The following is a 144,179-nucleotide window of genomic DNA, read 5'->3' on the forward strand; positions in this document are numbered from 1 at the left end:
TGATAGGTACTCGGGTACTCTGATGGGTTGGAGACAGGGACTCAGGTACTCTGATGGGCTGGAGATAGGTACTCGGATACTGTGATGGGCTGCAGACAGGTACTCAGGTACTCTTATGGGGTACTCTGATAGGTACTCGGGTACTCTGATGGGTTGGAGACAGGTACTCAGGAACTCTGATGGGCTGCAGATAGGTACTCGGATACTGTGATGGGCTGCAGATAGGTACTCGGGTACTCTTATGGGGTACTCTGATAGGTACTCAGGTACTGTGATGGGCTGGAGGCAGGTACTCGAGTACTCTGATGAGCTGTATGCCCGCCATGACAGCTCTGGTCCTGGAAGTGATGTCATACATGTCACTTCCCGGTCTGTGAACAGGAGGGAGGCTGAGCTCCCGTCACTCTTCCCAGTGACGCCAGCCATGACGGTGGAGCCCAGTAAACATGGCTGGGGGGGGGGGGGTACAGTATTGTGAACCACCCGACTTTCTGGATGAGATGGGAAGAGGGACACCTATCAGCAGAGAGTATGCAGATGAAGGACACGCCCCCTGTGATATGGTGACTCTGGAATGTGTGTTGATTTCTATTGGCTGCCACATGCAGAGGAACACGGAGAATGCCATCTAGGCTGCAGCCCCGGGAGGTATGATGGGGGTCAATGTGCTGCGTTTGGGGCCCCATTAACAATCACGCTGTGCTCACGTGACAATGGCAGCGCATGCATGTGCGGGAGACGCCCCTTTCCTCATCCCCGAGGATGAAATGTCACCATCAGGGGGGAAGCTCAGAACTCTTTGTGATGAATAAAGTGTAACTAGAAGCAAAACTTTCTGGAGAGAATGACACCCAATTTCAGTAGAATAATCAAGAGATGTTCTACTATTTTCTTCCAACGTGAAAGTAAAAGAAAATCCCAAATGTTGGGTTGTCACTAGAGCAGGATATGAGGAGAAATCTTCCAATGGGGACACTGGTTTTGGGATCCCCCCACTTTGGAGGAATTTCCTCTCACTTCCTGTTGAGTCTCTGGGACAGGAAGTGAAGGTAAATCTCCCCGATGGGGACACCTGCCAGGGGTTCTATCCCTCCGTTACTCCTAGCAAAATGAAAAGTGTTGTCTGTAGTTCTCCTTACAGCGAATGTTTTGTCCGGGGAATAAATCCAATCTCTATTACATTACACAGGATTTATTATTATACAGGATTTATCTATTAGTATTATTACTATTATATAGGATTTATATTATTATTAATATTATTATTATACAGGATTTAAATGGAGCCCCCAGTGTGCTGAGCACTGTACACCATGAGGGCAGACACTACAATTACCATACAGGAGGAATAGGAGCTGACAATCTGTTCTAGGACTATAAGGAGGAAGGGGGGCGGTACATCAGGGAAGGGGAGGAGTCCGGTTGGCAGTACACAGGGGAAGGGGGAGGAGTCAGTGGACTGGCAAGCGGTGACTGTGAAGCTGTCTTTATAACACAGTCATGCCGAGTCCCGAGGCTCCGCCCTCCCTGCCCGGCCAGCCAATGAGTCCCCGAGAAGGGAGCCCCGGCTCCACCCCCTGTCAGTCGTTATGGTAACCGGGCTGGCGCACCTGTACAGCGCTCTAGGGGCGGAGCCACATTAGGGCTCCGAGGAAGGGGGCGTGGTGATCACGTGAGCCCAAGACCGGCGCCGCTATTGGCTGCCGCCTCGAACTCCCGGCATCCTCCGCGTGTAAACAGGAATGGCGGAGGAAGAGGGAGAGGAGGATCTGATCAACAACCACAACATGGGGAACCAGCTACAGCTTATCCCGGGTACGGCCTGACCCCGCCCCTTACCCCTCTACTCCCCACCTACACCCCGCCCACTTACCCCCTCTATTCCCCGCCCACCTACCCCAACTCTCCACCCACCTACCCCCAACATGGGGAACCAGCTACAGCTTATTCCAGGTACGGCCTGACCCCGCCCATTTACCCCTACACACCCCACCTACCTACTTACCCCACCCACTTACCCCCTCTACACCCCGCCCACCTACCTACCACAGCATGAGAAACCAGCTACAGCTTATACTGAGTATGGCCTGACCCCGCCCACTTACCCCTACACACCCCACCCACCTACTGACTACCTACACCCCGCCCACCTACCTACCGACTTACCTTCTGCCCACCCACTTACCTCCATACACCCCGCTACAGCTCATCCTGGGTACGGACAAACCCCGCCCACCTTCCTACCGTGTAATTGCCCCGCCCACTTACCCCTCTACCTACCACAGCATGAGAAACCAGCTACAGCTTATACTGGGTGCTGCCTGACGCCGCCCACTTACCCCTACACACCCCACCTACACCCCCTGCCCACTTACCTCCATACACTCTTCCCTTACTTTTATAGTATTGTCAGCGCACATACAGAGAAATATACATATATATATATATATATATACACACATACAATATCTGACAAAAATAAGTACACCCCTCCCATTCTATCTTTTCATGTGACAACACTGAAGAAATGAGACTTTGCTACAATGTAAAGTAGTGAGTGTACAGCTTGTATAACAGTGTAAATTTGCTGTCCCCTCAAAATAACTCAACACACAGCTATTAATGTCTAAACCGCTGGCAACAAAAGTAAGTACACCCCTAAGTGACAATCTCCAAATTGGGCCCAATTAGCCATTTTCCCTCCCCAGTGTCATGTGACTCGTTAGTGTTACAAGGTCTCAGGTGTGAATGGGGAGCAGGTGTGTTAAATTTGGTGTTATCGCTCTCACTCTCTCATACTGGTCACTGGAAGTTCAACATGGCCCCTCATGACAAAGAACTCTCTGATGATCTGAAAAAAAAGAATTGTTGCTCTACATAAAGATGGCCTAGGCTATAAGAAGATTGCCAAGACCCTGAAACTGAGCTGCAGCACGGTGGCCAAGACCATACAGCGGTATAACAAGACAGGTTCCACTCAGAACAGGCCTCACCATGGGCGACCAAAGAAGTTGAGTGCCGTGCTCAGCGTCATATCCAGAGGTTGTCTTTGGGAAATAGATGTATGAGTGCTGCCAGCATTGCTGCAGAGGTTGAAGGGGTGGGGGAGGGGTCAGCCTGTCAGTGCTCAGACCATACGCCGCACACTGCATGAAATTGGTCTGCATGGCTGTCATCCCAGAAGGAAGCCTCTTCTAAAGATGGACAAGAAAGCCAGCAAACAGTTTGCTGAAGACAAGCAGACTAAGGACATGGATTACTGGAACCATCTCCTGTGCTCTGATGAGACCAAGATAAACTTATTTGGTGTCAGATGGTGTCAGGCGTGTGTGGGGGCAACCAGGTGAGGAGTACAAAGACAAGTGTGTCTTCCTACAGTCAGGCATGGTGGTGGGGGTGTCATGGTCTGGGGCTGCATGAGTGCTGCCGGCACTGGGGAGCTACAGTTCATTGAGGGAACCATGAATGCCAACATGTACTGTGACATACTGAAGCAGAGCATGATCCCCTCCCTTCAGAGACTGGGGGGCAGGGCAATATTCCAACATAACGACCCCAAACACCTCCAAGATGACCACTGCCTTGCTAAGGAAGCTGAGGGTAAAGGTGATGGACTGGCCAAGCGTCTCCAGACCTAAACCGTATTGAACATCTGTGGGGCATCCTCAAACAGAAGGTGGAGGAGGGGAACGTCTCTAACATCCACCAGCTCTGTGATGTCATCATGGGGGAGGGGAAGAGGACTCCAGTGACAACCTGTGAAGCTCTGGTGAACTCCATGCCCAAGAGGGTTAAGGCAGTGCTGGGAAATAATGGCGGCCACACAAAAAAATTGACACTTTGGTCCCAATTTGGACATTGTCACTTAGGGGTGTCCTCACTTTTGTTGCCAGTGGTTTAGACATTAATGGCTGTGTGTTGAGTTATTTTGAGGGGACAGTAAATTTACACTGTTATACAAGATGTACACTCACTACTTTACATTGTAGCAAAGTCTCATTTCTTCAGTGTTGTCACATGGGGGGGGTGTACTTACTTTTGTCAGATACTGTATCTCTCCTCTATGTATACAATGTATCACTCTCCTCTATGTATACAATGTATCTCTCTCCTCTATGTATACAATGTATCTCTCCTCTATGTATACAATGTATCTCTCCTCTATGTATACAATGTATCTCTCCTCTATGTAAACAATGTATCTCTCCTCTATGTATACAATGTATCTCTCTCTCCTCTATGTATACAATGTATCTCTCTCCTCTATGTATACAATGTATCTCTCTCTCCTCTATGTATACAATGTATCTCTCCTCTATGTAAACAATGTATCTCTCCTCTATGTATACAATGTATCTCTCCTCTATGTATACAATGTATCTCTCCTCTATGTATACAATGTATCTCTCCTCTATGTATACAATGTATCTCTCCTCTATGTATACAATGTATCTCTCCTCTATGTATACAATGTATCTCTCTCTCCTCTATGTATACAATGTATCTCTCTCCTCTATGTATACAATGTATCTCTCTCCTCTATGTATACAATGTATCTCTCCCCTCTATGTATACAATGTATCTCTCCTCTCTGTATACAATGTATCTCTCTCTCCTCTATGTATACAATGTATCTCTCTCCTCTATGTATACAATGTATCTCTCCTCTATGTATACAATGTATCTCTCCTCTATGTATACAATGTATCTCTCCTCTATGTATACAATGTATCTCTCCTCTATGTATACAATGTATCTCTCCTCTATGTATACAATGTATCTCTCCTCTATGTATACAATGTATCTCTCCCCTCTATGTATACAATGTATCTCTCTCTCCTCTATGTATACAATGTATCTCTCTCCTCTATGTATACAATGTATCTCTCCCCTCTATGTATACAATGTATCTCTCCTCTCTGTATACAATGTATCTCTCCTCTCTGTATACAATGTATCTCTCCTCTATGTATACAATGTATCTCTCCTCTATGTATACAATGTATCTCTCCTCTATGTATACAATGTATCTCTCCTCTATGTATACAATGTATCTCTTCTCTATGTATACAATGTATCTCTCTCCTCTGTGTATACAATGTATCTCTCTCCTCTGTGTATACAATGTATCTCTCTCCTCTGTGTATACAATGTATCTCTCTCCTCTGTGTATACAATGTATCTCTCTCTCCTCTATGTATACAATGTATCTCTCTCTCCTCTATGTATACAATGTATCTCTCTCCTCTATGTATACAATGTATCTCTCCTCTATGTATACAATGTATCTCTCTCCTCTATGTATACAATGTATCTCTCTCCTCTATGTATACAATGTATCTCTCCCCTCTATGTATACAATGTATCTCTCCTCTATGTATACAATGTATCTCTCTCCTCTATGTATACAATGTATCTCTCTCCTCTATGTATACAATGTATCTCTCCTCTATGTATACAATGTATCTCTCTCCTCTATGTATACAATGTATCTCTCTCCTCTATGTATACAATGTATCTCTCCTCTATGTATACAATGTATCTCTCTCCTCTATGTATACAATGTATCTCTCCCCTCTATGTATACAATGTATCTCTCCTCTCTGTATACAATGTATCTCTCCTCTCTGTATACAATGTATCTCTCCTCTATGTATACAATGTATCTCTCCTCTATGTATACAATGTATCTCTCCTCTATGTATACAATGTATCTCTCCTCTATGTATACAATGTATCTCTCCTCTATGTATACAATGTATCACTCCTGTATGTATACAATGTATCTCTCCTCTATGTATACAATGTATCACTCCTCTATGTATACAATGTATCTCTCCTCTATGTATACAATGTATCACTCCTCTATGTATACAATGTATCTCTCCTCTATGTATACAATGTATCTCTCCTCTATGTATACAATGTATCCAGCATTACTCTGTGTCTGTTCTCTGCAGAGAGTGAGGAGGACGATGACATGGAGATGGAGGATCCGGACGGAGGAGACTCGGAGGCTCCCACCATTATTAATTTTGACACCAGCCTGCCGACGTCTCATGCTGTGAGTATGAAGTTTTCTCCTAATCTGTATCTCCAGAACACAAATCTCCTGGATTGCAGCTTTCCAGTCTATAGATGTGGTGGCTGCACCCCCCCCCCCCTTTATTTTCACCTGATGATCTGCCATTAAAGCGGAGGTCCGGCCAAATGTATTTATTGTTTTTAACAAAAAATACCCCTAGAATAGTCAGGACTGGTGCATTTACATTAGGATATCCTCTAAACCAGGGGTCCTCAAACTACGGCCCGCCGGCCGGGATGTATCATTCATGTTTTTTTTTTTTTTTTTTTCACAAATCACCTGATTAGATCCAGAGGCTCTAATTGGCTTCAGAAAAAGGTGGACCTGGGGCGCAGAGCAGTGCGCCCCGAGCCCACCCATTTGTCTGACAATCGCAAATGAAAATTCGCTATTGTCACACAGATCCTCCTCCTGGCCAATCAGGAAGCAGGTCCGAGACCCGCTCCCTGATTGGCCAAAAGGCGAGCTCATGCCATTGGCTAAAGAGGAGGCGGGAGGACTCAAGGAGACGCCGGGGGACTGAGGAGAAGCCGCCGATGCTGAGGTAAGTGCAATGACTGATCTCTCTGCATTGAAGGGGGGCACGCTGGTCACTGCATTGAAAGGGGCACGCTGGTCTCTCTGCATTGAAGGGGGCACGCTGGTCTCTCTGCATTGAAAGGGGGCACGCTGGTCTCTCTGCATTGAAAGGGGGCACGCTGGTCTCTGCATTGAAAGGGGCACGCTGGTCTCTCTGCATTGAAGGGGGCACGCTGGTCTCTCTGCATTGAAAGGGGGCACGCTGGTCTCTCTGCATTGAAAGGGGGCACGCTGGTCTCTCTGCATTGAAAGGGGGCACGCTGGTCTCTCTGCATTGAAAGGGGGCACGCTGGTCTCTCTGCATTGAAAGGGGGCACGCTGGTCTCTCTGCATTGAAAGGGGGCACGCTGGTCTCTCTGCATTGAAAGGGGGCACGCTGGTCTCTCTGCATTGAAAGGGGGCACGCTGGTCTCTGCATTGAAGGGGGTACGCTGGTCTCTCTGCATTGAAAAGGGCACACTGGTCTCTGCATTGAAAGGGGGCACGCTGGTCTCTCTGCATTGAAGGGGGGTCGCTGGTCTCTCTGCATTGAAGGGGGCACGCTGGTCTCTCTTCATTGAAGGGGGCACGCTGGTCTCTCTTCATTGAAGGGGGCACGCTGGTCTCTCTGCATTGAAGGGGGCACGCTGGTCTCTGCATTGAAAGGGGGCACACTGGTCTCTCTTCATTGAAGGGGGCACGCTGGTCTCTCTTCATTGAAGGGGGCACGCTGGTCTCTCTTCATTGAAGGGGGCACGCTGGTCTCTCTTCATTGAAGGGGGCACACTGGTCTCTTCATTGAAGGGGGCACGCTGGTCTCTCTGCATTGAAGGGGGCACGCTGGTCACTCTGCATTGAAGGGGGCACGCTGGTCTCTCTTCATTGAAGGGGGGACGCTGGTCTCTTCATTGAAGGGGGCACGCTGGTCTCTTCATTGAAGGGGGCACGCTATACCTTGTTTACTGAAGGCCCCTTTCACACTTTTGTGACCTCAAAGTCACGCAATTTTTTACAGAGTTTTTTGCCGCAAAGCAATGCCTATTACATTTTTCTGTTTGCGCCCCCCCAAAAATTTTGAGCACCAGCCGCCACTGTATAAATAAAACAATAAAAAATATAGCATTGGAATTCGTTCATATTTTTTTTTCAAACTATAGTCCGGCCCCCAACAGTGTCTGAGGGACCGTGAACTGGCCCCCTGTTAAATACCTTTGAGGACCCCTGCTGTAAACTGTCCCTTGTTTAGTGTAAATGCCGGATGAATTACTTACCTTGTGAAGTTCTTGCCCAGCGCTGCCATCTGCAGTGTGGGCAGCTGAAGCCGCAGCGTCCCTCTTCCTGGATTTCGGAGTCCCAGAATGCCCTGCTGGTCACTTCCGGTGCCGGCGCGTCATCACGCAGCTGGTTCCGCGCATGCACAGAAGCTGTTCTCAATCATTCGGCAGAGAATGACAGCGGCGGGACTGGAAGTGAGGAGGGACTCCGGTGCAGGCGCATTGACTCCTGGGATTGATGACGCTTATCTCCCAGGAGTCAGTGCAAAGGAGGAAGTGAAGTCGGCGGCCGCGGCCACATAAGGAGGAAGTGACGTCGGCGGCCACAGAAGGAGGAAGTGACGTCGGCGGCCACATAAGGAGGAAGTGACATCCGCGGCCACATAAGGAGGAAGTGACATCCGCGGCCACATAAGGAGGAAGTGACATCCGCGGCCACATAAGGAGGAAGTGACGTCCACGGCCACATAAGGAGGAAGTGACATCCGCGGCCACATAAGGAGGAAGTGACGTCCACGGCCACATAAGGAGGAAGCGGAAGGAAGGGAAGATATTTTTCATTGAAAAAAAGGTAAATTAACATTAAAAAAATAAAATAAAATAGCCAATTAGTTATTAGAATGTGTTAATGTTTTGTATGGTTTGAAGTTGAAAATTAGGGTGGAACTCCGCTTTAATGTAAAGCCGAAGCCCCGATCTTCTTTTCATTTTGGATGGAGTAAAGGAGGATTATAACCCCGGGCATTTTTTTTTTAGAAACCTGTGTCACATTGGAGAGATTTCCCTTCACTTCCTGTCCCATAGCCAAACAGGAAGTGAGAGGAAATCCCTGCAGATTATGGGAATGCCTTGCTCCAGGTCACCAGAACTCGTGTCCCCATTGGAAGATTTCCCCTCTATTACTATTTTTGGGGACAACCCAACATTTAGGATTTTCTTTCACTTTCAATGATAATGGTAAACAGGACAAATAGAGAGGGGGAATCCCTCTAATGGGGGGGGGGGGGGGGGCACAGGCAGCAATAAAAACCTACTTTAACACACTTCCTGCCCTAGGGTGACAACACTCGCTGTTCGGTATCTGTAAAAGAAGCAGCGTTGTCACCCTAGGATATGACTACAGCGCCCCCCCCCCGCTCATCTCCATAACACAGAGGATCACCCCCCCCGCTCTCCTCATCTCCATAACATGGGGGGTCACCCCTCCCCCTCTCATCTCCATAACATGGGCAGGGTCACCCCTCCCCCTCTCCTCATCTCCATAACATGGGGGGTCACCCCTCCCCCTCTCCTCATCTCCATAACATGGGGGGTCACCCCTCCCCCTCTCCTCATCTCCATAACATGGAGGGTCACCCCTCCCCCTCACCTCATCTCCATAACATGGAGGGTCACCCCTCCCGCTCTCCTCATCTCTCTAACATGGGGGGTCACCCCTCCCTCTCTCCTCATCTCCATAACATGGGGGGGTCACCCCTCCCGCTCTCCTCATCTCCATAACAATGAGGGTCACCCCTCCCGCTCTCCTCATCTCCATAACATGGGGGGGTCACCCCTCCCGCTCTTCTCATCTCCCTAACATGGGGGGTCACCCCTCCCCCTCTCCTCATCTCCATAACATGGGGGGTCACCCCTCCCGCTCTCCTCATCTCCATAACATGGAGGGTCACCCCTCCCCCTCTCCTCATCTCCATAACATGGAGGGTCACCCCTCCCTCTCTCCTCATCTCCATAACATGGGGGGTCACCCCTCCCCCTCTCCTCATCTCCATAACATGGGGGGTCACCCCTCCCCCTCTCCTCATCTCCATAACATGGGGGGTCACCCCTCCCTCTCTCCTCATCTCCATAACATGGGGGGTCACCCCTCCCTCTCTCCTCATCTCCATAACATGGGGGGTCACCCCTCCCCCTCTCCTCATCTCCATAACATGGGAGGGGCTTGTTCTGTAGTCCTCAGAGGAAAGCTGGGAATATAATAATGGAATAGTTGGATGTGAGGCTCTCTTCTCTCCCGCAGTACCTGGGGATGGACATGGAGGAGTTCCACGGTCGGACGGTCCATGACGATGACAGCTGTCAGCAGATCCCCGTGTTGCCCCACTTGCAAGTGATGCTGATCCCGGGTCAGACTCTCCCGCTGCACCTCTCCCGGCCACAAGAGGTCAGTATGGTGCGCGGCCTCATCCAGAGGGACAGAACATTCGCAGTGCTGGCCTACAGGTATGTGATAGAGGGGGAGTTCAGGACACCAAGAGGGATCCTAAAGGGGTAAATGGGCACTTATAACCTTGTCAGAGAGGTGTCAGAATCTGGCCTTAGGGGAAATGGATGTATGGAGAAGCACCTGCAGGAAAACCAGTATATATAATATATACTGCATGCTGCTGAAGTGCCACTGAGAAGGGCAAATCTCTGTGCTGGTCTTCGCTCTGAGTTTGTGGGAAGTGGCCATCCGATTCCTGTAAATTTCAAGGCGCCCAGCTCTGGATCTTTTTTCAAGAGTGTGTATATGAAAGAACACATACTCAGCACCCCTTTAGACATGCATGCACTGGGCGCTGCAGGCTTTAGTTGTGCAATTTGACGATCAGTCGCTTGATTTGTATTTAAACAACCAATCAGCAGATTGCTCAGCTAAAGTCTCCAATTGCTGCATCATGAAGGATGGGTTCTTTCATGTAATGCCCTGGAACAAAATTGATTGACGGTAGAGAAAGGTAATTAGCTGTAAGAGGGGACCGATAATTGTGCAGTAGCTGTAGAGCTGCACGATTAATCGTTTACAAAATTGCGATCCCGATTTAAACCCCCCCCCCCCCCAGGATCTTAAAGCTGTTAAAAAAAAAAATTAAATAAATGAATAAAAGTCAGCAGCTACAAATCCGGTAGCTGCTGACTGTAATAAATAGACACTCCCCTGTCCAGGGAGCCCGCAATGTCGGCACCCCAGACGGCTTTCGGATCGGCTGTCAGGCACTGTCGCCGCCATTCTATGGGAAACCGGCAATGAAGCCTTTCAGCGTCGCAGCCGACTCCCTACTGCGCATGCGCATTCTAATTGGCTCGGTGGTGGGGGAAGGAGGAGGAGGACGGAGCTTCCGAGGGACAGCACCCTGGCGCTATCTACCTGAAGTGTGGAAGGGTACCTGTCAAAAACAGGTCCCCCCCCCCCCAGAAAGGAGGAAAATGTGGCACCAGAGGGGGGGGAGGAAGCAGATAGAGCGGAAGTTCCTCTTTTGGGTGGAACTCCGCTTTAATCCAGCATTTCCCCGATTCATGTTAAACGAGTGCAAAGCCATTCCTTACTCAGGGCTGTCTAAAAAAAAAAAAGAAGGGCAGCCGGCGTCCTATCAGATTACAGCTACCCGTCCGATCGTGTAACGGAAGTGACGTTCTGACCTAATAATACTGCGCATGCGCTCTGCGTTTCACGGTGCTCTGCGTTCCAAACACTTCATGATCTGACGGGTAGCGGCAATCTGATAGAAAACCGGGAAAATTTATCACAACATCGCTCAGCGCTGAGAGATAAAGAGAAACATTGTATCGTTTGGTTCTTTTAGATCAAAGGGATGAACTTCAGTCTGCAAATGAGGGCAGTTTAACCACTTGCTGATCGCCTACCGCAGATATACTGCAGTAGGCTGACTTGGGAGCGCTCTTGGGGGCACGCATGCGCCGCCCGAGGCACGCGCCCACCCCCATTAGGCAGCGGGGAAGCGAATCCATGGGACCGCCACCCGCGATCGCTCCCCGCTGAGAGAGAAGGACGGTCGGATGTTGTAAACACAGCTGACCGTTCTTCTCTATGGAATGATCACAGAGCTCCTTCTATATAGGAACACATGTCTCTATGGTCATTTCACAAGCCACGCCCCCATACAGTTAAAATCACTCCCCTAGGCTCACATTTAACCCTTTGATCACCCCTGGGGTTAACCCCTTCCCTGCCAGTGTCATTAGTACAGTGACGGTGCATATTTTTAGCACTGATTACTGTAGTAATGTCACTGGTACCCCCAAAAGTGTCAAAAATGTCAGTCAGGGGTCCGATCTGTCCGCCGCAATGTCGCAGTCCCACTAAAAATCGCAGATCGCCGCCATTACTAGTAAAAAAACCAAATAAATAAAAATGACATAAATCTTTCCCCTCGTTCCGTTCAGAGGTTGCGAAGCGTTATCAGTGATAATAATTCTGTATATAACAGGAATTCTCCCTCCTGCAGTGACAGCCTACAGAGAGAAGCGCACTTCGGAACCACCGCCGAGATCTACGCCTACCGGGAGGAGCAGGAATACGGCATTGAGACGGTGAAAGTCAAAGCCGTTGGCAGGCAGAGATTTCAGGTTCTGGAGATGAGAACACAGGCTGATGGGTAAGAGGTGGCAGAGGATTGTGGGAGAGAGGAGGGTGGGGGGGGGGGGGTACTGGCAGAGGATTGTGGGAGATGGGAGGGTAGGGGGGGGGGGTACTGGCAGAGGATTGTGGGAGATGGGAGGGTGGGGGGGGGGGTACTGACAGAGGATTGTGGGAGATGGGAGGGTAAAGGGGGGGTACTGGCAGAGGATTGTGGGAGATGGGAGGGTAAAGGGGGGGTACTGGCAGAGGATTGTGGGAGATCGGAGGGTAAGGGGGGGGGGTAATGGCAGAGGATTGTGGGAGATAGGAGGGTAATGGCAGAGGATTGTGGGAGATGGGAGGGTGGGGGGGGGGTACTGGCAGAGGATTGTGGGAGATGGGAGGGTAATGGGGGGGGGGGTACTGGCAGAGGATTGTGGGAGATAGGAGGGTAAGGGGGGGTACTGGCAGAGGATTGTGGGAGATAGGAGGGTGGGGGGGGGGTACTGGCAGAGGATTGTGGGAGATAGGAGGGTGGGGGGGGTACTGGCAGAGGATTGTGGGAGATGGGAGGGTGGGGGGGGTACTGGCAGAGGATTGTGGGAGATGGGAGGGTAATGGGGGGGGGGTACTGGCAGAGGATTGTGGGAGATGGGAGGGTGGGGGGGGGGGTACTGGCAGAGGATTGTGGGAGATGGGAGGGTGGGGGGGGGGTACTGGCAGAGGATTGTGGGAGATAGGAGGGTGGGGGGGGGGGTACTGGCAGAGGATTGTGGGAGAGAGGAGGGTGGGGGGGGGTACTGGCAGAGGATTGTGGGAGATAGGAGGGTGAGGGGGGGGGGGGTACTGGCAGAGGATTGTGGGAGATATTAAGAGATTTTATCCTCCTGATAATGATAAATTTATGTGCACCACATCCCTTTGCAACCCCAGATATTACCTTGTAAAAGTAGCTGTGACCTCATCACCGTGCTGTACATATTCTGTGCAGAGAGCAGAGCTGTGGGAGGGGTTCAGGAGGCTCCACCTACTACAGGCAGAAAACTGCAGGAGGGAGATGGGGATAAGACCAGTTTCCCTGCACAAGGAGAGAGGGTAGAGCTGTAGGAGGGGCCCAGCAGGCTCCACCTACAAAAGTAAGGGTCGGAGACTAGACCTGTCCCCCTGCACAAGGAGATAGAGTAGAACTGTGGGAGGGGCCCAGAAGGTTCCACCCACTAGAGGAAAGGGGCGGAGACAAGACCAGTCCTCCTGCACAAGCAGAGTGTGCAGCAGTGGGAGGTCTTTATTCCAGGAAGTCTCACATTGGATGCACAGAGGTGGAGGGAACACACAAAGCTCCGCCCAGGCTGGGGATCGCGGAGGATTGGCAATATATTTTATATAAAATGTTTCTGGGCGGAGTTGAGATTGAGGCGGTTTTCTGAGCGGAGCAGATGATTGGTGTTCCTGGATAATATAAAGATATTTCTTTCCTTGTCAGGATTCAGCTGGCCCGGGTCCAGATCCTGCCGGAGCGCGTCCTGCCCTGTCCAATGATATCAATCCAGCTGGATTCCCAGAACCGCCATCAGGTGGTGCCATCGAGTAAAGCAGCCGGTGGGCGGGGCCTGCAGAGCAGCTGCCATTGGCTGCACAAATACCGCAGGGTAAGGAATGGGGGATGTACTAAATAGATCGTTTATAGAGCGTGTGATATGTGTGTGTATATATATATATATACACTGTATATGTGTGTGATACCCCGCCCCCTTTATTAGGTCCTCCTTGCTAGTAGCGGATTGGACCCCCTTTTGCCTTCATTCTTGGTGGCATAGATACAACAAGGTGCGGGAAACTTTCCTCAGAGATTTTCCTCCATAGTGACATGATGGCATCACACAGTTGCTGCAGATTTGTCGGCTGCACATCCATGATGCCAATCTCCCGTTCCACCACATCCCAAAGGGTCTCTATTGGATGAGATGTGGGGAGTGTGGAGGCCATTGGAGGACGGTGACCTCATTGTCATGGTGAAGAAACCAGTGGTGAGATGATTGGAGCTTTGTGACATGGTGCATTATCCTGCTGGGAGGAGCCATCAGAAGATGGGAGGAGCCATCAGAAGATGGGGACACTGTAGTCATAAAGGGATGGACATGGTCAGCAACAATACTCAGGTAGGGGGTGGAGACCCCCCCTCCCCCCCACTCCATTACACCACCACCCTGAATCATTACACCACCACCCTGAACCGTTACCCACCCTCCTCCCCCACACCATTACACCACCACCACCCTAAACCATTACCCCCCCCCCCCCCTTCCCCCTCCCCCACACCATTACACCTCCACCACCAGCCTGAACCATTACCCCCCTCCCCCACACCATTGCACCACCACCACCCTGAACCATTAACACACACCATTACACCTCCACCACCACCCTGAACCATTACCCACCCTCCCCCCTCCCTCCTCCCCCACACCACCAGCCTGAACCGTTACCCCCCCCCCCCCCCACACCATTACACCACCAGCCTGAACCATTACCCCCCTCCCCCCACACCATTACACCACCAGCCTGAACCATTACCCCCCCTCCTACCCCACACCATTACACCACCAGCCTGAACCATTACCCCCCCTCCTACCCCACACCATTACACCTCCACCACCACCCTGAACCATTACCCACCCTCCCCCCTCCCTCCTCCCCCACACCACCAGCCTGAACCGTTACCCCCCCCCCCCACACACCATTACACCACCAGCCTGAACCATTACCCCCCTCCCCCCACACCATTACACCACCAGCCTGAACCATTACCCCCCCTCCTACCCCACACCATTACACCTCTACCACCAGGCTAAACCGTTACCCCCGCCCCATCCCCCCACACCATTACACAACCAGCCGGAACCATTACCCCTCCTCCCCCCACACCATTACACCACCAGCCTGAACCATTTTTTTCGTCCCTCAGGGTCGACTGACAAGGGATTGGAGCCCTTCGGGACCTCCTCTGAAGGATCCAAGTAAACTTGGTCTGGCAAGCCAAGATTGGGCTTCTCCAGACCCGCGGACATGGCCCCTTCAGCATGAAGGTGGGCCCTCACCCCTATCTGGGGTAGGGGGACGTCTGGTTCTCGGACCCGTGGACTCTCCTGGTACAAGTCAGGTGGGTCCGAGAGGTCATTCAGTCCGGCTTCAAGATCGAGTTTGGTTCTTCCTTCCAACGTGGGACTGTCCCCGGTCTGCTCACCGGCTCTTTTTGGAGACCTTTTACTTTTACTGTCCCGGATCCAGCTTTGGAACGTTTTCAGGGGCTTTAATCAAACCGGTTTACAGTCCCCAGGAAGGAAGGAAAGGTGCGTCCAATTCTGGCCCTCAAGGCGCTGAACTGCTTTGTGCGGGTGCCGAAGTTCAGGAAGGAGTCCAATCACACGGCGGGGGCTTTCCTGCATCAGGGGGATTTTTCTTGCATCCATCAATAACAAGGACGCTTCTCTTCACATGCTAATATGTGTCGTCTCCAGCGCTTCCTCCGCTTTGCCATGGGAGAGGGGGATTATCAGTTTGTGGCGTTACCCTTTGGTCTTGCCTCCTCCGCTTTTCAAGTCTTCACAAAAGTGTTGGCCCCAGTGCAAACCTTTCTACGCCTTAGGGGGATCGCGGTACTGGGCTACTTGGACGATCTCCTGTGAGCCGAGTCTCCTACTGCTTTGGTGGAATACCTGCAAATCACAATACGAACTCTGCGGAGTTCAGCTGGATTCTGGATTTTCAGAAGTCTGCTCTGGTTCCGTCCACAAAGCTGGGCTATCTGGGTCTGACTCTGGACTCGGCCTTAGCCAGAGTGTTCCTTCCTCTGGACAAACTCCAGAAACTACAGGCTGCAATTAGTCTCCTGCTGTCCAGCAGATGGTCATCCCTCCAGCATGCGAGTGATTGGCCTGATGGTGTCCAACTTCTGGGTGGTTCCGTTAGCACAGATCCATGCAAGGTCCCTACAGAGGGAGATTCTGGCCAAGTGGGACAAAACCCAGCAGTCTCTGGACAATCAGACCTGGCTGAGTCGGGTAACGAAGGAGTCCCTGATATGGTGGCTTCATTCTCTGGCACTTTGGCTGGGCAAATCCTTCCTCCCCTTGTATTGGACAGTGGTCTCCACGGATGCCAGCCTGTCCGGGTGGGGAGGTGTCCTAGGCAAGAATTCTGCTCATGGGATCTGAACACTGGAAGGGTCCAGACTACCGATCAGTGTCTTGGAACTTCGAGCAATCAGACTGTGCCTGGAACATTGGACGAAACATCTTCAGGGATGTCCAGTGTACATCAGACAATGCCACGGCTGTGGCTTACTGTATGTCAATCACCAAGGGGGCACAGAAGTGTCCTGGTGGCTCTGCAGGTAACTGGCATTCTAAGGTGGGCAGAACGGTTCGTTCCAGCCCCCTCCGCCGTACACATTCCTGGGGTGGAAAACTGGCAGCCAGATTTCCTCAGTCGGCAGGCGATGGACCAAGGTGAATGGTCCCTTCATATGGAGATGTTTCGTCAGTTGAATCTCCAGTGGGGTATCCCCGAGGTGGATCTGTTGGTGTCTCGGCTCAACAAAGGTGCAGAGATTTGTGGCTTGGTCACTGGGATCCTCTGGCGGACGTCACAGACGCGCTGATGGCCCTGTGGTGTCAGTATCGTCTGCTTTACGCCTTCCCTCCTCTCAAGCTTCTGCCAAGACTTCTACGTAGGATCGAGGCAGAAGGGATTCCAGTTATCTTAGTGGCTCCGGACTGACCTCGCCGGGCTTGCTACGCCGATCTGGTGCGGCTGGTCACCGATGTTCCCTAGAAACTTCCTCTCAGGGGAGGATTGGCTGTCCCAAGGACCAATCTTCCATTCCGGTTTACAGTTGCTGGCTTTGACCGCTTGCCTGTTGAACGTCAGGTGCTGATGGATGGAGGATTGTCTGAGTCGGTGATTCCAATGCTGTTAAAAGCTAGGAAATCTCCTTCTAGACAATGAAGGGGCGGGGTAAAAAATAGAAATTACATCTCAGCATATTTGTCAGGAAAATAGCGCATTACATAAATACATTTCTAATGGCAATTATATATATATATATATATATATATATATATATATATATAAAATGTGTGTATGTATGTGTATATGTATGTATGTGTGTGTGTGTGTATGTATGTATGTGTATATATATATATATATATATATATATATATATATATATATATATATATATATATATATATATATATATATATAATATAATATTAAAATAAATATATACTGTGTATTAAAATAACGATTCATATATATACATAAAGTAGCACAGCAGCATATTCCAATACCCAGTATACCAATAGGTAGAACATTAATGGTAATATTGCATATAATAAAGTAGTTGATAATGGCAGGAGATGTATGGTATATAAAAATTGTAGATAAAATAAAAACATGGCTGCATCTTGTAAATCTCTACGCGTTTCATGGTGAAAGACCACCTCCTCAGGAGAAGATGCAGCATTGTATCTACAAGGGAATATAAATACTGATGTAAAATATAATAACTCCAGCATCTAAAAGCAAATCACATGAGAAAACGATGGGAATATGCAATCCCGTCTACTTACATAAAACTACGGTACAAGCAGCATGCGGCATTGCTAAATCCGGGTCACTGAGGTGATATTTTCCGGGAACTGTGGTAATAGGATCTGCGCACGACCCGGGCGTCTATGAAAAAGTGCGTCAACAAAGGTGTAATCTCCATGGGGTATTGGATAAAGCTGAGAGATGATACCACCGGGTGTCTAAAGATAATTGGATAGTAAATGCCATTCTTACATAATGTAAGGATGAGGAGGAATAATTGTATAATATCCATTGGGGAAGGGAGAGTAAGGAGGAATAGAAGTCTATGAAGGGGAAGTGAATGGAAATTCACCACGGAGACCAAAACCACGTGTGAAAGAAATAAAACAAGTGAGTAAAATAGAACGTAACCAGATGATGGTGCATTTCCATTCACTTCCCCTTCATACACTTCTATTCCTCCTTACTCTCCCTTCCCCCCCATGGATATTATACAATTATTCCTCCTCATCCTTACATTATGTAAGAATGGCATTTACTATCCAATTATCTTTACCAGTGGTATCATCTCTCAGCTTTACCCAATACCCCATGGAGATTACACCTTTGTTGACACACTTTTTCGTAGACGCCCGGGTCGTGTGCAGATCCTATTAGCACAGTTCCTGGAAAAGATTGCCTTTGTGACCCGGATTTAGCAATGCCGCATGCTGCTTGTACTGTAGTTTTATGTAAGTAGACAGGATTGGATATTTCCGTCCTTTCTCATGCGATTTGCTTTTTGATGCTTGAGTTATTATATTAGTTTACATCGGTATTTATATTCCCTTGTAGATACAATGCTGCATCTGCTCCTGAAGAAGTGGTTTTTCACCATGAAACGCGTAGAACTTTACAAAATGCAGCCATGTTTTTATTTTATCTACAATTTTTATATACCATATGTAACAGATCCCCAATACTTGGACCAAGTATTTCTGTCTTAGGTCTCCAGAATCTCACATGATGCAGTGACCTGGCCCTTCAAATCCCCCCAAACATCAGCCTAAGCTCGATGAAGGGTAAAACAAAAGACAGTTTATTCAACAACTCACTTCCAATATATACAGTCTCATGTGTTTGATTTCATTATCATATGCAAATGTTATTGTATACAGAACATAGTTAACATACCTGGCCATCTGGAAAGAGACAATAGGTGAATGAGACTGCAACATTATCATAATTAACTCAACAAACAACAAGCCCAAAACATAGCCGAATATACATTCCTAGAAGTGTAAATACACAATCACCTCTAGACCGATGAAAGTAGAAGACGTAGGCTCGCAGATTGCCCATCTTCATTTTCAAAATACCTTCTTATAAGTGTCAATGCACATCCCCACAGTAGATAATAGCTGAGTTTGACGTCATTAGCATCTCTTTAGTCTCTTATTGTGTGGAGAAGTCCTCTGCTGTAACAGGCAGCTTTAGGCCTGTAACATGGATCCCAATCTCTGAGTCTGTATCTTGGGGTGACATGGATTTGAGTCCAAAGTAACACTACTCCCATGGTCCTCCAGCATACACCCCCACACAGAGGTGCACTCCCCTACACCCATACACCCAGGGCCCATAGTCTGTGGGCAGGAGTCTGGCCTCCACACACCTCCAGTAGCCCCTGGTGAACGTCCCAGCAATTGGGAGTGCGTCACACCATACATCTCTTGGCATTATCAACTACTTTACTATATATAATATCACCATTAATGTTCTACCTATTGGTATACTGGGTATTGGAATGTGCCGCTGTGCTACTTTATGTATATATATATAATATAATATATATATATATATATATATAAATTGTCCTCTATCCATGTACATATATGAACAGATATTTTTATATATATGTATGTATGTATGTATGTGTGTGTGTGTGTGTGTGTGTGTGTGTGTGTGTGTGTGTGTGTATATGTATGTATGTATGTATATATGTAAAAAAGAATTAGAACCTCCTAGTTACCAGTGGGTTCAAGCAAAGTGGGACTTTATTTGGGTAGGTAAGGCAAGGTAAGCATATTACTTAAAAACAAGTTTATTACAAAATAACATCAGTTACAAAAATGCACATAGTGCAATCTGGTGCAAGATAGATAGCATACATATGTACAGAATCAATGCATAGATGAAAATAGATACAAACAGATCCACTCATTCAACGCGTTTCGCAATATATGACAAACTACACGTTGCTTCGTCAGGAACGAGCAGAGGATTTTTTCATCTATTTACTTATAGAAAGAAAAGAGAAAATACAATAAGTTACATAGTTTATATCATTGCAACCAGATTAAAATACATAATACAGATCAAAAGCTTACCATGCATTTGTGGATAAAGTTTTACAGTGTTTTACAAACAAGCGGACTCCACATGATGGAAAGGCTCCAGGGGTGTAGTAAGCTCCAAACTTAGCCTTCCTGCCCAAAGGGTACCGAAGTCCCAATCAGGGGTTGGCCGTGGATGTGCAGCCTGAACCAGCCATATAATGGTTAGGTTCCTTGGCGAGAATTGGACCTCACACCGGATAAATACTGGACTGGTGTAGGCTAATAAAGAGCAAAAGACAAAGGAATCAACTATTGTAGTCAAAAAACCTTTGATGATATTCAAGGATATAGTACAAGGCTATGGGACAAAGAAGATCTCCCCACATGTTCTTTCTGGGTTCAAAATATCCCAGATATAACATCTACCTTAGAACATATAAATAGTTTTAGTAATTAGAGATAAGCCTCTATGGACAATATGTTTCAATTTGGAATGCAGCTAAACTCACAAAGAGGAGCCCATTATTGTATAACACAATATTCTAATTACCTTACATTGCCAAATATAATTAATTTTATAATGGGGGAGATCATTTTCATTGCCCACCTTGTAGCCTAAGATTCATTCTGAATAAAGACATGTTGATAGTTACCTTAAAGTCCTATCCCTTCTTTACAACCATTCAGCCATGCGGGTGCACGCTAGGAGCCGCTGCCGGCGTCCCACACGTGCGCTCCGCTATTTATGGCTGGTCCCACCGGAAGTGACGCTGCACCCGCCTACGTCACTTCCGGCACGGGTGCATTACGCAGATAGGTCGCCGCTACGTAGGAGAAAGAGTCTCCCCGCCTCGTGACCCGCTGCATCCGGTCAAAGAAACCGGAAGAGGCATAGCATCCAATAATGGGCGCCTGCCTCTTGCTTTGCGCCCGAGACTGCACAAAAGAATAAGGAACAGACATACGTCCCCCGGAGTCGGCCATCTTGGAGTCCAAAGTTACAATTAGTCAATACAGAAATTTAGAATTTAGGACATATCAGATTTAATACATTATGAAAATACAGAAAAAAGGAAAAAGAACATAAAGAAAAGGGGAAAATTCATTTGAGAAATATCTGTATATATGTATATATATATACGTACGTACGTGTGTGTGTGTATTTATATATAATATACACACACATATATAATTATACAATTGCCATTAGAAATGTATTTATGTAATGTGCTATTTCCATGACAATAAATAAGTCAAAATGTAATTTCTATTTTTTTTTTTACTTGTCATTTGCCTCATACAAAGTCCCAAATATCCCCCCCCTCCCCCCTTCATTGTCCAGAATAGGGATGGAGGTATACGTTTCACATTAATTTAAAGTCCCACTAACCTTTTTCCTTACAAATCTCCTTCTAGGAAGATCTACCATTGTATGTGGAAGACATACATTGCATGGTGTTATTCTCTTGGGGTTCATCCTCGTTCTTTTTTCGGTGGCTCGGATCTTAACCTTCCTTCAATGGGGAGTTGAGCAGAAACTGGCATTGAGTACTATGAAGGGTCAGGTGTCGGCCTTAGCCGTCTTCTTTCAACGGCCCTTGGCCACACACTCCTTGGTGCGTACTTTTCTTCAGGGAGGTAGGCACTTGGCTCCTCCAGTGCGGTCTCTGTTGCCACTTTGGGACCTCAATTTGGTGCTCTCAGTCCTCCAGAAGCCTCCTTTTGAGAATCTTCGGGAGATTCCCCTGCTTGCACTGTCCCAGAAGGTGGCCTTTTTGGTGGCTATCACCTCTGTGTGCAGGGTGTTGGAAATGGCGGCGTTTTCCTGTCGTCCACCTTACTTGGTGGTTCTCAGAGATGAGGTGGTTTTTCGTTCCTGTGCGTCGTTTCTTCTTCAGGTTTCTCTGATTTTCATTTGAATGAAGACATTTTGTTGCCTTCCCTGTGTCCCAGGCCAAAACATCTGAAGGAAATTGCTTTGCATGCCTTGGATGTGATCCGGGCGATTAGGGTGCACCTGGCAGCTATGGAGTCTTTTAGGAAATCGGACTCACTATTTGTGCTTACGAATGGACCTCAGAGGGTTGTCCGCTTCCTCTGCGACCATTTCCAGATGGATCAGACAGACAGTGGATCAGGCTATTCCATCAGGGGTCCGGTTCCTCCTTTCCCTGTCAAGGCGCACTCTACTCGTTCGCTGAGTGCCTCCTGGGCCTTCCGTCATCAGGCGTCAGTGACGAAGGTTTGCAAGGCGCTCACCTGGTCATCGATGCACACTTTCACAAAGTTCTATGAAGTAGATGTGTTGGCATCTGTGGATGATCCTTTGGCTGCAAGGATTTGCAGGCCGCTGTTTAGAGGACCTGGTCCTCTTTGAGGGTGTATTGTTTTTTTCAGATGAGCTCCTGTTTACCTGGTTGGCTATAGTTAGCCTTGGGAATTTATTTTTCTCTGTTCCCACCCCTCATGTTTAACACTGCTTTGGGAGGTCCCAATGGTTATGAAGATCAGGAGCTGTGTCCATCAATGAACGAAAGAGAATGGGATTTTTGACTCTAAAATCCATTTCTCTGATGATCATTGGTGGACACAGATCCCGCCCCTCTGTGCAGTTATAATTCTTCTGACACTGCTTGTAACAAAACTGAGTGCCCCTATAGCAGGGAGAGGGAGTATATCACCTAGGACCGCCCATGGGCGTAGCCAGACTTTTTTTTCTGCCTAGTGTCCTACTCCTGTAGGGGGCAGCATAACCCAATGGTTTTGAAGATGAGGAGCTGTCCATCAATGAACATCAGAGAAATTGGATTTTACAGTAAGTCAAAAATCCCCTTTTTTTTTTTTTTTTTTCAGCACTGATCACTGTGTTGGTGTCACCGGTCCCCGAAAAGAGTCACTTAGACCCCATTCAGACTAGCGCGACTTGTCAGGCGACTTGTCAGCCTGACAAGTCGCGCTCGGTCGCTTGCCATTGATTAGCACAGGACCCGTTCTAATAGGAGTGACACAAGTCGCTCCGACTTAGAAAAAGGGTCCGGAGCTTCTTTGGGGCGACCCGGAGGCGACTTGCATAGACTTCCATTATGTGAAGTCCCTGCAAGTCGCGCCAAAGTCGTGGTGCTCAGCGACTTCACAGGTCGCCCCTCGAAGTCGGATCGCGCCAGTCTGAATGGGCTGTCAGTGTCAGATTTGTCCACCGCAATGTCGCAGTCCCGCTAAAAATCACTGATCATCCGCCATTACTAGTAAAAACAATAAAAAATAAATGAAAAGTCAATAAATCTATCCCATAGTTTATAGACGTGCAAACCAATCAATATTCACTTATTAGGATTTTTTTTTTTACCAAACATTTGTAGCAGAATACAAATTGGCCTAAATTGATAAAGAAATTTGATTTTACAGTTTTTTTTTTTTTTTTTGTAAAATTCTGTTGTCTTTTAAAAACCTATATATAAAATGTTTGGGGGGTTTAAGTGAATTTTCTAGCAAAAAATACGGATTTAAACTTGTAAACAAAAAGTGGCAGAAAAGTTCGGGTCTTCAAGTGGTTATGAAAAAAAAAATTAAAACCTAAAAAAAAAAAAAATTAAAACCTAAAAAAAAAAAAAATTAAAACCTATCGGCCTATTACCTAAAGCCATAGTCATGTGGCACAATGGGGCCCTCCTAGGGCCCACATGTGGGGGGAGGGTCTGGCACAGCCAGGGCCCAAGATGGCGGACTCAGGTGGGGATATCTTGCTTCACAAGGTTAGAAAAAAATAAAATAAAACCACAACATGCAGGACTGGGGGTGGGTTGGGGGTCATGATTTGCCTGGAGGTGGTCTTTAATATAAAACCATATAAAATCCTATAAATAAAATATTTCCTGTTTTCCGTTTCCTCTTCTAATTTTTCATCTCTTCTCCCCGCAGAGAAAGTTCTATGGTGCCAATCTCACCTCCTGGCCTTGTTGGCTGTACGCTTTGTATGACGCGGTGAGTATCGGTGACACCGATCGTCGAGTTTGGTAGGAGGGGCTGGTAAGCGCCTATAAACATCACAGCACCTTGCCTCAAGCATTATATGAAAGAACACATCCACAGTATCCCTTTAGATCTGCATCCCTGCTTGCCAATGGGTGCTGCAGACTTTTAGCTGGGCAGTCTACTATCAGTTACTTGATTTGTAATTGTAATTCAAGTTGAGTTTTAGTCCACTGACATTTTTATTTTTTTTTTTTTGTGCTAAATAAATGAAAAAAAGACTGAAAATTTTGAAAAAACGTGTTTTGCTTAGTTTTTCTAAAAAATCTTTTTTTCATGAATTTAGGCCAAAATGTATTCTGCTACATTTCTTTTGTGAAAATAACCCAAATCAGTGTATATAATTTAGTCTGTAGGAAAGTTATAGAGACCACAATTTATGGAATATATGGCTCCTTTCAGACGGCCGCTCCGCTGCTTTAGTCCGCTGCGGGAGTTTTTTTTTTTTCCACGGAGCGAATGACATTTCTGTCATCCACTCCGTGTGCCCGCATATCATCCTATCCGTTTGCGGATGATATGCGGACATAATGTAAGTATATGGCATTGCGGATGTCAGCGGATGACACCGCTGACATCCGATTTTCCTTCCTTTTCGTTTTTTACACGGATGGAAAAATGGGGTTCTGTTCCATTCATAAAAACGGAACAGAACTGAAAGGAGGAAAATCGGATGTCAGCGGATGGTATTCCGCTGACATCCGCAGTGCCATTCACTTACATTCTGTCCGCAAATCATCCGCAAAAAAATAGGATGATTTGCGGACACACGGAGCGGCCGTGTGAAAGGAGCCTATATCTGAAAGTCGATCAATCCTGATGTAACGATGGCCTATCTGATTTCACGAGGTCCTGAAATGCAGGACAGTACAAATACCCCCCAAAATCACCCCTATCTGGAAAGTAGACAGTCCAAGGTATTTAGTAAGAGGCATGGTGGGTTTTTTTTTTTTTTTAAGTTGTAATTTTTTTTTGTTACGATTTTTTGGAAAATGAAGAAAAAAAAAATAGTTTTTCAGAATATTTATTTTTTGAACATACTGTCACTAGTACCATACAGCATCATCATATGACTGGTGTGACGGTGACCAGGGATGCTGACTGGTGACAGTATGTAAAAAAAAAAAAAGAAATTTTTCTTTTCCTACATTTTTTTTTTTTTCTTTTTTATTACATTTTTTTTTTTTTTTACAATTTTTTTTTAACACACAGTGCTACCATAGTATATATTAATATAATACATTTATTTATATATATATATATATATATATATATATATATATATATATATATATATATCATTTTCTTTATTACATTTTTTTTTTTTTTTTTATGATCTTGGCACACTGTGACCAGAGCAATAAGGTCATTGACTGGTGACAGTATGTTTAAAAAAAAAAAAAAATAATAATACATTTTTTTATTTTTTTTAACACACTGTGACCAGAGCAAAACAGTGTTAACTATGGTAACATTGTACTACTACTGGTGAAATGATCAGGATTTTTTTTTTTTTTTTTACACGATTACTTATACCAATGAATTGCATTGCTATAAGCAACTATTTTTACTGAATGAAACTGATACATTCAGTGCATATTGTTGTGTATAACTGTGATTGGCCACAGCTAATCACATGGTACAGATGGGCTGTGCATGACCTTGTCTGTACCATGTGATCACTGTGACCAATCACAGCTAGCAACACAATTGTATACATAAAATGGCACGAAGGGAATCAATTTACAATTTTCTTGCGATCTGCTGTGATTGGTTAAAGCGATCACATGGTACGGGCAGCGAGCCGGTACACTGATCAGACATTGGCTGTGTCCGGTGGACACAGCTGGTGACAGATTGCGCCGATGCGCAGCCCCGGGATGACGTCCATGTGGAACGATGAATGCTCCGCCCATCCATCAGTTGACAATAGGCGGGGCAGGAAGGGGTTAGAGGACCTCCCAATAGGCGGGGCAGGAAGGGGTTAGAGGACCTCCCAATAGGCGGGGCAGGGAGGGGGAAGGGGTTGGAGAACCTCCCACAGTGTAGCTTGTTTTACATGTAATGACGCGGTTTTGTCGTCTCTCTCCAGGACGTTCTGATGGAACGAGTAAAGCTGCAGCTCCACGAATGGGATGAGAATCTGCGAGACGACTCTTTGCCTGCTAATCCAATAGGTGAGAGCGCTGACCCTCCCCCCGACTCTGCGTATCAGAACTGCCAAATACCCCTGAATTACACTTTTTGTTGTAAATATCTTTTTTTTTTTTCTTTGCTAGAAAGTTACTTGGAACCCCCAAACATTATATATAGATTTTTTTTTTTTATCAGAGGCCTTCGAGAATAAAATGGCGATTGTTGCAATTTTTTGTGTCACGCAGTATTTACGCAGTTTTTTTTAAACACAATTTTTTGGGGGAAAATAATACTTTTTTTTAATACACAATATATAACCCAATTTTTTTGGGTAAAATATAAAAGATGATGTTACACTTAGTAAATAGATATCATGTTGGGTATCTTATTTATTAGGCGTAACATCACACTTTTAAATTGCGCACGCTCGTGGAATGGGGACAAGCTGCGATCCCTAAAAATCTCTGTAGGAGGCGCTTTAAACGTTTTTACAGGTTACCAGTTTAGAGTCACAGAGGAGGTCTGGTGACATTACTCTCACTGTAACGTTGGAGGAGATACCTCACATGTGGTGCGAACATTGTTTCGATTTATGTGTGCGACTTACGTATGCGTTTGCCTCTGTGTGCGAGCTCAAAGAGATTGAGGCACTAAAATAAAAAAAAAAACTTTTTTTTTTTTAAATTTATTAAAATGTTTTATTTTTACACCGTCCCTTTTTTAATTTATTTTTTACAAGAAATGTAACCATCCCCTGTAATAAAAATAAGGGGTGACCGGTCCTCTTTATGGAGAGATCTGGGGGTCTATAAGACCCCGCATCTCTCCTCCTACCCTTGGGAGAGGTATTGCACAGAGCAGCCGGCCGGATCTTCCTCTTCTCGGGTCGCTCTTCGGTGCTCCTGGCTCACTGGACACTGCGGGTGACAGATCGTCCCGTGAGGAGTGCGCGAGGCGTGTTTTCGGGAGGATGTCATGTGATGTCCCTCACAGCCGTCATTGGACTATAGGCCAGGTGGGAATTGTTTAGAAAGGAAATAATTCCAGAGACACAGATGGGGAGAAGCTCAGGCACGCGCTGCGATGGGGAGACGCTCGGGGCACGCGCTGCGATGGGGAGACGCTCGGGGCACGTGCTGCGATGGGGGAGACGCTCGGGGGACACGCGCTGCGATGGGGAGACGCTCGGGGCACGCGCTGCGATGGGGAGACGCTCGGGACACGCGCTGCGATGGGGAGACGCTCGGGGCACGCGCTGCGATGGGGGAGACGCTCGGGGCACGTGCTGCGATGGGGGAGACGCTCGGGGGACACGCGCTGCGATGGGGAGACGCTCGGGGGACACGCGCTGCGATGGGGGAGACGCTCGGGGGACACGCGCTGCGATGGGGAGACGCTCGGGGGACACGCGCTGCGATGGGGGAGACGCTCGGGGGACACGCGCTGCGATGGGGGAGACGCTCGGGGGACACGCGCTGCGATGGGGGAGACGCTCGGGGGACACGCGCTGCGATGGGGAGACGCTGGGGGCAAGTGCTGCGATGGGGGAGACGCTCGGGGCACGCGCTGCGATGGGGAGACGCTCGGGGCACGCGCTGCGATGGGGAGACGCTCGGGGCACGCGCTGCGATGGGGAGACGCTCGGGGCACGCGCTGCGATGGGGAGACGTTGGGGGCAAGTGCTGCGATGGGGGAGACGCTCGGGGCACGCGCTGCGATGGGGGAGACGCTCGGGGCACGCGCTGCGATGGGGGAGACGCTCGGGGCACGCGCTGCGATGGGGAGACTATCGGGGCAGGCGCTGCGATGGGGAGACTATCGGGGCAGGCGCTGCGATGGGGAGACTATCGGGGCAGGCGCTGCGATGGGGAGACGCTTGGGGCACGCGCTGCGATGGGGAGACGCTCGGGGCACGCGCTGCGATGGGGAGACGCTCGGGGCAGGCGCTGCGATGGGGAGACGCTCGGGGCACGCGCTGGGATGGGGAGACGCTCGGGGCACGCGCTGGGATGGGGAGACGCTCGGGGCACGCGCTGGGATGGGGAGACGCTCGGGGCACGCGCTGCGATGGGGAGACGCTCGGGGCAGGCGCTGCGATGGGGAGACGCTCGGGGCAGGCGCTGCGATGGGGAGACGCTCGGGGCACCCGCTGCGATGGGGAGAAGCTCGGGGCACGCGCTGGGATGGGGAGACGCTCGGGGCACGCGCTGGGATGGGGAGAAGCTCGGGGCACCCGCTGCGATGGGGAGACGCTCGGGGCAGGCGCTGCGATGGGGAGACACTCGGGGCACCCGCTGCGATGGGGAGAAGCTCGGGGCACGCGCTGGGATGGGGAGACGCTCGGGGCACGCGCTGCGATGGGGAGACGCTCGGGGCACCCGCTGCGATGGGGAGAAGCTCGGGGCACGCGCTGGGATGGGGAGACGCTCGGGGCACGCGCTGGGATGGGGAGACGCTCGGGGCACGCGCTGGGATGGGGAGACGCTCGGGGCACGCGCTGGGATGGGGAGACGCTCGGGGCAGGCGCTGCGATGGGGAGACGCTCGGGGCAGGCGCTGCGATGGGGAGACGCTCGGGGCAGGCGCTGCGATGGGGAGACGCTCGGGGCAGGCGCTGCGATGGGGAGACGCTCGGGGCAGGCGCTGCGATGGGGAGACGCTCGGGGCACGCGCTGCGATGGGGAGACGCTCGGGGCAGGCGCTGCGATGGGGAGACGCTGGGGGCACGCGCTGCGATGGGGAGACGCTCGGGGCACGCGCTGGGATGGGGAGACACTCGGGGGCACGCGCTGCACCACCTCAAAGTCAATGAGTTCTTCTCTTTTACGCTTCTCTTAGATTTCTCCTATCGGGTGGCGGCCTGTCTGCCCATTGATGACACCCTGCGTATCCAGCTGCTGCAGATCGGAAACGCCATCCAACGCCTGCGCTGTGAGCTGGACATCATGAGCAAAGTGAGTGCTTTTGTACCTCTCTACGCCCCAGCCCACCCAACCCCCCCCCTCCCCCTCCTGTAGAGGGCGCTGCCTATGACCCTCTCTCTTGTTGTAGTGCACATCCCTCTGCTGTAAGCGATGTCACGACACGGAGATCACAACCAAGAATGAGATCTTCAGGTAAGGCCGATGGTTGCTGTGTGAGCGGGCGGTGAGGGCAGAGAGCGCCTCCTATGGAAGAGGTTATGAATTTATGTATGAGATGCAAATTTTCCAGGCTGAGATGTAGAGCTGCACGATTAATGGTTAAAAATCTCGATTCAACCCCCCCCCCTCACAATCTTAATCCGGCATTTACTCGATTCGTGTACACCGCAGACGTTCTCTGCTCACAGCTTTCAAAAAAAAAAGCAGCTGGCAATGTTTACCAACAACATTGCTGAGCCTAAGAGAGATAAAAAGAAACATTGTATCCTTCCGTTCTTTTAGAGATTATTAAAGGGATGAACTGCGGTCTGTAAATAAGGTCAGTTTAAGTGCAGGTTCACACTAATCTGACTTGGTTGCCTGACAAGTCGCTTCCAATGCTGACAAAGTTGGAGCGACTTGCATTGACTTCTATGATGAGAAGTCGGGGCGACTTTGAGTCGGATCAGTGTGAACCGACTCTAAGCCTTTTTCTGACCCTTAAAGCTAAAATCAGTATTTTTTGCTAGAAAATTACTTAGAACCCCCAAAACATGGCATCTTCTGGGACACGTCACAGATATCAGAAGATTGCCCGGCCATTCACAACGCGCAGCGCGACTAACGCATTGCGCACCCGGCTGTGAAGCCGCAACCTGTCACAGCTGGGTGCCCACACTAGAGATGCCGGCGCTGCGGGGAGAAGACGGAGAGAATCGAGGCTCCCAAATCAGCTTCTAACATTCCGTTCAGTGTGCGTCCATCAGATGTGCTGATTGCGTTGGATCGGCCTGTGTGAGGTTCGAGGTGTTTTTTTTGTAATGCATTCTTTCCTCTGTTGCAGCCTCTCCCTGTGCGGCCCCATGGCGGCCTACGTCAACCCTCACGGCTACGTTCATGAAACGCTGACCGTCTACAAAGCCCTGAACCTGAGCCTGGTGGGACGAGCGTCTACAGAGAACAGCTGGTTCCCGGGGTGAGTCCTCCTCTGATCATGGGGTGTACAGCTGGTTCCCGGGGTGAGTCCTCCTCTGATCATGGGGTATACAGCTGGTTCCCGGGGTGAGTTCTCCTCTGATTATGGGGTGTACAGCTGGTTCCCGGGGTGAGTCCTCCTCTGATCACCGGGGTGTACAGCTGGTTCCCGGGGTGAGTCCTCCTCTGATCACCGGGGTGTACAGCTGGTTCCCGGGGTGAGTCCTCCTCTGATCACCGGGGTGTACAGCTGGTTCCCGGGGTGAGTCCTCCTCTGATCACCGGGGTGTACAGCTGGTTCCCGGGGTGAGTCCTCCTCTGATCACCGGGGTGTACAGCTGGTTCCCGGGGTGAGTCCTCCTCTGATCACCGGGGTGTACAGCTGGTTCCCGGGGTGAGTCCTCCTCTGATCACCGGGGTGTACAGCTGGTTCCCGGGGTGAGTCCTCCTCTGATCATGGGGTGTACAGCTGGTTCCCAGGGTGAGTTCTCCTCTGATCATGGGGTGTACAGCTGGTTCCCGGGGTGAGTCCTCCTCTGATCATGGGGTGTACAGCTGGTTCCCAGGGTGAGTTCTCCTCTGATCATGGGGTGTACAGCTGGTTCCCAGGGTGAGTCCTCCTCTGATCACCGGGGTGTACAGCTGGTTCCCGGGGTGAGTTCTCCTCTGATCACCGGGGTGTACAGCTGGTTCCCGGGGTGAGTCCTCCTCTGATCATGGGGTGTACAGCTGGTTCCCAGGGTGAGTCCTCCTCTGATCACCGGGGTGTACAGCTGGTTCCCGGGGTGAGTTCTCCTCTGATCATGGGGTGTACAGCTGGTTCCCGGGGTGAGTTCTCCTCTGATCATGGGGTGTACAGCTGGTTCCCGGGGTGAGTTCTCCTCTGATCATGGGGTGTACAGCTGGTTCCCGGGGTGAGTTCTCCTCTGATCATGGGGTGTACAGCTGGTTCCGGGGGTGAGTTCTCCTCTGATCGTGGGGTGTACAGCTGGTTCCCGGGGTGAGTTCTCCTCTGATCATGGGGTGTACAGCTGGTTCCCGGGGTGAGTTCTCCTCTGATCATGGGGTGTACAGCTGGTTCCCAGGGTGAGTTCTCCTCTGATCATGGGGTGTACAGCTGGTTCCCGGGGTGAGTCCTCCTCTGATCATGGGGTGTACAGCTGGTTCCCGGGGTGAGTCCTCCTCTGATCATGGGGTGTACAGCTGGTTCCCAGGGTGAGTTCTCCTCTGATCATGGGGTGTACAGCTGGTTCCCAGGGTGAGTTCTCCTCTGATCATGGGGTGTACAGCTGGTCCCCGGGGTGAGTTCTCCTCTGATCATGGGGTGTACAGCTGGTTCCCGGGGTGAGTCCTCCTCTGATCACCGGGGTGTACAGCTGGTTCCCGGGGTGAGTCCTCCTCTGATCACCGGGGTGTACAGCTGGTTCCCGGGGTGAGTCCTCCTCTGATCACCGGGGTGTACAGCTGGTTCCCAGGGTGAGTTCTCCTCTGATCATGGGGTGTACAGCTGGTTCCCAGGGTGAGTTCTCCTCTGATCATGGGGTGTACAGCTGGTTCCCGTGGTGAGTCCTCCTCTGATCATGGGGTGTACAGCTGGTTCCCGGGGTGAGTCCTCCTCTGATCATGGGGTGTACAGCTGGTTCCCAGGGTGAGTCCTCCTCTGATCACCGGGGTGTACAGCTGGTTCCCGGGGTGAGTTCTCCTCTGATCACCGGGGTGTACAGCTGGTTCCCGGGGTGAGTTCTCCTCTGATCATGGGGTGTACAGCTGGTTCCCGGGGTGAGTCCTCCTCTGATCATGGGGTGTACAGCTGGTTCCCAGGGTGAGTCCTCCTCTGATCACCGGGGTGTACAGCTGGTTCCCGGGGTGAGTTCTCCTCTGATCATGGGGTGTACAGCTGGTTCCCGGGGTGAGTTCTCCTCTGATCATGGGGTGTACAGCTGGTTCCCGGGGTGAGTTCTCCTCTGATCATGGGGTGTACAGCTGGTTCCCGGGGTGAGTTCTCCTCTGATCATGGGGTGTACAGCTGGTTCCGGGGGTGAGTTCTCCTCTGATCATGGGGTGTACAGCTGGTTCCCGGGGTGAGTTCTCCTCTGATCATGGGGTGTACAGCTGGTTCCCGGGGTGAGTTCTCCTCTGATCATGGGGTGTACAGCTGGTTCCCAGGGTGAGTTCTCCTCTGATCATGGGGTGTACAGCTGGTTCCCGGGGTGAGTCCTCCTCTGATCATGGGGTATACAGCTGGTTCCCGGGGTGAGTCCTCCTCTGATCATGGGGTGTACAGCTGGTTCCCGGGGTGAGTCCTCCTCTGATCATGGGGTGTACAGCTGGTTCCCAGGGTGAGTTCTCCTCTGATCATGGGGTGTACAGCTGGTTCCCAGGGTGAGTTCTCCTCTGATCATGGGGTGTACAGCTGGTTCCCGGGGTGAGTCCTCCTCTGATCATGGGGTGTACAGCTGGTTCCCGGGGTGAGTCCTCCTCTGATCATGGGGTGTACAGCTGGTTCCCAGGGTGAGTCCTCCTCTGATCACTGGGGTGTACAGCTGGTTCCCGGGGTGAGTTCTCCTCTGATCACCGGGGTGTACAGCTGGTTCCCGGGGTGAGTCCTCCTCTGATCATGGGGTGTACAGCTGGTTCCCGGGGTGAGTTCTCCTCTGATCATGGGGTGTACAGCTGGTTCCCGGGGTGAGTTCTCCTCTGATCATGGGGTGTACAGCTGGTTCCCGGGGTGAGTTCTCCTCTGATCATGGGGTGTACAGCTGGTTCCCGGGGTGAGTTCTCCTCTGATCATGGGGTGTACAGCTGGTTCCCAGGGTGAGTCCTCCTCTGATCACCGGGGTGTACAGCTGGTTCCCGGGGTGAGTTCTCCTCTGATCATGGGGTGTACAGCTGGTTCCCGGGGTGAGTTCTCCTCTGATCATGGGGTGTACAGCTGGTTCCCGGGGTGAGTTCTCCTCTGATCATGGGGTGTACAGCTGGTTCCCAGGGTGAGTCCTCCTCTGATCACCGGGGTGTACAGCTGGTTCCCGGGGTGAGTTCTCCTCTGATCATGGGGTGTACAGCTGGTTCCCGGGGTGAGTTCTCCTCTGATCATGGGGTGTACAGCTGGTTCCCGGGGTGAGTTCTCCTCTGATCATGGGGTGTACAGCTGGTTCCCGGGGTGAGTTCTCCTCTGATCATGGGGTGTACAGCTGGTTCCGGGGGTGAGTTCTCCTCTGATCATGGGGTGTACAGCTGGTTCCCGGGGTGAGTTCTCCTCTGATCATGGGGTGTACAGCTGGTTCCCGGGGTGAGTTCTCCTCTGATCATGGGGTGTACAGCTGGTTCCCAGGGTGAGTTCTCCTCTGATCATGGGGTGTACAGCTGGTTCCCAGGGTGAGTCCTCCTCTGATCACCGGGGTGTACAGCTGGTTCCGGGGGTGAGTTCTCCTCTGATCATGGGGTGTACAGCTGGTTCCCAGGGTGAGTCCTCCTCTGATCACCGGGGTGTACAGCTGGTTCCGGGGGTGAGTTCTCCTCTGATCATGGGGTGTACAGCTGGTTCCCAGGGTGAGTCCTCCTCTGATCATGGGGTGTACAGCTGGTTCCCAGGGTGAGTCCTCCTCTGATCACCGGGGTGTACAGCTGGTTCCCGGGGTGAGTTCTCCTCTGATCACCGGGGTGTACAGCTGGTTCCCGGGGTGAGTTCTCCTCTGATCTGTGGGGCAGTATACAGATAGGTAACCTCCTGCTGTGGGGAAACTACAAATCCCATCATCCCTCTGCCTGTGCCTATCAGTCTTGCAGTACCTTATGAGACTTCCCACAACAGTGGAGTGCCAAGCGTGCCCAACCCTGCACTAGACTGCCACTGGGGGCGCCATGTGACCTGCAGGGGGGAGGAGGTCCTGCCTGTAGAAGACCGAATGCTAAGGAAGCTTCCTTATAGGTCAGAACCTCTGCGGCACCACAGTTAAACAGATTACCGTGATGGTGGCCCTTACCCCTAATAATGTTATAGAAAACCAGGACAGAAAAGATGGGGCTTTCTAGGCCAATTGGGAGGAGGAGGAGGATCATGAGACACACAAAATTATATAAAACGCATCTTTATTGAATACATATTAAAAACATACATAGGGGACAAAAAAAATCCCATACAGGAGAACAACAAAAAATTAAAAAACACATGTGCAGAAATACATTCCCTTGGGGGAATGCCGATACTTATGACAGATGTTAAAAGGGTCTCTGATGAAACACAGTCTGGGGGTCCCAGCAAGCCAACGCGTTTCGCATAGGGCTTCGTCAGGGCCAGAGAGACCAGAAAAGACTGTTATTTCCCACTATGTATGGAACCAGGATTGGCAGGATGAACCGACGGACCAATGAGTCAGGCTGATTACTAGGATGTAACTTTAGTACTACGTAGTACGTTTACTACTGACCTCCGCCCTCTACAATACTACTGACCTCCGCCCCCTGCATTACTACTGACCTCCGCCCTCTACATTACTACTGACCTCCGCCCTCTACATTACTACTGACCTCCACCCTTTACATTACTACTGACCTCCGCCCTCTACAATACTACTGACCTCCGCCCCCTGCATTACTACTGACCTCCGCCCTCTACATTACTACTGACCTCCGCCCTCTACATTACTACTGACCTCCGCCCCCTGCATTACTACTGACCTCCGCCCTCTACATTACTACTGACCTCCGCCCCCTGCATTACTACTGACCTCCGCCCTCTACATTACTACTGACCTCCGCCCTCTACATTACTACTGACCTCCGCCCTCTACATTACTACTGACCTCCGCCCTCTACATTACTACTGACCTCCGCCCTCTACATTACTACTGACCTCCGCCCTCTACATTACTACTGACCTCCACCCTCTACATTACTACTGACCTCCGCCCCCCTGCATTACTACTGACCTCCGCCCTCTACATTACTACTGACCTCCACCCTCTACAATACTACTGACCTCTACATTACTACTGACCTCCGCCCTCTACATTACTACTGACCTCCGTCCTCTACATTACTACTGACCTCCGCCCTCTACAGTACTACTGACCTCCACCCCCTGCATTACTACTGACCTCCGCCCTCTACATTACTACTGACCTCCGCCCTCTGCATTACTACTGACCTCCACCCTCTACATTACTACTGACCTCCACCCTCTACAATACTACTGACCTCTACATTACTACTGACCTCCGCCCTCTACATTACTACTGACCTCCGCCCCCTGCATTACTACTGACCTCCGCCCTCTACATTACTACTGACCTCCGCCCTCTACATTACTACTGACCTCCGCCCCCTGCATTACTACTGACCTCCGCCCACTACATTACTACTGACCTCCGCCCTCTGCATTACTACTGACCTCCGCCCACTACATTACTACTGACCTCCACCCTCTACAATACTACTGACCTCCGCCCCCCTGCATTACTACTGACCTCCGCCCTCTACATTACTACTGACCTCCGCCCTCTACATTACTACTGACCTCCGCCCTCTACATTACTACTGACCTCCACCCTCTACAATACTACTGACCTCTACATTACTACTGACCTCCGCCCTCTACATTACTACTGACCTCCGCCCTCTGCATTACTACTGACCTCCACCCTCTACATTACTACTGACCTCCACCCTCTACAATACTACTGACCTCTACATTACTACTGACCTCCGCCCTCTACATTACTACTGACCTCCGCCCCCTGCATTACTACTGACCTCCGCCCTCTACATTACTACTGACCTCCGCCCTCTACATTACTACTGACCTCCGCCCCCTGCATTACTACTGACCTCCGCCCTCTACATTACTACTGACCTCCGCCCTCTACATTACTACTGACCTCCGCCCCCTGCATTACTACTGACCTCCGCCCTCTACATTACTACTGACCTCCGCCCCCTGCATTACTACTGACCTCCGCCCTCTACATTACTACTGACCTCCACCCTCTACAATACTACTGACCTCCGCCCCCCTGCATTACTACTGACCTCCGCCCTCTACATTACTACTGACCTCCGCCCTCTACATTACTACTGACCTCCGCCCTCTACATTACTACTGACCTCCACCCTCTACAATACTACTGACCTCTACATTACTACTGACCTCCGCCCTCTACATTACTACTGACCTCCGCCCCCTGCATTACTACTGACCTCCGCCCTCTACATTACTACTGACCTCCGCCCTCTACATTACTACTGACCTCCGCCCCCTGCATTACTACTGACCTCCGCCCTCTACATTACTACTGACCTCCGCCCTCTACATTACTACTGACCTCCGCCCTCTACATTACTACTGACCTCCACCCTCTACAATACTACTGACCTCTACATTACTACTGACCTCCGCCCTCTACATTACTACTGACCTCCGCCCTCTACAGTACTACTGACCTCCACCCTCTACAGTACTACTGACCTCCGCCCTCTACATTACTGCTGACCTCCGCCCTCTGCATTACTACTGACCTCCGCCCCCTGCATTACTACTGACCTCCGCCCTCTACATTACTACTGACCTCCGCCCTCTGCATTACTACTGACCTCCGCCCTCTACAATACTACTGACCTCCGCCCTCTACAATACTACTGACCTCCACCCTCTGCATTACTACTGACCTCCGCCCTCTACAATACTACTGACCTCCGCCCTCTACATTACTACTGACCTCCACCCTCTACATTACTACTGACCTCCGCCCTCTACATTACTACTGACCTCCACCCTCTACATTACTACTGACCTCCGCCCCCTGCATTACTACTGACCTCCGCCCTCTACATTACTACTGACCTCCGCCCTCTACAGTACTACTGACCTCTACATTACTACTGACCTCCGCCCTCTGCATTACTACTGACCTCCGCCCTCTACAGTACTACTGACCTCTACATTACTACTGACCTCCGCCCTCTACAATACTACTGACCTCCACCCCCTGCATTACTACTGACCTCCGCCCTCTGCATTACTACTGACCTCCGCCCCCTGCATTACTACTGACCTCCGCCCTCTACATTACTACTGACCTCCTCCTACATTACTACTGACCTCCGCCCTCTGCATTACTACTGACCTCCGCCCTCTGCATTACTACTGACCTCCGCCCTCTGCATTACTACTGACCTCCACCCTCTACAATACTACTGACCTCCGCCCCCCTGCATTACTACTGACCTCCGCCCTCTACATTACTACTGACCTCCGCCCTCTACATTACTACTGACCTCCACCCTCTACATTACTACTGACCTCCGCCCCCTGCATTACTACTGACCTCCGCCCTCTGCATTACTACTGACCTCCGCCCTCTGCATTACTACTGACCTCCGCCCTCTGCATTACTACTGACCTCCGCCCTCTGCATTACTACTGACCTCCGCCCCCCGCATTACTACTGACCTCCACATTACTACTGACCTCCGCCCTCTGCATTACTACTGACCTCCGCCCTCTGCATTACTACTGACCTCCGCCCTCTGCATTACTACTGACCTCCACCCTCTACAATACTACTGACCTCCGCCCTCTACATTACTACTGACCTCCACCCTCTACATTACTACTGACCTCCGCCCCCTGCATTACTACTGACCTCCGCCCCCTGCATTACTACTGACCTCCGCCCCCTGCATTACTACTGACCTCCGCCCCCTGCATTACTACTGACCTCCGCCCTCTACATTACTACTGACCTCCGCCCTCTGCATTACTACTGACCTCCACCCTCTACATTACTACTGACCTCCACCCTCTACATTACTACTGACCTCCGCCCCCTGCATTACTACTGACCTCCGCCCCCTGCATTACTACTGACCTCCGCCCTCTACATTACTACTGACCTCCGCCCTCTGCATTACTACTGACCTCCGCCCTCTGCATTACTACTGACCTCCACCCTCTACAATACTACTGACCTCCGCCCTCTACATTACTACTGACCTCCGCCCCCTGCATTACTACTGACCTCCACCCTCTACAATACTACTGACCTCCGCCCTCTACATTACTACTGACCTCCACCCTCTACATTACTACTGACCTCCGCCCCCTGCATTACTACTGACCTCCGCCCCCTGCATTACTACTGACCTCCGCCCTCTACATTACTACTGACCTCCGCCCTCTACATTACTACTGACCTCCTCCTACATTACTACTGACCTCCGCCCCCCTGCATTACTACTGAAATCTGAACTCTTCATACTTCTTAATGGGGCCATGGAGGGTCATCTTCTTAAAAAAAGGCACACTGCCCCCTGGTGATCCCTGATCTCCTCCTCTCCAGGATTGCTGCCCCCCGGTGATCCCTGATCTCCTCCGCTCCAGGATTGCTGCCCCCCAGTGATCTCCTCCGCTCCAGGATTGCTGCCCCCCAGCTGTAGGGGGTCCCATGCCATATACATATTATATCAGAGGAATGGGAATCCTGTTATTACTTTAGAAGATTGGAGGGATGTCACGGCTTCAGTGACCATCAATAATATCATTGCAGAGGGCGGAGTCTTCTGAGCCGATGCGGTGTCCAGATATGTGCATGTGAAGAAAACATTTGTGAGAAAACAGAAGTGGTCTCAGCAGATATTTGTACAGCATTTCAGATGTTTACAGCAGCAGGAAACCGAGATTCTTATCTTGTTTTCTTGTTTTGATGTTTTACATAAAAGGTTATAAAGGTTGTCAGCTGCTCTATGGGGATAAATTACTGAAAGTTATCAGTGATCTGAGATTCCTGAGATCCGATCGTGTGTGCGTCCACCATGTCCGAGTATCCGTCCTTTGTGTGTCTATAGAGTGCCTGCAATTCCAGTGATGTCACCGCTCTCCAGTGAATGGATAGGCTGCATTCTCAGTGATGTCACCGCTCTCTAGTGATTGGATAGGCTGCATTCTCAGTGATGTCATCGCTCTCTAGTGATTGGATAGGCTGCATTCTCAGTGATGTCACCGCTCTCTAGTGAATGGATAGGCTGCATTCTCAGTGATGTCACCGCTCTCTAGTGATTGGATAGGCTGCATTCTCAGTGATGTCATCGCTCTCTAGTGATTGGATAGGCTGCATTCTCAGTGATGTCACCGCTCTCTAGTGATTGGATAGGCTGCATTCTCAGTGATGTCATCGCTCTCTAGTGATTGGATAGGCTGCATTCTCAGTGATGTCACTGTTCTCTAGTGATTGGATAGGCTGCATTCTCAGTGATGTCACCGCTCTCCAGTGAATGGATAGGCTGCATTCTCAGTGATGTCACCGCTCTCTAGTGAATGGATAGGCTGCATTCTCAGTGATGTCACCGCTCTCTAGTGATTGGATAGGCTGCATTCTCAGTGATGTCATCGCTCTCTAGTGATTGGATAGGCTGCATTCTCAGTGATGTCACCTCTCTCTAGTGATTGGATAGGCCACATTCTTAGTGATGTCATCGCTCTCTAGTGATTGGATAGGCCACATTCTCAGTGATGTCACCGCTCTCTAGTGATTGGATAGGCTGCATTCTCAGTGATGTCACTGCTCTCTAGTGAATGGATAGGCTGCATTCTCAGTGATGTCACCGCTCTCTAGTGATTGGATAGGCTGCATTCTCAGTGATGTCACCGCTCTCTAGTGATTGGATAGGCTGCATTCTCAGTGATGTCGTCGCTCTCTAGTGATTGGATAGGCTGCATTCTCAGTGATGTCACCGCTCTCTAGTGATTGGATAGGCTGCATTCTCAGTGATGTCACTGCTCTCTAGTGAATGGATAGGCTGCATTCTCAGTGATGTCATCGCTCTCTAGTGATTGGATAGGCTGCATTCTCAGTGATGTCATCGCTCTCTAGTGAATGGGTAGGCTGCATTCTCAGTGATGTCGTCGCTCTCTAGTGATTGGATAGGCTGCATTCTCAGTGATGTCACCGCTCTCTAGTGATTGGATAGGCTGCATTCTCAGTGATGTCACTGCTCTCTAGTGAATGGATAGGCTGCATTCTCAGTGATGTCACCGCTCTCTAGTGATTGGATTGGCTGCATTGTCAGGAATGTTTTGTACTGTTCATATAATAAAGCTTCTTGTATTGAATTCTCCTCTTGTGTATTGCAGGTACGCCTGGACGATCGCGCAGTGCCGGGTGTGCGGGAGTCACATGGGCTGGAAGTTCACGGCGGTCCGGAAGGATCTCTCCCCGCAGAGGTTTTGGGGTCTGACGCGCTCGGCTTTGCAGCCACGAATCCCAGTGCCAGAAGACGAGGAGTCCAGGCAGGATCAGTCCCCCATCCTCTGCCTGTGAATCCGGAACATTTCCACATCCCCCGCTTTGTCTTCTCATGGCCCCGCCCCCCGAATACCCTGCAGGGGGATTATCTCTGACACAGCCCATCCCCCGCATGTAACACCAAATCTGCTGACAAGAGGAAGTCCTGTCCTTCCAGAAGTCTCTAAGGATGGAAGCCGAGGACACTCCCAGTCATCAATGGACATGAAGGAAAGCCCTGTGTGCTTCTACCATCCCCCCCCCACATTGCTGCTTCCATCGCACACTTCTCTCACTGTTATGGTGCCTCCATTGTACACCCCTCCTCCTGGGATCCCCACTCTCCTACCTGGAGTACCTCTGATTCTGCTCCCTTCCCCCGTCATATGCCTCAACCTTGATTATCAGTTGCAGCAAAATCCTTTGTTTCTTCTTTGGCTTTCTGTACATTTAGTATTCGGGTTCCCCCCCCCCCCCCCCCCCGTCAGGCCTGTAGCACCTCAGAAGGTATTTAAAGTAGGGGAAGCCCCGACTGCACTCCAGGAAAGTTCAAACGCTGGAAACTTTATTACTTCCGACAAACAAGCAGAGTCCCAACTAACGCGTTTCACTCACAGAGCCGGTGTTAAAATCATTTGAAAGGAGAGGCTATAAACCGTTTCCCTAGAGGAGTGAATGAAATGTGTAGTAGAAGGATGAATGAAATATACAGCGGAGTGAATGAAATGCGCAGAGGAGAAATGTGTAGAAGTGAATGAAGTTTGCGGAGTGAGGAATGAATGAAATGTGCTGAGGGAGGATTGAGTGAAATGTGCGAGGGGGAAGGAATGAGTAAAATGTGCGAGGGGGGGGAGGATTGAGTGAAATGTGCAGGGGGGGGGGAATGAATGAGTGAAATGTGCGGGGGGGGGGGGGAGGAATGAGTGAAATGTGCGGGGGGGGAATGAATGAGTGAAATGTGCGGGGGGGGGGAATGAGTAAAATGTGCGGCAGGGGGGAAGAATGAGTGAAATGGGCGGGGGGAGGGGTGGACTGGGAGGGGTCTCTATCTTTGAACCATGAAATTGACTTGGGGGTGGGGTTACTCTTTCCTTGTTCATCTGGAACAATAAAGTTGTCGGCATTTGAACCTTACTGGAGTGCAGCTTCTGCTCCTCCTTAGACCTGTAAGTTATGGGGTCCCCCCCGGAGTTTAGCGCCCGGGCCTTGGGCTCAGGAGCAGCGCACTCCAGATATTTGTCAGGAAGTATTTGGTCGGTTGCTACGGGTGACAACTGCACTTTATTTGATGGACTAAAAACTGAACCCGTAGAATTTTGTATGTCCTGTGAGCGGCGCAGGGTTCCAGGAAGGATGGCGATGTCACTTTTAGCGGTTTTCAGTTTGTAGATGTTCACATATCACGCGTTTTCACTTCTAGGATTGTGATTGGTCCACACACAGCTCGTCTCAGGCAGAGCTGCATCTGTTAATTTTACGATCGACCAAATTCTCGGACCGATTCCCTTTCCTACCAATCAGAAATGAAGCCTGCACTGGAAAGCAGCAAACTTTGTACCTCCTCCGGTGTCACTGTATGATCCTCGCACACAGAGCTAACAATCATTTAGAGCACGTGTCAAACACAAGGCCAGCGGGCTGAATCCGGCCCACCAGGCCATTTCACGTGGCCCTTCCCCCTATCCTGCAGGTGCAGCACCCCCTCATCTCCGCCTCCCCTGGTCTCAGCATTCAGCTGACTCAAGTCCTCCTCTGGTTCTCCACCAGACCCTGCACTTTCTGCTTCCCAGCTTCTTCCCGTCGGGGGGGGGGGGGGGACGCACTGTAATGTATAGGAGGGTAGGAGACTCAACTTTTGATAATAGGGGGGCTCTTGACATCTGATGTAAAGGGGGGATGGGGTGCTCTGGACATCTTGCAGTTTGACACCCCTGATTTAGAGCATTAAAGTAGATCTTCCACTGCCACTTATAAGTCCCTCCCCTCTAAAATGCCTGCTGGGGGAGGGGAACTGGATAATATACTTACCTTCCCTGGTTTCCCTTAGGTGAGGGTCACATCATCCTCCGTCCCTCCAGATCATGAAGAATGATGATTGGTCCAAACTTTGGGAGAAGATCCCGCGCGGTGCTGCGTCTTCTTCTCCTGAGACTCGGGCCGCTCAGTATTCCCGGGATCTTGTTGGCAGGAGGATGACATTGACCCCGGCACTGGGAAAGGTGAGGATCGTCTTGTTTTACCCCAAAAGTATACAGCATTGTAGGGGGATGGAAGCAAAAATAAGACTGGAAGTGCCCCCCTGAACCGGAGCTCACCCAGTGACCACAATAACCCCCCCCCCCCCCCATCCAGACCACCACCCAACCATGATGTCAGACCTCTATAGAGAATGATCAAATAACAGAACAGTCTAGGATGGGGGGACAACTAGTGGCCGGGTGACAAATATATAGATGGTCAAACTTTCAGGTAAAGGGGGGCTGTTTACGCGTTTCACCCACCTCCGCCTTGGTCTGGGCAAGGGAGGGGCCAGAACTCTTCTGTTTTTAACTCCACCTCCATCTGCAGTTCTCTACCTGGTCACTAGTTGTAACAGTGTACGATGGGAGCACAACTAGTGGCTAGGTGGAGAACTGCAGATGGAGGCAGAGCTAAAAGCAGAGGAGTTCTGGCTCCTCCCGTAACCAGACCAAGCCCATGTTTGGAGGGGGGGGGGTAAAAGTATAAAATAATCATATTGATGGCTAAACTTCTAGACAAAGAGGGAAGGTTTTAACATGTTTCACCTACCTCCAAACACAGGCTTGGTCTGGACAAGGGAGGGGCCAGAACTTTTGCTTTTAGCTCTGCCTCCATCTGCAGTTCCCCACCTGGCCACCAAGTGTAACAGTGTATGATGGGAGGACAGCTAGAGGCCAGGTGGGGAACTGCAGATGGAGGCAGAGCTAAAAGCGGAAGAGTCCTGGCTCCTCCCCATGTCCAGGCGAAGTCCAAGTTTGGAGATGGGTGAAACGCTTTAAAAAAACAAAAAAAGGATTATCCAATAACCATATTGATGGCCAAACATGCAGGTAAAGAGGGGAGGTTTTAACGCGTTTCACCCACCTCCAAACAGGAGCTAGGTCTAGACAAAGGTGGGGCCAGAACCTTTTTGCTTTGAGCTCTGCTTCCATCTGCAGTTCTCTACCTGGCCACTAGTTATAACAGTGTATGATGGGAGGATAATGTGGCTAGGCAGAGAATTGCAGATGGAGGCTGAGCTAAACGCAAGCGTTCTGGTGCTATCCCTTGTCCAGACTAAGCCTGTTTGGAGGTGGGTGAAACGTGTTAAAACTTCCTCTGAGAATACTTTTTGGAGTTTTATATAAAGCGTTTCACCCACCTCCAAACAGGCTTAGTCTGGACATGGGGAGGATCCATAACTCTTCTGCTTTTAACTCTGCTTCCATCTGCAGTTCTTCATCTAGGCCACTGGTTGTCCTCCCATCGTACACTGTTAGAACTAGTGGCTCGGTGGAGAACTGCAGATGGAGGCGGAGTTAAAAGTAGACGAGTCCTGGCCAAGTCCGTATTTTAAGGTTGGTGAAACGAAAAAAGAAAAGTAGATATTGAAAACTTTCAGGTTTGCATGCATTTCGCCCACCTCCAAACACGGGCTTGTTGTGGCTATGGGGAGGAGCTAGAACTTATTTGCTTTATCTGGACAAGGGAGGAGCCAGAACTCTTCTGCTTTTACCTTTGCCGCCTCCTGCAGTTCTCCAGTTGGCTACCAGTTGTCCTCCTATCATACACTTACACCACGTTTTGCCTTCAATCTGATTATTTGAGAATACCCACCTCCAAACACGGGCTTAGTCAGGACATGGGGAGGAGCTAGAACTCTTTTGCTTTATCTGGACAAGGGAGGGGCCAGAACTTACCTTTTGCCTACATCTGCAGTTCTCCAGTTGGCCACCAGTTGTCCTATCATACACTTGCAGCACATTTTGCCTTCATTCTGATTAATTGAAAATATATATATATATTTTTTTAAAGTGTTTTACCCACCTCCAAACATGGGCTTAGTCTGGACATGAGGAGGAGCTGTAACTTTTGCTTTTAACTCTGCCTTCATCTGCAGTTCTCCGTCTGGCCACTAGTTGTCCTCCCATTGTACACTGTTACAACTAGTGGCTGGGTGGGGAATTGCAGATGGAGGCAGAGCTAAAAGAAGAGTTCTGGCCCCTCCCTCGTCCAGCCCAAGTCTGTATTTTAAGGTGGGTGAAACATAATTATTATTTTTTTTTAACAAGTAATGATATTGAGGGACAAACATGCTGGTAAAGAGGGGAGGTTTTAATGCGTTTCACCCACCTCCAAACACTGGCTTAGTCAGGACATGGGGAGGAGCCAGTACTCTTTTGCTTTATCTGGAGAAGGGAGGGGCCAGAACTTCTCCTGCTTTTAACTCTGCCTCCATCTGTAGTTCTCCAGCTGGCCACTAGTTGTCCTCCCATCATATATTGTTATGACTAGCAGCCAGCTAGAGAACCGCAGATGGAGGCGGAGTAAAAGCAGAAGAGTTCTGGCCCCTCCCTTGCCCAGACTAAGGCGGAGGTGGATGAAACGCATTATAACCGCCCTCTTCACCTGCAAGTTTGACCATCGATATAATTCGATAATCCTCCGTAGCGGTTGGATGTCATGGTTCAGAGTGGTCTTGATGGGAGTGCGAATTTTTACGATCATGTCGTCATTTTTTTATTTGGTGGAGGGATAACTTTTCCCAATACTCGGCAATATGCTATTTTTGATGTTTCTTATATTTTGAGCGAAATCACGTTCGTCCCAATACTGACCGCCGGCGTTAAGTCCCTCCTCTGTGCTGGGAGTGTTCTTCACTGAGGGGGGAGGTTCTTGGATTATCTCATAGGAAATAATAATAATGATGATTTCTCTCTTCTACAATCAGAATCTTATCTTTGTCTCAGTGATGTTCTTCATCTGTTGATGTAAAAGTCGATCGGATTCGGGCAGCCATTATACCGATGACCTGCGGTGATCGATAGCGCGCAGCTTCGGGGATCCGGTTGCTGTCCGTTATTTGCTCGTCATCCCCTTCCCGAATAATCCTGTACAGTGCAAGGAAAAGTCCGGACCCCTGCCGTATGTACAACACGGAGATCTGATTGGTGGATCCGTTAGGAAGCACACCCCGCTCTAGACTTGCCCCGCCTCCTCCCCCATAACACTGTTTGCTGGGCGATCTTTTTTTTTTTGTATGTTTTTTTTTTTATTATTATTATTTCTATTGCACCAGAAGTGACTATTGCACTGCGAATCGATCGATGTCTATAGAATATAGAAATAAATATGAAGCCAAAAGCTCTCTATGCTGGAGATCGGAGTGCCGCTGTCTGATTTATTTATTCGTCTGAATACAGAATACAAGAAAGGAATAACATAAAAAAAATAGTTTTTATTATGGGGGTTCAGAGACACAGACATGAACCTGTAGGCGACCGTCCAGCCACTTACATTCCTTTAATGTCACATGAAAGCTGATTGGCCAGTTAGAGGGGTTCTCCAGCGCTGAGAATAAAGTGGGCTGTTACCTCCGATGTGTGATGTCTGAGACCTTTCCAGAAATCATTATTGCCAAGACAGAAAAGTTGAAGGTTAGGAGCCCCAATAAAGACAAAGGAGAAAATCAACGCGTTTCATGTCACCCTTCACCTGAACGCCTTTCAGGGGTGATGAAAGGTTGAAGAATGATAGCCAATGAGGAAGGAAAAGCAGTCCTCGGGGCCGCACATCACAGATGCAGCCTCAGCCTGGAATCCATCCAGGCCACACCCCAGACATGTTTCGTCCCAGCCACAGGGGGGTGGGGGGGTTCCTATGACTAAGCCCCATGGGTGGTGCGAAACATGTCAGGGGTGTGGCCTGGATAGAGTCTAGACCAGCCTTTCCTAATCTTAACACAGAGGAACCCTTTCCAGTCTCAGGGAACCCCTGCTAGAAAAGATAAATCTACAACTCCTGATACATTGGTGTGATGGTCAGTGGGATGAATGCTTCTTACACTTGTGGTCACTAGGAAGAATTACCCCCCCTTACAGATAGCTAAAAAGATCAGTGGTGTCAGTGGGAACTTATCTGAGAGGCAGAATTTGCTCATTGCTCGAGGAACCCCTAGCAACCTCAGGAGGAACCCCTAGCAAACTCTGGAGGAACCCTAGGGTTCCATTGAACCCTGGTCTAGACTGAGGCTGCTTCTACTCTTTACCTGAGGGTGATGTAGAGCTCCTGGGAATAAATGGCAATGTGAATCCCGCCCGTACACACGGAGCTGCTTTACTGTACGGATTATTATGGTGTGGAGAATCCCCGACTCGTCACCTGGCCTTCGATTCAGATGAGGCCTTCAGCTCATCACTGGAAGATAAACCTGAACTCCAGAATGAGTTGAATTTTTATTATAGAGTTCCCCCAATTACACCCCAAAGTGTTTTCAGTGAATGCAGAGCCAAGAAATGTCAACTTCTACTCACTGAGACATCATCATTCCTCTGCCAACTTCTATCTCCAGCAGCACGGAGGAGGGTGTGTAAGGGGCCCCCTCGTCTCACCCCTCTGGCACCTGACTGACCCTCTATGTTGCTCATATGGGCACGCCGTGGCTGTCAGCGCTGTAGGAAGCCACAGCTACATCCAGTATATAGCACTGCGTTCTGCGGCAGAGACTTCTTTATCCACTCCTGGCACACTGAGTCAGGCTGAGCACTGCTGATCCATTCACAGGGAGCTTTGTATTCTATGAATCAATACAAAGCTTCCTCTGATTGGCTGAGTCAGATGGTGACGTCATCCATCTGCCTCTCCACCTCACCCAATCAGAAGCTCTACTCAATTTCCTTCTGGGAGCGGCAGGGAAAGTTGGTGTACTGCTGCTGGAATGCAGCGCTGCATCCTGAATGAAGCGGACAGCCACGGCAGAGAATCAGTGAAGGAAATAGGAACTATTTAACTCCCTAATGCAAGCGCCTCCTGGCACTTTAAGAGGTTTCGGATGCCAGGAGGCAGGGCTTCTGGTCATGTGACCACCGTGATTGGCTGTCTTAACAGTCACATGATCGATCGCAGCACAGCTTTGTTTACATTCTGGTACGCATATAAGCAGCCGATTGGCATTAGGGCCAACCTGCTAAGTGGCTGCGTATATTGGTACTGCCGGCGTTAAAGTGATTGTAAAAGCTCTTTAACCCGGTGCCTCCCAGGCCTTTAAGAGGTTTGGGAGGCAGGGGTAAAGGTTTATGATCATGTGACCGCCGTGATTGGCTGCAACAGCAGTCACATGATCAGAAAGCTCCTGATGGCAAGTAGTGATTGGCAGCTTTCTGTTAAGCTCAGGTAACTGCCAGGAGCGCGCTCTCAGCCCCAGCTGTATTCACAATAATTCACGCAAATAAGCGGCCCCAAGGCCACCCACCCCAAAGCCACATTTTTGTGTGCGGCCGGTGTTCCGTGAAAAATCCATACCCGTGAGAAAACCATACCCTCGTCACTTCCGGTTCCGCTACGGAGGGTATGGATTTCTCACGGTAGTTAAACTTGCGGCGCTTACATTAAAACAGCTCATCTGAAACGTAAATCATCTCCGCTCTTCGCCCTGTCACTGCCCTCATCCCCGGTAATAAATATAAAAGCGGATCACGGAGCCGCGATCGCCGTCACATTCACGTCTCATACACCCGCCGCCGCTTTTATATTTATTACCGGAGATGAGGGAAGTGACAGGGCGAAGAGCGGAGATGATTTACGTTTCAGATGAGCTGTTTTAATGTAAGCGCCGCAAGTTTAACATTAGACACAGTGCCGTGAAAATTTCATGCCCACCGAACATGTGCACTTGTCTAATTCTTTAATGTTCAATCACGTATCCGGGGCTCTGAGCATGCGCACTGCTGCGCTGCTCAGCTGTTTCAGCCCGGAAGTGACGAGGGTATGGTTTCTCCACGGGGTATGGTTTTTTAACGTTACACCGGCGCCAAAGTGTTAAAAAAAAATATTAAACAACAAAGCTGTATACTTATACAGAAGAAAAGCTGTATACTTTGTGCAGTGAAATTGCTCAGGGTGACCCCGAACCTCCTCTTCTCAGGTCCCCTGCCTCCTCCCCTCCAGCCAAAGCCACTTTCTATGGGGGCACTCATGCGGGCTTGCTCTCGCACCACCCTGTCTGCATCTATTGCCACAGGTAGGACTAGGCTCTGCCCCCTCATCAGTGGCTTTGACTGCCATTGGCTTCCGCTGCCTCAGGGGGAAGAAAAGAGTTGCAGCAGAGCACACCACTGAATCTAAGGAGGGGCTCAGGCAAGGGGGGTGGGGGGTTACTAGTGCCCAAAAATTTTTGTACCTTGATGTAAGAAATGCATTAAGGTAAACAATGTCTTGGCTGTACAACCACTTTAAACTTCACTAAACATGAAGATCAGCTTGAAGCTACATGAACGGATGGATGGATGGATTTTTGGTCACAGAATGATACTGTGCACATCCATTTACTCTTTTTTCTAGAGTTCCGCTTTAAGGAAGTCTCATGAGTAATAGAAACATAAACGCCAGCTATTCATGTGTAAACACAGATCGCTGCTTCTCTAATAAATCACATATTTAGAGCTACAATTAATGCCTGTCAGCTTCTCCCCTGCATGAAGCCCAATTTATGGGTGTTCCTATTATGGAGCTTATGCAGAACTCTATTGCTACCTCTGCTGTGAGAGTGCCTGTTGGTCAGTATGTATGTATGTATGTATGTATATATGTGTGTATGTGTGCCAGACAGTCATGAAGACACGCCCCCTTTCCATCTGCATGAGAAGCAATGGCAATAGTCTCTGGCAAGCACCTGATGCCAGATATAAGCAATGTCAACCAAAACTAATTAGGTATTTGTTTACTAGTAAACGGTCCTGTAGAACAATGGTGGGGGTGCTAGTTCAGTATCCAAAGCACCCGTCACCATAGGACAAAGTGCTACATGCAGTTTGTCCCCTGGGGGGCAGCAGATGAGTATGGAGAGACTTCAATGATCTGTAGCATAGAAACCACTAAACAGTCCCCACTCTGTGCAGAATAACTTCTTCCTGGAGAACCCCTTCAAGTGTTTTAAGGACACGCCCCCACACACAGGGAAGTCCGCATTCTCAGGACCTGCCCTCCCCCCCACACAGGGTAGTCCAGGTTTTCAGGACCCTCCCCCTTGAACGCTGTTCAGAAGTTCCTCTTTGTCGATCCGGTACCCGCTCTCCTTCCACTGCGCCCGGAGCTCCAGCAGGATCCTCCCGATCTCCTGCCCGGAAGAGATTCCCAATCGGCGGAGGTCGTGCCCACTGACCGGGAAGCGAGGAAGAGTCCAGCTTTCCATCTCCTTCAGGAGGCGCTCCTCACCTTGGTACTTCAGCAGCTCACACACTTTCTTCTGGATATCCGCCTCTCGGGACTGGAAAACAAGGATTGGGAAGTTAAAGTGGATCGAACCGGGTCACTAAAATCTTTAAGATGTTACAGGTAAAAGGTGTTTTAAATAATTTTAAATCACATCTTTCATTAATCCCTGATGATCCTGCCATAAAGGCACTTCCTCTTATAGGGTGACAACGCTCTGTCTCTACCTCCCGACTCCACATATTAGTCCTAAACATGTTCGGAGTCTATGCATCAATTTATGGCAGCCAGGCTGATGGGTCACTACGGGTGGCCGCATGTTTGCCATATTTCTGTGCTGTAATGGGTACTTAGTTTGTACGTTTTATGTGCGTTTATTTTGTAATTTTTGTATAATTCTATATATTTTTATTATTCAATTAAAACAAATTTTAACAATTTTGGTCCGTCTTCAAAGTCCATGAGGAGTTTTGGTGAAGTTTCTGCACATCGTTTTGGCTTTTTCAAAAATGTATTGGACATGAAAGATCATCTCTTTTAAACATATAACTCTCTTCATACTACTGTATATAGTACATAGCAGAGCATGGGGCACGCAATAGGACACAGGGCACATTACTGGGGTTAAGACAGGGCATGGGGCACACGGCAGAACATAGGGCACACAGCAGGACACATAGCACACTATGGGGCACACAGAACACGGGGAACATCAAGGAGCATACAGGGCACATTATGGGGAATAGGGCACATTACAGGCTCATAGCAGGGCATGGGGCACACAAGACACATTACAGGGCTCACAGCAGAACATGGGGAACATCAAGGAGCTCACAGCAGGGCATGGTTAACATCAAGGAGCTCACAGCAGGGCATGGGGCACACAGCAGAGCACATCATGGGCACAAGTCAGGGCATGGGGCACATGGCAGAGAATGGGGCACACGGCAGGGCACATGGAACATTATGGGGCATGCAGGACACATTACAGGGCTCACAGCAGAACATGAAGGAGCTCACAGTAGGGCATGGGGCACACAGCAGGGCACATCACAGGCACACAGCAGGGCATGGGGCACATCACAGGCACACTGCAGCTCACGGGGCACATCACAGGCACACAGAAGGGTATGGGGCACACTGCAGGGCACATCACAGGCACACAGAAGGGCATGGGGCACATCACAGGTACAAAGAAGGGCATGGAGCCCACCGCAGGCCACATCACAGGCACACAGAAAGGCATGGGGCACACCGCAGGGCACATCACAGGTACAAAGAAGGGCATGGAGCCCACCGCAGGCCACATCACAGGCACACAGAAAGGCATGGGGCACACCGCAGGGCACATCACAGGTACAAAGAAGGGCATGGAGCCCACCGCAGGCCACATCACAGGCACACAGAAAGGCATGGAGCCCACTGCAGGCCACATCACAGGCACACAGAAGGGCATGGGGCACACTGCAGGGCACATCACAGGCACACAGAAGGGCATGGGGCACACCGCAGGGCACATCACAGGCACACCGCAGGGCACATCACAGGCACACAGCAGGGCATGGGGCACACCAGTACACTGTAGTAGCAATTTATTACAAATGCAGAGTAGCACGGGAAGCTGCTGTAATAAAAGTCTTAACCTGAACGGGTTCACATTTAGTTTGCTGAAGCCCTGCGCAGCGTAAACAATCCCCATTTATTTTCTTCTTCATCCTTTGCTCCATCTCAGTGCTGCTGATTTCCTGCAGCCACTTCCAGTCACCGGGCACTGCAGTGATCTCTGCCTGGCCTCTCTCATCCACTGACGGTGACAATAGAGAACATGGCTGTGCAATAAGGTTCAAAACACATTTATATTATATATCCGTGTTTCTCAACCAGGGGTTCCGCGGCGATCTACCAATCAATTACAGACTGCTGATGGGTAGAACGGCTCTCAGCTAACACATGCAGAGTATCGGCTGGAATAAAGTCTTCTCTCATAGGGCGCTGCTCCCCGCCGGTCCCTCCTCTCTTCTCGTCCATCCCAGGTGATGCCACAAGCTGTTGGGGTGGACCGGAGGAAAGGAAGGGCCGGCGGGAAGCACCAAAACAAAGCTCTATCGGTCTTCAATGATAAAAAATGCAGTTTGGATACAGTGTTGCATGACTGCGCAATTGTCATTCAAAGTGTGACAGCGCTTGAAGCTGAAAATTGGCCGGGGGGGGGGGGGGAGTGGTTTAGCCTATCAGAAAAGGCCAGGCCTGCAGGTGGATATGTGCTGATGCTTTGTATCTCCAGTAAAGATGGCGGCACGGGAGAAGAGCGGCAGAATATATTTGTGCTGATTTTTTATATATAGTCCTTTTGTTATGCACCGGGCCCCCCCTCCCCCTCCTTAGATCCTATGGTGCCATCCTCCCGGATCTCTAGAGGTCACACTGATAGGATGAGAGGCCCACGCTGTGCACACATCTCAGCACTCAGTATATAGCAGAGGGGAGATCGCCCTTATGGTCGGGCTGTGACCTTCTTTGTTTATTTCTTTCATTTGAGGAATTAATACAAAGTAATACAAAGTACATCATTGCTACACAAAGCGTTGTGTCATCTCCATCCTGTCTGTAAAGAACACAACAAGAATTGTGAAAAGCAAAAAAAAATAAAAATTGCGGTGCTCCACCTGAATATTTATCACTCAAATTCTAAAATATCCTAAAACCGCTACATGTACAATAACCAACAGAGAACGCAGCGGCTGCGTCTGTATAGCAAAGAAGGACAGCTTCCCGATGACATCCTAATATACGAAACGCGTAGAAGCGGGACTTCCAGCGGATGTGATGACATCATTGCCCGCGCTGGCTCACCCTCTCTACACATTTTATGTGAGTGGAATATAACTTTTTATTTAACCACTCCCTAACCAGTGACATACTGGTAAGTCGCTGGAATTTCAGTGGTTGTACCGGAATGATTTGCAGCTGCAGGCGTCACCCCGCTATTGTTTAAAAAAACCTTTTTTGTTTCTCTTTAACCACGTGACACCGGCACTATAGCCGAAATATGGCTACAGCGAGGGCTTAAAATACCGGGAGGGCCTACATAGACGTCATCCCGTTCTCACGCTGCCCGCATCCTTGGGACTCAGCTGATCAAAGATCAGGTAAAGAGCCAATCACACAGGCCCTTTACCATGTGATCAGCTGTCAGTCATTTTTTTTATTACCTCATGCTGATATCATGAAGAAAAGAAGAAAGCTGTTAATCGGTTTCTGTTAGAAGGACATCGCTCCCACACAGTACACATCAGTGCCGCTACTCAGTGCCCTCCAGTGCCGCTACTCAGTGCCCTCCAGTGCCATCTATCAGTGCCCTCCAGTCCTGCTAATCAGTGACCTCCAGTGCCGCTACTCAGTGCCCTCCAGTGCCATCTATCAGTGCCGCTAATCCGTGCCCTCCAGTGCGCATCAGTACTGCTCATCAGTGCCCACCAGTGCTGCCAATAAGTGCCCATCAGTGCCTCACAATCAGTGGTACTTATCAGTTCCACCTATCAGTACCCATCAGTACGGCCTCATCAGTGGCTCCTGATCAGTGCGACCTATCAGTACCCATCAGTGCCACCTATCAGCGTCCATTAATGCAGCCTCATCAGTGCCTCCTGAACAGTGCCCAGAAGTGCTACCTCATTAATGCCCATCAGTGCCACTTATCAGTGCAGCTTCATCACCGCACATAAGTGAAGGAAAAAAAATTACCTGTTTGAAAATGTTATGACAAAATATGAATTTTTTTTTTTTTTTTTTTCAGATTTGGGTCATTTTTTGTTTAGTAAAAAAAACAAAAAACAAAAAAAAAACCCCAGTAGTGATAAAAGCAGAGTTCTGTCCCCCCCTCCAAAAATTAAAAGTCACAGCTACACACACTGTACACACACTATACACACACACTATACACACACTATACACACACTATACACACACTATACACACACTGTACACACACTGTACACACACTATACACACACACTATACACACACTATACACACACTATACACACACTATACACACACTATACACACACTATACACACACTGTACACACACTGTACACACACTATACACACACTATACACACACTGTACACACACTGTACACACACTATACACACACTGTACACACACTATACACACACTATACACACACTATACACACACTATACACACACTGTACACACACTGTACACACACTGTACACACACTATACACACACTATACACACACTATACACACACTATACACACACTGTACACACACTGTACACACACTGTACACACACTGTACACACACTATACACACACTATACACACACTGTACACACACTGTACACACACTGTACACACACTGTACACACACTGTACACACACTGTACACACACTGTACACACACTGTACACACACTATACACACACTATACACACACTGTACACACACTGTACACACACTGTACACACACTGTACACACACTGTACACACACTGTACACACACTATACACACACTATACACACACTGTACACACACTATACACACACTATACACACACTGTACACACACTGTACACACACTGTACACACACTATACACACACTGTACACACACTGTACACACACTGTACACACACTGTACACACACTGTACACACACTGTACACACACACTATACACACACTGTACACACACTATACACACACTATACACACACTGTACACACACTGTACACACACTATACACACACTGTACACACACACTATACACACACTATACACACACTGTACACACACTATACACACACTATACACACACTGTACACACACTGTACACACACTATACACACACTATACACACACTATACACACACTGTACACACACTGTACACACACTGTACACACACTGTACACACACTGTACACACACTATACACACACTGTACACACACTGTACACACACTGTACACACACTATACACACACTGTACACACACTGTACACACACTGTACACACACTGTACACACACTGTACACACACTGTACACACACTGTACACACACTGTACACACACTGTACACACACTGTACACACACTATACACACACTGTACACACACTGTACACACACTGTACACACACTGTACACACACTGTACACACACTGTACACACACTGTACACACACTGTACACACACTGTACACACACTGTACACACACTATACACACACTATACACACACTATACACACACTGTACACACACTGTACACACACTATACACACACTGTACACACACTGTACACACACTGTACACACACTGTACACACACTGTACACACACTGTACACACACTGTACACACACTATACACACACTATACACACACTATACACACACTATACACACACTGTACACACACTATACACACACTGTACACACACTATACACACACTGTACACACACTATACACACACTATACACACACTATACACACACTATACACACACTGTACACACACTATACACACACTATACACACACTGTACACACACTATACACACACTATACACACACTGTACACACACTGTACACACACTGTACACACACTGTACACACACTGTACACACACTGTACACACACTGTACACACACTGTACACACACTATACACACACTATACACACACTGTACACACACTATACACACACTATACACACACTGTACACACACTGTACACACACTATACACACACTGTACACACACTGTACACACACTGTACACACACTGTACACACACTGTACACACACACTATACACACACTATACACACACTGTACACACACTATACACACACTATACACACACTGTACACACACTGTACACACACTATACACACACTGTACACACACACTATACACACACTATACACACACTATACACACACTGTACACACACTGTACACACACTATACACACACTATACACACACTATACACACACTGTACACACACTGTACACACACTGTACACACACTGTACACACACTGTACACACACTGTACACACACTATACACACACTGTACACACACTGTACACACACTATACACACACTGTACACACACTGTACACACACTGTACACACACTGTACACACACTGTACACACACTGTACACACACTGTACACACACTGTACACACACTGTACACACACTGTACACACACTGTACACACACTGTACACACACTATACACACACTGTACACACACTGTACACACACTGTACACACACTGTACACACACTGTACACACACTGTACACACACTGTACACACACTGTACACACACTGTACACACACTATACACACACTATACACACACTATACACACACTGTACACACACTATACACACACTATACACACACTGTACACACACTGTACACACACTGTACACACACTGTACACACACTGTACACACACTGTACACACACTGTACACACACTGTACACACACTATACACACACTATACACACACTATACACACACTATACACACACTGTACACACACTATACACACACTGTACACACACTATACACACACTGTACACACACTATACACACACTATACACACACTATACACACACTATACACACACTGTACACACACTATACACACACTGTACACACACTATACACACACTATACACACACTGTACACACACTATACACACACTGTACACACACTGTACACACACTGTACACACACTATACACACACTATACACACACTGTACACACACTGTACACACACTGTACACACACTGTACACACACTGTACACACACTGTACACACACTATACACACACTGTACACACACTGTACACACACTATACACACACTATACACACACTGTACACACACTGTACACACACTGTACACACACTGTACACACACTGTACACACACTGTACACACACTGTACACACACTGTACACACACTATACACACACTGTACACACACTGTACACACACTGTACACACACTGTACACACACTGTACACACACTATACACACACTATACACACACTGTACACACACTGTACACACACTATACACACACTATACACACACTATACACACACTATACACACACTATACACACACTGTACACACACTGTACACACACTGTACACACACTGTACACACACACTATACACACACTATACACACACTGTACACACACTGTACACACACTATACACACACTATACACACACTATACACACACTGTACACACACTATACACACACTGTACACACACTGTACACACACTGTACACACACTGTACACACACTGTACACACACTGTACACACACTGTACACACACTGTACACACACTGTACACACACTGTACACACACTGTACACACACTATACACACACTGTACACACACTGTACACACACTATACACACACTATACACACACTATACACACACTATACACACACTGTACACACACTGTACACACACTGTACACACACACTATACACACACTATACACACACTGTACACACACTATACACACACTATACACACACTGTACACACACTGTACACACACTGTACACACACTATACACACACTATACACACACTATACACACACTATACACACACTGTACACACACTGTACACACACTGTACACACACACTATACACACACTATACACACACTGTACACACACTATACACACACTATACACACACTGTACACACACTATACACACACTATACACACACTATACACACACTGTACACACACTGTACACACACTGTACACACACTGTACACACACTATACACACACTATACACACACTATACACACACTGTACACACACTATACACACACTGTACACACACTGTACACACACTGTACACACACTATACACACACTGTACACACACTGTACACACACTATACACACACTATACACACACTATACACACACTGTACACACACTGTACACACACTGTACACACACTATACACACACTATACACACACTATACACACACTGTACACACACTATACACACACTGTACACACACTGTACACACACTGTACACACACTGTACACACACTGTACACACACTATACACACACTGTACAGATACTGTAGCTGCTGACTTTTAATATTAGGACATTTACCTGTCCTGGAGTCCAGTGATGGGCGGGTCCCTACTGCGCATGCGCGAAGCGTGCTACGCTCGGTAATCGGTCACGGAGCAGAGGGAGGAGCAGGGGGCCGAACCTGTGATGAACCTCACCGCGGCGAGGTCAGACGGAAGTGGGGACAGGTACGCGCTCCCCCCTCCCCCCTGAAAGGTGCCAATCAAGGGAACCGGGGGGGGGGGGGGGGGGAGGAGACAGATAAGTGGAAGTTCCGCTTTAGAGTGGAACTCCGCTTTAAATACCACCAAAAGAAAGCTCTATTTGTGTGATAAAATGAAAAAAATGTCCTATGGGTACAGCATTGCATGACCGCGTGATTGTCATTCAAAGTGTGACAGTGCTGAAAGCCGAGAATAGGCCTGGGCAGGAAGGGGGTGAAAGTACCCGGTATTGGGGGGGGAAGGGGAGAGTAGGAAGGGGATGAAAGTGCCCGGTATTGGGGGGGGGGGGGGGGAGAGAGTAGGAAGGAGGTGAAAGTGCCCGGTATTGGGGGGGGGGGGGGGGGAGAGTAGGAAGGGGGTGAAAGTGCCCGGTATTGGGGGGGGAAGGGGAGAGTAGGAAGGGGGTGAAAGTGCCCGGTATTGGGTGGGGGGAAGGGAGAGTAGGAAGGGGGTGAAAGTGCCCGGTATTGGGGGGGGGAGGGGAGGGTAGGAAGGGGGTGAAAGTGCCCGGTATTGGGGGGGGAAGGGGAGGGTAGGAAGGGGGTGAAAGTGCCCGGTATTGGGGGGGGAAGGGGAGGGTAGGAAGGGGGTGAAAGTGCCTGGTATTGGGGGGGGGAAGGGGAGAGTAGGAAGGGGGTGAAAGTGCCCGGTATTGGGGGGGGGGAAGGGGAGGGTAGGAAGGGGGTGAAAGTGCCCGGTATTGGGGGGGGGAGGGGAGGGTAGGAAGGGGGTGAAAGTGCCCGGTATTGGGGGGGGGGGGGGGGGAGTAGGAAGGGGGTGAAAGTGGCGGTGTTGGGGGGGGAAGGGGAGGGTAGGAAGGGGCCGAAAGTGCCCGGTATTGGGGGGGGGGGGAGGGAGAGTAGGAAGGGGGTGAAAGTGCCCGGTATTGGGGGGGGGAAGGGGAGGGAGAGTAGGAAGGGGATGAAAGTGCCCGGTATTGGGGGGGGGGGGGGGAGAGTAGGAAGGAGGTGAAAGTGCCCGGTATTGGGGGGGGGGGGGGGGAGAGTAGGAAGGGGGTGAAAGTGCCCGGTATTGGGGGGGGAAGGGGAGGGTAGGAAGGGGGCGAAAGTGCCCGGTATTGGGGGGGGGGGGAAGGGAGAGTAGGAAGGGGGTGAAAGTGCCCGGTATTGGGGGGGGGAAGGGGAGGGTAGGAAGGGGGTGAAAGTGCCCGGTATTGGGGGGGGGGGGGAAGGGGAGGGTAGGAAGGGGGTGAAAGTGCCCGGTATTGGGGGGGGGGAAGGGAGAGTAGGAAGGGGGTGAAAGTGCCCGGTATTGGGGGGGGGGAAGGGGAGGGTAGGAAGGGGGTGAAAGTGCCCGGTATTGGGGGGGGGAGGGGAGGGTAGGAAGGGGGTGAAAGTGCCCGGTATTGGGGGGGGGGGGGGGAGAGTAGGAAGGGGGTGAAAGTGCCCGGTATTGGGGGGGGAAGGGGAGGGTAGGAAGGGGGTGAAAGTGCCCGGTATTGGGGGGGGAAGGGAGAGTAGGAAGGGGGTGAAAGTGCCCGGTATTGGGGGGGGAAGGGAGAGTAGGAAGGGGGTGAAAGTGCCCGGTATTGGGGGGGGGAAGGGGAGAGTAGGAAGGGGGTGAAAGTGCCCGGTATTGGGGGGGGGGGAGGGGAGGGTAGGAAGGGGGTGAAAGTGCCCGGTATTGGGGGGGGGGGGAGAGTAGGAAGGGGGTGAAAGTGCCCGGTATTGGGGGGGGGAAGGGAGAGTAGGAAGGGGGTGAAAGTGCCCGGTATTGGGGGGGAAGGGGAGGGTAGGAAGGGGGTGAAAGTGCCCGGTATTGGGGGGGAAGGGGAGGGTAGGAAGGGGGTGAAAGTGCCCGGTATTGGGGGGGGGGAGGGGAGGGTAGGAAGGGGGTGAAAGTGCCCGGTATTGGGGGGGGGGGGGGGAGAGTAGGAAGGGGGTGAAAGTGCCCGGTATTGGGGGGGGAAGAGGGTAGGAAGGGGGTGAAAGTGCCCGGTATTGGGGGGGGAAGGGAGAGTAGGAAGGGGGTGAAAGTGCCCGGTATTGGGGGGGGGGGGGGGAGAGTAGGAAGGGGGTGAAAGTGCCCGGTATTGGGGGGGGAAGGGGAGGGTAGGAAGGGGGTGAAAGTGCCCGGTATTGGGGGGGGGAAGGGAGAGTAGGAAGGGGGTGAAAGTGCCCGGTATTGGGGGGGAAGGGGAGGGTAGGAAGGGGGTGAAAGTGCCCGGTATTGGGGGGGGAAGGGAGAGTAGGAAGGGGGTGAAAGTGCCCGGTATTGGGGGGGAAGGGGAGGGTAGGAAGGGGGTGAAAGTGCCCAGTATTGGGGGGGAAGGGGAGGGTAGGAAGGGGGTGAAAGTGCCTGGTATTGGGGGGAGGAGGGGAGGGTAGGAAGGGGGTGAAAGTGCCCGGTATTGGGGGGGAAGGGGAGGGTAGGAAGGGGGTGAAAGTGCCCGGTATTGGGGGGGGGAAGGGAGAGTAGGAAGGGGGTGAAAGTGCCCAGTATTGGGGGGGAAGGGAGGGTAGGAAGGGGGTGAAAGTGCCCGGTGGGAAGTGGGTAAATGACACTATGAAGTATCAGGTGGTTACAAATAAAGTAGAATTCGGTTAGTTTCACACTTGATGCTGCAGAACTAGGAGCGCACACTTCTGCACCGCCAGCCGCAGGTTTCACACTAACGATGGAGAACAGCCAATCATTGTGATTACATGGGGGGGGGGGGTTATTTACAAACACTGTCACACTGCCTCCCTCTTGCACCATGATAGGTAAGGAGGAGGGATTGTTTAGTAAATGATTGTCAGTGAGCACATGATCGGGAATCAGAGTGGTGCATTATGGGTATCAGTGCTGTGCAGATGGGGTGAGATGGGTGTACTCACGTCGATAATGTAGTCCTGATAGGGCTTCAGTGGCGCTCTGTCCGCGTGGTCCGCCCTCAGGTCTCGCCTCTCCTTCAGTATGAATAGCGCCAGGCTTTTCTCCTCTTTGGAGATCTTCAGCCTCAGGTCCAGTTTCTGGATGGAGTCCGGGTGGGAGAAGAGGGCAGTCAGGAGGGTCATGGGTCTGGGAGATAAGTGCTCGGCGTGTGAACAGACCTGAGAAAACTCCTCCAGGTTTCCGTCTTCTGGTAATCCTGGGAACAAAGCAGGAGAAGTTTTATCATCACTAGGACTGTGACTTGGCATGTTTTCTGGATGTCCTGATAATCGGTGAAGGGCACACGGCATATACATAGTTCTCTCAGACCCCACCTACTGCCACTTAACTTTCTCTCTCCTTCATCGTCAGGCTCCCTCGCTTGCTGTGAGGTGTCACAGGTGAATGCCTCTTAAGGGGGCCACACTTATTTAAAAGATCTGCCTCCACATGTCCAGAGCCCATGCAAAATGTCTGCCTGTGTCCCCACCTCTTTCCTGTGCGTTTTTTTTTTTTGCCTTGGATTGACTTCCCCATGTACCAACCTTGGCTGCCATGTGGATTTCCTTGTCTGCCCACCTTCCCTGTATTCTGATTTTCAACTCCACCCTCCGCTATCCTGCTCTGGCGGGTTCTTCCATCCCGCTGCCTGCTCTGTTCTGCATTTTAAACCATATGCTCCTGTGCTGGGGCCCGCAGCCCTGCTGCCTGGTCTGGTACACATTTCAAGCCATATGCTCCTGTGCTGGGGCCTGTTGCCCTGCTGCCTGGTCTACTCTGTGGTTTCCTGCCATATGCTCCTGTGCTGGAGCCCGCAGCCCTGCAGCCTGGTCTGGTACGCATTTCATGCCTTATGCTCCTGTGCTGGAGCTCGGAGCCCTGCTGCCTGGTCTGTTCTGCATTTCAAGCCATATGCTCCTTTGCCCTGCTGCCTGCTCTGGTACGCATTTAATGCCATATGCTATTGTGCTGGAGCTCAGAGCCCTGCTGCCTGGTCTGTTCTGCATTTCATGTCATATGCTCCTGTGCTGGGGCCCGCAGCCCTGCTGCTTGGTCTACTCTGTGGTTTTCTGCCATATGTTCCTGTGCTGGGCCTGCAGCCCTGCTCCCTGGTCTGGTTTGCACAGCCCTGCTGCCTGGTCTGTTCTGCATTTCAAGCCATATGCTTCTGTGCTAGGGCCCATAGCCCTGCTGCCTGGTCTGTTCTGCATTTCATGTCATATGCTCCTGTGCTGGGCCTGCAGCCCTGCTGCCTGCTCTGGTTTGCACAGCCCTGCTGCCTGCTCTGGTTTGCACAGCCCTGCTGCCTGCTCTGGTTTGCACAGCCTTGCTGCCTGTTCTGGTGCACATTTCATGCCATATGCCCATGTGCTGGTGCGCACAGCCCTGCTGCCTGGTCTGCTCTGCGGTTTCCTGCTGTACGCTCCTGTTTCATCCTCCAGGTTACTCCGCACCAAAGTCCCTCACAGCCCAGTTCCCGCCTACACTACAACCACCAGAACGTCCCCTGCACTCATCTGCTTCTGTCTGTGCAGATAAGTATTCACACCTTACAGCAGGGTGAACCTGCGGTCAGCATATGGATAAATTCAAATCTCCATGGTGGGGGAGGGTACCACCTAATGTTTTTGCCATCTCTCTGATGGGTTTATTTTGTTTTTTCAGCCTAATGATGGCTTGCTTCACTGATAGTGACAGCTCTTTGGATCTCATATTGAGAGTTGACAGCAACAGATTCCAAATGCAAATAGCACACTTGAAATTAATTCTGGACCTTTTATCTGCTCATTGTAAATGGGATAATGAGGGAATAACACACACCTGGCCATGGAACAGCTGGGCAGCCAATTGTCCCATTACTTTTGGTCCCTTAAAAAGTGGGAGGCACATATACAAACTGTTGTAATTCCTACACCGTTCACCTGATTTGGATGTAAATTCCCTCAAATTAAAGCTGAAAGTCTGCAGGTAAAGCACATCTTGTTTGTTTCATTTCAAATCCATTGTGGTGATGTATAGAGCCAAAAAGATTAGAATTGTGTCCATGTCCCAATATTTATGGACCTGACTGTACATTTCCTAGTAACAAAGATGGCGTACATTTCCTAGTAACACCCACCAACATGTGAAGCCACTCCCAGCTCATATATAAGCTGCATCAGGTGAGTGATGTGTCTTCCCTCTAGGATCTTCTTCAGTTCCACCCAGATCCTCTCCCCCGAGATCCCGCTCAGTCCCCCCGCATTCTCTCTTATGGCATCCAGCGTAGCTGAGCTGTGAATTCCAGACTTATCTGCGATCTTCCCATAGAACCTGCCGGAAGAACAGGATAGAGAACTGTAACCCAAATCTCATACAATATATATGGCTGATGTATGTGGACATCCCTCCAGGTTCACAAAGCCGGCCCCATAAAGACCTGGATGACCAGCTGGGAGAATGTCCTGTACCGAGCCCTGGCCTCATCCCTACTGATCACCATTGGGATGAATTGGAACAGAAATTGTGAGCCAGGTCTTCCAACATCAATACCTGACCCCACAAATTCCCACAGACCCCCTCCAAAATCTTGTGGAGGCTTCTGAGAAGAGGGTAGGAGCCCTGACCTCATCCCTACTGATCACCTTTGTAATGAATTGGAATTCTGATTTCAAGCCAGGTCTTTTTTTTTTGGTGCCCAACGTGTAAGCCAGGTCTTCTCATCCAACATCAGTACTTGCCTTGTGTACCCCCCACCCCACCCCAATAGGCTTACAGAGGTGTAATGTCTATATATAAAACCTTGCCTTGTGTACCCCCCCACCCCACTAAACTCAGAGGGGTGCATTGTCCATATATATATATAAAACTTTGTCTTGTGCCACCCCTCATAGAGGTGTAATGTCTACATCAAAAAATTTTCCATGTTGTGTCCCCCCCCAATAAGCTCATAGAGATGTAATGTCCATATATAGAACCCTGTCTTGTTGTGCCCCCCCCCCCCAATAAGCTCATAGAGGTGTAATGTCCATATATAGAACCTTGCCTTGATGTGTCCCCCCCCCCCCAATAAGCTCATAGAGGTGTAATGTCTATATATAAAACCTTGCCTTGTGTACCCCCCACCCCACTAAACTCATAGGGGTGCATTGTCCATATATATATATATAACTTTGTCTTGTGCCACCCCTCAGAGAGGCCTGCAGGTGGATATGTGCTGATGCTTTGTATCTCCAGTAAAGATGGCGGCACGGGAGAAGAGCGGCAGAATATATTTGTGCTGATTTTTTATATATAGTCCTTTTGTTATGCACCGCACCCCCTCCCCCCCTCCTTAGATCCTATGGTGCCATCCTCTGGGATCTCTAGAGGTCACACTGATAGGATGAGAGGCCCACGCTGTGCACACATCTCAGCACTCAGTATATAGCAGAGGGGAGATCGCCCTTATGGTCGGGCTGTGACCTTCTTTGTTTATTTCTTTCATTTGAGGAATTAATACAAAGTAATACAAAGTACATCATTGCTACACAAAGCGTTGTGTCATCTCCATCCTGTCTGTAAAGAACACAACAAGAATTGTGAAAAGCAAAAAAAAATAAAAATTGCGGTGCTCCACCTGAATATTTATCACTCAAATTCTAAAATATCCTAAAACCGCTACATGTATAGAAACCAACAGAGAACGCAGCGGCTGCGTCTGTATAGCAAAGAAGGACAGCTTCCCGATGACATCCTAATATACGAAACGCGTAGAAGCGGGACTTCCAGCGGATGTGATGACATCATTGCCCGCGCTGGCTCACCCTCTCTACACATTTTATGTGAGTGGAATATAACTTTTTATTTAACCACTCCCTAACCAGTGACATACTGGTAAGTCGCTGGAATTTCAGTGGTTGTACCGGAATGATTTGCAGCTGCAGGCGTCACCCCGCTATTGTTTAAAAAAAACCTTTTTTGTTTCTCTTTAACCACGTGCCGAAATATGGCTACAGCGAGGGCTTAAAATACCGGGAGGGCCTACATAGACGTCATCCCGTTCTCACGCTGCCCGCGTCCTTGGGACTCAGCTGATCAAAGATCAGGTAAAGAGCCAATCACACAGGCCCTTTACCATGTGATCAGCTGTCAGTCATTTTTTTTTATTACCTCATGCTGATATCATGAAGAAAAGAAGAAAGCTGTTAATCGGTTTCTGTTAGAAGGACATCGCTCCCACACAGTACACATCAGTGCCGCTACTCAGTGCCCTCCAGTGCCGCTACTCAGTGCCCTCCAGTCCTGGAGGTGTAATGTCTACATAAAAAATTTTGTCTTGTCCCCCCCAATAAGCTCATAGAGGTGTAATGTCTACATATAAAACCTTGCCTTGTCCCCCCCAATGAGCTCATAAACGTGTAATGTTCAGATATAAAACATTGCCTTGTGCCTGCCCCAAACCCCCCCCCTACAGATAAGCTCATAGTGGTGTAATGTCCATATATATATAAAACCCCACCTTGTCCCCCCCGATGAGCTCACAGGGTGGGATGCTCGGGTGTTCCCATTTTTGGGGCATACCATTTATCTCTGTAGCAGGTGGAGCTCTGGATGTACATTGGAGGTCATGCTGGGAGACCCCCCCCCCCCCCCCCCGGCTCTCACACGGGGTCGCAGACAGGTTTTTATGAAAATGCCAATGAATTATTTTCTTACCGGAGGTAGCGAAGGATTCGCAGATAGTCCTCTTGGATGCGTTTTGCCGGATCGCCCACAAATCGGATGCAGTGGCTCTTCAAATCCTCGTAGCCATTGAAGTAATCGTAAAGCGTGCCATCGAATCCTAGGGGGACCCGGAAGAGAGCAATTTATTAACGAGTCATCTCCATCCACAGGAGACAGCGGGCAGCGGGGGGTTAAATCACATGACAGCTTCTTATCGCTATGAGAACCCAACAAGGGGAGTTTTGTGTCTTAGCTCCTCCCACAATCCAACAAGGGGAGTTGTGTCTCAGCTCCTCCCAGCTCCTCCCACAATCCAACAAGGGGAGTTGTGTCTCAGCTCCTCCCAGCTCCTCCCACAATCCAAAAAGGGGAGTTTTGTGTCTCAGCTCCTCCAACAATCCAAAAAGGGGAGTTTTGTGTCTCAGCTCCTCCCACAACCCAACAAGGGGAGTTGTGTCCCAGCTCCTCCCACAACCCAACAAGGGGAGTTGTGTCTCAGCTCCTCCCACAACCCAACAAGGGGAGTTGTGTCTCAGCTCCTCCCACAACCCAACAAGGGGAGTTGTGTCTCAGCTCCTCCCACAACCCAACAAGGGGAGTTGTGTCTCAGCTCCTCCCACAACCCAACAAGGGGAGTTGTGTCTCAGCTCCTCCCACAACCCAACAAGGGGAGTTGTGTCTCAGCTCCTCCCACAACCCAACAAGGGGAGTTGTGTCTCAGCTCCTCCCACAACCCAACAAGGGGAGTTGTGTCTCAGCTCCTCCCACAACCCAACAAGGGGAGTTGTGTCTCAGCTCCTCCCACAACCCAACAAGGGGAGTTGTCTCAGCTCCTCCCACAACCCAACAAGGGGAGTTTTGTGTCTCAGCTCCTCCCACAATCCAAAAAGGGGAGTTTTGTGTCTCAGCTCCTCTCACAAAATTATTTAAATCCCCCCCCCCCCCACCCACCACTAAGTTATTATTCATTCCAGTTGTAGACATAACAGATCTAGAACCCCCGAAGAGAGGCAATTTTTTCAGAATATTGCAAAGATCGGAGCGTGCACTAATAATAACCCCGCCCCCTCCTCACCCAAAAACATGGAGTTGATGGTAAGGTCCCGCCTCTCGGCGTCCTGCTCCCAGTCTGTGGTGAACTGGACCTCAGCGTGCCGACCGTCTGTTCTCAGGTCCACCCTCAGTGTGGTGATCTCAAAGTTCTGATCGTTAATCTGCGGAGAGAAGAGATTACAAGTTCTGAATCTGCAACACGAGGCCGATCAGCGCGGGGGGAGGAGCCAGCGAGCACCAGAAGTGACAAGCACAGAACGGACGGGAAGGATGATGATGTATTACACCCCTTTCATGCTTGTGCCACTTGGGACTGCAAAGTCACATGACAAGTCACACCCCATGATATCCAATGAGTGCCGTTCATATCTGTGCAACTTCAAAATACTCCCTGCACTGCTTTAGTCTGACCTTGATGCAACTCGAGGTCCATAGACTTCAAGATTAAACAGACATTGCTTCAAGTCGCAGCAAAGTCACACGACTTTCAGGCCATACAAGTGTAAAAGGGTCCTAAAAGGGAAAGTTCACTGTTACACTAAAAATGAAACAGTGAACACACAAAAAATTTGGGATATTTATTGTGTTATTTTGCATTCAAAAAAGTGTATTTTTTCCCAAAAAATTGCATTTGAAAAACCGCTGCGCAAATACTGTGCGACAAAAAAATGCAACACCCACCAATTTATTCTCTAGGGTCTCTGCTCAAAAAGAAATGATATATTTTTTTATGAGATATATATATATATATATTTTTTTTTTTTTTTATTTAATATATGTATTATATATATATATATATATATATATATATATATATATATATACATATACATATATACATATATACACACACACACACACACACACATTATATTAATTTTTTTTTATTTATTATTTATATATAATAATAATTTGATATATATATATATATATATATATATATATATATATATATATATATATATATATATATACACACACACACATACATACACATATTATAATAATATTTTTTTTATAATATATATATATATATATATATATATATATATATACACACATATACATATAAACATATACACACACACACAGGAAGGGGAAAAAGTATGTGACCCCCTGCTGATTTTGTACATTTGCCTCCTGACAGAGAAATGATCAGTCTATAATTTTATTGGTCGGTTTATTTTACCAGTGAGAGACGGAATAACAACAAAAATATCCAGAAAAACGCATTTCAAAAAAGTTATAAATTGATTTGCATTTTATTGAGTGAAATAAGTATTGGATCCCCGACCAATCAGCAGATTTCTGGCTCCCAGGTGTCTTCTATACAGGTAATGAGCTGAGATTAGGAGGATTCTCTTATAGGGAGTGCTCCTAATCTCAGCTTGTTACCTGTATAGAAGACTCCTGTCCACAGAAGCAACCAATCAGATTCCAATCTCTCCACCATGGCCAAGACCAAAGAGCTGTCCAAGGAAGTCAGGGAGAAGATTGGAGACCTACACAAGGCTGGAATGGCTACAAGACCATCGCCAGGCAGCTTGGTGAGAGGTGACAACAGTTGGATGGAAGAAACAGAAAATAACTGTCACTCTCCTCAGTCTGGGGCTCCATGGAAGATCTCACCTCGTGGAGGTTCAATGATGATGGAGAACGGTGAGGAATCAGCCCAGAACTACACAGGAGAATCTTCTCAATGATCTCAGCTGGGACCATCGTCACCAAGAAAACAATTGGTAACACACTACCCCATGGAGGACTGAAATCCTGCAGCCCCCGCAAGGTCCCCCTGCTCAGGAAATCACATGTACAGTCCATCTGATGTCTGCTAATGAACATCTGAATGATTCAGAGGAGAACTGGGGGGAAGTGTTGTGGTCAGAGGAGACCAACATCGAATTCTTTGGCATCAACTCAACTCACCGTGTTTGGAGGAGGAGGAGGAATGCTGACTATGACCCCAAGAACACCATCCCCCACTGTCACACATGGAGGTGGAAACATTATGCTTTGGGGGTGTTTTTCTGCTAAGGGGACAACTTCACCGCATCAAAGGGACGATGAGCGGGGCCATATACCATCAAATCTTGGGTGAGAACCTCCTTCCCTCAGCCAGGGCTGAGGGAAGGAGGTCAATGAATGGGTCTTGGATGGGTCTTCCAGCATGACAATGACCCAAAACACACGGCCAAGGCAACAAAGGAGTGGCTCAAGAAGAAGCACATTGAGGTCCTGGAGTGGCCTAGAGAGTCTCCAAACCTTCATCCTATAGAAAATATGTGGAGGGAGCTGAAGGTTCGGAGTTACCAAACATCAGCCTGGAAACCTCAATGACTTGGAGAAGATCTGCAAAGAGGAGAAAATCCCTCCTGAGATGTGTGCAAACCTGGAGGTCAACTACAAGAAACGTCTGACCTCTGTGACCTCTGACCTCTGTGATTGGCCAACAAGGGTTTCTCCACCAACTACTGAGGGGTCAAATATTTATTTCACTCATTAAAATGCAAATCAATTTATAACTTTTTTGAAATGCGTTTTTCTGGATATTTTTGTTATTCCGTCTCTCATTGGTAAATAAACCGACCAATAAAATTATAGACTGATCATTTCTTTGTCAGTGGGAAAAGGTATAAAACCAGCAGGGGTTCACATACTTTTTCCCCCTCGCTGTATCATGTTTGGAGGAGTTCATAGAAATTTTCTAGCAAAAACTTCAGATTTTTTTATGTAAACAAAAAGTGTCAAAGAAAGGCCCGGAGCTGAAGTGGTTAAAGTTTTCAATTCTGAATTCATCGTAAATTTACCCAGAAGCCCCTCCCCCGGTGCCGTTCATTGGTCAGTGTTGCGGTTGGGCCCAGGCCCGAGTCATTGTCCGCACTCACCCTGGCGGTGACGGTTCCGTGTTTCTCCCCCTTGTTGTTGATCATTCTGATCCCGGCCTTCAGGAAGAGATCCTTCATCTGCTCCGGGGTGGCGGTGGTGGCGAAGTCGATGTCATGCGGCTGATTACCCTGGAGGATGTCCCGGACGGCTCCGCCCGCAATCCGCAACTCGTACTTCTCCTTAGCAAACAGGCCTGAGATAAAACAAAGAGATCCATCACAGTCTGTGACCCAATCATAGTGCGCCCAACACCGCAACATCTCTGGAGGAGATCAGAGGAACACCAAATCTAAGAAGAGATCCCTCCCACTTCCTGTTAGTGTCACCATGACAGGAAGTGAAGGGAAATCTCCCCAGCGGGACCTTAGACCCTTCAGATGTGTAGACAAGGAAGGCATTGATTAGATCCCTCACTGTATGTCCTCTGTCTGCCAGCTGGAAGATGGAACTTCATTGTCTTCTATAGAGGAGCACCGGGAACTTTCATTTTGTCCCTCAGCAATCGCAGGAATCTATCAATGGGCATCATTTGAAAAAGAAACAGAGAGAGAGGGGGAGGGGCTATACTGCATCTATGTGACCCTTGAATTGGGAGTAAGCGACCCCCAACATTATCCGTCTCCTGTCTCTGATATATAAATCTGCAGAGCCCCCGAGGATCTCCACACTGATTGGGAAGTTGGAGCTCAGATTTACTTTATTTGGTCCCATCCACAAAAACCTATAAACTCACCTGTGAGAGTCTGAACCCCTCCCCCCATGTCTCACCTGTCAGGGTCTGCACCCCTCCCTCCCCCCATGTCTCACCTGTCAGGGTCTGCACCTCTCCCCTCCCCCCATGTCTCACCTGTCAGGGTCTGCACCCCTCCCTCCCCCCATGTCTCACCTGTCAGGGTCTGCACCCCTCCCTCCCCCCATGTCTCACCTGTCAGGGTCTGCACCCCTCCCTCCCCCCATGTCTCACCTGTCAGGGTCTGCACCCCTCCCCTCCCCCCTGTGTCTCACCTGTCAGGGTCTGCACCCCTCCCCTCCCCCCTGTGTCTCACCTGTCAGGGTCTGCACCCCTCCCCTCCCCCCATGTCTCACCTGTCAGGGTCTGCACCCCTCCCCCCCCCTGTGTCTCACCTGTCAGGGTCTGCACCCCTCCCCCCCCCCATGTCTCACCTGTCAGGGTCTGCACCCCTCCCCCCCCTATGTCTCACCTGTCAGGGTCTGCACCTCTCCCCTCCCCCCATGTCTCACCTGTCAGGGTCTGCACCCCTCCCCTCCCCTCCCCCCCCGTGTCTCACCTGACAGGGTCTGCACCCCTCCCCCCCCTGTGTCTCACCTGTCAGGGTCTGCACCCCTCCCCTCCCCCCATGTCTCACCTGTGAGAGTCTGCACCCCTCCCCCCATGTCTCACCTGTCAGGGTCTGCACCCCTCCCCCCCCCTGTGTCTCACCTGTCAGGGTCTGCACCCCTCCCCCCCCCCATGTCTCACCTGTCAGGGTCTGCACCCCTCCCCCCCCTATGTCTCACCTGTCAGGGTCTGCACCTCTCCCCTCCCCCCATGTCTCACCTGTCAGGGTCTGCACCCCTCCCCTCCCCTCCCCCCCCGTGTCTCACCTGACAGGGTCTGCACCCCTCCCCCCCCTGTGTCTCACCTGTCAGGGTCTGCACCCCTCCCCTCCCCCCATGTCTCACCTGTGAGAGTCTGCACCCCTCCCCCCATGTCTCACCTGTCAGGGTCTGCACCCCTCCCCCCCCCCCCTGTGTCTCACCTGTCAGGGTCTGCACCCCCCCCCCCCCCATGTCTCACCTGTCAGGGTCTGCACCCCTCCCCCCCCCCCCCTGTGTCTCACCTGTCAGGGTCTGCACCCCCCCCCCCCCCCCCGTGCCTCACCTGTCAGGGTCTGCACCCCTCCCCTCCCCCCATGTCTCACCTGTCAGGGTCTGCAGCCCCTCAGTGAACACGGCCTGGAACTCCGGGCTCTGCAGCCTCATGGTGGAAATCCTCCGGCAGCTGCTCAGCGCTCTGCCCAACAACATCCCCGGCCTCAGCCACACTCAAGGGGCCATGCTGTGTCCTCAATTCCGGAGATCCTCGGTCACACCGCTAGAGGCCTCTGGAGGATTTCTCACCGATGTCTCCGCTGCCGGAAGTAATTTTCACCCAGCGACCATCTTTCCGAAGACCAAAACAACAACAAAGCCATCGAGAAATCCTCACCAAAGATGGCGCCGGAGCGAGGACAACTGGCAGCAAAACAACCCGAGAGGGCGGATGACGTCACACGACTCACGGCGCCATATTGAAAGTGGGCGCTGCCATAGGGAATCGTGGTGTGATCGGCTTCTATAATAATGATCAGCGGACCGATAATAATTTCTAATTACGTCATTATATGACGTCATCTGAGCGGACGCCGCCATCACAGTCATTTATTTTATATTAAAGGTAACAGACGAGCCTTTTTTTTTATAATAAATTTCTATTATATTTAAAAGGGCAAACTTTTTATATTACATTTACAGTAATAGGCAAGCTTTTTTTTATTTTTTTAAATAATAATTTTAAATTTAACAGGTGTGCTTTTTTAAATATTAAATTAGTATTAATTATAACAGACAAGTTTATTTATATATATAATGTTTAATAAATGTAACAAGCAAGCTTTATTTTTTTATATTAAATTTGTTATTAAATTTGTATTCATTTTAATGCTTTTTATATTACATTTAATAGGCAAGCTTTTTTTTTTTTTTTTTTAAATGTTAATAATCTTGCATTAAATTTAACAGGTGTGCTTTTTTTATAATATTAAATTAGTATTTATTATAACAGGCAAGCTTTTATATATACTGTGTGTATATATATATATATATATATATATAAAATGTTTAATAAATGTAACAAGCAAGCTTTATTTTTTATATTAAATTTGTATTAATTTTAATAGGTGATCTTCCTTTATATATATATATATTATGTAACAGGCAAGCTTTTTATATTACATTTAATAGGCAAGCTTTTTTTTTTATTTATTTATTTTTTAAATGTTAATAATCTTGCATTAAATTTAACAGGTGTGCTTTTTTTTATAATATTAAATTAGTATTAATTATAACAGACAAGTTTATTTATATATATATAATGTTTAATAAATGTAACAAGCAAGCTTTATTTTTTTATATTAAATTTGTATTAATTTTAACAGGCGATCTTCATTTATGTATTTATGTTTATATATATATATATATATATATATATATATATACATATATATTATGTAACAGGCAAGCTTTTTTGTTTTTTTTGCTTTTTTTTTAGTGTTACATTTAACAGGTGAGCTTCTTTTTTTAAATATTAAATTTAACAGGTGAGCTTTTTTTCTCTTAAATATTTAATGTTCAATACATTTAACAGGAATACATTAAAAAAAAAAAAAAAAAAAAAGGTTGCCAGCTTTTTTAAAGGTGCAGGCTCCAGGGAAATGTTTACTAAATGATTACAATACAGTAAAGTTGATAAAAGATATATATATAGTTCTTTTTTTTTATTTATTTGTAGACATTTGAAGGTGATTGCACAATAAATAAACAAATACATTCTACATCCTATATACCAACCCTCTACTGCCAGGTACAGTCCCTTCTTCTCCTACACTGACCTCCCTGCACTTCCTCTACTCCTACACTGACCCCGCTATACCAATATTTTTTATCACACCGCATTTGCGCAGCGGTCTAACAAACGCAATTTTTGTGGGGAAAAAAATCACTTTTTTTAATAAAAAAATAAGAAAACAGTAAAGTTAGACCAATTTTTTTGTAGAATGTGAACGATAATGTTACGCCAAGTAAATAGATACCCAACATGTCATACTTCAGAATTGCGCACGCTCGTGGAATGGCGACAAACATTGGTACTTCAAAATCTCCATAGGCGACAATTTAAAAATGTCTACAGATTACCAGTTTAGAGTTACAGATGAGGTCAGGGGATGGAATTATTCCTCTCGCTCTAGCAATTGCGGCGATACCTCATGTGTGTGGTGCGAACAACGTTTACATATGTGGGCGGGACTTGCGTATGCGTTCGCTTCTGCGCACGAGCTAACGGGGACGGGGTGCTTTAATTTTTTTTTTCCTATTTATTTTATCTATTTTATTTTTATACTGTTTTTTTAAACAAATTTTTTTGATCATTTTTATTCCTATTACAAGGAATGTAAACATCCCCTGTAATAAAAATAGGCATGACAGGTCCTCTTTATTGTGAGATCTGGGGTCAGAAAGACCTCACACCTCACATCTACACCAGAAAAAAAAAAAAGAGTCTTTTTTTTTCATGATGAAAAAAATGGGCTCTTTAAATCCGTTTCTAGGAAGCGACGTATGACATCACTCCGGTCCTCCAAGGCCATAGAGCAGAGTGGGGGCCATCACTCCACATCCTGCCTGAGAGGACAGCAGACCCGATCATTTTCCCCACTACCGGCGGGTCTGGTAAGCAGGGAAAACGTCCAGGAAGCGGCCTCTCCCGTCACCCATAAGGGTGATCCCGCAGCGAATCCGCCGCTGGGGCCACCCTTATGTTAAAGCGGACCCCCTGCCATTTAAACAAATACCGGGGCTATGGCAGCTATCTGCTATCTGCAGCCATAACCCCGGTATTTACCCTCAAAGGACCAACGTAAAAAATACAATGGGCCGTCCATATGGAAGAGATCAACAATGAAGTCTCCGGGCCCGCAGAGGCCGACCCCAAACAGGCCGACCTCACACAGGCCGACCTCACACAGGCCGAGTCCACAGAGGCCTACCCCAAACAGGCCGAGCCCACAGAGGCCGACCCCAAACAGGCCGACCCCACAGAGGCCGACCTCACACAGGCCGACCTCACACAGGCCGACCCCCACAGAGGCCGACCTCACACAGGACAAGCCCACAAAGGCCTACCCCAAACAGGCCGAGCCCACAGAGGCCGACCCCAAACAGGCCGACCTCACACAGGCCGAGCACACAGAGGCCGACCTCACACAGGCCAAGCCCACACAGGCCAACCCCAAACACACTGACCTCACACAGGTCGAGTCCACAGAGGTCGTCCCCGCACAGGCCAAATCCACAGAGTCTGCAATCTCTGACCATCTCCTGTACTATGTCTGCAGTCTCTGACCGTCTCCTGTACTATGTCTGCAGTCTCTGACCGTCTCCTGTATCATGTCTGCAGTCTCTGACCATCTCCTGTACTATGTCTGCAGTCTCTGACCATCTCCTGTACCATGTCTGCAGTCTCTGTCCATCTCCTGTCCCATGTCTGCAGTCTCTGACCGTCTCCTGTACTATGTCTGCAGTCTCTGACCATGTCCTGTGCTATGTCTGCAGTCTCTGACCGTCTCCTGTACTATGTCTGCAGTCTCTGACCGTCTCCTGTATAATGTCCGCAGTCTCTGACCGTCTCCTGTATCATGTCTGCAGTCTCTGACTGTCTCCTGTACTATGTCTGCAGTCTCTGACCGTCTCCTGTATCATGTCTGCAGTCTCTGACCATCTCCTGTACCATGTCTGCAGTCTCTGTCCATCTCCTGTCCCATGTCTGCAGTCTCTGACCGTCTCCTGTACTATGTCTGCAGTCTCTGACCGTCTCCTGTATAATGTCTGCAGTCTCTGACCGTCTCCTGTACCATGTCTGCAGTCTCTGACCATCTCCTGTATCATGTCTGCAGTCTCTGACCGTCTCCTGTACTATGTCTGCAGTCTCTGACCATCTCCTGTGCTATGTCTGCAGTCTCTGACCGTCTCCTGTACTATGTCTGCAGTCTCTGACCGTCTCCTGTATAATGTCTGCAGTCTCTGACCGTCTCCTGTACCATGTCTGCAGTCTCTGACCATCTCCTGTATCATGTCTGCAGTCTCTGACCGTCTCCTGTACCATGTCTGCAGTCTCTGACCGTCTCCTGTATAATGTCTACAGTCTCTGACCGTCTCCTGTATAATGTCTACAGTCTCTGACCGTCTCCTGTACCATGTCTGCAGTCTCTGACCATCTCCTGTACTATGTCTGCAGTCTCTGACCGTCTCCTGTACTATGTCTACAGTCTCTGACCGTCTCCTGTACCATGTCTGCAGTCTCTGACCGTCTCCTGTACCATGTCGGCAGTCTCTGACCATCTCCTGTACTATGTCTGCAGTCTCTGACCGTCTCCTATACTATGTCTGCAGTCTCTGACCATCTCCTGTACTATGTCTGCAGTCTCTGACCGTCTCCTGTACCATGTCTGCAGTCTCTGACCGTCTCCTGTACTATGTCTGCAGTCTCTGACCGTCTTCTGTACTATGTCTGCAGTCTCTGACCATCTCCTGTACTATGTCTGCAGTCTCTGACTGTCTCCTGTACTATGTCTGCAGTCTCTGACCATCTCCTTTACTATGTCTGCAGTCTCTGACCATCTCCTGTACTATGTCTGCAGTCTCTGACCATCTCCTGTACTATGTCTGCAGTCTCTGACTGTCTCCTGTACCATGTCTGCAGTCTCTGACCGTCTCCTGTACTATGTCTGCAGTCTCTGACCATCTCCTGTCTTCTTTATGAAGTATTCATTGATGATAATGATGATGTATTACCTGATTATCGATTACAGAGCTGCATTCATTTGTCTTTTCTCTGATCCCGGAGTTCAGTAATAAGGATACAATGCGCTTTATAGTAACTCCTGAGGGGTACAGAAGCTCCGCCCACCTATCCTGGTCCTGTCCTAATCCCGGATGATCCCCTATTCCCCTCATTATTTTATTGTATTTTATTATTTGTTATTGATCTTCTGCCTCTGCACAGCGTCGCTCCTTCCATCCTCTGTGGTGGGTGATTTGTATCTGCTGGAAGAAGATAAAAGAGATTTCACAATTCTCCGCACATTGAAGATAACAGTTGGAGATAAAATGTCCGGTTAGGCGGATGGGTGTCAGGTGTGAGAGCTACGGCTTCCTGTTTATGTGAGGATTGGGTGGGAGAGCGCCATCCACAAATAGCGATCAAAAGATACCCCCATGTCTCTCCATCGGGGGGGATTGTAAAGTGCCTACCAGTACAACCAATAACAGGATACACTATATCAGTGGTTCTCAATTCCGGTCCTCGGGACCCACTAACAGGCCAGATTTTAAGTATTACCTTGGGGGATGCAGACTAGAATACCACAATCACTGAGCAGCAAATGAGATCACCTGTGATGTAATTTAGTTATCTTGCAAACCTGGCCTGTTGGTGGGTCCCGAGGACCGGAGTTGAGAACCACTGCACTATATTACCAAAAGTATTGGGACGCCTCTCTATATACACTATATTACCAAAAGTATTGGGACGCCTCTCTATATACACTATATTACCAAAAGTATTGGGACGCCTGCCTTTACACACACATGAAATTTAATTGCATCCAGTCTTAGTCCGTAGGGTTCAATATTGAGTTGATCCACCATTTGCAGCTATAACAGCTTCACCTCTTCTGGGAAGGCTGTTGCTCTCAGTCTCTCATACTGGTCACTTGAAGTTCAACATGGAACCTCATGGCAAAGAACTCTCTGAGGATCTGAAAAAAAGAATTGTTGCTCTACATAAAGATGGCCTAGGCTATAAGAAGATTGCCAAGACCCTGAAACTGAGCTGCAGCACGGTGGCCAAGACCATACAGCGGTATAACAGGACAGGTTCCACTCAGAACAGACCTCGCCATGGTCGACCAAAGAAGTTGAGTGCCGTGCTCAGCGTCATATCCAGAGGTTGTCTTTGGGAAATAGAGGTATGAGTGCTGCCAGCATTGCTGCAGAGGCTGAAGGGGTGGGGGAGGGGTCAGCCTGTCAGTGCTCAGACCATACGCCGCACACTGCATCAAATTGGTCTGCATGGCTGTCATCCCAGAAGGAAGCCTCTTCTAAAGATGATGCACAAGAAAGCCTGCAAACAGTTTGCTGAAGACAAGCAGACTAAGGACATGGATTACTGGAACCATCTCCTGTGCTCTGATGAGACCAAGATAAACTTATTTGGTGTCAGATGGTGTCAGGCGTGTGTGGGGGCAACCAGGTGAGGAGTACAAAGACAAGTGTGTCTTCCTACAGTCAGGCATGGTGGTGGGAGTGTCATGGTCTGGGGCTGCATGAGTGCTGCCGGCACTGGGAAGCTACAGTTCATTGAGGGAACCATGAATGCCAACATGTACTGTGACATACTGAAGCAGAGCATGATCCCCTCCCTTCAGAGACTGGGGGGCAGGGCAATATTCCAACATAACAACCCCAAACACCTCCAAGATGACCACTGCCTTACTAAAGAAGCTGAGGGTAAAGGTGATGGACTGGCCAAGCATGTCTCCAGACCTAAACCCTATTGAACATCTGTGGGGATCCTCAAACAGAAGGTGGAGGAGGGGAAGGTCTCTAACATCCACCAGCTCTGTGATGTCATCATGGGGGAGGGGAAGAGGACTCCAGTGACAACCTGTGAAGCTCTGGTGAACTCCATGCCCAAGAGGGTTAAGGCAGTGCTGGAAAATAATGGCGGCCACACAAAATATTGACACTTTGGTCCCAATTTGTACATTTTCACTTAGGGGTGTACTCACTTTTGTTGACAGCAGTTTAGACATTAATGGCTGTGTGTTGAGTTATTTTGAGGAGACGGCAAATTTACACTGTTATACAAGCTGTACACTCACTACTTTACATTGTAGCAAAGTCTCATTTCTTCAGTGTTGTCACGTGGAAAGATAGAATAAAATATTTACAGAAATGTGAGGGGTGTACATACTTTTGTGAGATACTGTATTTACGTTTTTGTGTATTATATAACATACCAAACATCCCCCTACTCCAGGCTGCTTGACTGGGGACTTGGGGTTCGCACATGATAGAAACACCAATACGTCATGCAACAACGAAGGATAGTTGGATCAACGTGTTTCGCCCAGAACGAGCTTCCTCAGGATCCACTTCTTTTTTCAGTTTTTTGTGATGTTACAACTGATAAATAATACAAACAGTACATTATTATAACAGTAACATTAAGTATTATAGCAGATATATTATATATATATTTTGATGATATACAAAAGTGAAGAAAATACAATTAATCAACAATCATTGGGTGTTATTCCTCCTGGGTAAAATAAAAACAACTGACACCAGTGGTTGAACTTCCAGGTCACACTTGCAGCCGGGGCCTGGCATTCCCCCACTGTGGGGAGGCCCCAAGATGGCAGGAAGGGGGCCCACTGCAGAATTTGTGAAAGGGTTCTGCTGCAGGACCGTAATAAAGGGCCCCACAACGAGAGTAAAGGACCCCAGGATCAGTGGGAAGAGCCCCAGGCTTGAGGGGAAGGGCCCCGTCCAGGGTTCCGGGGGGGTCCTCATTGTTTCTTACACCGGGCCCTGAAGGTTCTAGTTACGCCTCTGCATTCATTGAATATTTTTTTCATATTATTACTTCATTGGTTTTTTTATGTTATTTTATTACTATTTATTATTGTTTATTATTTATTATTATCCCTACAGCACAACACTCCATCACAAAATCTCTTCACACTATATTTGTGTTTGCCACATAGGTGTGCGCAGCCTATTGCACTAGAGTGTGCACCCCAAAGCTCAGACATGTGTGTGTTTGTGTATATACAGTATATATATATATATACAAACCAACACACACACTGTTATAAATAAATGAGAACAAACATTTAATAATTTATAAAAACATGGATGGTGTCAGTTGAGCAGTGAGCCCTGGACAATAGGGGGGATCTGCACTGCACTGGGTGATTAGGGTGTGCCCAGGCACACCTGGCACACCCCCTGCGCACGCCTATGGTGCTATGGTGTATTTGCCAGCTGTTTGGGTTGCCATTGTACTTTTTTTGGTGATAGCGTGAGAGTTCCACACTATTTATCGTTGTATTTGGAGCGTTGCTATTTCATGTGTAGGAGTCGCAGTGATTTCATATAGTGAGGGGGGCTTTGAGTGACTGCTGGAAACCTCAGAAACTTTCAATTCCCTTTTTATACATTTTTTTTTTTTTATGGGACGGAGGATTAGGAAAGAAAATATAATGCTACATATGTTTCTTTAGCTTCCGTAGAAAATGATTAAATTTGATCTAAAGAAGAAAAAAAAAAATAAAATTTTTTACTCTTTCATTGGGGGGCGCCAATACAGCTCCTCGCCAAGGGCGCTGGAGACCCCTAGGTACGCCTCTGTTCCTCACCCGCGGGGTCTCTGTGGAAGTGCAGAATACAGTAATGCTCCTACAGTCATTCTCGCTCTTCTCTGGTTCCTGCACTGTGTAGTGAACACTGGAGGGCGCTGGAGAACCCTAGGTACGCCTCTGTTCCTCACCCGCGTGGTCCCTGTGGAAGTGGAGACATACAGTAATGCTCCTACGGTCATTCTCGCTGTTCTCTGGTTCCTGCGCTGTGTAGTGAACACTGGAGGGCGCTCACCTGGCAGGGGTGCCGTTCCCTGGACGGCTTGCATTTTTCTCAATGAAAACAGGTCGTTCCACGATTGCAAAAGGTGGAGAGGCGGGCCGGTGACCACCAGGGTCTACGGCGTGTCTGCGCATGCGCAATGGGTCCAGGGCTTGTGCAGACACACCTCTTGAATTTGCCTGGTCCCGTAGACCTAGCAAAGAACCCTGCGGCGCATCTGCCCATGTGCCAGGTATGAAGATGGCGGTATCATAGAGGAGGGGTGTAGGGAGAACTTTCCCTGCAAGCAAGACAACGCTGGACTCCATGGACCGGTATTTATTTTTCTCTCATTTTTATACAGGGGAAATTTTTAGGATTTAAAAATGTTATTTTTGATAGTAAGGGTGGAGTTCCTCTTTAACCGCTTGCCGACCGCCGCACGACTATTTACTGCGGCAGTCAGCCCCGTACAGGCAAATGACGTAGGGCTACGAGCCTCTAGGGGGCGAGCGCACGCCGCCAGAGGCGTGCTCCCGCCCCCGCTCGTTCCCTGCCTTCCCAACGTGAGTGACCGACGGCTCCGATGTCCGCCAGTCACTCGCGATCTCCCACTGGAGAGGGAGAAAGGCAGGCGGCTGATGTAAACAAAGCTGTCTGTCATTCTCCTTGATGTAACTGCAGAGATCATACGATCCTGCTATGTAGGATCGTATGTCTCTGTGGTTACATCACAAGCCACGCCCCCCCACAGTTTGAATCACGCCCCTAGGGATACATTTAACCCACGGATCACTAATAAAGTTAACCCCTTCCCTGCCAGTGTCATTTTTACTGTAACAGTGCATATTTTTAGCACTGATTACTGCAGTAATGTCACTGGTCCCCCCAAAAGTGTCAAAAATGTCAGTTAGGGGTCCAAACTGTCCACCGTAATGTCGCAGTCCCGCAAAAAAAATCCCAGATCACCACCATTACTAGTAAATAAAAAATACAAATGACATAAATCTTTCCCCTAGTTTGGAGATGCGATAACTTTTGCGCAAACCAATCAAAATACGCTTATTGGGATTTTTTTTTTTTTACCAAAAATATGTAGCAGAAAACAAATTGGCCTAAAAAGATGAAAAAAATAGATTTTTAATTTTTTTTGGGAATGTTTTATAGCAGAAAGTGAAAAATGTTTTTTTTTTTTTTTTTTCAGAATTGTCGCTCTTTTTTTGTTTTTAGCACAAAAAATAAAAATCGCAGAGGTGATCAAATGCCACCAAAAGAAATCTCTATTTGTGGGGAAAAAAAGGACATCAATTTTATTTGGGTACAGCGTCACACGACCGCACAATTGTCAGTTAAAGTAACGCAGCGCCGAATCACATAAAATGGCCTGGTCATTAAGGGGGCAAATCTTCCGGTACAGAAGTGGTTAATATTATTTTATTTATTTATAAAGCAGATTTTATTGATCGCGTATCACAGAAAATAAATCTTTTCAGGTGGCAGCAAAGGCTTCTGGGTAAAGCTGAAAATAGCCATCACCCACAATGCACGATGTTTCTGGAGAGGTTGTGTGCATCCCCGGGGGGGGGGGGGGGGGCAGGAAATTCTCCCCACTTCTCTTTCCAGATAAGTACAGAAGATTCTAAGGGGGATTTTTACGTCTTTCTGACTTAGTGCGTCCCGGCGTGTCCCTGCCCCCCTGAGGGTGAAGATTGTTCCTTCGATGGAAAGTTGCTGAGAGTTCTGAGTAAGAAGTGTTTATTAATCTGTAACAGAAAGTACTTTTTGACACGACTGTTACATTATTACACAGCCGATGTTCCATGCTTTAATGACTGCACGTCAGGCAGGCACATCCTCCATCTGCTGGGGGGGGGGGTTTGCATGAGGGATGAGCTTGGTTGACCTCACGTTCGACCCAAAGACAGAACATTCGCAGTCCGGAAAATGGCCAAACAAACGGACCACAGCCTCTGGATCGGTCATTTTACAATGGTTGCACCACCGCAGCTAAATGACCGATCCCCAGCCGGCTGGTGTTTGTTTACAAACCAACCGGGGATCCTCGGTGATCTCAGATCCCAGTGCCATGGCTAAATGACCGATCCCTGGTGACTTGTTTCCAAACAGAAGCCGGCGGGGATCTGTCATTTAGTGGCGGTAGTGCTAAGGCTTCTAAATCCGATCTTCCAGGCATCCAGACAGTTACAGATCCCTTAATCTCCTACAAGGCCTCCCAGCACCCATAGTGGCCTCCTAACCACCCATATTGGCACACAGTGCCCCCAGAGGGTCCTCAGCCTGGACAGTGCCTCCCAGCACCCATAGTTACCTCCCAACCACCCATATTGGCACGCAGTCACACCCGGAGGGTCCTCAGCCTCCACAGGGCCTCCCAGCACCCATAGTGGCATCCTAACCACCAATATTGGTTCACAGTGCCCCCAGAGGGTCCTCAGCCTCCACAGTGCCTCCCAGCTTCCATAGTGGCCTCCTAACCACCAATATTGGCACATAGTTCCCCCAGAGGGTCCTCAGCCTCCACAGTGCCTCCCAGCACCCATAGTGGCCTCCTAACCACCAATATTGGTTCACAGTGCCCCCAGATGGTCCTCAGCCTCCACAATGCCTCCCAGCTTCCATAGTGGCCTCCTAACCACCCATATTGGCACACAGTGCCCCCAGAGGGTCCTCAGCCTCCACAGTGCCTCCCAGCACCCATAGTGGCCTCCTAACCACCCATATTGGCACATAGTGCCCTCAGAGGGTCCTCAGCCTGGACAGTGCCTCCCAGCACCCATAGTGGCCTCCTAACCACCCATATTGGCACATAGTGCCCCCAGAGGGTCCTCAGCCTCCACAGGGCCTCCCAGCACCCATAGTGGCCTAACCACCCATATTGGCACACAGTGCCCCCAGAGGGTCCTCAGCCTCCACAGTGCCTCCCAGCACCCATAGTGGCATCCTAACCACCCACGGGGCTTTTTTTCAGCGGGAACGTGAGGGAACGCAGTCCCGGCACCTCCATCACTGAATGTATGTAATGGCACTGGGTGCTGGGGTGTGCTGCAGAGTCTATTGATGCTAGCTGCTGGGGTATCTATTCTAGCTGGAGGGAATATATTTTTGCATGGTGGTCTATTGTGGCTAGTGGGGGACCTACTGTTGCTGCGGGTGGGTCTTATATTGATGGGGGGGTCAGTTGTTGCTGGGAGAGATCTACTGAGTGGGGGAGAATATTGTTGCTGGATGACGGAGACTCTATTGATGCTGGCTGTGGGGAGATCTGTTGTTGCTGCCGGGAGTCTATTGTTGCTGGGGGGGGGGGGATTTTGTTGCAGGTGGTCCATTGTTGCTAAGGGGATCTATTATTGCTGGCGGGGGGGGGGGGGGGCTGATGTTTCTGGCTGCAGGAGATCTATCTCCCTGCTTTTCTTGTTATTGATTGAAAACGATACAGTACTTGGTTCTGTATTCTGGGATTCTGGGAGGTGGGTAGGGGGTGTAACCAAGGAATGGTGCTCGATGGTTGGGGGGGGTGGAGAAAAGGGCTGACTCGAAAAGGGGGAGTTCTTGGACCTATTCTCTGAGAAAAAAAGCACTGACCACCCATATTGGCACATAGTGCCCCCAGAGGGTCCTCAGCCTCCACAGTGCCCTAAGCCTCCCATAGTGGCCTCCTAACCACCCATATTGGCACACAGTGCCCCCAGAGGGTCATCAGCCTCTACAGTGCCTCCCAGCTCCCATAGTGACCTCCTAACCACCCATATTGGCACACAGTGCCGCCAGAGGGTCCTCAGCCTCAACAGTGCCTCCCAGCTCCCACAGTGCTCCCAGCCTCCCATAGTGGTCTAGAATGCCCCCAAGCCCCCTAAGAGTCCTCAGCTTCCACAAAACCTTCAACCTCCCATAATACCCCTAGCCTCCCATAGTGTCTCCAGGCTAACTGAGAGCCCTCAGCCTCCACAATGCCCCCAGCTTCCCATAGTGACCTCCTAACCTCCCATATTGGCACACAGTGCCCCCAGAGGGTCCTCAGCCTCCACAGTGCCTCCCAGCTCCCATAGTGGCCTCCTAACCACCCATATTGGCACACGGTGCTCCCAGAGAGCCCTCAGCCTCCACAGTGCCCCCCAGCCTCCCATAGTGCTCCCAGCCTCCCATAGTGGTCTAGAATGCCCCCAAAGAGTCCTCAGCTTCCACAAAACCTTCAACCTCCCATAATACCCCTAGCCTCCCATAGTGGCCCGCAGTGCCTCCAGGCTAACTGAGAGCCCTCAGCCTCCACAATGCCCCCAGCTTCCCATAGTGACCTCCTAACCTCCCATATTGGCACACAGTGCCCCCAGAGGGTCCTCAGCCTCCACAGAGCCTCCCAGCTCCCATAGTGGCCTCCTAACCACCCATATTGGCACATGTTGCTCCCAGAGAGCCCACAGCCTCCACAGTGACTCCCAGCTCCCACAGTGCTCCCAGACTCCCATAGTGGTCTACAATACCCCCAAGCCCCCTAAGAGCCCTCAGTTTCCACAATACTTTCCACCTCCCATAATACCCCTAGCCTTCCATAGTGCCCCACAGTGCCTCCAAGCTCCCATAGCACCCCTAGTCTCCCATTGTGGCCCATAGTAATACCAGCCCCCCGAGAGTCCTCAACCTCCACAATGCTTCCCAGCTCCCATAGTGCCCCTAACCTCCCATAGTATCCCACAGTGCCCCCAGGCTCATTGAGAGCCCTCAGCCTCCACAGTGCCCCCAGCCTCCCATAGTGGCCTCCTAACCACCCATATTGGCACACAGTGCCCCCAGAGGGTCATCAGCCTCTAAAGTGCCTCCCAGCTCCCATAGTGGCCTCCTAACCACCCATATTGGCACGCAGTTCCCCCAGAGAGCCCTCAGCTTCCACAGTGCCTCCCATTGTGGTCTAGAATGCCCCCAAGCCTCCTAAGAGTCCTCAGCTTCTACAAAACCTTCAACCTCCCATAATACCCCTAGCCTCCCATAGTGTCCCACAGTACCTCCGGCTCACTGAGAGCCCTCAGCCTCCACAATGCCCCCAGCTTCCCATAGTGACCTCCTAACCTCCCATATTGGCACACAGTGCCCCCAGAGGGTCCTCAGCCTCCACAGTGCCTCCCAGCTCCCATAGTGGCCTCCTAACCTCCCATATTGGCACATAGTGCCCCCAGAGGGTGCTCAGCCTCCACAGTGCTCCCAGCTTCCCATAGTGGTCTACAATGCCCCCAAGCCCCCTAAGAGCCTTCATTCTCCAAAGTGCCTCCCAGCTCCCTAAGTCTCCTCAGCCTCCCATAGTGGCCGACAGTGCCCCCAGGCACTCTAAGAGCCCTCAGCCCCCTCAGTGCCTCCCAGCTCCCATAGTACCCCCAGTCTCCCTTTGTGGCCCATAGTACCATAGTACCACCAGGCCCCCTGACAGCCCTCAACCTCCACAATGCTTCCCAGCTTCTATAGTACCCCTAACCTCCCATAGTAGCCCACCGTGCCCCCAGGCTCACTGAGACCCCTCAGCCTCCACAGTGCCCCCAGTCTCCTATAGAGCCCAACAGTGCCCCCAGGCTTCCTAAGAGCAATCAGCCTTCACAGTGCCTACCAGCTTCCTTAGTGCCCCCAGCCTCCCATAGTGCCCCAGAGACCCCAAGGCCCCTTAAGAGCCCTTAGCCACCACATTGCCACCCAGCCCCCCACAGTTTCTCAACAAAAAAAAAAAAACAATTCCCCTACAGGGCCACCAAGTCTGAGGAAGAGTCTCCTCACCCCCTCCAGAACCTCAGCAGCCTCACAGTGACAGCCCCATGCAGGGCACTCCACCATTTCAGTACATGTTCTGCATTCCCACACTTTCATTGTGTGAATACAAACTTTTTTTAACTGCAGGGTATGGAAGGTTTTGGAGGAATTTACCAGAAAAGTTTGAACCTCCGCTGTAACTGACAGATCCCCGGCCTCCATGTGTCCCTTCAGCCAACCCTAAGCCTAGGCAAAATATCACATGGACTCTGGCTAACAGGAGCATTGTGGGTGCTTCACATCATTAGAGACTGCAGAGATTGTGGAAGCAATCGCTCAGATCCGGTGTTGATATAAGAGGATCAGCGGGGCGCAATCACTGTAAGCAGGAGGCGGGGTCACACTTGTGCGATTACAGACATTGCATGTGATTCGCCCCGCATTGCTGTGTAGATCACATGCGATGCCGAACTGTATGGCTGGAATCACCTCGCATTCGCACTAAAATAGTGCAGGATCCTTTTGTGGTCTGCACTGGAATCGGATCACATGGGTGTTCACACTTATGTGATCCCATACCTGCACTGTTTAACAGTTCGCACTGCGATCTGCGAACCGATCTGGGGGGTGTCATTAACTTTACACTGACACCCGCAGCGGTTCGCAGATGTCAGTGTGAACTAATGTACGATGCAGGAACTGGCACTGAATCGCAGGGTTTCCCGCATAGCACCAATGTGACCCGGGGCGGAGGCACAGACTTCATGTATAAGGAGCTCATACCACCGTCTCCATCGCATTACATATAAATAAAGGGACAAGAATTCTAAAACATTTAAAGTGGACCTGAAGTATGAAGCTAAACACAGGGGGTCAGAGGGGTCCTTACAGTGAGGGGAAAAAGTATGTGACCCCCTGCTGATTTTGTACGTTTGCCCACTGACAAAGAAATGATCAGTCTATAATTTTATTGGTCGGTTTATTTTACCAGTGAGAGACAGAATAACAACACAAATATCACAAACATTTATAAAAAGTATAAATTGATTTGCATTTTAATGAGTGAAATAAATATTTAACCCTCTATCAATCAGCAGATTTCTGGCTCCCAGGTGTCTTCTATACAGGTAACAAGCTGAGATTAGGAGGATTCTCTTATAGGGAGTGCTCCTAATCTCAGCTTGTTACCTGTATAGAAGACTCCTGTCCACAGAAGCAACCAATCAGATTCCAATCTCTCCACCATGGCCAACACCAAAGAGCTGTCCAAGGATGTCAGGGAGAAGATTGGAGACCTACACAAGGCTGGAATGGCTACAAGACCATCGCCAAGCAGCTTGGTGAGAGGTGACAACAGTTGGTGCGATTATTCATAAATGGAAGAAATACAAAATAACTTTCAGTCTCCCTCAGTCTGGGGCTCCATGGAAGATCTCACCTCGGGGAGGTTCAATGATGATGGAAAACGGTGAGGAATCAGCCCAGAACTACACAGGAGAATCTTCTCAATCATCTCAGCTGGGACCATCGTCACCAAGAAAACAATTGGTAACACACTACACCATGGAGGACTGAAATCCTGCAGCACCCACAAGGTCCCCCTGCTCAGGAAATCACATGTACAGCCCGTCTGATGTCTGCTAATGAACATCTGAATGATTCAGAGGAGAACTGGGTGAAAGTGTTGTGGTCAGAGGAGACCAACATCGAGCTCTTTGGCATCAACTCAACTCACCGTGATTGGAGGAGGAGGAATGCTGTCTATGACCCCAAGAACACCATCCCCACTGTCACACATGGAGGTGGAAACAATATGGTTCGGGGTGTTTTTCTGCTGAGGGGACAACTTCACCCCATCAAAGGGACAATGGGAGGGGCCATGTACCCTCAAATCTTGGATGAGAACCTCCTTCCCTCAGCCAGGGCACTAAAAATTAGTCATGGATGGGTCTTCCAGCATGACAATGACCCAAAACACACGGCCAAGGCAACAAAGGAGTGGCTCAAGAAGAAGCACATTAAGGTTCTGGAGTAGCCTAGCCAGTCTCCAGACCTTAATCCCATAGAAAATATGTGGAGGGAGCTGAAGGTTCGAGATACCAAACATCAACCTCCAAACCTTAATGACTTGGAGAAGATCTGCAAAGAGGAGTGGGAGAAAATCCCTCCTGAGATGTGTGCAAACCTGGGGGCCAACTACAAGAAACGTCTGACCTCTGATTGCCAACAAGGGTTTTGCCACTGAGTATTAAGTGATGTTTTTCGAAGGGGTCAAATACTTATTTCACTCATTAAAATGCAAATTGATTTATAACTTTTTTGAAATGCGTTTTTCTGGATATTTTTGTTGTTATTCCGTCTCTCACTGGTAAAATAAATCGACCAATAAAATTATAGACTGATCATTTCTTTGTCAGCGGGCAAATGTACAAAATCAGTAGGGGTTCACATACTTTTTCCCCTCACTGTATATAAATTGGACTTTATGTGCTCTGACGGGTTTTTTAGATGTTTAAAAGAGTGTAGTTCCCTTTAAGAAAATGTATTTGGAGCGTTACCCTCTGGTGGTCGGTTGGGTCATAGCGCCGGGGCTCCGGTATTATCAGCAGCGCTCATGATGGTTCGAGGAGATAATTGTTACAAAGTTCCTCCTGCGCAATGCTGAAATGTTCAACACAAAAATAAAAAAAAAAGAACTTCACGTAATCTTCACAATACAGAAGAGGAAGAGGAACTTCTGCTGCCAAATATAAATGTACAGCGAGAGGCGACGCCAAAATAATTTGGGTGTTTTTATTCTTCATGCAAAGCCCAAGGAGAGAGGAGAGAGAGAAAGAGAAATGGAACGCGGCATCCAAGAACAAAACTATCATTTAAATCTATTCCCCAACAGCTACGAAGAATATAAATCCACTCTATGAGCACCAAAGGCCCCTGAAAACCAGATATTACCTTTTAAAACCAACAATGACATCATCACTGTGCTGTACATAGCCTAAACAAAGCTGTGGGAGGTACCCAAAAGGCTCCACCCACTACAGAAAACTACAGGAAGGGGCGGAGACAAGACCAGTCGCCCTGCACAGGGAGAGAGAGCAGAGCTGTGGGAGGGGTCCAGTAGGCTCCACCCACTACAGAAAACTACAGAAGGGGGTGGAGACTAGAGATCGACCGATTATCGGCAACACCGATATATCAGGGGCAGATATGCACTTTCCCCAATATATTGGAATCGGCCTCTGAAGTTACCTATATTGCCGATATTTTCATGACGTCATTGCGTATGTTGCGCTGCACACGTTCTGCCTCCCACACCTGCGCGGCCCATACATGACATGTCATTTCATCGCGTGCTGCACACGTTCGGCCTTCAAAGACCGCCTCCCACGCCTCGGACAGCCTTGTGTGCTTTGTGCAGCCAGCTGCAGTCTGGTCATGGTGCTCACAGTGCCAGCCATCCACCCACAGGCCCTGGCCTCAGCCACCCACCACAGGGTGCCAGCCACCAGCCATCCGACCCACAACAGAACAGGGTGCCAGGCCAGCATCCAGCCATCCACCCCACAACAGGGTACCAGCCAGCCACCCAAACTGCCAGGCATCAGCCACCTACCCACAAGGGTGCCAGCAACTCAGCAAGCCACCCACACTGCCAGGCGTCAGCCACCGACCCACAACAGGGTGACAGCAGCCAGCCACCCCACAACAGGGTGCCAGCAAGCAAGTCACCCACACTGCTAGGCATCAGCCAGCCACCCCACAACAGCGTGACAGCAGCCAGCCACCCAACAACAGGGTGCCAGCAAGCCACCCACAGTGCCAGGCATCAGCCATCAACCCATATCAGGGTGCCAGCAAACCACCCACACCACCAAGCATCAGCCACCAACCCACAAGGGCGCCAGCAAGCCACCCACACTGCCAGGCGTTAGTCACCAACCGACCCACAACAGCCACCCACACTACCAGGCATCAACCACTGACCCACAACAGGGTGACAGCAGCCAGCCACCCCACAACAGGGTTCCAGCAAGAAAGCCACCCACACTGCCAGGCGTCACCCACCGACCCACAACAGGGTGACAGTAGCCAGCCACCCCACAACAGGGTGCCAGCAAGCAAGCCACCCACACTGCCAGGCATCAGCCACCGACCCACAACAGCGTGACAGCAGCCAGCCACCCAACAACAGGGTGCCAGCAAGAAAGCCACCCACACTGCCAGGCGTCAGCCGCCGACCCACAACAGGGTGCCAGCAAGCCACCCACAGTACCAGGCTTCAGCCACCAACCCACAACAGGGTGCCAGCAAGCCACCCACACCACCAGGCATCAGCCACCAACCCACAAGGGTGCCAGAAAGCCACCCACACTGCCAGGCGTCAGCCACCGACCGACCCACAACAGGGTGCCAGCAAGCCATTTTTTTAACTTTTTTGTGTCTTTCAAATTGCAATGGAGATGGATGAGGAGAGAAAAAGTAAAAGTGTGGTCTGGGACTATTTCTCTTCTCAACCTTCTCCAGGAAAAGCAGCAGTGTGCAACACATGTACAAACAATATAAGCATGGGATCAGTAACTGCAAAAAACAAAAATACGTCAAATCTTTGGGCCCATCATAGGTTCATCATAATCAATTATATCATGCAGCACAGAAAAAACAAAATGAATATCAATGTGATTTTGAAATACCTCCTCCACTATCCCAGGCAACAACAACAGATATGTTTCTGAAAAAAGACAGGTGTCACTGTCTAGATTCAGATGGAAGATTCCAACTGCTGGACAGAGTAATCACAGAGATGAGTGTCACTGATAATAACCAGCCATTTACAATGGTGTCTGACTCAGGAATGAAGCGGTTGATGTCCATACTTGAGCCAAGCCACACACTGAAGAGTGAGAAGTATTATCGAACAGGAATGCTGGGAAAGATTCACCAAAAGGTCATTGACAAAGTAAAGGCTATGCTGCAACCAGAAAATGCTGGCAACTCACTCTCATTCACGATTGACTGCTGGTCAAGGCAAACAGAGCCAGAGTCACTACTCATTCTTACATGCCACTTCATTGACAGCGGATGAACAAAAAGGCAATTGGCGTTGAATACAAAAGTGATGCAAGGATCCCACACTGAGTACAGTAGAGAAATGTTTCTAGGCATGCTTGAAGACTGGAGAATCAACAAAGACCGAGTGATGCTTGTGCTACTTCGAGACAGTGGAGCAAACATGCGTAAAGGAATGAGGATGCTGATATGTCAGACCTCAGTGTCATGGCACACAACACCCTCCAACTTTCAAATGTTGGTCTGTCAAGCCAAAAAGCTTTGATTGATATATGTTTTGAGAAGCATGAAGAGATTAAAAATGTTGTGCTTGCAAGTCTTTTGAATCCTCGATACAAGAACCATGCTTTCTCTTCTGACTATGTATTGGCAAAGGCAAAACAATGGCTGACAGAAGTTATTCAACAGGAGGTGCAGGAGGTTCCTGCCGAAAAACAAGTACAGAACACTATTTTTATAATATGAAAGAGCAGCATGCTGCAAAAAGAGAAAAATGTCCAAAAATACGTCAACGAACAGAAGAGAATCTTTTTCATCGTGGGTGAATTGATCGGGACATTTTCAGTGTTTTATTGGGGCCTCATGCGGAGGATTTAATTTCTTCTGAATCTGCAATAATGAGCCTGGATGATGAACTTCATCTCTATTTGAAGGAACCAGTAATGGACAGAAGAAGTCATCCTCTTCAGTGGTGGAGAGAAAATGAGGTACACTACAAAAGACTTTCTTCCCATTCTAGAAGATACCTCTCTCTTTCTGCTCCTCTGTCCTCCTCTCCTCCTGAGCGTGTTTATGAAGTGGCAGCATTGTATGAACAAAACAGAAGCCCTTTAATAGGTGACCATGGACATGCTGAAATGTTCTGCTTTCTGCAGTATAATATTGTTCTACTTAACTGGGAGTATTGAAAAGAGAAGTGTCCACTCAAATCCACTGTGTAGCTGTTGCCTAGCTTTTTTTTTAGCAGTTTAGCACTGGCTGCAGTAGTTGCAGTGAGTGCCCTACTGCAGAGGTAGTCCACTGACTCCAATCCACTGTCTAGCTGTTGCCTAGCTTTTTTTCTAGCAGTTTTGCACTGACTGCAGTAAATCATTGCAGTGAGTGCACTATTGCAGCAGTAGTCCACCGACTCCAGTCCAACTCCATTCCACTGTCTTACTGTTGTCTAGTTTTTTTTCTAGCAGTTTTGCACTGACTGCTGTAGTTGCTGTGAGTGCCCCACTGCAGAGGTAGTCCACTGACTCCAATCCAATCCACTGTCTAGCTGTTGTCTAGCTTTTTTTTCTAGCAGTTTTGCACTGACTGCACTGCAGTAATGATTTAAAATTAGTGCAGTGAGTGAGTGCAGTACTGCAGCAGTTTATTATGCAGAATGATGTGAAACTAAATGTCCCTACAATTGAAGTTTTCCTATCAGTTCTCATGCAGTTAAGGTGTGAAGAACGAGCCCTTAAATGTTAAAATTGTTAATAAATAAAGTTTTACATGTTCAGTAACAGATTTGTGTCTAAATTTGTGTTTATTTTGCAACATTTTAAATGTACAAAAATATGCGAGCTGCAAAATATTGGTATCGGTATCGGCAACGAAAAAAGGATATTGGACGATCACTAGTGGAGACAAGACCAGTCACCCTGCATGGGGAGGGAAGGCATAGTTGTGGGAAGTGCCCAGCAGGCTCCACCCACTACAGGAGGGGGCGGAGAAAATACCAGTCACCCTGCAGGAGAAAGGAAGGCATAGCTGTGGGAAGGACACAGCAGACCCCACCTGCAACAGGAGGGGGCAGAGATAGGACCAGTCCCCCTACACAAGGAAGAAAGGCATAGCCTTGGGAAGGGCTCAAGGCTATAAGTCCCCTTGCACAAGGGGAGAGAGCAGAGCTGTGGGAGGGGCACAACAGGCTCCACCCACTACAGAAGAAGGCAGAGACAAGACCAGTCAACCCTGCACAAGGAGGGAAGGTATAGCTATCCGAAGGACCCAGCAGGCTCCACCCTCTACAGGAGGGGGCAGAGAAAAGACCAATCACCTTACACTAGGAGAGAGAGAGGGAGCAGAGCTGTGGGAGGGGCCAGAAGGCTCCACCCACTACAGTAGGGGGGAGGAGACTAGGCCAGTCCCCCTGCACAAGGAGAGAGGGCAGCAGTGAGCAGTCTTTATCACAGGGTACCATTGCTAGAATGTAACAGATCCCCAATACTCCAGCTGAGTTGTAAGTCTCCCAAATCCCAAGTAATGTAGTGAGGATTGCTCCTGGTTCCCCAAACATCAGCCTAGACTTGATGAAGGGTAAAACAAATCTCTTTACTGAACAAGAATACAGTCTTTTTATACATTTGAGAAGTATGTCAGTGACCACCCAAATATTTACCCAAAACATCACACACAGGTCAGGTGAGCCTGATTATATTATCATAGGCAGTTAAAATTGTATACAGAAACATAATTAACCTGAGATAATTAACTAGACACCTGGACAGAAACAATATGTGAATGGGAATCCAGTAGCAGACCATCCGTCTTCCACATTGAAGCACCTGGAATCCATATCCAAGCAACGCCCCGACCATTCAGAAGTCATAGACTTCATGGCAATGGTCTACAACAGTCTATGAGGCAAAGCTCATACAATGTTCCATCATTCTGATACAGTGGAATTAATGTATCATAGATTTCTGTGGATAAATATTACTGTCCCATTTGAAGCAATCAAAACCATATTCTCAGTATCCACCAAGTAGCTGTCCATCATTTTCTCGGTCACCCGGTGCCTCTAATAGACACAGGGTGACACAGGGTGACTTACACATAAGAGAGGCCTAGGGGGCTAAGACAGGGATTTCCCAACCTCGCTAAGGTAAGCTGGGTTCCACGGGCCCCCCAACCAAAGTGACTCCCGTCACATCTTATGAGCCTGTTCTATGGCCCATAGTCAGTGGGCAGGAGGCTGGCATCAACACTCCTCCAGAAGCCCATGGCCAACATCCAGGCAAAGGGGAGTTCATCACATACAACACATAAATGTACATGGGCCATTAGGCCAGATAAACACTTTTGAGCTGCGTTAGCATTAGGGATATGGAACTGGCTAAAAGGACGTGTCCAAAGGGTGGTAATAAATAGCGCATACTCAGACTGGTCTGGGGTGGTAAGTGGGGTCCCCCAAGGCTCAGTTCTGGGACCAACCTTGTTCATTTTATTCATAAACAGCATTGAGGACGGGATCAGTAGTTCGTTATCAGTTTTTGCAGATGACACAAAATTGGGCAGGGCAATAACTGCACAGCATGAAGCAGATATCCTACAGAATGACCTGGACAAAATAACAGAGTGGGCACGACATGGCAAATGAGGTTTAATGTGGAGAAGTGTAAGGTTTTGCACTTGGGGACTAAAAGCATAAAAGCACAATACACGTTAGGAGGGGAACCCTTGGGGGAATCAAAAATGGAGAAAGATCTGGGAGTCTTGGTTGATGATAGATTAGGCAACAGCATGCAATGTCAGGCGGCAGCTGCCAAAGCCAGCAGAATATTAGCATGCATAAAGAAAGGGATGTATTCCAGAGATAAGACTATAATCCTTCCACTTTATAAAACTCTGGTCTGACCGCATCTGGAGTATTCTGTCCAGTTCTGGTCGCCAGTCCTCAGGAGGGATGTGTTGGAGCTGGAGAGAGTCCAGAGAAGGGCAACTAAACTAATCAGGAGATTGGAGGACCTTAATTATGAGGAGTGTCTGCAATCGCTTGATTCATTCTCCTTGGAGAAGAGACGCCTGAGAGGGGACATGATAGCAATTTATAAATACCTCAATGGTGATCTCAGCATAGAAAAACAGCTATTCAGTCGAAAGGATTGCATGAGGACTCGAGGGCATACAATGCGATTAAAGGAGAAGCGTTTTAACCTCAGGCAATGCAGGGGGTTCTTTACTGTTAGGGCTACAAGATTGTGGAATTCTCTACCACAAGAGGTGGTTTCTGCGGGAAGTATGGTGGCTTTCAAAACACTATTAGACGTACATCTCAAGGATCAGAACATTCAGGGGTATGAGAGATGATTACGGCCACACACATCTACACAGGGGGAACTGGATGGACTATTGTCTTTATTCAACCCCACCTACTATGTAACTATGTTAGCACTCGTGTCGCTGTGTCGTGTGTTGCGCCTTAGCGTGCGTTGTGGTGAGGATGGCCTTTCTGCCAATGCAAAGAAACAAAAATATTAACCTGATCCAGCGCTTTTTTTTTTTTCTGCCTATCTGTGCGTTGCGTTACACTACAATGCGGGGATTTGTATTTGAGTGCCGTACAAAATGAAAAGCAGCAAAACGTAGCAAACCGCGGTCTGTGCATTACTGTGCGCTGTAAGAATGTTGTGGCGTTATTACAATGCAAGGTGCGAAACCGGTCCATGGGCTCATTCACACCCCATTCATTCACCCAGGTGAATGGCTTTTTTTCAGAGGCGGTTTAGTGCCGGTGATGCCGCCAATACTAAATAAGTAATTGGTGGAAGAGCTTATCACCCATCCCAGAACACACTGCAGGGAAAGGTGGGGTTAGCGTCATTCTGATCACAGCTACTTCCTGATTGTCTTTGGACAATGTTTTGTTAAGTAACTAAGAACCATATGGCGTACAGTGCAGTAAATAGGTGAGTCACTGTGACTTGGACTTCAGTACAAAGTATCAGATCAGAAGGTGTGGGGAAGAAGCATTGGAAATCTCTCTAAATCAAGTGATCGATCGGACATTGAATCGAGTGTATGTGCCAGGAGACCTACTTCTCATACAACCCAAAGGTTTAGGAGAGACGGAAAGAATCTACCGCAAAACCTTTTAAATTTGGGATCTGGTAAGAAGCCCCTTTGTATAAAGGTGTTGGAACTTATCACTCCCAATATCACAAGAGCTTCTCTTGGATTGATTTCAGCTTTCTGTATACAGTATGCCCTTTATATTGAAATTGCTGGTAAGAAGCAAACTTGTAAGGTGGTGGGAAACTCTCACCCTCCACGTTGGATCATTTCCAGCTTTTTTCAGCACCAGTTCACTTCATTTCTATTACACCCAGTACTATTGGATATTGAGTTGAAGTTTTGGGATTCACTGTATCACTCACATTTGGACTTTAACCACTTTACCACCGGACAGTGGCGTAGCGTGGGTTGTCAGCACCCGGGGGAAGGCAAGTAATTTGCGCCCCCTAACCCGCGGGATTTTAGCACCCGAGTCTCTTCCACTAGATTAGTTAAAGAAACCCTTACCCCCTAAGCACATGTATTGTTTGTTATGAAAATACTGATGTAATTAAAGTAAAATGCATCTAAATACAAGTTTGAATGACCAGCGTGCCCCCATTCAATGCAGAGTGACCAGCGTGCCCCCTTTCAATGCAGAGAGACCAGCGTGCCCCCTTTCAATGCAGAATGACCAGCGTGCCCCCTTCAATGCAGAGAGACCAGCATGCCCCCTTTCAATGCAGAGAGACCTGCGTGCCCCCCTTTCAATGCAGAATGACCAGCGTGCCCCCTTCAATGCAGAGAGACCAGCGTGCCCCCTTTCAATGCAGAGAGACCAGCGGCCCCCTTTCAATGCAGAATGACCAGCGTGCCCCCTTTCAATGCAGAATGACAAGCGTGCCCCCTTTCAATGCAGAGAGACCAGCGGCCCCCTTTCAATGCAGAATGACCAGCGTGCCCCCTTGCAATGCAGAATGACCAGCGTGCCCCCCCTTCAATGCAGAGAGACCAGCGTGCCCCCTTTCAATGCAGAATGACCAGCGTGCCCGCTTTCAATGCAGAGAGACCAGCGTGCCCCCTTTCAATGCAGAATGACAAGCGTGCCCCCTTTCAATTCAGAGAGACCAGCGGCCCCCTTTCAATGCAGAATGACCAGCGTGCCCCCTTGCAATGCAGAATGACCAGCGTGCCCCCCCTTCAATGCAGAGAGACCAGCGTGCCCCCTTTCAATGCAGAATGACCAGCGTGCCCGCTTTCAATGCAGAGAGACCAGTGTGCCCCCTTTCAATGCAGAATGACCAGCGTGCCCCCTTTCAATGCAGACAGACTTACCTGCAGCGGCGGCTTCTCCTCAGTCCCCCGGCTTCTCCTCAGTCCCCCGGCGTCTCCTCGAGTCCTCCCGCCTCCTCCTCGGCCAATGGCATGCGTTCGCCTTTCGGCCAATCAGGAAGCGGGTCTCGGACCTACTTCCTGATTGGCTAGGAGGAGGATCCGTGTGACAATAGCGAATTTTCATTTGCTATTGTCACACAATGGGTGGGCTCGGGCTCACTGGTCTTCCCCCCCCCCCCCGGGTCCACCCTTTTTTGAAGCCTGTTAGAGCCTCTGGCTCTAATCAGGTGATTAAAAAAAAAACCCACTTTGTGACAGCGCCAGGCTGCTGACTCACTCGCTGCTAAACTGACTGAGCAGTGAGGAGAGGCGGCATAGGCGGGGCTTGGCTTGCAACGCCACCCCACCCCACACCAATGGACAGGTGAGGCAGAGTCCAGCCCCGCCCTGACTTGACCTGACCCGCCATTTTCAGTCATAGGGCGGCCGCGCTGGACATCTCCCAGCCTAAAGATGGAGGCAGCCGCAGACAGTGTGTGAACTGTGTATGTCAGAGTCAGACAGACAGAGTGACACTGCGGATGCGCCCCCCCAGATGTTGCGCCCGGTGCGGCCGGCCCCCCCTGCACCCCCCACGCTACGCCACTGCCACCGGAGGATTTTGCTGTCATACATCCAGGCCACTTTTTGCGATTCGGCACTGTGCGACTTTAACTGACAATTGCGCGGTCATGCAACGCCGTACCCAAACGAAATTTATGTCTTTTTTTTCCCACAAACAGAGCTTTCTTTTGGTGGCATTTGATCATCTCTGCGATTTTTATTTTTTGCGATATTAATAAAAAAATGCGACAATTTTGAAAAAATAACAATATTTTTCTAATTTGACAGTTAAAAAATATCCAATATATTCCATTTTTGTCATATATTTAGGCCAAAATGTATTTAGCTACATGTCTTTGACAAAAAAATCCTCAATGAGCGTATTTTTAACCACTTTAAGACCGGAAGATTTTACCCCATTCCTGACCAGGCCATATTTTGCGATTCGGCACTGCTTGAATTTCACGGACAATTGCGCTGTCGTGCGCCGCTGTACCCAAATTAAATTTACGTCCTTTTTTTCCCCACAAATAGAGCTTTCTTTTGGTGGTATTTCATCACCTGTGCGATTTTTACTTTTTGCGCTATAAACAAAAAAAGAGCGACAATTTTGAAAAAATAACAATATTTTCACATTTTTTATATGAAATTCCCCCCCCAAAAAATGTAAAAATTAAAATTTTTTAACATTTTAGGCCAATTTGTTTTCTGCTACATATTTTTGGTAAAAAAAATTGCAATAAGCATATTTCGATTGATTTGCGCAAAAGTTATTGCGTTTACTAACTACGGGAAAGATTTCTGTAATTTTTGGTGTTTTTTTTTAAGGAGTAATGGCGGCGATCTGCGTTTTTTTTTGCGGGACTGCGACATTGCGGCGGACAGATCGGACCCTTGACTGACATTTTTGACACTTTTGGGGGTACCAGTGACATTACTACAGTAATCAGTGCTAAAAATATGTACTGTCACTGTAAAAATGACACTGGCAGGGAAGGGGTTAATTTTTATTGGAGAGGGAGGGGTTAATGTATGCCTGGTGCTTACTGACGTGTGTGGGGGGAGGGGACTGAGTGACACAAGGACAGATCGCAGGTTTAGCTATGCTGAATCCTGTAATCTGTCACTGCCTGTCACTTAGGAGATCCGCCCGCTTTTTTTACACAAGCGGGCGGATCTCCACACTAGATCCCCGACGATCGGGGAAGAGCAGCGGTGATCACCACCTTTCCTCCCCTGGCCCGACTCCCGCTGTGACTGAATACAGCGGGAGCGAGTCTCCAGCGGTGCGCGTGCGCCGCCGAGAGAGGGGAATGTCTGGTGACGTAGGTCTACGCCGCCAGACGATAACGAGCCACTGTGCCGCAGTAGACCTCAGTGAGCAGTGGGCAAGTGGTTAAGTTGGATGTATTGGGACTAATTGCATCAACTTTTTTGTGTGATAACACAATATTTTCACTATGATATATATTTGTTTGTTGTAATCCATATGGATATTATTGATATGCATTAGGGATAAGATTTTTTTTATTACCACTTAGTTTTATGGTGATTCACCTTTAGCGCACCAGACTTTTTTTCATTTATATTACATTCCAGAACATTGGATCTTTGGTTGCAGCTTGCTTTATATTTATTAGCGCACTTTCTCACATTTTTTAAATAACTATCCCAAGGTGCAGTTTACATTGAAATACCGCGCTGCATGCCGAGCATTAGACGGCACCGCCCCATTGATTTCAATGGGTAGGAATGTTACATTGTTGGTAAGGCTGAATAAAGCCGCCAGTCCATCCAGTTCATTCTGTGTGTGTTTATATCTAAATCATTTCCCACATCCCGCACTGCCGACTCGAAGATTGCTGCACTGTGAAGCATGTTGGGGGGGGGGGCAGTAGAAATGAGGATCAACCAGCTGATTTTACCCCACCCCCGGTGGCCCCTTTGAACTCAACTTTAGGCCCCATTCACACCTGAGAGTTTAGTAGCTGGAGATTCCAAAATGTTGGAGGAGAAAAAATCAGTTATTCTCCATGGAGACGGCACATCTGAAGCCAAACGCCTGAAGCTCAAACAAAGTTTTGGAGCTTCCTTTGTAGCTTGATATAATGTGTTTTTGAAGTGTTCCCCCCATAAAAATGCATTGAAACACGCGCTTTGTGCGTTTTTGAGCATTTTTCTGCTCAAATGCAATAATTGCATTAAACTAAATAATAATAAAAAAATAATAGCTATATAAATAATAATCATAAATATAATAATAATAATAACAATAATAATAATAATCATAAATATAATAATAATAATAATCATAAATATAATAATAATAATAATCATAAATATAATAATAATAATAACAATAATAATAATAATCATAAATATAATAATAATAATAATGTAATACATTAAATCCTAGCCCCCTAAGCCCCCGTTCACACTGGGGCGACCGGTCAGGCGACCTGGTCGCCTGACAGGTCGCCGTAGGTCGCCTTCCATAGGGAAGCTGCGGACCCGTTCTAATAGGAGCAACACAAGTCGCTCCGACTTAGAAAAAGGGTCCGGAGCTTCTTTGGGGCGACCTGCATAGACTTCAATGTTATGAAGTCCGTGCTCCGAGGTCGCGGTGCGAGCAGCGCGCCGCGACCTGTGAGGTCGCCCCGGGAAGTAGCGTCGCCCCAGTATGAACGGGGCCTGACTTTAACAAAAATAAATAAATATATAAATAATAATAATAATAAATAAATAAATAAATATGTTAAACCCTAACCCCTTTACTAGAAATGGGCTCGGATGTGTTCACTATAAACGACAACAAAACAAGGGCGCACCGGCCTGGTGCATTATCTCTTAGACAGGTTTATTAAAATAATAGATTAAAAATACTCACAAACGAGTTTCTTGATAAAAAAGCACATCAAATAGAATAAAATCCTCAGCAACAAGATCGGGATTGAATCATCCCCTGAAGCTGTGCAGTCTTACGCGTTTCGAGGCAGGACCTCTTCCTCAGAGCCACATTCCTCGGATGTGTTCACGTTCCCACGTGCCCGGTCCCGCCAGAAGGCCGACACTGCACTCCGCTAATCACAGGCAGCGAGACATTTCCTGATCCGCAGCTGCACAGAGTGTGGTGTCGAATTCCTGGAGGGATTGGGCACATGGGAATTTGAACACACCCGAGCCCATCTCTACCCCTAACCTTAACAAAAATAAATAAATACATAAGTATATAAAAAAAATTAATAATAATAATATTAAATAAATGATAACTAAATCAATAAGAAAATAATAATAATAAAACATGGAACCCTAACTCCCTAGCCCTAACAAAAATAAAACAAATATATAAATAAAATAAATGATAATTATTAATAAATAAATAATAAAAAAACAAAAAATTCTAACCACTAACCCTAATAAAAATAAATAAAGACATAAATAAATAAGTACAAAAAATAATTATTAACTAAAAAAAATAAATCTGTGAAAGGGGAGAAGGTGGGGGGAGATTCTGTTTTGACACCTTATCAGACAAAAATCATGATTACATGCCAAGGCCCTATCTCTCAAAAAGTGAAGTAGGAAAAAGGGGAGGAAATTCCAATTCCTTTAATTAAAAAAAAAAATAAAAAAATACATTAACCCCTACTCCTAATACTAACCCCTTACTCCAAACCCTAACAAAAAAATAAAACGAAATAAATAAATAAATAAAAAAGTAGATAAAAAACAGAAAAACATAGCAAAATCATGAAACAGATGATATTTCCCTCTCTTGGCTAAAAAAAAAAAAAAACAGCAAAGCTGAAAAATGCTTTAAAAACGATGTGCGGAAATTTGCATAAAAATGCGATAAACTAAAAACACTGCATATGCGACACTCAGGTGTGAAAGCAGCGTAATAATCAGACTTGTGCAGAAATACATTTTAGCTTCTTTCTTAGTAAATGAGGTAAATATATGAATTAGTGGAAAGAAGCGGTTCATTGTAAAGCGATAGCCTTCAGTAATAATTACATCTTTTGTTCATTAAAAAAGGTTTAAAAAAAAAAAAAAAAATTCCCTTTACATGCGAGCGATGGTCATCGGGTTTATGGGAAAGGTGAATTTGTGTTTTTTTAATAAGTAACCCTGAACTTTGAGCTCCAGATCCGCGGCACACACAGAGTCACTGTCACTGAATTCCAGAAATGGGAGAGATTTAGAAATGTTGTGCAGATTCACACAACTTTCACCCAGGATTTACACATTTATCCAATTTATTCCAATTAGAGAAATGGGAAGACATTTCTAAACAGATCCATAAATAACTCTGACAGAGAGTAGCAGACGCCTCACCCCACAGTATAATAATAGGAATAATAATAATGAAGTATCAATGCCACTCAATACACGGCAATATATACAATGCAATATATGGCAATGTCCCATAGAAGGTTGAAGTGTGTGGTGGCTAAAATTTTGTGTCATGTCCATTTTTTTTGGGACTTCTCATCCTGTCCCAGAAGCCAATTGATTTTAATGGGTGGCCCTAATTCAATGCAAGCTAACACATGACATCACGCACCACACAGAAGTATGGACTGGGTAATGCGTTAGGATCTATACTGGTATGGACTGGGTAATGTGTTAGGATCTATACTGGTATGGACTGGGTAATGTGTTAGGATCTATACTGGTATGGACTGGGTAATGTGTTAGGATCTATACTGGTATGGACTGAGTAATGTGTTAGGATCTATACTGGTATGGACTGGGTAATGTGTTAGGATCTATACTGGTATGGACTGGGTAATGTGTTAGGATCTATACTGGTATGGACTGGGTAATGTGTTAGGATCTATACTGGTATGGACTGGGTAATGTGTTAGGATCTATACTGGAATGGACTGGGTAATGTGTTAGATCTATACTGGTATGGACTGGGTAATGTGTTAGGATCTATACTGGTATGGACTGGGTAATGTGTTAGGATCTATACTGGAATGGACTGGGTAATGTGTTAGATCTATACTGGTATGGACTGGGTAATGTGTTAGGGTCTATACTGGTATGGACTGGGTAATGTGTTAGGATCTATACTGGTATGGACTGGGTAATGTGTTAGGATCTATACTGGTATGGACTGGGTAATGTGTTAGGAAGGAAAGGATGACACATGGTTTGATGGAAATGAAAATTATCACCCTACAGAGGGGTGAATTCAAAGACACCCCGAATATCAAAGTGAAAAATGATGCAGCAGACAAGTCCATTTTGGTGAAATGTCATTGCAGGACCTCAGAATGGTCCTCAGTAGTGTGTGTGGCCCCCATGTGCTTGTATGCATGCCTGACAACGTTGGGGCATGCTCCTAATGAGACGATGAATGGTGTCCTGGGGTATTTCCTCCCAGATCTGGACCAGGAAATCACTGAGCTCCTGAACAGACTGAGGAGCAACCTGGCGGTGTTGGATGGACGGAAACAGAATGTCCCAGAGGTGTTCTATTGGATTTAGGTCAGGTGAGCGTGGAGGTCATCCAATGGTATCAATTCCTTCATTCTCCAGGAACTGGCTGCATACTCTCACCACATGAGGCTGGGCATTGTTGTGCACCAGGAGGAACAGAGGCGTACCTAGGGGTCTCCGGCGCCCTTGGCAAGGAGCTGTATCGGCGCCCACCCCACCCCCCCATGAAAAAGTAAACATTTCGTTTTTTTTTTTTTTCTTGTTTAGATCAATTGCAATAATTTTCTACATTCTTAAAGGTGATGTTCCTATATACGTTCTCCACCATGTAAAGGGAAGCTAGAGAAACATATGTAGCATTATATTTTGTTTCCTAATCCTCCCTTCTGTCCCATAAAAATAAATGTATAAAAGGGAACTGAAAGTTTCTGAGGTTTCCAGCAGTCACTCCTCACTATATGAAATCACTGCAACTCCTACACATGAAATAACAACGCTCCATATACAATGCTTTCCCAATAATGCCAGTTTATTACACGCATTGTTCAATAACAAAAAAAAAAGAGGATAAAAAAACCATCATAGACCTCTTCCCATTGTTACATCTTTACCAATTAATATTCGTATCCCCCTCCCCTCCTCCACCCCCTTCTCCAGTCCGCCCTTAACACTTCTCATCACTCTTCCCCTCCTTCTTCCCTTTCATTCTCCTTTTATTCTCTCACTAATTAAGCAAACTTCTTTGTACCTTTAAAAAACCTTCCAATCTTTCCAGATTTTTTCAAACTTTTCTACTTTATTTTCTCCCGAACGGTCTCATTTTTCTAAAATGCAGTGGCGGCCGGTGTGTTGGGGGCGCAGGGGCGCTGCCCCCCCTATCCATGCGTCCGGCCCCCTAATCTGCATGCGGGGCGCTGGACGCATGGAACTCAATGGGTTTTTTTTTTATCACCTGATTAGAGCCAGAAGCTCTAATAGGCTTCAGCAAAGGGTGGACCCGGGGCGCAGAGCAGTGCGCCCCGAGCCCACCCATTGTGTGAAAATAGCGAATGAAAATCACAAGGAGAGGGAAGGGAGCACAGTGGTGGGTGGGGGGGTGAGCACACAGGGGCCCAGAGACAGCAGAACACAAGTGAACTGGATAGGAGGGGCGGCGGGGGCAGCATACAAAGGAACCAATCTCCTCCATTTTCCTCCTGCTGCTACAGGAGGAAAAAGGAGGACAGTGATTTCTCTCTATGCTGCCCCCCCCCCTCCTATCCAGGTGTACAGGGGAGCTGCACAGGCCCCCTGGAGCATGGGGCCCGGTTGCAAAATTGCAACCTCTGCAACCCCTGTAGTTAGGCCCCTGGTTGGTTATATACTCTCTTTTTTCTCCATGTCTGACCTACTTGCTCTGTTCTACTTTGGAATGTCATGTACCTTCCCTGTGTATGTGCATATTGACTCCCAATGTACCATATACTGTCTGTACCATGTATTGCTTATTATTACCATTCTCAATAAAGCTTTTTCTTAATTAAAAAAAAAAAAAAAGAGTTCCAATACATATCTAGTTTGGGGACAAGTATTTCTTTAAATGTTTTATACAAAATTATTGGAAAACCATCCGGACCCGGGCTCTTTCCTACAGCTGTCTCTTTCAAAGCGATTTCTTTCTGAATGATATCTCTCTCCGATGCTTTTAGTTTTTCTTCCTTCACTTTTGGGAGCTTCTTTACCCACATAACGTCTGCGTGAATTTAACGGACAATTGCGCGGTCGTGCGACGCTGTACCTAAATGAAATTGACGTCCTTTTTTTCCCACAAACAGAGCTTTCTTTTGGTGGTATTTGATCACCTGTGCGATTTTTATTTTTTGCGCTATAAACAAAAAAAGAGCGACAATTCTGAAAAAAAAAAAAAAACAATATTTTTCACTTTCTGCTATATGAAATTCCCAAAAAAAAATAATTTTTTTTAACATTTTAGGCCAATTTGTTTTCTGCTACATATTTTTGGTAAAAAAAAAAATCGCAATAAGCGATTGGTTTGCGCAAATGTTATCGCGTCTACTAACTACGCAAAAAATGTATGTAATTTTTATTGTTTTTTTTTTTTACTAGTAATGGAGGCGATCTGCGATTTTTAGTGCACAGATCGGACCCTTGACTGACATTTTTGACACTTTTGGGGGGACCAGTGACATTACTACAGTAATCAGTGCTATAAATATGCACTGTCACTGTACTAATGACACTGGCAGGGAAGGGGTTAATACTGTGGGTGATCAAGGGGTTAAATGTAAGCCTAGGGGAGTGATTCTAACTGTGGGGGGGGGGGCGTGGCTTGTGAAATGACCATAGAGACCTGTGATCCTAAATAGAAAGATCACAGGCACTCTGCGATCATTCCAGAGAGAAGAACGGTCAGCTGTGTTTACAACATCCGCCCGTCCTTCTCTCTCAGTGGGGAGTGATCACGGGTGCCCGGCGGCAATCGGAGCCGCCTGCCCTGTGCATCTGAGTCCCTGCTGCCAAGTGGGGGAGGGAGCATGCCGCCGGCGGTGTGCGCTCCCCCCCCCTAGCTGCAGGCGTGCAATCGACTCATACGCGCAGAGGGGGCTACCTGCCGCAGTATAACTGCGGCGGGCGGTCCTTTATTGGTTAAAGAGACGTTTAATCTCCAACAATTTCCCTTATCCTCTATTTCTGCCAGTGATACGACATTATTATTGCTTCTATAGCTGATTTACCCGTTCTCTCCAGTCATCTATGTTCCACCAATATGTAATCCAATCTTGAGTAGGTGCCATGCGCGGAGGAGTAGAACGAATAGTCCCTCACCTTAGGATTTTGGATTTGCCAAATATCTCTCAACTGATGTTGATGCGGTATTTTTTTAATTGCTTTAAGGTGATTCATCTGAAACCTCCCCGCATGGGACGACACATCCAGCTGTGGATCCATAGAGAAATTCAAATCTCCTGCCACTATTCCTTTACCCTTTTTAAAATCATTCAATTTTCTCAAGGTCTGTCTTAAGTAATCTGTGGGATTCTAATTAGGGCAATAAATATTATCCTGCGTTTCTCCCCCCTTTCATCCCTATTTCTTCCCCAGGGGAGGACTGGGCCAGGGGGCAGGGGGAAAATTGCCCCCGGGCCACTCTGATACCCCATAAAAAGGTTGCACTGCTTCTGCCACAGACATGCCTAAAGGATTCCTTGTAAAGTAAAGTAAAATGTCCCCTGCGGCATTTAAGACAAGGACAGAGCGCTGCCCCCCCCCCCCCAGCATGGATGGTGTAAGCTGTGTCTTAGCAGAGGCCGCTTCCATGCCCCACTGGAGACTCTCCTCCTCCAGCCAGCCCCGGCCGAACTGTCCCAACTCCCCCCCAAATGCCCTGCTGGCCAGGTGGGGAAACCAGATTCTGCCGGTGAGTGGAGAGTACCTGGAGCTAAGCTTCAGCCTGGAATGGAGGTCAGGAGAAGGCCGGGAAGAGAGAGATTGGGAGGGGGGCTGAGTCGCTGCACCATGGGCCTCTGTTTTGTACTTGCCCCCTGGGCTGGAAGTTGCCAGTCAACCCCTGCTCTTCCCCCCTTGTCAACCTTCCCCCTTCCTCAAAATCTCCAGCCCCCTTGCCAACCTCCCCCTTCCTCAATATTCCCCCCCTTGCCAACCTCCCCCCTTGCCAACCTTCCCCTTTCTTGAAACCCCCCCCCTCGCCAACCTCCCCCTTATCTCAATATCTCCAGCCCCCTTGCCAACCTCCCCCCTTCCTCAATATTTCCCCCCTTCCCAACCTCCCCCCTTGCCAACCTTCCCCTTTCTTGAAACCCCCCCCCTTGCCAACTTCCCCCCTTCCTTAAATTCTCCAGCCCCCTTGCCAACCTCCCCCTTCCTCAATATCTCCAGCCCCCTTGCCAACCCCCCCTTCCTCAATATTTCCCCCCCCCCCTAGCTAACCTCCTCTCTTCCTAAACATCTCCAGCCCCCTTGCCAACCTCTCCCCTTCCTCAATATCTCCCCCCCTGCCAACCTCCTCCCTTCTTCAATATCCCCCCCCCTGCTAACCTCCTCCCTTCCTAAATATCCTCAACCCCTTGCCAACCTCCCCCTTCTTCAATATCTCCCCCCTTGCCAACTTTCCCCCTTCCTCAATATCTCCCCTCCCTTGCCAACCTCCCCCCTTCCTCAGTATCTCCCCCCTTGCCTACCCCCCCTCCTCAATATTTCCCCCTCTTGCCAACCTTCACCCTTCCTCTATATCCCCCCCTTTGCCATCTCCCCCCTTCCTCAAACCTCAGACCTTGCGCTCCTCCACCATCCGTTTGAGGTATCCCCACAGATGGTCAATAGGGTTTAGGTCTGGAGACATGCTTGGCCAGTCCATCACCTTTACCCTCAGCTTCTTTAACTAGGCAGTGGTCATCTTGGAGGTGTTTGGGGTCGTTATGTTGGAATACTGCCCTGCGGCCCAGTCTCTGAAGGGAGGGGATCATGCTCTGCTTCAGTATGTCACAGTACATGTTGGCATTCATGGTTCCCTCAATGATCTGTAGCTCCCCAGTGCCGGCAGCACTCATGCAGCCCCAGACCATGACACTCCCACCACTATGCTTGACTGTAGGAAGACACACTTGTCTTTGTACTCCTCACCTGGTTGCCCCCACACATGCTTGACACCATCTGACACCAAATAAGTTTATCTTGGTCTCATCAGAGCACAGGAGATGGTTCCAGTAATCCATGTCCTTAGTCTGCTTGTCTTCAGCAAACTGTTTGCCGGCTTTCTTGTGCTTCATCTTTAGAAGAGGCTTCCTTCTGGGATGACAGCCATGCAGACCAATTTAATGCAGTGTGCGGTGTATGGTCTGAGCACTGACAGGCTGACCCTCCCCCACCCCTTCAACCTCTGCAGCAATGCTGGCAGCACTCATATGTCTATTTCCCAAAGACAACCTCTGGATATGACGCTGAGCACGGCACTCAACTTATTTGGTGGACCATGGTGAGGCCTGTTCTGAGTGGTACCTGTCCTGTTAAACCGCTGTATGGTCTTGGCCACTGTGCTGCAGCTCAGTTTCAGGGTCTTGGCCATCTTCTTATAGCCTAGGCCATCTTTATGTAGAGCAGCAATTCTTTTTTTTAGATTTTCAGAGAGTTCTTTGCCATGAGGAGCCATGTTGAACTTCCAGTGACCAGTATGACAGAGTGAGAGCGATAACACCAAATGTAACACACCTGTTCCCCATTCACACCTGAGACCTTGTAACACTAAACGAGTCCCATGACACCGGGGAGGGAAAATGGCTAATTAGGCCAAATTTGGAGATTGTCACTTAGGGGTGTACTCACTTTTGTTGCCAGCGGTTTAGACATTAATGGCTGTGTGTTTAGTTATTTTGAGGGGACAGCAAATTTACACTGTTATACAAGCTGTACACTCACTACTTTACATTGTAGCAAGGTGTCATTTCTTCAGTGTTGTCACATGAAAAGATAGAATAAAATATTTACAGAAATGTGAGGGGTGTACTTACTTTTGTCAGATACCGTATATAAATAAGATGGATGGAGCTGATAATCTGGACGGGGGAGGCTGTTGATGTTCAGTTAGTTTTCACACCTTCAGACTTGCACAACACCGCAGCGAATAAACCGCCCGCACAGCTATCTGATGCCGTCCCTGGAGACACTTGCGGCCACCTCCTGACACCAACTTCCCCAAATAACCGATAGAAGTGATAAGGGATCTCTCAGTTCTGCGTCTTCTCTATTAATAATTCCTGGACAAAGAACCAGAAAACATAACACAGATCTTACAGCGGATATGAACTCTGAATAGTTTGCACCGTGTATCAGAAATAATCATCCTAATTAAAATCCTTTTTACTTTTTTACATCTCAGTGCTGCTGATCTCCTGCAGCCGCTTTCTATCTCCATGCACTCCAGTGATAGCGGCATGGCATTTCCCAGGGTGGGTTTCCTGATGGTGACAACAGAGGACCATATCTGTGTAATGTGCGCTGGCTGCTTGCAAACTTTATTAGAAGCCCATGTGACAGGGTGACAACACAGGAGCACAGCTGTGAGACAGGAACAGAGAGTTTTCACCCTTTAACAGGAAGTTCCTAAACAAGGAGCCACATAACAGGATCACCATGGATTATTTTGAAGCCAAAGTCCACGTTTCCTTTCACTTTAAATAGTTGAAACAACCTATTTCTATAACTAGGTTGTTCTGCCGCTATCAGCTCTGTATTATACTGTAGTAGCATCGGTCACATGTATGGAGCTCAATCACAGGTGACTTCCTATCTGCTGCTGGAACAAAATGCAGACAGGCTGAGTGCTTCTCATCCATTTAGGAGAAGTCTTGTATTTTTATAAGGGAATATGAGGCTTCCTCTAATTGGCCAAGGAGGAAATTGTGACGTCATCTGCCTCCCAGCCGCTCCCTTTTAACCACTTTCAGACCGGAGGATTTGGCCGCTCAAAAACCAGACCCTATTTTGCGATTTGGCACTGCGTGACTTTTAAGGACAATTGTGCGGTCACGCAAGGCTGTACCCAAACAAAATTGACGTTCTTTTTTTCCCCACAAATAGAGCTTTCTTTTGGTGGTATTTGATCCCCTGTGCGATTTTTATTTTTTGCGCTATAAACAAAAAAAGAGCAACAGTTTTGAAAAAAATAACAATATTTTTCATATTTTTTTATATGAAATTCTCAAAAAAAGAAATTTAAAAATCAAAAATTTTTAACATTTTAGGCCAATTTGTTATCGGCTACATATTTTTGGTAAAAAAAATCTGCATATTTTGATTGGTTTGCGCAAAAGTTATTGCGTTTACTAACTATGGGAAAGATTTATGTCATTTTTATTGTTTTTTTTTTACTAGTAATGGCGGCGATCTGCGATTTTTTTTGCGGGAATGCGACATTGCGGCGGACAGATCGGACCCCTAACGGACATTTTAGACACTTTTGAGGGTACCAGTGACATTACTACAGTATTCAGTGCTGTAAAAATGACGCTGGCAGGGAAGAGGTTAACATTACTGGTGATCAAGGGGTTAAATGTGACCCTAGGGGCGTGATTCTAACTGTTAGGGGGCGTGGCTTGTGAAGTAATCACAGAGACATATGATCCTACATAGCAGGATCACATAGCCTCTGTGATCACTTCAGGGAGAAGGACAGACGGCTGTGTTTACATCAGCCGTCCGTCCTTCTCTCACTGCTCGGAGCCGCCGGTCACATGCGCTGGCTCCCCAGGTAACAAGCGGGGGGCGGGAGCGCGTTGCCGGCGATGCACGCTCGCCCCCTACAGTCTCCTGGGCGAGCGACATAGGGCTACATCACTTTGCCCAGCAGCGGCAGAGTGCCGCAGGTAATGTATGGTGGGTGGGGCGCAAGTGGTTACAGTGCAAGTTACATTTCACACCCCCGGATCCCGCTGTTCTTACCTCTATGGGTGATTAGCTGTCGCAGCCCACACAGCCGGTACAGCAGCCTGGGCATTTGAAAGTCTTCCTATCCTTCTTTACTTAGGGCTTCTGGGACAGATTAAAGCATGTGATTAGTCAAAGTGGTCGCTTGCCAACACTTGACCAATTAGAGTCTCTCTGATTCATCCTGGAAGCCCTAAGGAGAGAAGGGAAAGAAGACTGCGGCTTTCAAATCCTTGGACCACTATACTGGCTGCGTGGGCAGGGACAGCTAATCCCCCATGGAGGAAAGTACAGGAGACGGCTGATTCATAGCTGCAGTTTGCCTTGGCTGTGAGCCCTTTCCTGAGACAACCGCAAGAGGAATGCAGAGCCTGACACATCCCCCTCACTCTGCATTCCTCTTGCAGTTGTCTCAGGAAAGGGCTCACAGCCAAGGCAAACTGCAGCTATGAATCAGCCGTCTATTTCATAGCTGTTGTTGAACCCACAGCTGTAGAAGAGGGAGAGGGAGGGCAGGTTGGATCACATAACTGGGTTAGTATACTGTACACCCACAACATGGGACAAAGTACTATAAATCCTATGCTGTCATAAAAAGACAGAACATTAAAATAAATGTATAATGAAAGATCTTCTTTAAACAAGCATAACTCAAACCCCTCTGCTCCCCAATGACTAGAAGAGGTAACAATGTAACAAACCCTACGCTCCCTGATGACTAGAAGAAGATGTGACATTGTTTCAAACCCCTGTGCTCCGAGATGACTAGAGGGGATGACCTTGTTTTAAACCCTCCTTTCCCCGATGACTAGAAGGGGTGACATTGTATCAAACCCCCCTCTCCCCGATGACTAGAAGAGGTGACATTGTATCAAACCCCCCTCTCCCCGATGACTAGAAGAGGTGACACTGTATCAGACCCTCCTCTCCCTGATGACTAGAAGAGGTGACATTGTATCAAACCCTCCTCTCCCCGATGACTAGAAGAGGTGACATTGTATCAGACCCTCCTCTCCCCGATGACTAGAGGGGGGTGACATTGTATCAAACCCTCCTCTCCCCGATGACTAGAAGGGGTGACATTGTATCAGACCCTCCTCTCCCCAATGATAGAAGGGGTGACATTGTATCAAACCCTCCTCTCCCCGATGACTAGAAGGGGTGACATTGTATCAGACCCTCCTCTCCCCAATGATAGAAGGGGTGACATTGTATCAAACCCTCCTCTCCCCGATGACTGGAAGGGTGACATTGTATCAGACCCTCCACTCCCCGATGACTAGAAGCAGTGACATTGTATAAAACCCTCCTCTCCCTGATGACTAGAAGAGGTGACATTGTATCAAACCCTCCACTCCCCGATGACTTGAAGAGGTGACATTGTATCAAACCCTCCTCTCCCCAATGACTGGAACAGGTGACATTGTATCAAACCCTCCACTCCCCGATGACTAGAAGAGGTGACATTGTATCAAACCCTCCTCTCCCTGATGACTAGAAGAGGTGACATTGTATCAAACCCTCCACTCCCCGATGACTGGAAGAGGTGACATTGTATCAGACCCTCCTCTCCCCGATGACTAGAAGGGGTGACATTGTATCAGACCCTCCTCTCCCCAATGATAGAAGGGGTGACATTGTATCAAACAGGGGGTGTGTGTGATCCCTGCGCTGTCTGAGGTGGCCAGAGACTCCCTGCTGCAGCGCCACTGGGACTGATACTAAAGCAGTAAATGATATAATTCAAAGGGTAGTGGTGCGCTTCAGGGATTGGCTCTAATGGATCTCTATTTGGGTTGGTGGCAGTGATGTGTACAATTCTTGCTTTAAAGGTGCTCCGTGTGATAAATATAATATTTATGTTTTTTGGTGATGAAAGTGCAGGTGTATTAATCAAATCAGTCAATATCAAGGTTTTCTTAAAATAAATAAATATATGAGTACGGTGTGTATCAATGGATAAATAAATAAATAAATAAATATCAGAGTGCTACTTCTTTACCAGTGATATCAATAAATAAATTATATAAATCCAGTGTTGGTCTTCAATCTGATTCATAAACAGTAAAACACATATATATTGTGCTCAAAATAAAGTGCTACATGCAATTTTCTATTAAAACGGTGCTAGAAAAGATGTCTGTGAATAATTCAATTGTAATTCTTCAAATATAAATATTTAAATGAAATAGTCCAAAAGAAAAAAATTATATAGAGAACATCCAAAATAGCTTGTGTGAATACGTTCCTCGCTTATATCCGTGCTTCACTCATGCAATTAAGTGACTAAGATCTCCTTCACCTTGTGTGTCACCTCTGAGTGCTCTAGCCTCTCACCTTATAGGCAAGATCAATTTGCCTTTGGTATCTATCCAAGCTCAACGATAGACTCAATTTCTCTCAATCCAGGTCCTTTCTTACTTAGTGGAGCTGCTTTCTTGGATCCCTCTAAATGTTTGTCTTGATCGTTTTTTGTACTATCCTCTTTGTCCGATCTTTAGTGTGCCTCAGAGACAAAGAAATTTAGGCATGATGCTTCAGCATGTAAACAAAAAACCAGCCGCCGCTGTGGAGATCGGGCTCCGTTGTAACGTCACTTCCGGCTCCTCCTACGCGTTACGTCACGAGGTCACGTGACTTCCTCAGGGAGTGAGGAAGTCACGTGACCTCGTGACGTAACGCGTAGGAGGAGCCGGAAGTGACGTTACAACGGAGCCCGATCTCCACAGCGGCGGCTGGTTTTTTGTTTACATGCTGAAGCATCATGCCTAAATTTCTTTGTCTCTGAGGCACACTAAAGATCGGACAAAGAGGATAGTACAAAAAACGATCAAGACAAACATTTAGAGGGATCCAAGAAAGCAGCTCCACTAAGTAAGAAAGGACCTGGATTGAGAGAAATTGAGTCTATCGTTGAGCTTGGATAGATACCAAAGGCAAATTGATCTTGCCTATAAGGTGAGAGGCTAGAGCACTCAGAGGTGACACACAAGGTGAAGGAGATCTTAGTCACTTAATTGCATGAGTGAAGCACGGATATAAGCGAGGAACGTATTCACACAAGCTATTTTGGATGTTCTCTATATAATTTTTTTCTTTTGGACTATTTCATTTAAATATTTATATTTGAAGAATTACAATTGAATTATTCACAGACATCTTTTCTAGCACCGTTTTAATAGAAAATTGCATGTAGCACTTTATTTTGAGCACAATATATATGTGTTTTACTGTTTATGAATCAGATTGAAGACCAACACTGGATTTATATAATTTATTTATTGATATCACTGGTAAAGAAGTAGCACTCTGATATTTATTTATTTATTTATTTATCCATTGATACACACCGTACTCATATATTTATTTATTTTAAGAAAACCTTGATATTGACTGATTTGATTAATACACCTGCACTTTCATCACCAAAAAACATAAATATTATATTTATCACACGGAGCACCTTTAAAGCAAGAATTGTACACATCACTGCCACCAACCCAAATAGAGATCCATTAGAGCCAATCCCTGAAGCGCACCACTACCCTTTGAATTATGACATTGTATCAAACCCTCCTCTCCCCGATGACTGGAAGGGTGACATTGTATCAAACCCTCCACTCCCCGATGACTAGAAGAGGTGACATTGTATCAAACCCTCCACTCCCCGATGACTAGAAGAGATGACATTGTATCAAACCCTCCACTCCCCGATGACTAGAAGAGGTGACATTGTATCAAGCCCTCCTCTCCCTGATGACTAGAAGAGGTGACATTGTATCAAGCCCTCCTCTCCCTGATGACTAGAAGAGGTGACATTGTATCAAACCCTCCACTCCCCGATGACTAGAAGAGGTGACATTGTATCAAACCCTCCACTCCCCGATGACTAGAAGAGGTGACACTGTATCAAACCCTCCACTCCCCGATGACTAGAAGAGGTGACATTGTATCAAGCCCTCCTCTCCCTGATGACTAGAAGAGGTGACATTGTATCAAGCCCTCCTCTCCCTGATGACTAGAAGAGGTGACATTGTATAAAACCCTCCTCTCCCCGATGACTAGAAGAGGTGACATTGTATCAAACCCTCCACTCCCCGATGATAGAAGGGGTGACATTGTATCAAACCCTCCTCTCCCCGATGACTGGAAGGGTGACATTGTATCAAACCCTCCACTCCCCGATGACTAGAAGAGGTGACATTGTATCAGACCCTCCTCTCCCCAATGATAGAAGGGGTGACATTGTATCAAACCCTCCTCTCCCCGATGACTGGAAGGGTGACATTGTATCAAACCCTCCACTCCCCGATGACTAGAAGAGGTGACATTGTATCAAACCCTCCACTCCCCGATGACTAGAAGAGGTGACATTGTATCAAGCCCTCCTCTCCCTGATGACTAGAAGAGGTGACATTGTATCAAGCCCTCCTCTCCCTGATGACTAGAAGAGGTGACATTGTATCAAGCCCTCCTCTCCCTGATGACTAGAAGAGGTGACATTGTATCAAACCCTCCACTCCCCATGACTAGAAGAGGTGACATTGTATCAAACCCTCCACTCCCCGATGACTAGAAGAGGTGACATTGTATCAAGCCCTCCTCTCCCTGATGACTAGAAGAGGTGACATTGTATCAAGCCCTCCTCTCCCTGATGACTAGAAGAGGTGACACTGTATCAAACCCTCCACTCCCCGATGACTAGAAGAGGTGACATTGTATCAAACCCTCCACTCCCCGATGACTTGAAGAGGTGACATTGTATCAAACCCTCCTCTCCCCAATGACTGGAACAGGTGACATTGTATCAAACCCTCCACTCCCCGATGACTTGAAGAGGTGACATTGTATCAAACCCTCCTCTCCCCAATGACTAGAACAGGTGACATTGTATAAAACCCTCCTCTCCCCGATGACTAGAAGAGGTGACATTGTATCAAACCCTCCTCTCCCCCATGACTAGAAGAGGTGACATTGTATCAAACCCTCCTCTCGCCGATGACTAGAAGAGGTGACATTGTATCAAACCCTCCTCTCCCCAATGACTGGAACAGGTGATATTGTATCAAACCCTCCTCTCCCCCATGACTAGAAGAGGTGACATTGTATCAAACCCTCCTCTCCCCCATGACTAGAAGAGGTGACATTGTATCAAACCCTACACTCCCCGATGACTAGAAGAGGTGACATTGTATCAAACCCTCCACTCCCCGATGACTTGAAGAGGTGACATTGTATCAAACCCTCCTCTCCCCAATGACTGGAACAGGTGACATTGTATCAAACCCTCCACTCCCCGATGACTAGAAGAGGTGACATTGTATCAAACCCTCCTCTCCCTGATGACTAGAAGAGGTGACATTGTATCAAACCCTCCACTCCCAAATGACTGGAACAGGTGACATTGTTTCAAACCCTCCTCTCCCAAATGACTGGAACAGGTGACATTGTTTCAAACCCTCCTCTCCCAAATGACTGGAACAGGTGACATTGTTTCAAACCCTCCTCTCCCCGATGACTAGTAGAGGTGACATTGTATCAAACGGTCCACTCCCCGATGACTGGAACAGGTGACATTGTATCAAACCCTCCTCTCCCTGATGACTAGAAGAGGTGACATTGTATCAAACCCTCCTCTCCCCCATGACTAGAAGAGGTGACATTGTATCAAACCCTCCACTCCCCGATGACTAGAAGAGGTGACATTGTATCATACCCTCCTCTCCCCGATGACTGGAAGGGTGACATTGTATCAAACCCTCCTCTTCCCGATGACTAGAAGAGGTGACATTGTATCAAACCCTCCTCTCCCCGATGACTAGAAGAGGTGACATTGTATCAAACCCTCCTCTCCCTGATGACTAGAAGAGGTGACATTGTATCAAACCCTCCACTCCCCGATGACTAGAAGAGGTGACATTATATCATACCCTTCTCTCCCCGATGACTGGAAGGGTGACATTGTATCAAACCCTCCTCTTCCCGATGACTAGAAGGGGGGATATTGTATCAAACCCTCCTCTCCCTGATGACTAGAAGAGGTGACATTGTATCAAACCCTCCTCTCCCCCATGACTAGAAGAGGTGACATTGTATCAAACCCTCCTCTCCCCGATGACTAGAAGAGGTGACATTGTATCATACCCTTCTCTCCCTGATGACTGGAAGGGTGACATTGTATCAAACCCTCCTCTCCCCGATGACTAGAAGAGGTGACATTGTATCAAACCCTCCACTCCCCGATGACTAGAAGAGGTGACATTGTATCATACCCTTCTCTCCCTGATGACTGGAAGGGTGACATTGTATCAAACCCTCCTCTCCCCGATGACTAGAAGAGGTGACATTGTATCAAACCCTCCTCTTCCCGATGACTAGAAGGGGGGATATTGTATCAAACCCTCCTCTCCCCGATGACTAGAAGAGGTGACATTGTATCAAACCCTCCTCTCCCCAATGACTGGAAGGGGTGACATTGTATCTAACCCTCTGTAACATAACCTCTACCCACACTGTACTTGTGGAGTTCCATCAGTATATGGCTTCCTACAGTCTTGAACATATATACCAGATTTTCCCAGCCGCCCTACATACAAAGCTAGCCGACAACTCAGCTTGTACTGGAATCTCCCTTTATTGAACAGTCACACATAATTTATATACAGCATGGACCTTCCCCTCCTGATCAGATTACCACATCACAGGTCTGAGGTTGCCTGATTACATTATCATATGGAGATGAAATTGTATACAGAAATAGAATTACCATATCTAAAGAACAACCAACACAAACAGTATACTATTTCCACTTAGCAACTAACAGATGACAATTATTCAATCAACCTGAGCCAATTAACTAGCAGACTTTCCGTCCTCGAGCTCCTTAAATACAATACACATTACCTCAATGCACAAACAATAGGAAGAGCCAGTCTCTGACATTGAAGGACATGGAACAGAAGCCAATGTGATTGGCTCTTTTAATGAACATGTTCAGAATCAAACAGGAATAGTCCTCACATATGTCTTGAGAGATATTGTTGATAAATATTCCTCTCCCATTTGAAGTTATCCAAACCATAAAGTATCTGTCTTACACTCCCAGTGACGGTGAGTACTGTCACACCCTCCTCTCCCCGATGACTGGAAGGGGTGACATTGTATCAAAACCTCCTCTCCCCGATGACTGGAAGGGGTGACATTGTATCAAACCCTCCTCTCCGCGATGACTACACCACAAGCAATGCACTTGCCTCAATGCTTTATCGGGGCTTCCCATGCATCATCTTCCTGCATTCTGAACCACACTGCCATCTGCTGCTTGGGAGTACAGGCTTTCCTCGGGATGAGAAAAGACTCTCTCTCTCTCTCTTGCCCACATCCTCCACCAGTTGTGCGGTGTTCACTCTAATGTAGTGCTTTTCATCAACTTCATTCCAGCCAGTGAAGAATATTTCAGGGCTTTTGCCCACTTTTATATCAAAATTAAGTTCACAATGTCTCTCTCACGGGGCTTTTCAGCATAACAATGACCAAATAGAAATTTTCTAGTCCTCTGGCTATTCAGACTCCATAGTCCCTGAGCATGTCTCCACACAGACTCCCCACCTTATCATATCCAGCTTTGGGACAAGCAAACTGCTTGTCAGATCACCTCTTCTTGAGGTCCGAGTAGACACTTTCCCAGTGCCTATTCACACAAACTGCCCTGCAACAGCTTGTCTCCACGGAAAGGAGCCCCGAACCATAGACAGTCCCTGACTAAATGGGCCATGCATACCCACACAATCAGGATGCTGGTTTCCTGTAAAATGTGGACCCAATCTAGATGTTACCAATCCTGGAGTAAACTGAAATACATAAGAGGGGATATGATCTGCATGTATAAATACATAAGGGGGGATATGATCTCCATGTATAACTATATAAGGGGGGGGGATATGATCTCCATGTATAAATACATAAGGGGGATATGATCTCCATGTATAAATACATGAGGGGGGGATATGATCACCATGTATAAATACATAAGGGGGGATATGATCTCCATGTATAAATACATAAGGGGGGGATATGATCTGCATGTAAAAATACATAAGGGGGGATATGTTCACCATGTATAAATACATGAGGGGGGGATATGATCTGCATGTATAAATACATGAGGGGGGATATGATCTGCATGTATAAATACATAAGGGGGGATATGATCTCCATGTATAAATACATAAGGGGGGGATATGATCTCCATGTATAAATACATAAGGGGGATATGTTCTCCATGTATAGATACATGAGGGGGGATATGATCACCATGTATAAATACATAAGGGGGGATATGATCTCCATGTATAAATACATAAGGGGGATATGATCTCCATGTATAAATACATAAGGGGGGATATGATCTCCATGTATAAATACATAAGGGGGATATGATCTCCATGTATAAATACATAAGGGGGGATATGATCTCCATGTATAAATACATAAGGGGGGATATGATCTCCATGTATAAATACATAAGGGGGGATATGATCTCCATGTATAAATACATAAGGGGGGATATGATCTCCATGTATAAATACATAAGGGGGGGATATGATCACCATGTATAAATACATAGGGGGGGGTATGATCTCCATGTATAAATACATAAGGGGGGATATGATCACCATGCATAAATACATAAGGGGGGATATGATCTCCATGTATAAATACATAAGGGGGGGATATGATCTCCATGTATAAATACATAAGGGGGGGGATATGATCTCCATGTATAAATACATAAGGGGGATATGATCACCATGTATAAATACATAAGGGGGGATATGATCTCCATGTATAAATACATAAGGGGGGATAAGATCTCCATGTATAAATAACATAAGGGGGGATATGATCTCCATGTATAAATACATAAGGGGGGATATGATCACCATGCATAAATACATAAGGGGGGGTATGATCTCCATGTATAAATACATAAGGGGGGATATGATCACCATGTATAAATACATAAGGGGGGATATGATCTCCATGTATAAATACATAAGGGGGGATATGATCTCCATGTGTAAATACATAAGGGGGGATATGATCTCCATGTATAAATACATAAGGGGGGATATGATCTCCTTGTATAAATACATAAGGGGGGATATGATCTCCATGTATAAATACATAAGGGGGGATATGATCTCCTTGTATAAATACATAAGGGGGGATATGATCTCCATGTATAAATACATAAGGGGGGGATATGTTCACCATGTATAAATACATAAGGGGGATATGATCTCCATGTATAAATACATAAGGGGGGGATATGATCTCCATGTATAAATACATGAGGGGGGATATGATCTCCATGTATAAATACATAAGGGGGGATATGATCTCCATGTGTAAATACATAAGGGGGGATATGATCTCCATGTATAAATACATAAGGGGGGATATGATCTCCTTGTATAAATACATAAGGGGGGATATGATCTCCATGTATAAATACATAAGGGGGGATATGATCTCCTTGTATAAATACATAAGGGGGGATATGATCTCCATGTATAAATACATAAGGGGGGGATATGTTCACCATGTATAAATACATAAGGGGGATATGATCTCCATGTATAAATACATAAGGGGGGGATATGATCTCCATGTATAAATACATGAGGGGGGGATATGTTCACCATGTATAAATACATAAGGGGTCCATATAGTGAACTTGGTGTTGAGTTGTTCACTTTCATGTCATCACAAAGGACAAGGGGCGCTCTTTACGTCTGGTGAAAAGAGATTTCATCTCCAAATACAGAAAGGTTTCTGCACAGTAAGAGTTGTGAAGAAAGATAAAGGTGATCCAGGGAATATCTGATTGCCTCTCGGGGGATCAGGAAGGAATTCTTTTCCCCTGCTCTAGTAAATTGGATCATACTTTGCTGGGGGTTTTCGCTTTCCACTGGATCAACTGCGGCTATAGGATTGTGTATATGGGATTGTATGGTTGGGTTTTCTTTACTGGTTGAACTTGATGGACTTGTGTCTTTTTTTCAACCTGACTAACTATGTATGTAAAACTATGTTCTAGAAGTCATTCAAAAAGTCCCAAAAATTTAAATAAATATAATAAATGACATTTTATAAATGTGTATTTTTTACAGTGCAAAATCCATATCATAGATAAGAGTGAGATCATCTCATTATCCCCCAGATATCAAATAATCAAGAACAGCGAGTTCACCCCAAAACTGGAAACATTGTATTTATATTATCTACCACCTTCCATTACACGCCAGCAACGCTCTGGAAACTTCCATCAGTTCCCTCTATCATCCCCTCCAGATCTATCTATCTATCTATCTATCTATCTATCTATCTATCTATCTATCTATCTATCTATCTATCTGTCTGTCTGTCTGTCTGTCTGTCTGTCTGTCTGTCTGTCTGTCTGTCTGTCTGTCTGTCTGTCACACATTAAGAAAGTCCTGAAAAGTTCTATCTACTGTATATTTTATGTATCCTTTCTTTCTTTCTTTCTTTCTTTCTTTCTTTCTTTCTTTCTTTCTTTCTTTCTTTCTTTCTTTCTTTCTTTCTTTCTTTCTTTCTTTCTTTCTTTCTTTCTTTCTTTCTTTCTTTCTTTCTTCTCTATTTTCTGAATCTTCCTTCTGTTCTGTATCATACAATATATTTGACCTCTAGGAAGGTATTCCAAATAAAATATTCCTGAATAGAGATGTCAGAATTGTACGAAGCAAGGTGCAGAGGGCGGGGGATGGGTTAATGAGCATTTCACAATCTCTGGTTTTGGTTGGGTAACAAACTTCTCTTTATTACTGTCAATGAACCTTTTGCTGCAAACAGATTGTCAGCTCATCTCACCGACAGAGAGCGGAGAGGAACACGGGAGGAGAGAAGAGCCGGGAGTGCGCGGAACACGCAGAACTCTGTATGTAGATACAAATGTATCCATTATTATCACTTATTATTATTATTATTATCACTTATTATTATTATTATTATCACTTATTATTATTATCTCTTATTAAATATTATAAAAGTAATAATCATAACAGATATTAATATTATTATTATTATTATTAATGTCATTATTCTTTTTATCATTGTTATTATTCTGTTCTTTTTGTTTTATTGATTGTTTTACACTTTCTGAGTTGTACAAGTACGATTTTTAAACATCTTTTTATTTCTAATTCTTCATTGACCTTTAATTAATTTACATTTAGAATGTCCCAATTCTGCTTCATCCCAGTTCTTTGTACATAACATATCTGTGAACATTTCCTGGATGATTACCGTAATTGTTATTTTTGGATACAATTTCACAGTTTCACAACTTTGCCCCGGGCGAGTTTTGTCTCTGGAAGTGCTTTAGTTTGTTACAATGTATCTAAAACGTAAATATCTTTTTTTTTTTTGGTATGGAGTGGGGAGAGGTTAGAACTTCTGTCAGGTTTGCGCTGCTCTCGGAGATTCGCTCTGATTATCGGTTCTGGTAGTAAATATTCCAAAACTTTCAGCAGGAATAGAGGGGAAATCTCCCAGTGGGGACACATAGTGGAGAAGGCGTTACCCTCATTTTGGAGAGATTTTGTCTTATTTCCTGTTGTATCTAAAGGACAGGAAGTGGAGAGAAATCTCCCCAATGTCAGGATTGATTGATTTATATATTTTGCAGTCTGTGCTGTCGGGGTGATTCCCTGTGCAGGAGGCTCAAGGCTCGTACACACTATAAGAAAATCGGGCGAACGTTTTTGTCCAAAGAATTTTCGTAAGATTTTCGTATAGTGTATACAGAACCTTCTACAGACGATTCAGAATTTACAGTGAAAATTCTCAAAGGGACAAACTCCAGAAGGGACTGAAGGAGGGACCAGAGGGAAACCAGAAGAGACTGAAGGGGGTGGAGGGAGGCTAGAAGTGACTGAAGGGGGGCAAGAGGGAGGCCAGAAGAGACTGAAGGGAAGGCTGGAGAAGGGCCAGAGGAGACTGAAGGGGAGGCCAGAAGAGACTGAAGGGGGGGCCAAAGGGAGGCCAGAAGAGACTGAAAGGGGGTCAGAGGGAGGCTAGAAGAGACAAAAGGGGGCGGAGAGAGGCCAAAAGAGACTGAAGGGGGGCCAGAGGGAGGCCAAAAGAGACTGAAGGGGGGCCAGAGGGAGGCCAGAGGAGACTGAAGGGGGGGGGGGGGTGGGAGGGAGGCTAGAGGAGACAGAAGGGGGCGCGGAGGGAGGCCAGAGGGAGGCTAGAAGACACTGAAGGGGAGGCCAGAGGGAGGCCAGAAGAGACTGAAGGGGGACCAGAAGGAGCCCAGAAGAGACTGAAGGGGGGGGGGGGGTCGGAGGGAGGCCAGAAGAGACTGAAGGGGGACCAGAAGGAGCCCAGAAGAGACTGAAGGGGGGGGGGGTCGGAGGGAGGCCAAAAGAGACTGAAGGGGGCCAGAGGGAGGCCAGAGGAGACTGAAGAGGGGGGGTCGGAGGGAGGCTAGAGGAGACAGAAGGGGGGGCGGAGGGAGGCCAGAGGGAGGCTAGAAGACACTAAAGGGGAGGCCAGAGGGAGGCCAGAAGAGACTGAAGGGGGACCAGAAGGAGCCCAGAAGAGACTGAAGGGGGGGGGGTCGGAGGGAGGCCAGAAGAGACTGAAGGGGGTCGGAAGGAGGCCAGAAGAGACTGAAGGGGGGTCGGAGGGAGGATATTCTATTACAGTCACACTGTTTACTGTATTCTTGTTTTCACTGATTTCAGTGTGTTGTGTACTTTAGCATTCAACACTAGAATGTCATGTTCTGATTGGCTGAGCCACACCCATATTTTTTTTGTAGCTGTCACCCTCTGACCCGGCAAGGACGTCAGTTCCCAATAATATCAGACTTTCCTGGAAGGCCAAGGTCTGACCTCCCACCTGTGCCCCTGACCCCGCAGATTATACAGAATACCTTTAACTAATGAGTTCCCTGAGCCGGTCGCAGTGTGAGGCTGGTAGGAGTTATATGACTTCTATTCAGATAAATCACAAAAACTTTCCTTCATTATAGTTCATGGTGATGTCAGTGGCAGTTAGTGAGTTCCCACAAAGTGTCAGTTAGTGTCAGATTAGCTGCCGTGCTATCACAGTCCCATTGTGTCCCGGGTTCACACTGGTGCCATTCGGGAAACCATGCGAATCCGTGCCGGTTCCCGCATCACACCAAAATCGCACTGAGATCTGCGAATTGCTGGGGGTGTCGATGTAAAGTTAATGACACCCCCAGATTGGTTCGCTGATCGCAGTGCGTACCGTGAAATGGTGCATCAATTGGATCGCATAGCTGTGAACACCCATGCGATCCAATTCCAGTGCGACCCAAAAAAGGGTCCTGCACCATTTTGGTGTAAATGCGATGCGATTTCAGCCATGAAATCACATTACACAGACATCGCATGTGATCTGCACTGCAATGTGGGGCGAATCACATGCGATGTCTGGCACCGCACAAGTGTGAACCGGCAGTGTAAGTCGCTGATCACCGCCATTACTAGTATAAAAAAAAAAATCAATAAATTAAAATTCCATAAATATATCCCATAGTTTGCAGACGCTTTACCTTTCACACAAACCAATCAATATACATTAAGTGCCGGTTCACATTTGTGCGGCTGTGGAGATCGCATGTAATATCGGAGCGCACTGCTCCTTCATTACATGCGATCGGATGTGCGGATGCCAATTCAATTGCACAAGTGTGAACCGGGGACACTGGGATTTTTGTTTTACCAAAGATGTAGCAGAAAACATGTTGGCCAAAATTTATGAAGAAATTTTATTTTATTGGAAACGTTTTATAGCAGAAAGTAGAAAATATTATTGTTGTTGTTTTAAATTTCCAGCCTTTTCTTTTGTTTGTATAATAACAAATAAAAAAAACCCAGAGATGATGAAATTCCACCAAAGGAAAGCTCTGTATGTGTGAGAACAATGATAGAAATACCATTTGGGTACAGCGCTGCATGACCGCACAATTACCAGGTAAAGTAGTGCAGTGCTGAATAGCAAAAAACACTCGGGTCATAAAGGGATAAATAGGTATATATTGTATCCTTTTCTTTGAACTGAAAAGAGAACCGCTCTCAGTACAAATGTGCAGCATTATATAGAGGGGGGGGGGGGACGGTATATACAGGGCGGGTATATACAGGGCGGGTATATACAGGGAAGGGGGGTATATACAGTGGGGTATATACAGGGGAGAGGGGTATATACAGGGGGGTATATACAGGGGAGGGGGGTATATACAGGGGGGAGGGGTATATACAGGGAAGGGGGGTATATACAGGGGGGTATATACAGGGAAGGGGGGTATATACAGGGGGGTATATACAGGGGGGGTATATACAGGGGGAAGGGTATATACAGGGAAGGGGGGTATATACAGGGGGGTATATACAGGGAAGGGGGGTATATACAGGGGGGTATATACAGGGGGGGGGTATATACGGGGGGAGGGGTATATACAGGAGCTTCTCATAAAATTAGAATATCATCAAAATTTAGTTTGTTTCAGTAATTGAATTTAAAAAAAGGTAATCTCCTATATTTTCTATAGATGTTACACACAGAGTGAGAGATTTCACACATTTCCTTTTATATTTTGATGATTTTGGCTTCCAGCGAGTGACACCCCAAAATTCACCATCTCAGAAAATGAGAATATTACATAAGACCAATAAAAAAAGGATTTATAATACAGAAATGTTGTCTTAGTGAGAAGTCTGTCCATGTACAGTATAGGATGAGAAGTCTGTCCATGTACAGTATAGGGGGAGAAGTCTGTCCATGTACAGTATAGGATGAGAAGTCTGTCCATGTACAGTATAGGATGAGAAGTCTGTCCATGTACAGTATAGGGGGAGAAGTCTGTCCATGTACAGTATAGGATGGGAAGTCTGTCCATGTACAGTATAGGGGGAGAAGTCTGTCCATGTACAGTATAGGGGGAGAAGTCTGTCCATGTACAGTATAGGAGGAGAAGTCTGTCCATGTACAGTATAGGGGGAGAAGTCTGTCCATGTACAGTATAGGAGGAGAAGTCTGTCCATGTACAGTATAGGATGAGAAGTCTGTCCATGTACAGTATAGGATGAGAAGTCTGTCCATGTACAGTATAGGGGGAGAAGTCTGTCCATGTACAGTATAGGATGGGAAGTCTGTCCATGTACAGTATAGGAGAAGTCTGTCCATGTACAGTATAGGAGGAGAAGTCTGTCCATGTACAGTATAGGATGAGAAGTCTGTCCATGTACAGTATAGGATGAGAAGTCTGTCCATGTACAGTATAGGAGAAGTCTGTCCATGTACAGTATAGGAGGAGAAGTCTGTCCATGTACAGTATAGGAGGAGAAGTCTGTCCATGTACAGTATAGGGGGAGAAGTCTGTCCATGTACAGTATAGGATGAGAAGTCTGTCCATGTACAGTATAGGGGGAGAAGTCTGTCCATGTACAGTATAGGAGGAGAAGTCTGTCCATGTACAGTATAGGGGGAGAAGTCTGTCCATGTACAGTATAGGATGGGAAGTCTGTCCATGTACAGTATTGGGGGAGAAGTCTGTCCATGTACGGTATAGGGGGAGAAGTCTGTCCATGTACAGTATAGGGGGAGAAGTCTGTCCATGTACGGTATAGGGGGAGAAGTCTGTCCATGTACGGTATAGGGGGAGAAGTCTGTCCATGTACAGTATAGGAGGAGAAGTCTGTCCATGTACAGTATAGGGGGAGAAGTCTGTCCAAGTACGGTATAGGGGGAGAAGTCTGTCCATGTACAGTATAGGAGAAGTCTGTCCATGTACAGTATAGGAGGAGAAGTCTGTCCATGTACAGTATAGGGGGAGAAGTCTGTCCATGTACAGTATAGGAGGAGAAGTCTGTCCATGTACAGTATAGGATGCACTCAGTACTTGGTCGGGGCTCCTTTTGCATGAATTACTGCATCAATGCAGCGTGGCATTGAGGCGTGGCATGGAGGCGTGGCATGGAGGCGATCAGCCTGTGGCACTGCTGAGGTGTTATGGAAGTCCAGGTTGCTTTGATAGCGCCCTTCAACTCATCTGCATTGTTGGGTCTGGTGTCTCTCATCTTCCTCCTGACAATCCCCCACAGATTCTCTATGGGGCTTAGGTCAGGTGTGTTTGCTGACCAATCAAGCACAGTGATCCCATGATCATGTGACCAGGTATTGGTAGATTTGGCAGTGTGGGCGGTGCCAAGTCCTGCTGGAAAATGAAATCAGCATCTCCATAAAGCTGGTCAGCAGAGGGAAGCATGAAGTGCTCTAGAATCTCCTGCTAGAGGGCGGAGCTGACTTTGGACTTGATAAAACACAGTGGACCAACACCAGCAGATGACACGGCTCCCCAAATCATCACTGACTGTGGAAACTTCACACTGGACCCCATGCAACTTGGATTCTGTGCCTCTCCGCTCCTCCTCCAGACTCTGGGACCTCCATTTCCAAATGAAATGCAACATTTTCCACAGTCAGTGATGATTTTGGGAGCGCTCATTCGCTCCCCCACCCTTCCCTGGCCTGCTGGACTGCATGCTCGGAAAAGGGTCTGGTATAGATTTTGGGGGGGGGCCCCATGTTGATTTTTCATTTTGGCATGGGGTTCCCCGAAGGGCCCGTATGGATTGGTTGGGGGGACCACAAACCATTTTATTTCATTTATTTTTTTATTGTCACCTTTCTTTCTTTTTTTTTTATATTCATATGTCAGAGGTGAAGCCCGCTGACAGCTGCTGAGTCATCGGTTGTTAAGGACGTGGCGGCCCTCACCTTAACAACCAACTATTTCTCCACATGGAATTCAAATTGTTTTGAAAATTTGGATTTTGTTAGAAAATAAAGAAACGGCCCGCCTGGAGAAGGAGCTCTTGGCTGACGATCACTGTAAGCTTATTTCCAGATATTATGCTCTGATCAGTCTGGATAGAGACGGTAGGATGGCCAAAATTAGGGAAAGGTGGGGCAGGGACTTGCCACAGTTGGAGGAGGAGGCGTGGGATGAACTACTGGAATCCCAGTTTGAAGGGATTATTGCGGCAGGTGATAGGGTGATTCAGCTTAATTATTTGCACAGGATTTATTACACTCCGCATAGATTACACTGTATGGGTAGGCTCCCGTCTGCTGCATGTTCCAGATGCCAGTCCCCTAGGGGGGACTTTTTTCATATGGTGTGGACCTGCCCTATGATTCAGGTCTTTTGGAAAGGGGTCTGTCGTCTAATGGAGGAGAAATTGGCTCTTCCGAATATTTGTTCTCCGGATAGGTGCCTCCTGGGCAACTTGTCAGAGGAGAGCCTTGGCCAGTCTCAGAGGGTACTGACTAGAATTTTGTTCTTTTATGCCAAAAAACTGATTGCGCTACGGTGGAAGAGTCCTGACCCTCCCTCTGTGGAGGCTTGGGTCTCTATTGTCCATGGCGCTCTACCTCTTTATAAACTTACCTATCTAGCTAGGGGTTGCCCCAAAAAATTTAACAAGCTTTGGTTGGTATGGGTGAACTCGGTCTCAGGCTCCTTGGAGGTGTAGTTGGGCGGTCCCCCTGGAGAGCCTATGTTACGGGGGTTGGTCAGACATTGGCCTAGTCCTGTGTGATGTGCTATTATGCTGGTACTACTGTTAGATTCTGGTGCTATATGGTCGGATGGTTGGGTAGGGAGGGAGGGGGTGGGGCGGGTTTGGGTTGGTTATTTTTCTGTTGATTCCATTCCTTGCTGTTTTATTATGATGGTTGTTTGGATGGTATGTACTCCTGATTTGTATCTGCTATCATTTATTATTTGATGTGCCTGTTATTCGTTGTCATTGGTCTGGAATTACTGTTTGTGTGTTTTTATTTTTTTATTTTATGCAAATACCAATAAAATACCTTTAAAAAAAAAAAAAAAAAAAAAGAAAATAAAGAAACAAAACTAAACAAATATTTCCATTCTGCATGTCTGAAGATTTTGTAGCGCACAAACAAAATGATCCCATTGGTCAAAGCCAAAGTTGTAACAAAGTCACACTCATCCAAAGTCACATCAAGTCGCAGGGTAAAGTCGCAATGGAAACCGCACAATTTTTGTGTAAATGGACAGGAAACGCTTCTAGAGTAGCAAATTGTGTCATCCAAACATGAAACATTGTCATCTTCTCACTGCTTTCCATTACCTGTCACTTGCTGGACACAGCACAGCATTCAGGATTGTAAAGCACAGCACAGCATTCAGGATTGTAAAGCACAGCACAGCATTCAGGATTGTAAAGCACACCATACTTCCCGCAGAAACCACCTCTTGTGGTAGAGAATTCCACAATCTTGTAGCCCTAACAGTAAAGAACCCCCCACGTTGCCATGACAGTTAATGGATAAAGTGAAAAAATGACAATGTTTCATGTTTGGATGACACAATTTGCTACTCTAGAAGCGTTTCCTGTTTTATGTTTTTTTTTAGATGATTCTGTTTCTGTTTATTTTGGGATTGCATTCTGCAGCTGCTGAATAAAAATCATCATCATTATCTGGCTGCTTGCTTTTTATTACGGTTTCAACTCTTCACTGCACACTCCCAGCTCCCTCACATAGCACAGGTTATTTCTATCGAATTTTGCTATTTTCAGTATCTGACAAAAGTAAGTACACCCCTCCCATTCTATCTTTTCATGTGACAACACTGAAGAAATGAGACTTTGCTACAATGTAAAGTAGTGAGTGTACAGCTTGTATAACAGTGTAAATTTACTGTCCCCTCAAACTAACTCAACACACAGCCATTAATGTCCAAACCGCTGGCAACAAAAGTGAGTACGCTGTTACTGTACGAAAGACACTGGCAGGGAAGGGGTTAACACCAGGGGCTGTTAAAGGGGTACCTAGGGGGTGCTTTCTAACTGTGGGGAAGATGCTCTGACTGGGGGAATGCAGAGGTCCGTGTTCCTGCTTAGCAGGAACACAAGATTTCTATCTTCTCTCCTGTCAGAATGGAGATCCGCCTTGTTTACATAGACAGATCGCCATTCTGCCTCTCTGTGGAATGAAGGCAGGCGGCTGGTGAACATCGGGTCCACCAGACCCGCTGATTGGGATCCCCTGTGTCCAGTCAGTGCGCATGTGGTAGGTGGTCGGCAAACATTTGACACTGCCACCCGGCTTTCAGCTGTTGCAAGGGGAGCTGCAGGGGGATTGGTTACAGTAACTGCGACCACACCATGTGTACCCCCTAAGCTACTGCTTCTTCAGCTAGAGATAGTAGCAGTTGGGGGGCAAAAAAAATCGCACCTCAATCACTGGGTTTTACCCCCCCCCCCCCCCAACTCACAAGTGGCCTCTCTGCCTCTCTATGGAATGATCGCAGGCGGCTGGTGGACATCAAGTCCGCTGGACCCGCTGATTGGCATCCCCTGTGTCTAGTCAGTGTGCAATCAGGCCTTCAGCAGCGCGCACGCACCCCCCCCCCCCCCCGCCCTGCCCCCGTGTCTATTGCACAAAATGGCATATAGGTATGTCTCTTCACGCAATAGAGCCGACCTGCCGCAGTAAATATGCAGTAGGCAGTCAGCACATGGTTAACACTGCCACCCGGCTTTCAGCTGCTGCAAGGGGAGCCACAGGAGGATTGGTTACAGTAACTGCGACCACTGCATGTGTACCCCCTAAACTGCTGCTTCTGCAGCTAGAGAGAGTAGCAGTTTGGGGGCAAAAAAATCACACCTCAATCACTGGGTCCGTCCGTCCTAGCCCCTCCCCTACGCTGTGTCGTCACGCGTAGGGGAGGGGCTAGGACGGACAGAGCGTTGCACCCAGCGTAGGTGAGGCTGTCGGGCGGACCAAGGAGGACGGTCGCAAGCCGAGGCGGCTCCCTATTTATCCGAAAGGCATCCGGGAACGGTTAAAGCGATTCATACGTGCATACGTGTGAGTGTACAACTTTTCACTTGGCATTTAATAAAAAGTATAAAACGATATAAGCACTATCTGGAGCTATCTCTTTCACATGGTATCGTCCCCTATGGAGTGTTGGAGTTACATGTAGGAGGATACTGCCAGCGATCTTTCGGTATCTCAGTGGAAGGGAGGAGAAGTGCCCCAGAGGAGTTAATATTGTATACGATTAGAGGAATATCTATATCGGTCTTAGGCTGCATTCACATGTCAGCTTATAATCGCGGGCAGAACCGCCGCGGTTCCGCCCGCGATTCGGAGATTTATTGCAAATCGCGGGACGCCTAGCGTTGCCCGTTGATTTGCAATAGCCCCCCAAACGCCGAGCGATGTTGCCGCGATTTACGCCCGCCGAATCGCGGCAACATCGCGCAAACAAAATCGCGGGACGCAATACGCTCCAAAGAAGCTCTTGTACTTTTTTGGAGCGTATTGCGTCCCGCGATTTTGTTTGCGCGATGTTGCCGCGATTCGGCGGGCGTAAATCGCGGCAACATCGCTCGGCGTTTGGGGGGCTATTGCAAATCAACGGGCAACACTGGGCGTCCCGCGATTTGCAATAAATCTCCGAATCGCGGGCGGAACCGCGGCGGTTCCGCCCGCGATTATAAGCTGACATGTGAATGCAGCCTTAAGGTGAGCGCCCAATCACGAGGGGGTGCATGGAGTTTGGTGATATATCGGTCAAGCATACCGGTTGGGAACACACCCACATGTCCACAGACTTGGTGGATTGAGCACCTGCAGCTGATTATTCCACAAGCACCTGGCACTTTTTCTTTATATCAACTACCTCGCATCCGCGCTACAGCCTATATACGGCTGCAGCGCGGACTCGAATTTTCGGGAGGCCGTTTTTAAACGGCCTCCCAGAAGCAGGCTCCCCGCGAGCGCGCATCGGGGAAAATCTGTGTCGGCTCACAGATCGTGGTGAATGGCCAATCACAGCGGCCATTCACCACGTGATCGGACCATCCAATGAGAGATGATCTCATATGTAAACATATGAGATCATCTCTCATCGCCGGCGCTCCTTCCTCACACGGAGTGTGAGGAAGGAGGGGGAGCCATCAGCCGCCGGGGACACAAAGCAATGTAATCAGGGCATTGATCACCAGTGCCCTGATTACTAAAAGGTAAAAAAACATACACAAATTGCCCCAAACAGTGCCCACAGTGCCCGCCATCAGTGTCCCCCATCAATGCCCACAATCAGTGCCCATAGTGCTGCCAGTCAGTGCCCATCAGTGCCTGCTCATCTAGGTACTGATGAGCACTGACTGGCAGCACTATGGGCACTGAGTGTGGGCACTGATGGTGCTGCCCCTCAGTGCTCATCAGTGCCGCCCATCAGTGCTCATCAGTGCCACCCGTCAGTGTCCATCAGTGCCGTCCACCAGTGCCCATCAGTGCCGCCTCTCAGTGCCCATCAGTGCCGCCCGTCAGTGCCACCTCTCAGTGCCCAGCAGTGCCACCTCTCAGTGCCACCTCTCAGTGCCCAGCAGTGCCACCTCTCAGTGCCCAGCAGTGCCGCCTATCAGTGCTCATCAGTGCCGCCTATCAGTGTCGCCTATCAGTGCCGCCTATCAATGCCACCTATCAATGCCGCCTATCAGTGCTCATCAGTGCGGCATATTAGTACCTCCTCATCAGTGCCCATAAGTGCCACCTCATCAGTGCCCATAAGTGCCACCTCATCAGTGCCCATCAGTGCAGCCTATCAGTGCCCATCAGTGCAGCCTATCAGTGCCCATCAGTGCCACCTCATCAGCGCACATCAGTGAAGGAGAAAAATTTATTTTCAAAATTTACTCGCAGAAAATAAGAAAAACTTTTTTTTTTTTTTCAAAATTTTCTGTTTTTATTCTTTTTTTTGTAAAAAATAAAAAACCCAGAGATGATTAAATACCACCAAAAGAAAGCTCTATTTGTGTGAAAAAAATGATAAAATTTTCATATGGGTACAGTGTAGCATGACCGCGCAATTGTCATTCAAAGTGTGACAGCGCTGAAAGCTGAAAATTGGCCTGGATGGGAAGGGGGTTTAAGTGCACAGAAGGCAAGTGGTTAAGGACTCACAGATTATAACACCTATAAGCACTTTATGGACTATTTATATATGTTAGAATATTTTATATATATTGGTTTCTGTTTGCATGAGAGAACATAGCAAATATTGATTGCAAGGATTTTTTAAACACAACGGTATCAGCACACAGCACTTTATATTTGGTAACACTGTACAATTATTGAAGCGAGTTACACATTTATTTATATCCTCAGCATTGGAATCACATCAAAACATTGACTTTTCACGAAACAATTTATATCACACAGGTTTATTTTATTTTATATTTTTGGATAGCACACCATACACAGTACAATCTGGATTGGTCACCAATATCGTTGAAATAGCAACTAGGCAGATTTTTACTCTTGCGCAACACTATTTATTGTATTTATAGCACAGAGCACTTTCTGAGGAGTGAGGTGTTTGCGGCAGTTGTAAAATCTAGATTAGGGGGGTAGCTCGCAGGATTCCAATCTAGTTTTTCAAACGCAACTTTGAAAACAGGGAAAAAAATGTATGTTAAATTTTAATGCAAAAAAAAAAAAAAACAAAACACAATACATAACCCAATTTTTTTGTAAAATATAAAAGATGATGTCATGCCGAGTAAATAGATACCAAACATGTCATGCTTTAAAATTGCGCAAGCCCGCGCAACGGCAACAAACGATGTAAATTTTACTATCCATAGGCGAAGCTTTAAAAGCCTTTACACTTTAGATTAACAGAGGAGGTCTCCTGCTAGAATTACTGACCATGATCTGACATTCATGGGGATACCTCACATGTGTGGGACAATCGCTGTTTGTGTGCATGCAGGACTGACTCACCTGTTCACCTTTGCTCGCTAGCACGGGGGGTGTCGGGGAGCACTTTAAAAAATGTTTACATTTATTTATTTATTTACACTGTTGCTTTAATTTTTATTTTTTTTATCACTTTTATTACTGTCACAAGGAATGTAAACAGTAATAGGAGTGACAGGTACTCTTTATGGAGGGATCGGGGGGAATGTGACAGTAATAGGAGTGACAGGTACTCTTTATGGAGGGATCGGGGGGGGGATGTGACAGTAATAGGAGTGACAGGTACTCTTTATGGAGGGATCGGGGGGAATGTGACAGTAATAGGCAGTGACAGGTACTCTTTATGGAGGGATCGGGGGGAATGTGACAGTAATAGGCAGTGACAGGTACTCTTTATGGAGGGATCGGGGGGAATGTGACAGTAATAGGAGTGACAGGTACTCTTTATGGAGGGATCGGGGGGGGGGGATGTGACAGTAATAGGAGTGACAGGTACTCTTTATGGAGGGATCGGGGGGAATGTGACAGTAATAGGAGTGACAGGTACTCTTTATGGAGGGATCGGGGGGGGGGGGAATGTGACAGTAATAGGAGTGACAGGTACTCTTTATGGAGGGATCGGGGGGAATGTGACAGTAATAGGCAGTGACAGATACTCTTTATGAAGGGATCGGTGGGAATGTGACAGTAATAGGAGTGACAGGTACTCTTTATGGAGGGATCGGGGAGGGAATGTGACAGTAATAGGAGTGACAGGTACTCTTCATGGAGGGATCGGGGGGAATGTAAACAGTAATAGGAGTGACAGGTACTCTTTATGGAGGGATCGGGGGGGAATGTGACAGTAATAGCAGTGACAGGTACTCTTTATGGAGGGATCGGGGGGAATGTGACAGTAATAGACAGTGCCAGGTACTCTTTATGGAGGGATCGGGGGGAATGTGACAGTAATAGGCAGTGACAGGTACTCTTTATGGAGGGATCGGGGGGAATGTGACAGTAATAGCAGTGACAGGTACTCTTTATGGAGGGATCGGGGAGGAATGTGACAGTAATAGGAGTGACAGGTACTCTTTATGGAGGGATCGAGGGGAATGTGACAGTAATAGGAGTGACAGGTACTCTTTATGGAGGGATCGGGGGAATGTGACAGTAATAGGCAGTGACAGGTACTCTTTATGGAGGGATCGGGGGGAATGTGACAGTAATAGGAGTGACAGGTACTCTTTATGGAGGGATCGGGGGGAATGTGACAGTAATAGCAGTGACAGGTACTCTTTATGGAGGGATCGGGGGGAATGTGACAGTAATAGCAGTGACAGGTACTCTTTATGGAGGGATCGGGGGGAATGTGACAGTAATAGGAGTGACAGGTACTCTTTATGGAGGGATCGGGGGAATGTGACAGTAATAGGCAGTGACAGGTACTCTTTATGGAGGGATCGGGGGGAATGTGACAGTAATAGGAGTGACAGGTACTCTTTATGGAGGGATCGGGGGAATGTGACAGTAATAGGCAGTGACAGGTACTCTTTATGGAGGGATCGGGGGGAATGTGACAGTAATAGGCAGTGACAGGTACTCTTTATGGAGGGATCGGGGGGAATGTGACAGTAATAGGAGTGACAGGTACTCTTTATGGAGGGATCGGGGGGATGTGACAGTAATAGGAGTGACAGGTACTCTTTATGGAGGGATCGGAGGGAATGTGACAGTAATAGACAGTGCCAGGTACTCTTTATGGAGGGATCGGGGGGAATGTGACAGTAATAGGCAGTGACAGGTACTCTTTATGGAGGGATCGGGGGGAATGTGACAGTAATAGGCAGTGACAGGTACTCTTTATGGAGGGATCGGGGGGAATGTGACAGTAATAGGCAGTGACAGGTACTCTTTATGGAGGAATCGGGGGGAATGTGACAGTAATAGGCAGTGACAGGTACTCTTTATGGAGGGATCAGGGGGGAATGTGACAGTAATAGCAGTGACAGGTACTCTTTATGGAGGGATCGGGGGGAATGTGACAGTAATAGGAGTGACAGGTACTCTTTATGGAGGGATCGGGGGGAATGTGACAGTAATAGCAGTGACAGGTACTCTTTATGGAGGGATCGGGAGGAATGTGACAGTAATAGCAGTGACAGGTACTCTTTATGGAGGGATCGGGAGGAATGTGACAGTAATAGCAGTGACAGGTACTCTTTATGGAGGGATCGGGAGGAATGTGACAGTAATAGCAGTGACAGGTACTCTTTATGGAGGGATCGGGAGGAATGTGACAGTAATAGCAGTGACAGGTACTCTTTATGGAGGGATCGGGGGGAATGTGACAGTAATAGGCAGTGACAGGTACTCTTCATGGAGGGATTGGGGGGAATGTGACAGTAATAGGCAGTGACAGGTACTCTTTATGGAGGGATCGGGAGGAATGTGACAGTAATAGGCAGTGACAGGTACTCTTTATGGAGGGATCGGGAGGAATGTGACAGTAATATGCAGTGACAGGTACTCTTTATGGAGGGATCGGGAGGAATGTGACAGTAATAGGCAGTGACAGGTACTCTTTATGGAGGGATCGGGAGGAATGTGACAGTAATAGCAGTGACAGGTACTCTTCATGGAGGGATTGGGGGGAATGTGACAGTAATAGGCAGTGACAGGTACTCTTTATGGAGGGATCGGGAGGAATGTGACAGTAATAGGCAGTGACAGGTACTCTTTATGGAGGGATCGGGAGGAATGTGACAGTAATAGCAGTGACAGGTACTCTTCATGGAGGGATTGGGGGGAATGTGACAGTAATAGGCAGTGACAGGTACTCTTTATGGAGGGATCGGGAGGAATGTGACAGTAATAGGCAGTGACAGGTACTCTTTATGGAGGGATCGGGAGGAATGTGACAGTAATATGCAGTGACAGGTACTCTTTATGGAGGGATCGGGGAGGAATGTGACAGTAATAGGAGTGACAGGTACTCTTTATGGAGGGATCGGGGGGAATGTGACAGTAATAGGAGTGACAGGTACTCTTTATGGAGGGATCGGGAGGAATGTGACAGTAATAGCAGTGACAGGTACTCTTCATGGAGGGATTGGGAGGAATGTGACAGTAATAGGCAGTGACAGGTACTCTTTATGGAGGGATCGGGGGGAATGTGACAGTAATAGGCAGTGACAGGTACTCTTTATGGAGGGATCGGGGGGAATGTGACAGTAATAGGAGTGACAGGTACTCTTTATGGAGGGATCGGGGGGAATGTGACAGTAATAGGAGTGACAGGTACTCTTTATAGAGGGATCGGGGGGAATGGCACAGTAATAGGCAGTGACAGGTACTCTTCATGGAGTGATCATGGGGATTGTGACAGTAATAGGCAGTGACAGGTACTCTTCATGGAGGGATCGGGGGAATGTGACAGTAATAGCAGTGACAGGTACTCTTTATGGAGGGATCGGGAGGAATGTGACAGTAATAGGCAGTGACAGGTACTCTTTATGGAGGGATCGGGGGGAATGTGACAGTAATAGGAGTGACAGGTTCTCTTTATGGAGGGATCGGGGGGGAATGTGACAGTAATATGCAGTGACAGGTACTCTTTATGGAGGGATCGGGGGGAATGTGACAGTAATAGGCAGTGACAGGTACTCTTTATGGAGGGATCGGGGGGAATGTGACAGTAATAGGAGTGACAGGTACTCTTTATGAAGGGATCGGGGGGAATGTGACAGTAATAGGCAGTGACAGGTACTCTTTATGGAGGGATCGGGGGTAATGTGACAGTAATAGGCAGTGACAGGTACTCTTTATGGAGGGATCGGGGGGAATGTGACAGTAATAGGAGTGACAGGTACTCTTTATGGAGGGATCGGGGGGGAATGTGACAGTAATAGCAGTGACAGGTACACTTTATGGAGGGATCGGGGGAATGTGACAGTAATAGCAGTGACAGGTACTCTTTATGGAGGGATCGGGGGGAATGTGACAGTAATAGCAGTAACAGGTACTCTTTATGGAGGGATCGGGGAGAATGTGACAGTAATAGGCAGTGACAGGTACTCTTTATGAAGGGATCGGGGGGAATGTGACAGTAATAGGCAGTGACAGGTACTCTTTATGGAGGGATCGGGGGTAATGTGACAGTAATAGGCAGTGACAGGTACTCTTTATGGAGGGATCGGGGGGAATGTGACAGTAATAGGAGTGACAGGTGCCAGGGGCGGACTGACAACTCATGGGGCCCCCGGGCAATAGGAGATCATGGGGCCCTCTTTGTCCCCATCCACACTCAAGCCACACCCACACAAAGCCCCACCTACATATTGCACTACTCACAAATGCTTTAAAGCTGCAATATAAGAAAAACAGTGTGTCACTGTCTACCAGCAGCTAAACTGTAAGGAGGAGTGTCCTCAATCTTCTTTCTTTCTTTCTTTCTTGTTGTATAACGTAATAAGAAAATAAAAAATAAAATTGTAAAACAAAATAATAAAATAAATTGGTAAAAAAATTAACAAAAATAAAAGACTACTGACCCCATCCACTGCCCTACTGGCACCTTCCACTGCCCTGCTGACACCTTCCACTGCTCTACTGACACCTTCCACTGCCTTACTGACACATTCGACTGCCCTACTGACACCATCCACTGCCCTTCTGACACCTTCCACTGCCCTACTGACACCGTCCACTGCTCTACTAACACCAACCACTGCTCTAATGACACTATCCACTGCTCTGCTGACACCGTCCACTTTTCTAGTGACACTATCCACTGCTCTACTGACACCGTCCACTTTTCTAGTGACACTATCCACTGCTCTACTGACACCGTCCACTGCCCTACTGACACCGTCCACTGCCCTACTGACATCATCCACTGCCCTACTGACACCGTCCACTGCTCTACTGACACCGTCCTCTGCCCTACTGACACCATCCACTGCTCTACTGACACTGTCCTCTGCCCTACTGGCACCATCCCCTGCCCTACTGACACCGTCCATTGCCCTACTGACACCATCCACTGCCCTACTGGCACCATCCATTGCCCTACTGACACCATCCACTGCCCTACTGACACTGTTCACTGCCCTGTGGACAACGTCCACGGCCTTACTGACACGATCCATTGCCCTACTGACTGACACTACCAGGGTTGCAAAGGTCGCATATGCGACCAGTCTCTGGTGTTTTGCTACCGTGGGGGGGGGGGGGGCAAAACAGCAGGAAGGAGATCTGCTACAGAACATGTGAAAAGGTCCTGCTGTTGGATTGTAATAAAGAAACCTGAAATGGGAGCAAATGACCTCAGGGATCAGTGGGAAGGGCCCAGGCTGGGGGTCAGGGGGGCCCCATGGGTTCTTGCACTGGGGCCCTGAAAGTTCTAGTTACGCCTCTGTCAGCAAGCATATAGCAAGTCAGCTTTTTATGCTCAGTGTAAGAAAATCAGTGAGCAAAGGCAAGAATTTCACTTTACATATGCTTTAATACAAGAGCAGACAATAGCAACAGTGTAGCATTTCCTTGCAGCAGATAAGCAATGGTTAACACTCAGGGCTCTTCCACAGATGTCAGCAAGTCAGAGCGGTCATACAGAGAGCAGAGAGCTTTACCAACTTTCAATTCTACTTCCAGCTTGCTGGTCCATCAGATCTGAAATACTGTCTCTGCACTCCCACATCAGATGTTGTTTTTACTATCCCGTAGCTCAAAGTGTAACAACCTCGGAGCACAGAGCTGCTGTGTGTTCCTCTGCCCTGTGACTGCTCCAGCTCACACCAAATAGTCCGTCCATGTTATACCCGGCTTCACTACAATGCTGACAGCTTCCCTGCATATAGTGAGATGGCAAGCGTCATGGGGCCCCCCACTGGCCCCAGGCCCTCGGGCAGTGCCCTAAATGCCCGTATGGTCAGTCCACCCCTGACAGGTGCTCTTTATGGAGGGATCAGAGGGAATGTGACAGTAATAGGAGTGACAGGTACTCTTTATGGAGGGATCGGGGGGAATGTGACAGTAATAGGAGTGACAGGTACTCTTTATGGAGGGATCGGGGAGGAATGTGACAGTAATAGCAGTGACAGGTACTCTTTATGGAGGGATCGGAGGGAATGTGACAGTAATAGGCAGTGACAGGTACTCTTTTTGGAGGGATCGGGGGGGGAATGTGACAGTAATAGGCAGTGACAGGTACTCTTTATGGAGGGATCGGGAGGAATGTGACAGTAATAGGAGTGACAGGTACTCTTTATGGAGGGATCGGGGGGGGATGTGACAGTAATAGGCAGTGACTGGTTGGCAATCACAGAGGTCAAACGTTTCTTGTAGTTGGGAGCACAGAGGTCAGAGGTCACAGAGGTCAGACGTTTCTTGTAGTTGGCCTCCAGGTTTGTAGACATCTCAGGAGGGATTTTGTTCCACTCCTCTTTGCAGATCCTCTCCAAGTCATTAAGGTTTGGAGGCTGATGTTTGGTAACTTGAACCTTCGACTCCCTCCACATATTTTCTATGGGATTATGGGCTAGGCTACTCCAGGACCTTAATGTACTTCTTCTTGAGCCACTCCTTTCTTGCATGGCCATGTGTTTTTGGTCATTGTCATGCTGGAATTCCCATCCACGACCCATTTTCAATGCCCTGGCTGAGGGAAGGAGGTTCTCACCCAAGATTTGATGGTACATGGCCCCGCCCATCGTCCCTTTGATGCGGTGAAGTTGTCCCCTTAGCAGAAAAACATCCCCAAACCATAATGTTTCCACCTCCATGTGTGACGGTGGGGGATGGTGTTCTTGGGGTCATAGGCAGCATTCCTCCTCCTCCAAACACAGCGAGTTGAGTTGATGCCAAAGAGCTGGATTTTGGTCTCATCTGACCACAGCACTTTCTCCCAATCCTTCTCTGAATCATTCAGATGTTCATTAGCAGTCATCAGACGGGCTGTACATGTGATTTCCTGAGCAGGAGGACCTTGCAGGTGCTGCAGGATTTCACTCCTTCATGGCGTAGTGTGTTACCAATTGTTTTCTTGGTGTCAATGGTCCCAGCTGCCTTGAGATCATTGAGAAGATTCTCCCATGTAGTTCTGGGCTGATTCCTCACTATTCTCATGATCAGAGCCGCTGACAGGGTGGGACCATCGGTCCTCCTGTAGGGGGCCCGGGCACACAGGGGGATCGGTGGAGCAGAAAATGAACAATGCCCTCTTTGTCACTCACCCAGGAACTGAAAGCTGTTTTCTCCCCTCTCCCCTCCCCCCGGCTTTCAGTTACTGGCTGAGAGACACAGCGGGCCGGATTTAGGGGGTGCTGGGGTGGGTTGTGCCCACCCAGATTTAAGTTCTGCCCCCCCTGGCTGGCCACAGCTGAGCTCTTTCCCCCTCTCCCACCCGCACTTACAGCCGGGACAAGGAGACAGAAGGATGGAGCAGAAAGTAAAAAGCCGGGAGGAGGTGCGCTGTGTTGTGCTCTCCCTCCTGTCATCTATACAACACATGGGATCGGATCGCTCTTCCTGTTGATCGCATTGCATTGCACACACAGTTTGATTGCTGCCCCCCATCCGCATTTCCTGCTGCCGGGAGGTGAGCCTCCCTTGGAGGAGATAGGGGGCTCTGTGTGTAGAGTACGAGCGATCCTGTCCCATGTGTTGTATAGATTAACGTTCTTCTGACAGGAGGGAGAGCACAACACAGCGCACCTCCTCCTGGCTTTTAGTGGCTTTCCCCTGTAAGTTGGGTGAGGGGGATGGGGAGGGACTATCTGTGTTGGGATATGTAATGGGGATTTGGGGAGGGGGGTAATATGTGCTATAAAGAGGGATGGGGGGGGGGATATGTGGTAGAAAGAAGAAAGGGAAGGAGGTGAAATGTGCTAGTAGGAGGGTTTGGGTGGGTGGGGGGGGGGGTTTGAACAATGAGAGGGGATGTTTGAGCTAGGAGGGGGTGGGGGATTAGTGCTGGGGGGGGGGGGGGGGGTATTTGAGTAGGGAGGAAGAATTTGTGCAGGGAATGGTAATTTAGAGGGGATGGAGGAGAGATTTGTGGGAATTTGTCCTAGTAGGGGGATTGAAGAAAGAAGATTTGTGCTGGGAGGGGAGATTTTGTGCCAGGAGGGGGTGGGGGAATTTGGGGGAGAAGATTTGTACTAAGATAGAAAGTTTGAGAAGAAAGGGAATTTGTGCTAGAAGGGGGGGGGGGGGGATTAAGGTTGGATTTGAGCTAGGGGAGGGAGGGGCAAAGATTGTAACTGGGAGTTGATGGAAGATGTGCATTATTGTTTGGGGAGAATTTTCCCCAAACAATAATTTTTAATTCTAAAATCGAATATTTTACCAACATTAAATATTAGGAAAAAAAATATTAAAAGCCTTTTTCCTCATTTATTTTTTTCTTTCAGCAGCTTAGTAGATGCCCTCTACTTGTGGTATTATACCACTGCCACTATGTGGTAGTGCAATACATGTTTAAATTTGCCAACCAGGTCTTTTCTGCCACTTTTTGTTTAAAAAAGAAATAAATAAATAAATAAAACATAAATACTGATTTGAACTTGTAATCTGTAAAAAAAAAAGAAAGAAAGAAAAAAATCAGCTGGAAAATTACTTAGAACCCCCAAATATTATATACTGTATATATATATATATATATTTTTTTTAACAGAGACCCTAGAGCAGGGGTCTCCAAACTTCAGTTTACTGTCCTTCAGACTTTAGGGGGGCTGAACTGTGGCCATTGAAAGCAGAAAATCTCCCCCATCATTGGTGTCATTGTACCCCATCATTGGTGTCATTGTACCCCATCATTGGCGTCAATGGGGGGAAATATGCCCCTAATGCTGGTGCCAGAGGATGAAATATTGCCCCAAGGGCTGAATAAAAGCGAGCAAAGAGCCACATCTGGCTCCCGGGCCGCAGTATGGAGACCGCTGCCCTAGAGAATAAAATGGCAATTGTTACAATATTTTATGTCATGCGGTATTTGCGCAGCGGTCTTTCAAATGCAATTTTTTGGGGGTAAAATACACTTTAATGAATTTTAATGCAAAACACACAATATACTGTATAATCCCATTTTTTTTAAAATATAGAAGATGATGTTACGCTGAGTAAAGAGATACCTAACTTGTCACACTTTGCGCACACTCGTGGAATGGCGACAAACTTCCATACTTAAAAATCTCCATAGGCGACACTTTAACCACTTCCTGACCACCCGCCGCATTTTTACATCGGTACTTTGACTCTAAATACCTGGGATATTGCAGCAGATAGCTGCCATAACCCTGGTATTTTCTTACACGGTGGGCAGTCTTCTTTCACATAAAAGTAATTTCAATGACAAATTTGCCACAGGATCACTTTTATGAGCGGCTGGAGAAGTGCCCCCCCCTTTCCGCCGCTTCCCGGTCGTTTGCTTACTGGAGCCATCGGTGGTGGGGGGAAACGATCTGGTCCGTCCATGTCCCAGGCAGGAAGTCGAGTGAGGGCAAGCTGGCCCCCACTCCACTCTATGGCCTTGGAGGACCTGAGCGATGTCATAGGTCACTCTTCTTCCAACGGCCCTAGAGGGCCCATTTTTTTTTCATGCTGGAAAAAAAATTTCAATTTTGTTTTTTTTGCTTTTTACGTTGGTACTTTGACGTTAAATACCGGAGTTTTGGAAGCAGATAGCTGCCTTAATCCCAGTATTTTTCTACATGGCCTGCAGTCCTCTTTCACGTAAAAGTGGTCCCAGTGGCGGATTCACCGCGGGATCACTTTTATGGGCGGCGGGAGAGGTGCCCACCGCCGCTTCCCAGTCATTTTCCCCACTTACTGGAGCCATCGGCAGCGGGGAAAATGATCCGGTCCTCAGTGGTGCTAGGCAGGAAACCGAGTGAGGGCGAGATGGCCCCCACTCCACTCTATGGCCTTGGAGGACCAGAGCAATGTGAGAGTGGTCACTTCTACCCAACAGCCTTAAAGGGGACAAGAAGGATACCAGAGGGGGTCTGAATGGCAGGAATGACGCACAGCGACAAGCCTCAAAGGAGGCATCAACCTACGTATCACCAGTTCCCTATGTAGAGCCAGAGAAGGGCAGATACTCGAAAAAGGTTCCGAGGCATCCACCTAGTCCAATGTGCCTCTCTTGTCCCTTGAAGGGCCGATGTGAGATCTTCCTCACGTTCATGGCAATCCATTGTAAAACTGTGGGGGGCAGATTGCTGTTTCCACATAGCCAGGATGCACACACGGGCAGCACTCAAAAGGTGTTTAAGTAAAGATTTATGGTATCTATTCTTCGACATAGGTGTGAGGTTAAGCAGCATTGCCTTTGGATGGCTTTGCAGGGCCACATCCATGAACAAGCTGGAGCACCGGTCCCCAAAAGGAGGCGAGTACAGGACAATCCCAGAAAATATGTAGGAGGGTGCCCTCAGAAGAGTGACACCTCCAACACCTA

At 47.9% G+C, this 144,179-nt stretch overlaps 3 protein-coding genes across 4 annotated transcripts in view; 2 read left to right on the forward strand and 1 right to left on the reverse strand.

Moving 5' to 3' along the window:
• Positions 1-1,671: 1,671 nt before the first annotated feature.
• CRBN (cereblon) lies at positions 1,672-41,027 on the forward strand. 2 transcript variants are annotated; one of them, XM_082264722.1, is made up of 11 exons: positions 1,672-1,815; positions 5,961-6,064; positions 9,938-10,140; positions 12,147-12,296; positions 13,743-13,908; positions 24,088-24,150; positions 26,291-26,375; positions 29,172-29,287; positions 29,385-29,449; positions 30,300-30,431; positions 40,557-41,027. In XM_082264722.1, exons 1-11 carry the CDS (start codon positions 1,743-1,745, stop codon positions 40,741-40,743), a joined length of 1,344 nt encoding a protein of 447 aa, XP_082120848.1. In that variant the 5' UTR covers positions 1,672-1,742; the 3' UTR covers positions 40,744-41,027. The 2 variants fall into 2 exon arrangements, with proteins under 2 accessions (XP_082120848.1, XP_082120849.1); XM_082264723.1 differs by lacking the exon at positions 1,672-1,815 and adding an exon at positions 1,899-1,953.
• Positions 41,028-49,915: 8,888 nt separating this feature from the next.
• Positions 49,916-72,089, reverse strand: TRNT1 (tRNA nucleotidyl transferase 1). The gene is made up of 7 exons (XM_082266034.1): positions 71,956-72,089; positions 70,033-70,226; positions 67,170-67,308; positions 66,086-66,212; positions 63,528-63,721; positions 61,372-61,625; positions 49,916-50,191 (listed from the first exon to the last, which is right to left on the reverse strand). Exons 1-7 carry the CDS (start codon positions 72,059-72,061, stop codon positions 49,937-49,939), a joined length of 1,269 nt encoding a protein of 422 aa, XP_082122160.1. The 5' UTR covers positions 72,062-72,089; the 3' UTR covers positions 49,916-49,936.
• A 49,641-nt stretch (positions 72,090-121,730) lies between these two features.
• IL5RA (interleukin 5 receptor subunit alpha) overlaps positions 121,731-144,179 on the forward strand; it is a gene marked incomplete at its 3' end in the record, with an annotated part of 68,394 nt that continues 45,945 nt past the window's right edge. Inside the window, exon 1 of the mRNA XM_082265675.1 lies at positions 121,731-121,829. The remainder of the gene's footprint in view (positions 121,830-144,179) is intronic.

Source organism: Pelophylax lessonae (genome assembly GCF_965119305.1).
Source record: "Pelophylax lessonae genome assembly, chromosome: 8".
NCBI classification, from domain to species: domain Eukaryota; kingdom Metazoa; phylum Chordata; class Amphibia; order Anura; family Ranidae; genus Pelophylax; species Pelophylax lessonae.

Coding starts and splice junctions, on each gene's coding strand:
- CRBN (XM_082264722.1), top strand. CDS start 1,743: ATGGCGGAGGAAGAGGGAGAGGAGGATCTGATCAACAACCACAACATG. Junction 6,065..9,937: donor GCCTGCCGACGTCTCATGCT/GTGAGTATGAAG, acceptor TCTCTCCCGCAG/TACCTGGGGATGGACATGGA. Junction 10,141..12,146: donor TTCGCAGTGCTGGCCTACAG/GTATGTGATAGA, acceptor TCCCTCCTGCAG/TGACAGCCTACAGAGAGAAG.
- TRNT1 (XM_082266034.1), bottom strand. CDS start 72,061: ATGTTGTTGGGCAGAGCGCTGAGCAGCTGCCGGAGGATTTCCACCATG. Junction 66,213..67,169: donor CATCAACTCCATGTTTTTGG/GTGAGGAGGGGG, acceptor GGGTCCCCCTAG/GATTCGATGGCACGCTTTAC. Junction 61,626..63,527: donor GGGAGTGGCTTCACATGTTG/GTGGGTGTTACT, acceptor CTTTGTTCCCAG/GATTACCAGAAGACGGAAAC.